Consider the following 144,179-nt stretch of genomic DNA (forward strand, 5'->3'; position numbering starts at 1 on the left):
AGCAGAGATAGGCAGTCAGTGATATCGATCAAGTGTATATCCGGCTATAAGAACGTGGCATTTCCACGAATATTAGTTCTCAGAGCTGCCAACGGAGATAACGATGATAACCACCCAAGACTCATATTCTTGGTTCTTTCGGCAAAGTCACGTAGAAGGGAAATAATAAAATATAAAAAAATAATGCAAATAATTATAAAAAATAAAAATAATATTGTATTTTATTATTTCCCTTCTACGTGACTTTACCGAAAGAACCAAGAATATGAATCCCTGCAGTCACGAAAGCTTTAAATCGAAATTCACCCAACACTCGCTTAACATTCATTGTCATCGGCCATCATCAATCCGCAGCTGGACGAAGACCTTCCCAAGCGAGAAGACTCGTAAACGTGGGAAGGTGGATCGTGGTTGGTCTGGAGGACTGCATTTTTTGAGAAACTCTGCTCTAGAGTTTGCAAATATCGCACTAAGCACACCACGCGTTTGGGCGGAGTGCCAAATGGCAACATTGAGACGCAAACGGCAAAATTTGAAGCAATTAAGAGCGCGCAGGTGCAGATATATTGATGCTGCACCCTAATCGCTCATCACATAGCAGCCAGTCTCGTGATAACACAACAAACGCAATAAATACACTTTCACAAATAAGTCTGGTTTCAGTCGAGGTTGTTGCAAGGTTTGTCGAGGAGGCAATTAACGCTCCCGTATGTGTGCAACAATGATTTGGAGGCAAACGACTACGCCTGTTTCGAAGGTCGATGTCCAAGGCAAATGTGCTCCTTTTAAATGCAGCCTTCGTATGCGTTGTTCTGTCATACTATTATCCACGCACCTAGCCACTAATCCAGCCAGACACCCACCAACTATAATCCAGTCACTTAACCGGGCAGCCAGCAACCCAGCCACACATTCAGCCAATTACCCACCCAGTCACTTTTAGCCACACTCAGCCATTCATCTCAGCCGTGAGCCACCTACCCAACCACCTAACTAGCTACCCACCTAAAGCGAGTCACATTCTCAGCCACCATCTTAGCCAGGCAACCGGCCAAGACACTCATCCAGCCGCTTACCCACACATCTATCAGTCACATACCCAGCTACCTATCCAGGTACCCAGCCACCGAGCCACCCACTTAGCAAGACGACACTACCCACCCATATACACACCCAAACATCCACGCAGCCATTGACACGTCAAGGCAGATACATACCTACCCACCCAGCCACCCACCCAGTCATCCAGCTATAAATTTACTTAGCTAGACATCTGGACAACTGCTCACCCAGCTAGCCACCTGCCTACAACAACCACACCAGTCACACAACCCACTCAGCCAGGGAGGTATAATGCTAGCCACTGACGTAGCCACCCACTGAGCCCCCCACAGTTACTCATCCACTTCAGTCACCCACTCAGCCCCCCACCCCCCCTTTCTGAGCGCCGTTCATGCGGTCGGGAATCGAACTTTCAGAGGGGAAACATTTCAGTGGACTCCATCACCACGACGTATTCCGAACCTCCATCCCCACCACAATCGCCACCCTCGCGGCAGGGCCCTGTGTTCAGGGGCTGGGGAGGGGGGGTGAGCTACCTGTCGGCTGGAGTGATCATTATTAAAGGTGAGCGGTGGGGCGCGCTGATGTGCGCAAGTGGCGGTGCTCCCAGCGAGCGCAATGAAACATTCATGGGGGCAATTTGTTCGCGCAGCAGCTGGAGATGAATATTTAAGTGATACTTAAATAAATAAAGTATTGCGTGTGCACGCATGCACGTTTTGTTTTGAAATATGCAATAATAAAATAAATTAAAGCAAAGGCAAAACAGTGTGTTTGAGCGGGGCGGGGGCCGTGCTTGGTAAGCGGATGGGTAAGTGCTGGTGAATTTGAGGTTAAGTCTTCGTTTGATGTGGTGAGATTTCGTAACAGTTTGGGTATCGATGAGTTTCGGTGAACTCTGGAGAGTTGTGGGTGAGTGAATGTTAAGTACAGTGGTGATTATTGCCGAGTGTGTTTGCAAAATACTGTTGGTTAAAATGTGGTGCGTGTTGGTAAATGTTTTAAGTGTTTGTAAGTGCTCGTGAGTGCTGACGAGCGTTAGTTGGTAAGATGTCACATTTTGGGGTAAGTGCCGGTAAGTATTTTGTGGAGTGTTGGTTAGCGTCGGTAAGGATGTGTGTGTGCTGGTGAGTGCTAGTGTCCAGTGATCGCTGGATAGGGGGACTTCGTGATCTCGACTAAGCTCCAACAGGCGTCGTTTAGTTGATAAAAAAAACCCCCACGGGGAGGAATCCTCATCAGGTGGGCTGTGATGTGTACATGTATGTTGAACTTCTTTCGCACAGTACGCCGCCAATCGAAGGCGCTAATCCGAGGTGGTGTGAGTTGAGGCTGTGGTGTAAGCGATCGAGTGCTTTGGGCCCCATGGGTCGGTGGGGGGAGGACCCTGGGAGGTCCAGGCGCCAAGTTACGAACTGGCGGTGGAAGGGGGGATTTGGACAATGGGCCCCATTTCATTTCTAGCAAACAGGGGAGCACGTCAACCACGCTACGCCGACAGCTCCGTGTGTGGGTCCGTGTCGAGAGAGGGGTGAGCGCGTGTGCAGCAATGGAGCGTGTCATGTGGGGCATGAGCCAGAGGTTGTTTGCAGAAGAATATTTGAACTGAAACTTATCTTAGATTACATTCATTTGTAGAGGAAACTAAGATGCATTGTCTCTGGAAATGTTTCTACAACGAGACGCAAGACACGGGACCTGGTCCCTCGACGCCCCCCCGTGAAAGCCGACCCTGCTGCCCGCCTGTCAGTGGGCCAGGGCTAGGCTCGCGTTGGATGTGTAAGGGGAGTCAGAGTATTTTAAGTAATTACACGCTGCTTGTCTAACGTGTGTCATGTGATAAGACAGCGCTGATTCATATTATAATAGAGACGTTGTGTCGTGCGTGTGCGTGTGGTGCTGTGTTCGATTCCCGCTCACGGCCAACACCAGTGACAATTATAATTATCATCACTTATCCCGAGTCTGTTAAGGCGATGTGGCGCAGGTTTCAACCGTGCAGGCGGTGCAACTGCCACAGTGCCCACAAGACGGAGGCGCCGAGGAGCCAGGTAACGAAAGGCACACTGGGTGGGGGTGGGGGTCCATATCATTCCTTGCACTGGAGCCCGTGCCGACCAAACTCGGCCACTGCGGAGAGAAGATCATGGATGTGTCCCTGTTTAACTGTCCTTCACTCCAGCATTGTTTGTTGCTCTCCGCTTCCCCGGGGTGGGCGAGGAGCGGCGAGACCCACGCGGCTCCCGAGATGATGAATCTGTATCGATGAAGCTGCACTGATTCACTCTTCACGGATGCTGCGGATGACTTGTCCGTAATGTATTATTTTCACACCGCCACACGCGCCGCTTTGCTGTGTCCCAGACTTGTGTGGCAGGGCAAGCCGACTGACATTTGGACACTTCCCATTGATTAGACAAGCATATTTAATTATGGAAATAAACGCACTCTGAACTTGACTTCTCTCCAACTCAGACCTCATTTACCGAGACGTTTCACGACTTAAAGCACAGACGGCTCTTGATTATTCGGCGGTAATGTGGGGGGGGGGGGGGGGACTGCCCAGATAAAACAAAACAGATAATGCAAATCGGATATGTAAATGAGGCTCCGGCTATACAATAATTGTTCAGCTTCGTAACATGGACATGGAGATGGAGAACACGCTGCCCGTTGTGACTGCCAACGTATCAGTTTACTTTGCGACGTGTTTGCAGTCGTGTGCGCATCGAGGCCCATACGTTTTAGTCACGGCTAGGCTCTGTCATGGTCTCTAACACAGCTCACCGCAGGTTTGCGTCGCTCAGTGGCTTGCAAAGACGCCCGAGCAGCTCAGCAATGGCTCGGCTCACGTTCAGCGTGTGGAATTATCGAGCATTGCTGGAACCGTGCTCAGAGGCGGCACATGACTTTGAGCCAACTCACTCGAGCCAGAGCCAAGCCTGAACCGAGCCGTGACTAAGAATACGGGCCTGAGACTTGGACCTCCGACGGGTGAGGAGCGGCTCATAATGACGCCTGGGTGTGCAATTAAAGGTGCAAATGAGCCCGGGTAATCTGCCCACTCCACGGATAGTCACAAGATCACTGGAGTATTGCCCCCTGTGCTCTAATGACCTTTGGCCGACGGTCATCTTCGTTCATAATCCTGCGACGGAAATTCCACATTCATTTGGCATCGACACGGTTACCTGTGCCTTCACTCCTCACGAGCCGCCGTGGAACATTTCTCTAAGGTTCATAATGTAGCTCCTTTTATAATAGAAATAAAGCACTTACATGCCGCACGTGCCTGATGCTTGTTAAACAAGTCTCATGTGATAAACAGTGCCGATTCAAATTACGAGTGACCTGTGTGTGTCACGTGAGGTAGAGTGCACACTCAAATGAATCAGCAGTCTACACATCGCATGGGATATGTTTAGCAATCATCAGGCATGTGCAGCAGTTAAATTTTTTTATTGCAACAGAGATACAATGTTAAATTAAGATTTTTGTTTTAACAAAGTCGTGAGCGAGGACTGAACTTGGAATATCCTGGCATGTGGCATCGCCCCCTACCCGCAGACAAATGCCTCGGGTCACTTTTGCAAACAAGCCTATTCTGATATCGTGAGTTCTCACATAGTTAAACAAAAATAAACTTGAAACATTAACTACCCATTGGACAACGGTTGCATCGATCACCGATTGACCAAGTGATGTTCCCCAAGACGAACCCCAAAGGGATCACGGTCCGATCGATCCTGGTTGGGATTTGAACTCACACTCCCTTTTGGCGGAGGTGCTGCTGCTTCTATCAAGCACTTTGCGCGCTGGCCCTGGTTTCCGCGCGAGTTAATTCTTTTGCCACGAATGACAACCGACAGCCCTTTCGGAGTAAAAACAAAAACCCACTTTACTGGATACACAGTGAAAACAATGTTTACCATTATAACAGGTGTTGATTTATTGTTGTTATTTTTTTTTATTAACAGGGTTCCAACTTCCCATATTAGTGATAAAACATATTGTACAAAACAGAATGCCCTGTAAAATATTCAGACCTGAACAAATACATCCTCTCTGAAAGCTTGCGGTATTGATCGTAGTTGTTATTGTGTTGTCTTTTTTTAATAACAATATTTATTGTTTTGAAACTAATTTATTTCGGCATTAGGGCATGCTTGCATGGCTTTCATATCGCGTCCATCATGTACACTACAGAGGATCTTATAGTGAATGCACGCAGCCACGCACGTGCACACACAAACTATTTCTCATCCAGGTCATGAGTTCCACTATTCGGCGACCGACGTTTATATTTTACAAAGTGCCGGCGAGCACACAAAACAGCGGGGGAGGGGACCCCAAAAAATATCTGGAGACAAAAAAACAGAACGATACTTCTTGATGTACGTGACGTCTTTTTAACTTAACATTCCTGATAGATCATGGTCTCCGATGGTGCAGGAACTGTATTTTCATCTTGCTTTAAAGCAAAAACCTTATTATCCTGTGTGAGTGCGCAAGTGTGAAATATATGCGTGCGTGCGGAGCGGAGACGCAGTGGTTCACGCACTACACCATGAACCCGATGACCTTGATTAAATTCCCAGCCACGGATAATTTCAGTGGCCAGTCCCATCTAAACCGTTCCTGGACCTCCCATAGGTTGAATCAACCATGAATGAGGACATGGTGTGTGCAAACATGGCAAAGGGGAGGCAAAGGCGGATGGGCATAATGCTGGCCACACGACACCGCCATGTGCTGTGCCAAGCCTTAATAGGTGTTCGGTAACATCACTTTACCCATCAGTCTATGGCTATACGGGAATCTTTATTGTTGTCCTAACAGATGAAAACAAGTCATTGTTAAGCCTTGTATATAGATGTGAGCAGTGGGCATAATTGTGCGGGCATGAATTTATTTATTTAACAACCACAAATGTGGTAGAAATAATTCACCATGGGAGCTAAGATATTTCTCAATATAATATGGATATATCTGGTTCAGGAAAGCAGACCTACTTCACTTTGCAGGCACTAATAATGCCCTGGCATTCTGTGCCATTTTATCACCCTCCCTAGCAGACACTTTTTGATAACATCCGTATATCCGGTGAGGTACAGCCGCAGAAAATAAAACGTATGCCCCCCATCTGCCAGCAGAAATCTCACAAATGTTAAAATTATCAAAACGCAGTCCCATATCACCGAGAACCACTGGCCAAATAAAAGCTACTGTGTTTTAAGTCTCTCAAACCATGCATCTCAAGCCATTGAAAGAAAACCAAAATTTCAAACTGATCATTGTGCAGAATGTGTTTTTTGGGGAAGAAGAGAAAATTAGGAGAAAATTAAATATATATAAACTAATCCCTTTCTGCAGCAAAAATGTTCATGGCCCAAGCACATGGCTGCTCTAACATCTCTCAAATCTCTCATTGCATTCCATCGCACACCACCTGACCCCACTGGCACACAAGGCCGCCTCTCGTCCGAGCGGCCGATAATCTTAATCCGTAATCTCATTCAGCAGAGCCTCCTCCTTGAGGGCAGTTATCGCTCAGAAATATTGCAGCTCCGCCCGCCGTCACCCGCGGGGCCGATGGCTGCACACAAACGCAACAGGATCAGGGTCTGACGGTATCGTGGCAGTAGACGGTATCGTGACAGCTCGGTGGCCTCGGCCCGGTGGCCTCGGCCCGGTGACCTCGGCCTGGTGACCTCAAGGGGCCTCGTTCACTCCCCCACGCGCTCGCAAGACGCCGGGCGAACGTGGCTCCCGTGCGTTATCTAGAGTGCCGCGCGCCGCACCCCTCTAACGTCAACATCGTAGCCTTAGATGTTTAAACAAAAAAAACCAGAGAGAGAAAAAAAGTGTCAGCTTTAGTAAGTTTTCATCTCTTTTTTTCTTGTCTTTTTTATTATTATTTTTACAATTAATGTTATAGTGACCGCTATTACAAGACCAGAAGTCTACAATGCTAAGCTGAGAACAGTTATCTTGCACGTCTACACGTTATTTTACAGCTTTGTGTAATGAAGCAAAATGTTAGTTTGCGAGAGTTACTTTTGATCAAAATGCTACGGTATGTTATTAATATCATCGTATTTAGGTCCACTCATTTTGTTCAGTACAAAAAAATGAAATTCTCTTTTAAGTAAAATTATTTTATGCTGTCTCCTATAAATTATGACAAGAAACCCCCGGCAGTGAATGCGAGTGAGAGCAGAGTTCTTGGTTTGTTGCCAAAAGGCGTCAAGCGAAATTCAGCCAAACAAAGACTCCCGTGTCTTGGGGAAAAGACCGATTTGCGGTGCACAACCGGTAACCCCCCCCCTGCCCACCACCGTCATGCACAGACGACATGAAAAGTGATCTGATTAACCGCAAAGCTCCCTGAGTTTAGGCATCAGCGACCGCCTCTCGAACGCAAATGAATTCCCGTGGAGTCGCACCCCTCGCGCCACACAGCTAACACCTTCGGTCCCACGTCCATCTGCCGTCGCCCCCTCCTCCTTCTGCTGCTGCCGCTGCTGATTATAATGTACGATTTGTTGGCCATTCCTCTTGATATCTCTTGCTGAAATTCTTTTTTTCTTTATGCAGCTTAGAAACAAGTGCTCAGCTGAATCGGCTGAGCTGTGTTCTCTCAACGTCGGCAGTGCCGTATACAGTAGATGTGCAGTCATCATCGTCGTCGCTGGCGTCATAATCATCAACTTCATCGTTGTCGGAGAAGTTCACAGTGAACTGTGGGAGATCAGCCACATTCTCGTTCCCAGGGTCATCGTGGAAAAAAATGCCCGTCCCAGCAGGATTTTGATTTCCATTGCTTGCCAATATTTAATTCCGTGCATGTTTTTTTTTTGTCAATTAATTCTTATCAAATTAAAAACTTTTTTTTCATTTTGATGATTTTCATTATGTTTCAGCTCAGCTGCTCAAGGTAGGATTTCTAGGCTCTACGTGTTTTTTGAAATAAACACATTTTCAGGGGACACAGACGTCTGAAACTCATTGGCATTGCTATTTACAGCTCTCCGGAACTGTGCGTGTGCGGCCACGCGTCCTAAGCGAGATCGGGTCTCTGCTCTCGTGAACGAGTCTGTAACGCCGCAACGAGCCCGGCGCTCGGAGGCCGTCGTGACCCACGCAGTCCATGAAAGGTCAAAGTTCATCGCCTTGCAACCACCCCAGGCCCCACAGCTCAAGTCCAGCTGGAGAAGAATGGCAGACCCGCTTCAGTAGATCACCTCGTAGACAGTGGCCTTCTTGTCCCCGGAGCCAGTGACGATGTACTTGTCATCGCCCGAGATGTCACAGCTGAGCACTGATGACGATTCTTTCGACTGTAACAAGACGACAGACAGCAGTGTCATTACAATATTTCAATGGCTTTGGTAGGGTACATTCATAATAATGCCCTTCATTCAGTAAAGGCGCGCTCCTCAATGCAGGGGAGTCCTGCATTGAAATATTTGGACAATTCCATTTGGCATGTGGGAGGAAACCAGAGTACCCTGAGAAAAGCCATGCATATGAGATAAGGACCAAAGCAATGCTCAAAGGGTTCAAGTATCCATTGCTGTACTATTCTTTGACCACCTAAAAGCCCAATCCTACAAAACCTGGTACTACCCATCCAGGGATTATTCAGACTCAATCCAACTTAGCTTTTGAGATCCGACAAGATCAGGTGTATGTATGGTGATTTGGTGAAAGGGAACATTAAAATATTAACCGGCGTAAAAAGTTTGCCAAGAGCTGTTACGTGGGACACAGCGAGGGTGGTAAATGTTCCATGCGCCAAAACATAAAGATCCCCTGCATAATCTTCGTTTCAGTTTCATTTGTTTGGTATAGCCCTGTGAGCCATTCGGCTCTTGAACTGGGCGCAACAGCAACAAACAAAAACCAAAAACATGAACAAGAAAACATCTTAAAGTGACTACGTCACTGCGCAAACAGAAAAATCCAGGAAAAAACTGCAAAGTCTTTCATAAAAAAAGCACCGTACACCAACGCTATGTGCAAACATTCCAGTGGGATGCAAGTCAAACAACAACAACAACCACAAGACAACTTAGATTAAAGCCATCATTCTAACTTCATACTACAACAAACAAACATAGCCAAACCAACAGACTTTTGAGGAAAGTACTCTGAGCGAGCATCTACAAAGGCTGGTACAGCACATCAGGGGGTGGGTGGCCAACCCCATGCCTGGCCACCTTTGTCTCCCCAGTGCTGACATTTTTACACACTGCACCAGGTACTCGTTTGAGGCTGAGCAGTGGCCATGAGTTGGAATCAAACTCGTGTGGCCGGGTTTGTAATGCTACACTACTGCTCCATGGCCAGATTGTCATGCAGCCATGCAGCTGTTGAACATTTATCATGGAAATCATCTTCCAGTGGCTACACGGCTCCAACTTGTGACCCAGAAATGTTTTTTTGGGTTGTAAGATTCCACCAACACGGCTATTAATAGACTCAATGTTAGCTGTGGTTCTTTTTAAAATATTTTAATCAGGAGGAAAAAACATATCCTGAATTCTGTATCGACTCTCTGTCTTGGCTTTGGACACAGAAGAGGAAAGTCTGTATTCAAGTCGATCGTTTTGAATACTTTGTCGACAAAGCACACTGCTCCTGTTCTGTATAGTAAAATAAAACAACGCTTTTGTATGCTACGGACTGAGACTCGGGGTTTTGTGGCGATTGCTAGGAAAACAAAGTCACGTTGGTGATGAGAAGAGCTAACTGTCGTCACGTGGAATAAAAAAAAAAGGACATTCTGATATTGGCTATGGAGAAGACAAACGGGCCACTGTGTGGCCTCTGAGAACTTGGCTCGACGTCCGGTGGCACGGCTGGACGGCCGGATCAAGGGGGGCAGGGGGCTGCCAAGCGTCGGGCACGCCCATGTTTACGAACGTCTGGCCGTCCCAGCACGATCGCCATTACTCGAGGAGCGCCACATCGTGCTAAGCTCCAGACGGCCGGGCCAATAAATCCGCGCGCGCTTTGACCTCGGCCGCGCTTTGACCTCGGCCGCGTTTCTGCCGACGCGTCTTCGGGTCGTACCGCGTGTCGTTTGGTATGACGTCCGACGTTTCGTTCCACGCCACGCGCAAAATGTCGCGCGTCGTGCCCGACGATGCATGGTGCGTAACCCCAGAGCTATGCAGCGCAACCGCCAAAACCCATACGGGGTTTAATTTCGGCCCCGGGTCTGTATAGGTCAGCAAACCGGAAAATATTTCCACACTCAGATTTAGTACACCTTTGGCTATGGCTGTGGCTACTAGTCACATACTATCAGCCAGTCTCACCGGCGACCTGGAAAATATTTGGTGATAAATTAAGCCTCTCCCCCGACCCACCCTGCCCCTCATCCTTTGTTGCAAAACCACCATTCTCACCTGAAAGATGCTGGCCCCGTACGGTGTCCTCCAGGCATTGAGTAGGTTGTCCTTGCCCGTGCTGACGAACCACTTGCCTGCACAGCGCAGAGTGCAACGCCATGTCAACGATCACGCATTCCGCCGACTTTCAAGTGCGCACACAACAATCCACCAGCAATTCAAACGGCGGCAAAGGCACGCTTGATGAAAATTGCACACGTGCATATGTGCGCGTGTTGTACGTATGTTGAACTTCTTTCGCACCATACGTATCCAACCGTGCTAATCGGAGGTGCAGGGGAAGGACAACAAACTGAATACAAAAAGCAGTTCTAAAGAAATTAGTTTTAAAATTTTGTTTTAAATGTGCAAAGCTCCAGTTGCTTCCTAATGTCAGAAGGAAGAGCATTCCAGACGACCGCAAAAAAGCATCTGAAAGCGCACAATGCAGTGACCGTCTTTGTTCGATGGCAAGTCAAAATCCGCAGCTGCGAGGATGACCGGAGTTTGCCTGATGGTTATGGTGCTTGATGACATCAGCAAAGTATTGTGGTTAATTTGTGGCAAGCACTTTGTGTGAAATTAGCGCGACCGTATCATGTTTTCGTTCAGCAACCAGAAGTCAATGTAGCTCGGTGAGCGATATGGGGGGGGTGGGGGGGACCATTGTCTTTGTTTTGCCTTACCGCAGTGGGCGAACTTGAGTGAGAGCACGCAGCTCTCATGCAGGTGCAGCTGATACTTGTCCGGTTTCATGCAGTGCAGCACCTCCACGTTGCTGCTCTCCATGCCCACGGCGAGCCACTCGCCCGTCGGGCAGTAGCCCAGCGAGAAGATCTGATGGCACGTGGACCGGGGAGAGAAGTTTTACGATGATTGTAACTACACTGGCGAAGGTGATGGTTGTGATTACAATGATGGAGACGACGGTGACAGTGATGATAATGGCGGTGATGATGGTGGTGGTGTTGGTAACGATGACCATGCCATCGACTGTGCGAGTGACGATCGTAGTTATGAAAATAGCCAACGATTCTGGTGACCCAAGTTCATCAGAGTGAAAGAGTCAGTGTTCTACAAAGCTCACTTGGGCAATGGGCTTAACTTATTGTCCAGTCAGTGGCATAAATCCCATGTTCCTATGAGCAGCTTCTGCACAGGACGATCTTTGTTCATATTGCTCCAAGGGGTGCAGTTTCAGCATTTCGTAATCCCAGAGCAGCAGCAGGATACAATGATGCTGATGATGATGACGAGCTTCATAGCTCATCGGATTCCTCCAGTATATATACATATTCTGATTCTGACAAATGTTGATGTTGTTGATGACACTGGAGCCAAATCCAACTTGGCAGAAGCCTAAAGCCACGCTCTCACAGCTGAGAACTCTGCTAATACATCCAACTGAGCAAATCTGTATCCCGGCCTTGACGATGGCCATGGCAGTGGCAAATGGTGGTGATGGCGTAAAGGCGCTCACCTGCGAGGTGAAGTCGTGCTGCTGTAGCTGCCGTCCCTCGCGCAGGTCCCAGGAACGCACCGTGTTGTCTAGGCCGCCCGTCCACAGCTTCATGCCGTCGTGCGAGATGTCGATGCAGCTGGCACCGTCCGTGTGGCCCTGGAACTGCCTGTGATGGAGTCGCGCGCGCGCGCATGGGAGCAGAGGTTGGTCAATGAAGCTACGTTTCTCTGTCCAGCACGAACATTTTCTTCTGCAAACTACAGCCCTTTACAAATACACTGTTGGACAAAGGCCAAGGTACTATATATCCGTCCATCTATGTAATTGTCCATCGTAGGGCAACACTAATATTTTTCACGAAAACTACCAAACCTCTAAAAGAAGCACTACGAAACTTTCCTAGATGAGACTCTCTCCGAGCCTTGTCCGAGGCCCCATCTGAAGCCCTTTGTGAGGGCCCCACCAGATTTAGAGATTTGAGGCTCAAGGCAAATTGCACCAGCTCTGCACCTGTAGAAAGATCGCGGATTGGTTACGTGCGACCCAGACCCAGAGCGCGAGCCTCACCTGACGAGCGTCTGGTTGTGCAGGTCCCACACGGCGATGTTGCCGTCGCTGCAGCAGGAGAAGCACACCTTGGAGTCAGGACTGATAGCGAGTGCGTAGCACGCGGGCGCCGACGATGTCAGCTCCGCCTTGATGCGCGGCGTCGGTGCCGCCAAATCCCAGATGGACAGTGTGCTCGCCTCGCCACCCACGATCAGCGTGCGCCCGTCCGGCAGCAGCTTGCATGAGCGGATGTAGTTGTCCCGGTTCTGCAAGGGTGGGTGCGCGATAGGGCACCGTTCGATGTGAAGCCACTAAACGTCCCGGCTTGACAGGGAAAAGTCCCGGTCATTTCATGAAGGCTCTCCTAATGTCCAGAAGCATTTGTGAAGAGTCGGGATTTTTTTTTACCAGCTTAGAATCGTCGGGACTCGTCCTCGACTCGAGATATGAGTGAAGCGGTGCTACCTGCGTAGTGGGCAGGGATGGCAGAGGACTAGGTGGGGCCTACGAGCGGTAGTGGAGGCCAACGTCAGAAAGAGTGGAGGTTACTAGCTGCGAGGGCATTACTAGTGGTCGAGTAGGCGTGGTTACTATAAAGTGGGCAGGGCTGACGGAGGAAGAAACTTCCAGCTGACCATATATATTCTGGTTGAGCCTCTTTGAAAATTGGCCATTTAAAATCAAATGGTCATTGTTCAGCGAGCCCACATGGTGGTGGTGGACGATGATGGAGGTGGTGATGTGACGTTGGGAGATGGGGTAAGCGCGGCACTGACCAGGCAGTCAAGCTGCGAGACGGGGCTCTTGCCGGCTGGGTCACGGATGTCCCACACCTTGACGCACCCCTTGCCCCCGGTGTAGACGTGGCGCGTCGGGTTGCTGATGGTGACGGCGCACACCACCTCGCCGTGGCCCAGCGTGCTGATCTGCCGCGCGTGACGCGGGATCCCCGGGCCGATGAGCGCGTCGGGCGGGAATGGCACGGGCTGCATCTGCCCGTCAGCGCTCACGTGGAACGAGTACGCCCTGAGGGGCGCGTGCGGAGAGACAGCGAAAGGCGAAATGGAGGATTAGAGACGCCTGAATGCAAGGTGCTGGCTGGCGGAGAATACGGAAGGCAGAGCAGAAAAAAACAAAACAACCCCCACGGAGAGAACGCGATGTTGCAGCGCACAGAGATAAAGACGCCACACATTAATTTGAAATATACTTTAATGAGAAAAAAAACATCACAAGACACAGCGTATCCATTGCACGACGGTCCCGAGACAAGCGTTGGCCGAAGAGCAAAGCGACACCCGACAAAACGCGCGTTCCATCAAATACGCCGGTGTGCGCGCACGCAAGCCCGCGGTCCCATCGGGGACGCACGGCACCCATGCGATCGACAAAGGTGCCGCCGCAAGTCCTGTGCCGGTGCTTACGGTTTTCCGCCGGGGATAGAGGCCAGGCCCGAGGGGATCCCGGGACCCCGCATGTGGGAGTGGGGATCGAAGCCAACCTGGGGAGGGGGACACAAACGACGGTGCGGTGCGTGAGCGTTCTACGTGGAACAATGCTCAAGCTCTCTTACATTTAGATATATTTATAGATATTTAGAAAAATTAAAACAATCTATTACAGGTCAGCCTTTAATGACCGATCAGACTCGTTGCTTGGACAGTATGACTTAAGTGCCTTTGAACTATACTGCACATGTCATATGATAATGCACTTTACTTGAAATCTTACGTTCTATTTTTAGACTTTAATTGTTAACTGTGAGTGATTGTTTAATTTTCGTTTAAGGTTTTTTTGTTTCTTGATATTTCGACCCTGTTGTTTTGAACGGTTATCAAATGTGGCACTGCATTGCTTTTGTGTTCCAGATGTCCTTTACAAAGAGACTTTGAGTCTCAAGGGGCTTTTAGCTGCTTTTAAATGAATAATGGATATTTATTGATTTGTTCAACACAGGTGCATCGACAGCGGTAAAGAGCCCATCTCATAGTCGAGTGAATCCATGCGCACACTCACGTACACTCACGTACGTACAGATTCACGCATGTGGGCTCAGCTCTACAAAGACCCCCCTCCCACCCTCCCCCCGTATAGCCTTGAACAGACTTTTGGGGCAAATACTCTTACTGAGCACCTATGAAGGCCGGCACTGCACACCAGAGGGTGGGTGTGAACACCCCCACGCCTGTCCACCTTTGTCTCCGCAGTGCTGATGTTTTTACACACCGCACCAGGTACTCATTTATGGCTGAGTCGATGTAGGCGAGGCACAGGATCGTAAACCCACACATACTCGCACGCACGTGCAAGCACGTATGCACACCCACATGCATACACGTGTACAAACACATAAAGACAAAGATCCGCAGTAAAGCCTTGACATACTATTGGGGCAAGTGCTGTCAGCATGTACAAACACACAGACACACAAACGTTCACACGCGCGAAGGCTCACCATGGGGTTACGTCCGTAAGCGGCGGCGGCAGCAGCTGCCACGGCGCTCATCTGCGGCGATGCCAAGTGCAGGCTGGCGTAGGCCCCCGCGGGGCTGCCCAGCTCGCTGCCATTCATGCCCGCGTGCGGGATCATGCCAAAGGGGCCCGGGTAGGGACCGGCGAACGGGGACCTCAGGGCAGGGCCTGCCCACGTACAACCACCACCACCCAAAAAAATAAAATATAGAAAATATGTAAGATTCGTCAATACAAAACGTAAACAAGATCGAACTAGAAGTCTCAGGCGTTTAGGTGTCGAGTGTGGACGCTCTCTTCTTAGTTATCAGTGGCAAATGCAGTTAATTGACATAAGAGTGGTAGAAGAAGTGTGAGCTCTTGATATCGTTGTGACGTTTATCCTGGAACTATAATGAAAATGTTGTTCTTTGTACGAGAAGACCTCCTGGTGAAATGCTATTAATATTACTATTCTCACTCCACTTTAATTGCCGTCCTGTAGGTAAGCAATGTCTGGGATTCCAAGATCAGGAATGACTTCAATAAATTAAGGAATTATCAGATGAGCAATCAAACAAATGAACAAACAAATTCACCCACGAATGAATGAACAAATGAGTGAATAAATCTTGACTTAAAAGCTTTCGTGACTGCAGGAATTCATATTCGTTGGGTCTTTCGGTAAAGTCACGTAGATAGGTTTGTTCTTTTCTTTGAACCGATCTACGTGACTTTACCGAAAGACAAATAAACGAATGAATGGACATGAATCTCGTCAAGGAGCATAAACCATCACGCAAACTCGGGTCATCCTCGCAGCGGCTCTTGGCTAACCATCGAACAAAGGCGGTCACTGCATTGCGCGCTTTCAGATGCGCTTCGGCAGCCCTCTGGAACACTCTTCCTTCCAATGTTAGGAAGCCCCTGGAGAAGTTGAACATACATACGTAGGAATAAACGAAAGTGCGATTGCACGAGCGGACGATTTTGTGTGCAGCGCATCTCACCGAGGGAGTCCATGCCCGGGGGTTTGCCCAGGACGGGGCGCAGGCCGGGCGTTCCGCTGGTGCCGGGCGTAGGCGCGTCACTGCGCGGAGTCGGCGTGTTCGACTTGGACATGGGCGTGTTTGATTTATCGTTCTGTGACGCCGAGAGACAGAGACAGAAAAAGCGCACGCACGCACTCACTCAACAGCCAGCTCTTCAACAACAAAATCACGTCATTGTTCGCAGTGCGGCTGTATTGGTGCGGCAGGTGGCGGTGGGGGGAGGGGGTGGCGGGGGGGAGGGGGGTGGCGGGGGTTGGGGGGTGGCGGTAGTGGATGTGTGGCACCTACGTGGCCCATGTCTTTGGTCTTGGAGGAGGAGGGAGTGCTGCGAGAGGAGCCCACGGACGCCGGGCTGTTAGGGGCCACGTCACGCTTGGGCAGCCTCTGCTTGTCGAGGCCGTTCTCGCGAGGCGAGTGCGACGGGCTGCCCCTCGGGGACGATGGGTCCTGCGGGAACGAGGGCGACAGGAGGGACGCGATGTTGGCGGGGGAGTACGCCACGAGGTGAGGGATGGGTAGGGAAGGTACATAGGCAGTTTGGTGGGGAAGGAGGGTGGGTTGGTAGGTAGGTATGCAAGAATGAGGAAGATTGGTAGGTAGGCATGTAGATTTGTAGGTATGCAGGTGTTTGGATTTGTGGTAGGTATGACTGTTGAATTTGTATTATGACTGGGAAGGTAGGTAGGTATATACTTCAAATATATGTACTGTGCCACAAAATCAACAGAAAAACAAGAATGCGATAAGATGTAGTGCCAAATATATAATCATCGGCCATGAGCAATCCACTGCTGGACGAAGGCCTTCCCAAACCGCTACAATTTTCGATGGCAAATTTGGAAAAAGTCCGTATATATGTGTAAAAACAAGACAACATAAAATAGTAGCAATGCATGGTGCTCGAGTGAGGGCTTGGATGAACACAGTTGCCCTCTCTCCATCAACTGTGTATCATTTCAATATTGTAACATTCTTTAAGACAAAATTATAAACGGATGCCTCCTTGTTTTATGAACAGGTCGTCTACAGTCGTAGCGAAGGTGCTGAGTAAAGGTCTCCCAGTGAGGATATTTAAGAAAAGTATGTGAACACCGACACGCAGCAGGCTCAAAATCTGTGCGGCTGTGAAACCGACCTCGTTGGAAACGTCCACCACCAGGTTGTCATCGCTCTTGTCACCATCGCTGTCCTGCGAGTTAAAAATAAAGTGCGGCGTTTGGAACACGTGCAGCATCCTGCTAAGCATATTAAATGTGAGAGGGGTTAAGCAACTGGTTACTTAACTTTTGACGTTTAAACATTTTTGTTTATATATTTTTTTTATCAATGTGGTATTAAGAAAATGCTTAAGGCTAAAGGTATTTATTTTGTTTAAACAACATGCTTGAAAAGAGAGTGTTGCATGGCAACTGATGGTCGGTTTACAAACACCCTGCAATAGGCCTCACAGAAGGATATAAGACTGAATACAGAGGTGGGCCCTGTAAAGATCCTAGCTCCAGTCCCTCCAATAGGCATGCAAACGCTTTGCCCTCCTCGTGAACTGTCACGATACAGGGTCACAATTTGACTAAATCATTACCTTTCATGAACACTCTAGGAGATACAATTACACACTGCATACCAGATGAGAAAAACATTGATTCTCACACTCACAATTTGATGCATCATCTTGAGCACGAAAATGTATTTTAAGTGTTGAATCAATGCACCCTTACATGCCTACCTTCAAACCTGTTGCGCAAATCTCTGTCCCCACTTTCAACTCCGTAAGAACCCATGAAATAGGCAACGTTTATACAAAAAAAACCCGTCAGCTTCCTATCTCAGCGGTCCCCGACTGCAAGCGTTTGATTCAATAATCGATGTCCGTTAGCTATATATTTGATAAACTGACTCAGCGGCGAGCCTGCTGACCACTAACCTACCCGGCTGGCTTAATCAAATAACAAATGTCAAAGGGGACTAAGCCAATGGCCACATACGTATCGGCTGAGAGAGTCCTTGTCGTCAGCCTTCCTCTTCTTGGAGTCGCTCAGGTACTCAGAGGAGCTGCGGTGTTTCTCTGTGGCGCGCAGGCTGTCTGACGGCGAGATGGAGTTCGTCTGCAGGCACCGCAACACAGAAGGGTGGGGGGGAGCACAAACACAAAGCGTCCATCAGATAAATCATCCATCGTCGGCCATTTCACCGGCACGTCCATCCAGGCGCTCTTGAATTAAACGTTGTTATTTTACTTAAAATCCAGTGGTCACTGCTTCAATTCGATCTCCCTAACTCGGCAGATTAAACAATGGTGCCAGTTTTTTTTTTATCTCCTCCGCCTCTGTCCACCCAGCAGTACAACAGGGTACACAGCAGTTAGTGTATTGGCAGAATGTGTGCAGTGGAGTTGAAGTGTGGGTATCCCCACCTCTTCCAACATGTCTAGCCAGAATGGATAAGTAGGCCAAACACACTCTTAGAGGGGTTCTCTAGAGGGAACTAGAGAGACTCCTTGCCTGCTCACACAGTAGCGTGACCAAGTAATTGCAGGGCTGCACTTTTACTTTACTTAATTTATAATTTTTTTTGTAAATTGTAACTTAAAATTTTTAATTAATGTTGGTCAAAATTACATTTAGGGGAATAGCCCTCTTACGTTACACAAAGGAAGTAGTATGGATTTTTGACAGTGAGGCCGAGAGAACACTTTCAGCGAGGCCGATATCAGCCGTGTCCTCAGCCTCACCTTAACCCCAACCCTAACCTGTGCAGGATGTCCCAGACCTGCCTGATTACACGTGGGCACACATGGGGTGCCTAAACCCGAAGGACTGGCACGAACAAGTTTGGAGGCCTCACAGTGAAGTTGCCAACACTAAAATTTGTTTTTACCACATAAAGCAAATGGCATGAAGCAGTACAATTAACAAACAGCCAGTCTTTTGAGTCTCTAAATGAGCCTTGACATGGACTAGATTTTTACGTAAAAAAAGACATCATGAGACTCAAGGCAAGGATGGCAGCACATTGACCAGCAATCACAACGACGGATAAATCCGCTCCTTTTGTTCTGTAGATGTTTTGGGGGGTTTGGCGATGCAGCTTTCGCAAGCCACTGAATTAAGCTACGCGAAATGCCATGTGACTAACCAATGAAGCATTAAAACCTCAAGGGATACGGTAATAAAAGATGACGGTTCTATTTTCCATCTGCCAATTAAAGAGCGAATGGTGCGCGGGGTGGCCCTTTGTTGTTGGTCTGCGGGCAACATTTAAAAGATTTGCAGATTATCAATATTTTTAGTTTTGTCTGAATGTTTTTTTTCCTTAAACAAACTCTCGGATATTTCAATTCTTACGTTTTACGCATAATGGACATAAGTATCTTGGCAAGACATGCCTGGCTGGAGGAGTTGGCTTCTGTTTTTGAATATCTGCCAGAAGCATTGCGAGTTCGGGGCCAATGCGCATGCGTGTGTCAGAGTGTATGCGAGTGGATGTCTGTGTTTGTGTGTTTTAATGTGGTCTAATGGTTTTAATCATCACTGGTGGTGGCCGTGAGTGGGAGTCAAACTCGGGTTACAGGGTTCATAGCACAGTGCAGTAACCGTTACACTACTGCTCCCCGATTATCTGAAGCTGCCCTGAGCCTCCCCTAAGTCGACTCAACCTAAAATGAGTGCCTGGTGTGGTGTGTAAAGCATCACCACTAGAGAGACAAAGGCGGCCGGGCGTGGTGCTGGCCACCCAGCCCCTCGTGTGCCGAGCCGGCCTTCATAGCTGCTCGATAAAAGCACTTGCCCCAACAGTTTGTTAAAGCTACACGGGGGATCTTTGTATCATGGTTTTGAAGGCAACATCCACTCTCCATACTTTGGCGACTGAATGCATTTTTTTCATCCTCTTGCCTGTCTTTTCAGCTCCGCAATTTGACGGTTTAATTTTCATCCTTACATCACGATCCATCGGGTGAAAATCGCAGTCGGCCGCACCCCCGTTCTTTCTCCTTGCATGGCTCTGATTATCTTTCAACTGCTTCTCCAATCAGATAACAAAACACCGACCTCCTGACCCCGGCTCTCACACCCCCAGCTCTGCCTTAGTCTGGGTTGGGAAAATCCAGAACTCCCCCCCCCACCCAACACTCTTGTCACTGAAGACCTCCCATGGCCCTGCAGATAAGGTTACACTCAACGGGTGGTCTTGCTCATTTGGTTAAGGCTATTTATTTTTTTAAAGTCCCACAGCATGTAAATATATGTGGAATGAAACAGGAAAAAAACATATTTAAAAATATCGCTTAGGAAAATAAACGCCACACTCGACTGCCTGTTTGTGCATTTTGCCGAAGCCACGACGTGGCAAGTTGCCCCTCGAATTACAACCCGGAGCTTCATACCCCCATACCGGGCACCGGGCGCATTCAACAGCGTGGAAAGAACAAACACCAGCGTGTTTGGGGTTTCATGGCCTGCTGCAGTTGGCTGGCCTCTGGGCATTTCAAGCGTGATTATTAGTTTATCGTGCATGTTTGTCTATTTTTAAATAAATTGTTTTCTCAACTCCCGCAACCGTTCCGCCCACAATCACCTGCAACCACAACCGCCGGGCCGAGGGGCTCGCTCACTCGCGGGCAATTTTCCGAGGTTAAACGGCTTTGCGTTTCTAACTTCCTTTGCGCAAATTGTGTAAAAATAAAACTTACACAACATCGTAATGTGTAATGGCAAGAAGAACCGCCATACCCCCCCCCCTCCGTTGTGGATGCCGATGCACGTGGTGTGACCGTCAGCACAAGGCTCAAAAATCGCTCAAGGCCTCTCGCTTAGTCAAGACCGTAAAAGGCCTCGTTTTTTTAACAGCCATTTCAAAGTGACCACAAAACGCCACGTTAACTGTGGGCCTTTCCGTAATTTTTATTTTATTTTATTTCCTCGCGAAACTCTTGACATTTTTGCTGAATAACCGTGAACCAGTAATGAAATTGGCAAAGCAGCAGTGCTCAACAATCGCACAAAGTTATCGGCCAAACTGGTATGCCGCCGTGGTCTGGTAATTTAAAACCAAGTGTTTTCACAACTGAATTTGACAGGAATTCTTTTGGCAGGTAACAAAACATGGTTTGCGGTTTCTGGTTTCGGAATGGAATGGAATGTGGAAACGGCATGATGGCATGCCAAGCACAACTCCAAACGTACCACACAGGTCCCCCCTCACACACACACCCCTGACCATTGTTTCAGCCAAATGCTCTTCGTAAAAACAAACCCAACCCAATCCAGAATGCCCGCACACACAAACACAGACTTGAGCATAAACGCACACTCACCCATATGTATTGACAAACGTAACCACTACTCTCACGCAGCATGCCATGTATGCCCAATAAGAAACAGACAATCAGGCCAATCTTTTCTACTATAGACACACAACACAGGTTATAAGGGCCTGGTTGTCCTTTTCGGAGAAGATTCTTACGATTCCTTAAATATTAGACACGTAACGATTCACCTCCCAGCGAGTCGATTAATTCACATGATTCACAATTATAATTCGAAATAAGAATCAACATTGTTCGTCTTGTTTTCACCATATAGCTTATACAGTACTGTTTGTCATTTTTGCTGTCCCATTTCTACAGTTGTGTTCGCCTATGGGCTAAATGTAACACTAGCACATCATTCACACAATTTGAAGCACTATCATGGGCACGACAATCGCTTTTAATCGATTAACTGAGACCATGAAAACATAGCCAAGTCCAGGCTCAGACAATCTAACAAATCTTACGCCAAAATAAAATGTCTCGATTGTGCCGTCATCGCTGCAGGACTTGCGACAATGATACCAGGACACCGAAACAATCATTACCTATATACATGTATTAAAAAAAACCTGAAGTTGCATATTAGAGGTGGTGACTGATAGTGTGCCGCGAGTAATGAGGATTTGGACAGGTGGGTCCCACCCACATCGCAGACGGCCGAATTGTGCTGCCTGTTGTGCACGGACACCTTTATTTCAATAGCTGCACATCAATGAATAAGATCAACGGGCTCACAGCGACATTAAAGCGTTACTCTAAAGAGCAATGTGTGGGGAGGCGGCAGCGTGGGCTTGGTCCGTTGGCCAGCGACAGTGATGATTCACCTACATGCACGACGCCCCGAGAAATCTGGCATCGGACGGCAAACCCCAGGGAACAGCGTGGGCTCCAGCCGATTTCAAACGGCAGCATCCGTGCACTAACGCGCACCGCTTCCTGAACCGACTTGAGGAGGTTCACTGAAGTGAAAGAGCCAATGAGCGTGGAGGAACACTTACATGTGCACGCGCGTACTTTTAAATACCAGGGGTGGAGCGATTGAGCCGCTCTCCCGCTCTAGCCACCAACCCATTCAATTAATTGTCGCAATTTGGGGTAACGATTCGAACAAACGATTCTTGTTTTAACGCTGCGGTGAAGGACAACGCTTAAAGCAGCTGCAGGGTTCACATGATCAATTACACACAGCGTGTACAAATCACAAAAATCCGATTCTTACAAACGTGAATAGGTCCATGTGTCGTGAGCTTAACTATTGATAACAATGAATGCATCGTTGCACCCCTGATTTTATATACATACACCCTATTCCGAATTCTATCAGCAATAAAACACTTCACCAACAAACATGAGGACCATTCATCAAGGTGGTTACACTGCTGGGGCTAGGGCTATCAGTAAACACATGTTGGCATGGCACATGAAAGGCAGTGCCCAGCCAACCCTAACAGTGCGGCCATGTGTGGCTCCTCATTTTCGATGCCTATCGCACCACCTGCCCATTTTAGGCTGAGCAGCCCTAAGAGATGCTCAGGCCAGTTTCTGCAGTTAATTTCCACTCGTGCTGTGCTCGTATTTTGTAGAGCGGTACACGAATCGCTGAAGCCATCGCTACCCACGTGCGTGTCAAGGTGGTACATACCAACGCACACTAAAGCAAACACAGGTCTGTACACTGGGGGCGTAGCTATCGGGTGTGCAGGCGGTGCAACTGCCCCGGGACCTATGGCTTGGAGGGCCCCGGACGCCCTGCTACGAAGACGCGAGGAAAGCAGACAAGGGGACCCCATTTCATTTCTTGTGCTAGGGGCCCATGCCAACCACACTACGCCATTGCCCTGCACAACCCTTGTAGGGAAGAATGAGTGCAACTACTTCTAGTCATCGGGTGCTTGGGGGAAAGGGAAGGTAGGTGCAGGGTGGGAAGCCAGCGGGTCATGGTGACCCATCTATTCCTGGCCACACAAAACATTCCACTCACACGTGTGTGTGGGAATTCAGACGGGGCAGTTAGACACACACACGGGCGCTGTGACGTCACCCACCCACGTGGGACAGCCAACCCGTGCTATTGGGACATGGGGGGCAGGTTTCTATGTGGAACGTACATATGTACATTATCAAAACTCAACTCTGCTATATCAAATACGAGCTCCATATCTCAAAGATTGTTCGGATTCCCGCATATTTGTAAAGTTTCGTCTCGGTTTCACGTCTGGACCCAGTCCGCTGGTGCTTCAGCATTTGGTTTGGCTCCACTTCGCCATTGCCTATTTCCACAGAAACATTTCCATAAAAACAGCAGTTTAAATAATGGGCCCTAACGCGACATCATTCCAACTACGAGCACCTTGACGTGCTCCAGCCCCTGCCGCAGAGGGAAAGAGCACGCGGTGTGAGGATGAGTGGACGGGGATGGATGAGTCGCCGGCCGACGTGAGTTGTGGCAGAGTGTGGTTAGCGGAAGGTTGCAGTGGGGGGTGTTGGAGAGGGAGGGGGGCAGCCGGCGGTAGGTTGGACGGTTGAGGAGTGAGGTAAGCTTCTGCATGTTGGCACACCATCCACACCAAAGCTTTACACGGCACCCTTAAACAAAGAAATAAACACCGCCCCTGGGGAGTGTTGACAAGTGAACTCCTTAATTAGGATTTGAGGAGGTGGGGCCAAAGGAAGCTCGTAAAGCAGCTCCAATTGTTTATGGAGGAGAGGTAGGTGGTGGGGAGAAGTGTTTTGGGGGAAGGGTGGTGAATGGCGTAAAGGGTGGGGGGGGCGAGGTTGTGGAGCATGTGGGGGTGCTGGGGAGGAAAGCTGCAAGAAGAGCGAGAGCAAAATGGGCAAAATATTTAAGTGCCGAGTGCCATGACCCATATAACAATGCTGAAAGGCTCTAAAAGCACCATCCCCCAATGCTGTTGCCACCAAAAATCCCCTGAATTCCAAAGATATTTTCTCTGAAACCAGCAGCACGGCATTACAAACAGCACGCGACACAAGCATCGAATCGTGTACGAGAATCCACATGTTTCGATTCAAATGTGTTGTACAGTATGAGGGAATAACATCAACCTTGCAAGCCAATAGAGATGGCTAGCTACCATTCATGGCCATGTAAAAAAAAAATCCTGAATCAAATCGTGACCCCCATTGTTGACTCGGAATCGTTACACTGTATCGACTCGACACGGGCAGTTGGTGAATCGTTCCAGCGCCAATAAAATAGAACGAGATGCAAAACATTATCGGTGGCTCATGGGGTTAGAACGATGCAGAAGTTATCAGGAAAACATGTAAAGCCACGCTTCAACGAAACCACTTCTGCTTTACATATGAATGTTTAAAACTTGCACGTAAAATCAGAAGACAATTTCTGGCGTCCACTCCTCTACTTCCCTTCCCTTCTGTCTGCCACAGCACCAGACCCTGGTCTCTGCTTCTGCTCTCTCGAAAAATTACGCTTTTTAAAAGGAATGAAAAAAAAATCTGAATTAATTTAAAGCCAAACTAGCTCCACAACGTAGGGGGAAACTGGTTGTAAATCCACAAATAGCAAACCAAACCGCAAAACTTGCCGCAGCTTACATAAATAGGTCACGTTAACTCCGTTTAACAGAAACATTTTTTTGGCCATGTCGGTTACTGACTGGGCTTGAGAGAATGTGAGCGACAGAGGGCAAACGGGCATGTAAATCACACGCAACACGTACCATGCGCTATGTTGGTCGGCATGGTGGTAGGGGTGGTGGGTTTACTGTGGGGAGAGGGGGGTGGGATGCATGACATGAGGATTGAGGGGTGTGTGGTATGGGACAACAGGGAGAGAGAACAGGTTGTGGAGGTGAAGGGGAAGGCAGTTGGTTTATATCCCCCAAGAGAGCGGCCACTACCCACCCCGTCGTGCTGGACTCTCTATCCCACAACCCCCCTCCATAACCCCCCACAAACTCCACCAACCCAACCATCACCCCTCCCCCTCCCTCCCTTTCCACCCCCCCCCACCCCGTGGTCCAGTCTATGGCCGGGGCAAATAACCCGAGTTAGCAGCCGGGCGGAACCGATCGTAGAGCCACGGCTGCGCTATCTCCAGGCATCTGACACCTCTGCACATTTTTTTTTTCCACTGCGGCCCAGCTGGCGAGCCCGCAGTAGCGGAGTTATCGCGACGCCCGCCCACGCTCAGCCTCGGCAGGAAAACCACAAAAGCCGACGCTGGTGCACGCCGTCCGGTGGGCGACTGCGCTCGCCCGCCCGCCCGCCCGGCTCGAGTCACGCTTGCAGCACGAATGGCCCAAGTGGTGGCATTAACGGGACGATAGCTATTGGGGTCTTTTAGAATTGCTTTTCGTGTTTAATTTGTTGTTCTTCCCCCCGCCCGCCCGCACCTCTGATTAGCACGGTTGGCGACGTACGGTGCAAAACAATTTCAACGTACGTACATACCAAACATGTAGCAAAGGGCCCAGCAGCCTGTTAAAGGCTATACGGGGGATCTCTGTCTTTGTGTCTATATAGGTCAGGGGGTCGGCAAACCTGCGGCGTTTCGGGGTCGCATGCGGCTCTTTTAAGGACTGCGTCGTATTCACAACACGCATTGCGGCTCTTGAATTCGAACACAAAATGCCCCGTCGTCATTTTGGTTGCTGACCCCTGGTAAAGGTGGGAGATTGGCAGAGCAAGGTGGTGAGGCTGCGGTAAAAGTGATTGGGAATACGCTCTATGTATTAAATAAGCAAAACAATTGGAAATGAAGGGCGATTAAACGAAATTATTATCATGAATAAATGTCAATTCATTGCCGTCTGTCAATCCGCCGCTTGGGTGAAGGATTCCCCACGATGTGTTTGGTCGTGGGGGTTATTTGGTCGTACTTGACTGTGACGGTCAGTAAGGATTGGTGAAGGGGGGAGAGCAGGAATGATTCAGATATCTGATGTGTGTTTGTCTGTTCTATGATCCATACGTTCTTGTCTCCGTCTCTCAGTCTAGTTTTGCTGCATTATCTTTGCCAGTGTCCACGCTTGTAATCCATGTCACGCACCGATTGAAAACTTTCCTTTGAGGTACACTGCTTTGTTGCTTGTCATGACCAACATTTTTATATTTCCAAAATCACTCCAACCCGCTCATGGCTTAATTGTCGTAATCCTGGCCTGTGTTCAACAATTGGAATAGGCATACATGCCAATGTGTATCGAACAGCACGGTCACTCATCGGTGGCTCACTGTTTCTCAGCTGTTTCTCTCCACAATTATTTCCTTTTGTCTCTCCACCTTTGTTAGGTTCTGCAATCATTTGCTGCAGCCCATTTCCTTTGGCTGTTATAACGACCACGTCGTATGAAAACGTGAGACAGTTATTTCTGAAATCACATTTTCAGAAAATATCTGACTTCGGATACATTTTTTGTAGGGTCTCAGTGTAGCTATTTCATCGCTATCCATTTCTTTTCATAATCTATATCTTATATTATTCAGGTCATTGTGTGTGACACCTTGGATGACCGAATCAGCTTCCAATGAATCAAATGCCTTTTCATACCCGACAAAAGCCGGGCATGGCAGCATTTCTCTACCATAGACCACGGTACGTACGATCAATCAGATTCTCAACAACAACAAAAAACACCAACACAAATGTGAACTATAGCCCAATCTCTATTCCGTGCTTTACGTGTTCAGCAGGAAGAGCGAGGGTTTAAGGTGCACAATGGTGCCTGGGAAGTTTTACACGATCGTCACCCCGTGAACTTGTGACCCCCACTTGCACAGTGCCCGCACGCCAAACACGAAGCCCCGGACGAAGCGGCGTGCGTCCTTTTGATTGGCGACTTGTCATTGGGCAATTGAGGTCATCAAGCAGCCCGTGCTACCATACCACAATGTCTTCTCTGGCCCCAAAAAATAATCATTTCGCTAGCATTCATTCCTCGAAGCGCTGAGCAGCTGTGTTAGGGCTTGGATTGTAGGTGATTGTTACCTGTAATACACAGGCAATGATCAGATTGCTGGCCCATTAACCGTGCTTTGGGCTCTGATGAATAAATGATTTCCAAACCACCGTTGCCTCGTCTCACGCTCGCTGACAAGCCACTACACGTCAACCCCTCAGTCATGGCAAAAATAAAATGGTAGTGATTTCTTTCCCCCCAAATCAACGGCAGGCATTACGTCAATATCTGTATGCTTAATGACACCATCAGAGGCATGCGGTCTCAGATAAAAGGTCCCTCTTTCATTTATGAATACATTTATTTTTTTGTTCGCTCCTGCACTCTGCTGGAGCGACGAACAAAACCCGGTCCCCACTGTAATTATCCAACAATCGCTTCATTACGCTAATTGGCGAGGCGCTTGGGCGCTGGGCCGCTTTCAGTGAGCCCACAAGCTGGGCCTTTGCTGGGAGCAGGGGGGAGAGGGAGGGAGCCAACGCGCGGATGGCATTTTGCCTCGTTAACGAGCGGTGTCATTTACCTTCGAGCCATTGCCTCATTCCCTCTCCCTCCTCCCCAGCCGACCGCCCCACTCTCTCTGTCAAATTGCAAAGGGGCTAGCTTGCAGGGTTCTCTGGATAGACGGCGTACGTGCCACAGCCCTCTTCTACATGGGAGGATGCCGTGTTCGAGCGACACTCGCAATCTGCCGGACATGGTCGACGTAATAATCCTAGTAGGTTCGCAGCGGCGGCAGGGCTGCGATTAAAACCGCCGACACCGAACCAAACGCCGCCTTCGCTTTGTCTTGTTTCTAAATGCCACCCGAGCGCCCAAACAGCCCTTTGTGCTTCTCCTCCTGGCTTCTTGACCTCCTCGCTAGTGTTGCGAAGCGTCTTCCGGGTGTTATTCCGTCCGATTCGCAGCAAGGTAATGAGCGCTCGTATGGAGGACGCTCGTGCCTGGGCAAGTTGGTTTGAGAAGCGAGCTCTGAACGAACGGAGCTAAGTGGGTTGCGTAAGACCAACGCCAAAACCGTGGGACTCTTGAACAATTGTTGCCTAGGCAATTAGTGTGAAAATAACAACGTACCGTATTTACTCTACACTGTCAATATTGATTTTGTATATTAATAGAGTAGCAATAATAGTCAGAGCGTAACAGTGCATTGATTCATTGATTTAATTTGATTCTTACACGCACATGATACATGCATGGAATCATGGGCATAAGAATTGAACATTTTAGATGTTTACGTGCTCTTATGTTATTTGTTCATGTGACCCCAACATCCACTACATGTGATGCATTCACCACAATGTGTAAAAAAAAACACAAATTCTTGAATGAAATCGCGAACTCCGATCGTGACAGTCCATCAAATTGCTTTGGGCATGACTTTTCACACAACCAGTTAAGACAAACCAACTTATTTTAGCAACTCAAACTATTCAGTATTTTGGTGAGCAAACAGAGATGCCTTCTGGAGAGACATTAAAATCATCTAGGCTCAGAGGTGACTCATGTTAATTAGTTTATATGTACTTGATAGCCCCAGCTCAGCTGAACGTGTTGTCATTCATTGATGTCGTTTAGTGGCAGTGATTGTTCAACGGTGTAGTAATAGGGGCAGTGACCTCCACAGCAGAGCTCTGTAAAATAAGCTGGCCTCTGGCAAAACGTAACCTTGTCAACCAAGTCAGATCTTTGCGGCTGGGCCAAAATCGAGAGCCTCCGTCGTTTTGAGATGGCATCGCTGGGGGTTGGGTCAGTCAGGATGGCTCCCATCCGAGAGCTTTGCTTTCCTGGCAGACTAGGCCCTGTGTGCTCAAAGATCTCAGACCAGCAACGCGAGCGCGCTTGAGACCGGTAGCGATCGATTGTCCAATTAACCGATTGCCTCGGGATGACCTAATCTAGCACGCTCGAGGCACAAATTGACTGGCGCAATTAATAGAGTTAATCGGCCGAACCTAATTCAAATTGCCTAATAGCGCCACTGCACTGAAGACAACGGGAAAAATAATCCGTGATATCTAACGGCCACTTGTGAGGTTAAAGCACCATGTGGGACTTTGGGAATTAGAGGGAAAATTCCTTTTTAAAAAATAAAGAAAATCCCAGCAAGATGAATACGATTTTCAAAACCAAGAGACTGGTTTTGGGCGGGATCTGTTAGGTCACTAATTGTGCCCTACAGAGCCGCAGAACCCTCTGACCAATTTACTTAATTGGTGCAGAGCTCAGCAAGCGTAATAGGGGGTTGTCCTCCCATTAAGCAAGGTCAGCAGAAAATCTTACTGTGCATTGCCCAGTGTTTTTTTTTATAACCAGAAAGCTCGTTTATGCAATCAGAACATGTTTTATTACACAACTCTCCACCCACTGTTATTATTTTTATTATATTCATTATGATTACACTCTTGTGTAGTTACACAGTATGCATAACAGATAATGGTGCAGCTTTATAATATCTTGGTCACATCAATGCTGGCATAAGGGCCTCCACTAAATGGAGCTCTGGAGAGCCCCGATAGAAGGAATTCTGGCCTACTCTTCCAAGCTGGCGAGACATCTTGCAAGAGGTGGGAGTAAGCATACTTCACTCCACCAAAACACAACCTGCAATCTCCTGACCACTTGCAGCCCCACACCTACAACACCTGGCAATCCCTGCCTGGCGACCCATCCAAATATATTAAATGACAATAAAGAGGCATAATTGGGCCAAGGTCAAGGTCACCATCGCACCACACCATCGCTTCCGTCCTTCTACTCGATCGTGCAATTGTAGTAAAGTAAATGCCAACCTAGCCTCCAAGGGCCGCTTTTTACAAAATCCTGCCATCTGAGTTTTTCTCTTCTCCATAGTCTACGACTTCTGGTAGCCCCTACTGTGCCTGTTTTGCTAAAATGTGCTTGTATTCAAAAGGCCAGAAACGTAATTTCTAGTTGAATTTTTAACATCCAACTCTACGACCCATATCTTAACTGTAAACTTCACATATCTACCATACTGTTCCACAAACTAGTTAATGCAGTTCATCAAACACCCATCCTGCTAACACAATGTCTCATGACCGCCTCCTCACAATGCATTATGCATAATACCACCCGAGTACAATACACTACCTCCACATTCTCTCCTCCTAACGACACCTGTGGCAGAGGAAGAGGTGTGCACATTAAATGAGTAGCACAGTGGCATACAGACACTTCACTAACTTGTCACACTGTAATTATAGTTTACACTGCTTGCTAATTGCCTTTACAATGCCACAGCATTATGGTTCATCGCAGGCATAATTGGGTCGATGTTTTGCCTGGGACCTCTTAACACATCTGCACTGTTGCTATTGTGGCTGTCTCCTCCCAACTCAGCTCCCTCTTCTTCTCAGCCACTTCCCCTTTCTGCTCCCCCATCGCTGAAACCCATTCGCTCACCCTAAAACCTCTCTCTTAAACCTCTCCCTTCCCCTATCTCACAACACACACACATGGCTCGTTATGAGTCCCCACGGGCCGGGCCTCGTGCCGCAGGGTTCCGGCATAGCAGGGATCAGTTGCCGTGCTGGCTCCAGACTAGGAGCTGGTGGAGGTGATAATTGAGAAAGCTCTGGGCACCGCGCTACGAACACCACGTGCATGCCACGCTGCCAGAGTTAGCTCGCAAATACCAAGCGCTAAAATAGTCCTCCTGGCCACATGAGCAGCCAACAGAGCAATGAAAGTGCCTTCATTGGTATCGTCTCATTCCCCATGCCACAGTGAAAGTGTAGTTGTTTTATTTCCATGCATTTATTCATTGATTAATATCGATTCCTAATATCAGGATGGATGCATAAAACTGGTTGTGCAACAGTTTTCCACAATCGTATGTGTTGTCGGTAATCGGCCAACTGCATTGCTGCAGCCACAACATGTGCTGCTATTTTACACAATGTAAAAAAAAACCAGATTCCTGAATCGGATTGTGGCCCTGAATTGTGACAATCGAACAGCATGGGGAAGGCGGCAGAATTGTTCCACCCCTAATTCCCGGAAAGTTTAGTTTTTCGTTTTCATAAATTATGTTAATGCTCACATTACATAAGCCTTTACAATTGAAACAGCTCCAAATGCCAAAACGTACTAAACATGAACACAGCGTTTGTCAGCTTGTTCGGTTGGAGCAAAGTCGAGTTGTTTTCTGCTGAGAAATAATAAAGAAAAATATGGCCTTGGTGCCTAAAAATAATCTGGCTCGCATCAATGGTCTCATTATAAGGACCCTAATTGTCAGCACATGAACCCATGCTTTCACACACCACGACCTGTGAACCGCCCAGAAAACAACACCTCGTGGCCAAGTGAAAGAATAACTTAACTTACTGTATTATTATGCTTACTCAGTAACAAGAAATAAACGGAAAAGCTATTAATGGGTCATCATCCACGTTAAATTAACCAAATCACATACACGTGTGTAAGGCACGCAGGTCTTGCTTGCAAAGTGTCTCATGTCATTCCAATCGCTTTCGCCTTGTATAATAAGAATGAAAAAACACACTTAAGTAGATTATCCTTGGTGTCTATTGGCAGCATCATTTTTACAGACTTACAAAACGGCCTTTAAAAGACACATTCCTTCATTTCTCAAATGGATAAATACCTGACGAATATGTTGAATAACAGGTACAGGTAATAATGTACCGCTCTTTGTCAATCTACTGCTGGATGAAGGCTTTCCCCCACTCGGCGTCGGCGATAGGGGTGGGGTTGGCCATCACCATGCTCGTGAGTGGGTTGGTGAAAGTGGAGAGCATAGAACCACAGTACAACAATTTATTATATTGCACTGCCCTCTGTTGCCCACCGAGTATCACAATCCCGCAAGCGCTGATGACAACCTCGTTGGAATGGTGATCACCCATCAAAACACATTCCAGGCTCAAACCCTCCTTAGCCTCTGAGATCTGACAAGATGGGGGCACATTCCGCAAGCTTTTTTTTTATGTAATCTCCTTTAAATGCATCCCATCCACATTTCCGCTGCTCAGCAGTATCTGTCCAATAAACGGTAATAAACTTGGACTAGCTTCCACTTCACGGTTATTCATCAGCAAGCTGTGGCCTTGTAAATATCAATACCACCGCGTGTCCGGCGTCGCATGTTGCAGTGACCACCCGTGAGTGAGCCCCTACGCGGGGCCATGCTGGATACTGCAGGATAAGCATCGCTGCGGAAATCTGCGTCCTGCCATTGCTATCGGGTGAATCACCAGCAGATACGCGTTTGCGGTTGTGTCATGTTTCCTTTGGTCGTATAACTCCCTGGCGCAGGGAGCGGCGGGCTTGCCATTTTATTTGTTGAAAAAATAAAAAAATCCCTCCTGCACGAATTGGTATCGTGGGCTGCAGCCAAAGGCACCGCTGTGCATTTGCGAGCGAGCCTGCTGTCTGTACCGGGAGCCAGCAGGCACGCTCACAAAGCCTGGCAGGGCACATCATGCCAAAGAAATCACGAAAAGTTATATAAATAAATAAACAACCTCTAAATTACGAGTGGAGATAATCCAAAAAATGTAATTCATCGTGGCACAGGTTACGTGTGTGGACGTTACAATTGTCATGGCGTGACGTAAATTGAAGGGAAGCCAAACAGACGCGACATATGCTTAATAATGTATACTCTACATGTAGTGGTCATTGCACAATTGATATATGATATATAGATCTTCCAGTCCTGATACACACACACGACGATGACTTCTGGGGCAAGTGTTGTTAGCAAGTGGCCTATATGAAGCCCAACATACCACACAAGAGGGTGGTGTTGCCAGCCCCATGCCTGGCCGCCTTTGTCTTTCAAGAGCTGATGTTTACACACCGCACAAGCTTGTCATGTTAACGCTTTGTAGACCTAGAGGATGCCCAATGCCGGTTCAAATACCGCTTGCTAATGATGTTAACCACGGGCAATAATGGTACTTGGGTCACCCAGTTGGTAGCACAGAGAGCCAACCCCTGCACCAAAGACAAAGATCCCCCCTATAGTCTTAGCAGACAGTGGGGACAAGTGCTGTTAGCGCGCACCCATGAAGGCCGGCACGATACACCAGGGGGTGGGTGGCCAGCACCACGCCCGACCGCCCTTTGTCTCCCTAGTGGTAATGTTTACACATCACACCAGGCACTTATTTGAGGCTGAGTCGACCTAGGGGAGGCTCAGGACCAGTTAAGATAATCGTTACCGGTGTTGGCCATTAGTGGGAATCGAACTCGGGTCGCCGGGTTCGTAGCCCAGCGCGCTAACCGCGACACCACCGCTCCCCCACAAACCCCTGCACCAAAGATATGCATACAAACATTTGCACCCGTGAATGAACAATTATATGGCCATGTCATCATCTGCAATGACTCACTCGCCGAATATATTGCCCTGAGTGCGTTTGCATCTACGCACATGAGCAAGCGTACGTGCACACAGTATATATTTCGAGCCAACTGCTTGATTGTTGCCATGCAGATTAAAAACTAGTGGCCACAAGATCAGATTTTTCCATGTCCACGATGATGAAATACCCACACATTTTTTTCCAGCACTATGGGTCAACGTGGGCTCCTTTGCCATCTTATCGGAACGGGGAATCTGATTTAATCTTGGAAGGGTGTACACGAGGTTTGGCTCGGTGGGGACGAGGGGCGGTGGGAGGGGGGCGAGAGTGGGAATTGATGAACTCCAGCCCAATCAGCAGACATGTTGGAGCGAGGTCGCACCTGTCTAAGCCGTTTCGACAGGATCCAGGATTCATTTAAATTTAAGCGCACGCATGTACGCACGCACGTACGTACGCAAGCACCCATATCGTTGCACGACCGCCACACGGACGGCTGGCAGCCAGAAATGGAATAAATGAGGGTTTTACGGGATTGTTTTTTTTTTACACAAAGAATGGTAATAAAAATGGGCGGGAGGAGTGCAAGGGGAGTGATGCACGGAAAAAAGGGAGTGAAAATTCCCCCTCCCCTCCCCCCCTCAACACATCATAGAGATTGCAATCCTCAAGAGACCCACGGACCCATTACCAACTCACTCCCTCCCTCCCTCACTTTCCCCCAACCCCGCGCACACACACACACATCTCGCCATCTCATGGGGCCAAGCAACTAGGAATCTGCTGCCAGAAGCAAGCTTCTGTGTTTGCCCCAGTTGGGCTTGGCAGTGGTCCATGGGAACTGAAGAGATTTTGAGGTCCAAACAGCCTCCTCCTCCTCCTCGAAGGCCAAGCAGAGCAGGCCCTGCCCTGTCCACAGCCTCCCCTGCCCCGCGGCCTTCCCTTCCCCTGGCTCGCCATCACCGCGCTATGTGGCCACCCTGCTGGCTGCTTGCCGGCGCGCGCCAAACGGACTGGGCAGCCCCTCCTGCCAGGAGGAAGCCTAACAAAGTGGCTGCCACTCAGGGTAAGCAGTTGGCTGTCAGGGAGTGCGGGAGGGGGAAGAAGGGGCGGGCAGTCCAATTGGTGGGGGGGGGTATTAGGGGAGCCAGGAGGAGAAAGAGGGGGATGGGAGGTTCAGAAGGGAGGGGGGGGATTGGAGGTTGGGAAGGGAAGCAGATCAAGCGGGAGGCTATGGGTCTGGGGGAGGTGTGTCTAGGTTCGCAGTGGGTCAATATGGGAGCACCTGAGTTTTGTGGTTGGGGGGGGTGGGGTACGGATTTAATAATTGGTGGAGTGTGAGTGGCGAAGGCTGCGTTCCTCCTCCCAGCCATCCGTCTGAAGGCTCGCCAGAAGGGCAAATTATAACCACGCTCTCGGGAGCAATTCACTTCCAAAAGAGCTCCCTCCACCTCACAACCCAGCCGCACCACCAGTCAGCTCCCCCGCCCAAACCAATTCCCTCCCGACGCTTTGCCGTGGATGTGCATGCGCATGTAGCGTGTGTGTGTGCGTGTAAGTATGCACGCATGTGCATGCGTGCGGCAAGGACGCAGAATGTTTGGGAAAGCTTTTCCTGCCCTTGTTGGAGGTTTGTTTCCTTCTGATTTCCTCCGGCTTCAAAAGCAAATTCAAACAATCCCAGCTTCCTTCTGTGTCGGCCAACAAAGCTAATTGTACCGCGTTGTAGGAATGCAAGCCGTCTTGTGTGTGTCTGTGATCAATCCACGTGGGTACTCACCGAGCTGCGTTCTCTCTCTGATGCCAGGTAAATCAGCAGCAGCAGCATTGGCAAGAGATAAAAAAAACACAGCAACACAAGAAGCGGGCGTTACATTATAAATATTTTCACGTTCCCCTGCTGTTAACATTCAACATCGCTTGCCCATTGTACAGTTTAAACACCCATCAGGGACGGGACGTGAGGGTGTTATGGGAATAACTGCGAGGTGTTTTAAAATTTGATAAAAGCCGCACACTTTGTGGATTCAGCCAACATCCGGTCCTTTCCCTCTGATGTGTTTTCGAGTTGTACCACGTGTTGTTCAACAGTGTCCGACGTTTCACTCCATGTGCTGGTAGCTTACCCGAACAACACGCGGCACAAACCCAAAAACACATCAGAGCACTATAAAGCGTAACTGTGAAAACCTACATAGCAGTCAACTCAACCTTTCACCGATAACATCGTGTGTCCTTAAAAAAATATATATAATAGGTGACGTTTTGGGCAATGGCCCTTCTTCATAGTGCAAGAATGATGTTCAGTTATTTTTTTTCATTTTAAGGCCAGTGTTATTGATGAATGTTAATGATTGTGCACCACTGCCAAAGGCAGCACGACGAAAACCATTTGTTCAACCACGCGGCGCAGTGTCCGGTCACGTCCTCCACGCCCGTCAGCGTCCTCCGCATGTCACGCCCTCGGCTCACCCCGGCCGAGGCCGAGCTCCCTCTCACCTCTGTGGTCGACCTCGTGGTTCTTGTCGTCCTTGAGTGCTTGCAGGTGGGCGGCGGCGGCGGCAGCGGCCGCCTGGCTCCCGAGCGCGCTGGACAGAGCCAGCAGCCCCGCCGCGTTAGCCGCACTACTGCCCGGCATCGGGGGCAGCCCGGCGCCGGGCAGGCCGGCAGCGTGCGGGGGAAGCGGCACCGGAGGAGCGTGCGCGTGGGACAGGTGCTGCGCCTGCAGCTGGTGCTGCTCGCCGGGAAGAACGAGGTGGGGAGCGGAGGTGTTTTTTCGGCCACGAGGTTCGTTGAAGGGGTGCGGCCGAGTCGTTCGTCCGTCCGTGCGCAGATGCGCAGACGTGTGTTGGTTGGAGGGTGCGTGCGTGTATTTATGGTGGACAGTTTGTGTGCGTGCGTGTTGCGTGCATGCATTTTTGTGTTTGTGTGGTTGAGGGTTACCACAATCATGTTGTGTTTGTGGTTGAGATTTTTTCGCATGCGTGCAGTGGTATTTGCATTCCGGCAAGGGGGAAGGGGAGACAGAAGGCAAGACATTAATTTACAAAACTCTGCTACCAATAGATAAATTAATAAAGTGTATGTAATGAACATGTGGGAGCTGTGTTCACGCCATGCACTGCACGCCCGCTGTAAAATTGCAATATTAGAGCAGGTTATAAAGGAGCGTTCAATAAAACTTTGCAATGTAAAGTTCAATAAATTATAATGCTGATAAAAATTAAATGTGTGCCCTATTTAAATTCAGTAATACATACCACACGAAGAGACCTATTTTATGAAAAGCAGTATCTTTGAGAGCAATAAAGTCACATGCCCTTGGAGACCAGAATGGTGGCGTTGATCCCTTATGAATTAAACGGAGTAAACCTGATCGCTGCTCACTCAATGATTTTTCTACATCAAGGCACCCAGATGCCGACAAATACAGGTTTATTTCTAAACGGGAGTCATTGTTATTATGATGATTATTTGGAGTGGAGCAGCAGCGGCAATGGTTAGTGCAGAGCACTGTGAACCCTGTGTCCCGTGTTCAATTCCCAGCCACAGCTGACAATTTTGGAGTTATTGAACCGGTCCTGGCAGCCCCCCCCACCCATCCCCCACCCACCTAACCCTTCACAAACGCGCATTGACTGGCGAGATGAAGTATGTTCAAATAACCTCCAAAGGGGCTATCTATGTACGTGCATTCCCACCACCAATTTTTCTCTTCCCTTCCTCTCGCGATTTCTCACCAAGTAACACCACTCCCGTTCAATTTGCCCTGCAGCGATTTTCTCCACTTTGCCACAAATCAATATTCAGGTGCCACACCGTTTGTGGATGGTTTTCTCCCAAAACATCGGGTAGCCGAGTTGTATTTTCAAAACCAGTATGAGCTTTTTTTCGTCCGTCCGTATGAATATAGCAAGGGTGCACTGATCCTTAAGGTCCACTGTTCATCAGATTAAATCTTATTCAGTTTCACTTGCGATGTCAGGTTGCGCCACGTGTTGTTCGACATGATGGGAGTTTCTTTGTTCCCAAACATGTTCCCATCACGTGGAGCGATGCATGGGGCATCGTGCCGATCAACACGCAGCACAACCCGAAAACGCATCGGAGAGATACAAGCAAACACATCTTAGTTGCTGACGTATTTCTCTTGTTTATCACCTTATTTCTCACCCTCCATCCCCCCTCCACCATAGTTCGCTTATCCTAAGTGCATCCCCTGCTCTGAAAAGCACCACTTGTGTGCTGTGACTGTTCAGAGAAGGGAACCCAACAGCAGCCGCGCACGCACGCCAGCTGCCCCACATGTGCGCAGTGGCGCACGGGAAAGTTGGGGGGGGGGGGAGTAAAAGACTAAACACATTCTGGCTTCCCACATCAAAATGAAGGCCTCCAGACGCGCACACACAAATGGAGTGGGGCGTCTACAAAAACCAGGAGCCTGACCGATGTTGGTGGCCATTCAAAAACCTCATCCTCTTCCGCTCCCATTAGTATTGTACAGTTGTAAAATGAAACATTAAGCAGAAGCAGAACTGGTTTTCAAATGCATTTAACGGAGCAATCTCTATTAACTTTAGCAATGACCGTTTGATGATTTGCATGCCTGAACATTTTCCAGCTTTTTTTTCTTTCAAGTGGTGTATTTTTTTTGGATGCATATTAAGTGAAATTTACAGGGCACAGTTGGTCAAGTGTAGGCAATAGGCCGAGGCGCTGGCTCTTATTTTCAGCTTTGTAACGCGTGCCGAGAAGATGGCGTGACTGGGAGGATGAGGACCGGCCCCACCACTACCAACACCACCACCGCTAGTTCATTTGCGTCTCCCATGCTCAGTGAGACACCATCTTGCAGCCAATCGGCTCCAGCAGCAAGCGAAAACATACCGATGCACCCCAGCCCAACGCCTCCTCCAAAAGCAGAGGAATTTATGGACACAAAAAAATGCATCTGGCTGCTGCTTTCTTCTCATAGGCTTGGAGTTGGGTGCGTGCAGCCGATTATGCAATTAGTAATGTATGCAAAAATACACGAGAGGGTTTTACGGGTGCGATAAGCACCTGTGTATGCTTGCCCGGGGCAGATCATGTGTTCCGACTTAGGTTAGGCATTTAGGGCAGCCGCCACAGGCTTCTCAAACCCCCCACTTACTGAGGCGACCGGCTGGCAGATAACTGCTGTTGTGTTATTTTGAGGTCGGACAATGGGTCTTGAAAATGTTGCCGACCTGTAAAATTACTAGGGCTCCAAACAAGGCGGCTCTTTTATTATTATTATTATTTAAAGGCTGCTGCTGAGCACAAAAAGAAGCAGAAGGTGCTCGCCTCAGACATTATATTTTTTTCCCAAACACGTTTCAACTGCCGGGCGAGCGGGCCTGTGGTTCACACACAGCCTGTGCAGTCTTCTTCTGAGGTTCTTAGGTTCCTGTCCAGGGCATTGACCGCCATTTTAAAGTTAAACAAATTATGATTTGCTGCTGCTGCTGCATTAGCAGTGGTGCACAAGCATAATTAATACGAAAACTCACATTCATCAACAGCACCGCATGAAAAGAAAACATGACATTCGTAGAAAAGGTGATGTTTCGGGCAATGACCTTTCTTTCGCAGCAAATAAAATGCAGTGTTAAAGCCAATGTTGGCAAATCACAGTCACAATTATTATGCGACTAGACTATTGGAATCCAATCAAACAAATCCATTGAGATCACTTGACTGGCTTCACCCTCATGCAAAGTTAAAGAACATATTGGGTGGATAAAATGCCCTTGAATGAATACATTCATTGTAACTTATGGTAGCCGATGGCAACATCAATGTTATCATCAGAGCAAATCCGCCTGGTTCTTTTATTTTATACATACACGACCGTCACATTTACACGAGTGTATATTAAGCCAGGTGCATAGATATTTCGCACTCCGTAGCTTAGAAATGACCACGTAATAATACGTGCAACATTTCCATGGCATTTCCTCAAGCCTCCATTGAATAAAAGCGGATCCTTTTCACTGGGCTCTTACCTAGTTTATAAACGCATCATATGAATGAATTATGATGTACAAACACATATTGTGGCACAACACTGAGCTGCCACTTCAGTCAGGGTTATGGCTTTTTAAATCCTTTATATTAAGTTCACTTGCTTGCTTGCACGCTTACGACCGTGCAAATCTTTCGGTCGTTTTTTAACCCACTTCCCGTGATCCAATCGAGCTGACATTTTGCACACAGACTCGTTGTGCGTGACAATTTATTTTCGTGAAAAAAAATTTCCAAAATTTTCCACTTTTTAGGAAAAAAAATTTTCATATTTAATTTAAAATACCAATGTGATAAAAATGAAACTCTTACTAAAAAAAAAACAGAAATGAATAATAAAATAAAACCGATGCCACGCATATAAAGGATTTATAGTGAAAAACTTTTTTTTTACGGGTTAATTTTTAAGGGCTAAGCTGCATGAAGTGGCCTGAGTTAACAACCAATGAAAGGTTTAGTTGCACCAGTTCATCGTATTGCATTAATTCATCCAGGTTGTAATGAAGTTATAATTACTGGGACATTTACACCGACTTTATAAACCTCAAAGGAACACAAAATGTGAGCTCAGGAATAAAGTTAAGAATAATTGTTTCGAGTTTTAAGCAACCTGCATGTACGTTGATAAAAAAAGAGAGAGAAATGAAAATTCTAATTAATAAAAAAAATATCATAAATTTTGATTTAAAGCTTTCGTGACTGCAGGGATTCATCTTCTTGGTTCTCTCGGTAAAGTCACGTAGAATGGAAATAATAAAATAATAAAAAGTAAACATTTTTGTATTTTATTATGTTATGTTTTTATTATTTTATTATTTTCCTTTTACATGACTTTACCAAAAGAACCAAGAAGAAAAAGATCATAATCGGAGGCACTTTCAAAAATAAACAGTCTTGTTGGTAAAGGCGTCAACAAATGTGGCCCCCTGCTATTACCGGTGCAACGTTACTAATAATAATTACAAAATATTTAGACCAAAAAACTCCCAATGTATATACTAGGGCAAGAAAAAATTCCCCCACGACCCAGGTAAATCTACGATGAAGAATACAGTGCGTGGGTTGGGGCGTTGGCACAAGGTAGGGTTGAGGATCTGTGAAGCGTGGTAATTATGCTAACGAGCCCGCCTGCATCACCGCCCTCGGGGAGGAGGATCTAAGAAGATGTCAGGACGGGGAACAGCGACCGACTATTATCCGGCACCAGTGCGTCTGGTGAGATAGCATCGGCCCTGGCCAGAAGAGCCCTGTAGCGTTTGTGGGGGGGGGGCTGGAAGGGGCCGAGTCGCCCCCCACTGCTGAAAACTCAATCCCCCTCTTCTAAATTCACATTACCATCGTCATTATTATTAGCTAAGGCTAACCCACTGCTGGATGAAGGCCTCTCCCAATCTGCCGCCACCTCTCTCAATCCTGCGACGCAATAATCCACCTTGAAACCTGCACGCAAACTAATTTTCAAAATTATTACCGTTCACGTAAAAAACTGTCTGCAATCGTTGGAGGGAGCTTTGAAACATTAACATAATTAATCGACGTGCGTCGCAGCCTTCCCTCACATAGGGGGTCAGAGCTAGAGTAGAATGACAGACAAATGCTGATATTGTTACTTATTCTGGTTTAGAATTTAGCATGTTTCACGTACATTTTATCATTGACTATTTTGCACACCCCCCCCCCCCCTAAGTGTTTCTATGTCCCCCACCCCTCTTCTTACCCCTTTAAACAAGGTCACGCTACGGGGTTTGGGCGAGAACGGAATCGGTCCCGGCGAGCGGAAAATGAAACCGCTTTGGCCGTTTGAAAAGACGGCGGCGCTGTTGGGGAACAGCGGGCGGGGGCAAGCAAGCTGTGCGGCGAATCTTGAAAACTCTGCAGGGTTAAACCGGCACAGGAGACTCCACCGACATCCCACTAAGTCTGGTAGCACGGAGGCAGGGGGTGGCAGAGGGGGGGCCCTATTGATCAATGATGCCCACAGACGCCGCTTAACAAACGGCCTTGCGCAGCGCGGAGGGAGACGCAGTGGCCGCGCGTCACCTGGAGCGGATGTCCCGACGGAGTGGAATTTTCTTTTTATTTTGACAATTTGGCTGGACGGCAGACACTAGGGCTGGCGGCGACGAGGTGTGAGATTTGAGGACGAATCTGCCGCTATTCGTCAGCCAGCTCAGTCTAAACAACATCTGCACCAGTCTCTGGGGCCAAAACCCCTGTCTGTAAAGAACACGAAGCACGCTGATGCTTTCTTAACAACTAAAACATAAATTATAGGCAGGTTTATATAGACGTGCACGTTTTACAAGCGTATTTTCTCAAATTATTGTTAACAAATAGATACATTGTTTGTGTGTTCTGCTCATGTGACATTAATTGAAAGTTAATTTAAGCAGAAACTACACATAAATTATTTCAATACAAAAATACAACCATTTACAACATTTTTGCCGAGTTAGCTACTGTCCATTGACACAAAAATACAATTCCATATTTCACTATAATACAGGCTGCTGCAGCATTAATATGAGCTACGATATTATTTTTCACAAAAAAACTGTTGCATTATCGCTAACAGAGACCGTTTAAAATGCTCCAAAGTTAACAATGAAAAAAAAAATCCGTTGCGCAATAAATAAGGCTGCAGCGATGTTTAGTTTGGCTTTGGTCTTGTTTGTTATGTGCACGGCTGACTGGGTGATATTATTATTATGGGTCAGAACTACAGTACTTGTCATTAGCCTAAAGTAAATTATTTTCCCTCCCCCTCCATGCTTCACTTTTCATCAATCAGCCGCTGAGACTGAAGCCTCTGGAGGTAAGGAAGGGGTGGGGGAGGGGAGTGAAGGACCCTGCGCTTTCAGAAGGATGCCCAGGCAGCCAAACCCAACACATAATTAGATCCGCCCTCAGGCAGTGCTTGGTGTGTCTCCACCTCCAACTCCATTCTGCACACCCTGTCCCCTCAACCCTGGACCCCCCCCACCACTACTCCGAGACACCTCCCACCGCACCAAAACCCCCAAACCATTTTCCCCTTCCCTCAGCTCCCTCTCCACCATCATCACATCCATCTTTCTCCATCTCCACCCACTGCTTCTTTACATAGATTAAAAAAAATCCTTTCAAAATGCTGTGCGCCAAAGGATGTTCATATATATGAGAGAGAGAGATGTCTCCTCGCACATTGTGCCACAATCCACATGATACCAGATCCTCCTATTGCACGCAGTCTTTACCGTAACCCCCACCCCAAGCCAAATCTCCTTTTCGCAGCTGGTGATGCGCAAGAATGAAACCCGGTGTTTTGCACCACGTTCCGATCGGTGCATTGTGTTGAGTGTCTACGGCTATATACGCATTTATAAGAATTAATGAATATACTGCGTGAACAAAAAATACAAAAATTATGAGAATACAACCATAAAGGACTAAGCGACAAAGGAACGGGTCCATGAACTGCCGCATTAAAGATTGAAAGCGGGGGATGGGGGGGAGGCCACGGGGGCTAATTTTACTCGGTCATTTCAAGCTGACTGCATTTTTAACCAGCAATTACCGCAAGCGTTAAATTATCGCAATGGCAGGCCATGTTAATTATGTCGATTTTTGCGTCTACCGATCTCACCCCAGGCCGCAATGCCGGCAATATTTTTGACTAGGACGGTTTTTTTTTTCTTCCCCCGTACGCCACACTGCAGCGCTGTCTGCTAATTGAAGTTGCCAGGGGCTGTCAATTTGAAAGGAAAATTGTTTTTAGAATTTAAAAAATATATATATATGCATGCAAAACAGAGCCCCCCGCTACCGACAACCGCGACCGCGTGTGCTGCTTGCCAGCTTTGCATGCAGAGGCAAGTGGTCTCTTTGAATATTAATTTTGCAAATGGGTCTTCTCTGTCAAGTCGTGTAATAAACACCTCCAGGCACACACACTGTTATCGAGAAGCCAGTAAATAAATAAATAACCACACGTTAAAACCAAAGGCTGGGTGGGGGGGGGTGCAGAAGTCACGATGAAATAATTAAAAAACATGCCCAGAAGAAACAAAATTAACAAAACAACTGCAGAAACGGCTTTTCCCCCTAATCATCTCCGCAGGTTGTGTGATGTTCAACCATGTTTACTCGGCTTTCACTTAATGGGGGGCATGGTAGGGGGGGGTGGTGTCTGTGGAGTGTCGGGAAAATGGTCGAGGAGGGGGGGGGGGCAAGACAAGGGCTCCGGAGGTATCACTGCACCTCACGCCAGCCCACCCAAAGCAAGCGAGGAGAGGGGGGATGCTTGGGCGGCAGTTGGGGGTACGAATGAACAAGAGTGGGACACATGCCAGGGGGGGGGGGGTGTTGGGCTAGGTCTGAATTGATGGGCTTTGTAGACTTAATCCTCTCGCCTCCGCCCCCTACCCAGACAGGAGGGATTAACTCGAACCAGCATCCCTGCCTCCCTCCCCTCAATCCCCCTGCACCCACCGATGCCAACGCCCTCACTGCCAAAAACCCTAGGCCCAGACACCATGATGCTCCACACCCGAGGCCGCCCCCTTATCCGCGGCACACCCCAACCCCGCCAATGAGTTCGTGCAGGGAGAAGCACAGAGGGAGCAAGGGGGAGCAGTGGAGGAAGGGGTGAACCAGGGGTCGCCGAGGCTGCAGCGCGAATTCCCTTGGGGGTGCGGATTGCTGGGCGTGAGCACGGGTAGTGATGCGGGCTACGTGAGGGGGGGATGGTGCAAGTTGAGGGGGGGAAAAACAGTTCATTAGGCGTGAGGCGTGGTACACCGCTATCTGCACAGTTACCACTGCGGTAGGAGTCATTCGTGTCGCCTTCAAATGATTACGGCATCCTCCAAAAATCTCTTCACTACCACACGCGGCTGCTCTCTAGGCATGCCGTAAAAGGTGGAGGAGGGCTTATGTCTGAAGTTCTAACTATGGAACTGCAAGACTGACCTCTCACTTTAGTCGAATGGAAAAAAAAAATCATGGTGCATACTGAAGGGTCGACAGGAATCTGGAGAAACGTAACAAAGTGGTAATAACACACGAGCATGCCATTAATACTATTCACTGTCTTCCCAAGCTGCTTGGTTTTTTTTTAAGCCAAGTCTTGTTTGCTGAATGCCAATCTGTGCACAAATCGGTGCACCAATCGGTGGAAGCCAAATACTCTTTGTGAAGTATAATTCGCTGCAAAGTAAAAAATAATAATGATATCTCAGCAACGCTGTACTTTTAATTGGAAGTGGCAACGTAGTGGATGGCGCATTGCGCTACGAACCCAGCCATGCGACTTTCATTCCCAGCCATGGCTAATAATACAAGTGTAGAGTGAAATCTGAACCAATTCTGGGGCGCCCATTCACCGACCCGCACTGACCACTGAGGTGAAGTACGGTCAAACGACACTCAAAACCGACAAGGCATCGGCAGATCTCCATCCAGCAGCGGATTGGCATAACACTACAAATTAGTACCATTATATTTTAAACGCATGTCAGCGTTTGCCCTGTTTATTGATATCAGGACGCCGCACTTGACTAAGACCGGCTAAACGGATTGCTCGCTTCAGCTCTAATGACGCAAACAAGCGAGAGAAAGTCAAAGCAGAAAAAAATGTTGAAAGACTGCGAGTCCGTGTACGGAGCAGGAAAGTGTTTGGGGTCGGGCCCAGAGAGTGAGGTGTGCCACGAGGTTGGGCAGTTGTACTCGTTAACCCTTTTCGAAACTCGGCGCACAAAAACATTCCACTTAAGCTGGCCTGCTACGCATCCTATCAACCATTTCCAGAAAGCGGGGATTAGTTTTAATCCGAGTGGAACGTCTAATTATCATCTGAAAGCTGCTTTCCCAGGCGGCTGGGAGCAAACATTAGACTCGGGTTGTGGCGGGGCACGGGATAGGAGGGGATGTAAGGTGGGGGGGCGGTTGCACGGGTGCTTGGGGGGGGATGCGGTTAAGCCTCCGCAAAAGGCTTCAAGTGACCAATAGACGCACGGGTCTGCGCACCGAGCATCATTGAAAAATCATTGCCAGCGATCGGCACATTAACATAAGTAGACATAGCCGGAGCATCGCTCCTCAAACCGGCACCGCACCCACCCACACATATGGGCCCTTTACCTCCAACCCCCAACTACGCCGCCACCGCCATCAGCCGTCATCCCTCACCACTCAGCCCCTCCTCTCCACCACAACGCACAAAGACCCAGAGTGGGAGTTATATAAAAGGGGTGGAAGATCGCAAATCAATGGCCAACAGAGACTAAAGCACAGCGCTCTAAAACAATCTGCTCTCTTTAACATTTGTAAGCACTTTTGCTCGACCAAAAGCAGTGGCGTTTTTATATTTTTAAATACATAGAGTATTTAATCAGCTGCCGTTTACAATGGGGAAAATAAATGACGCCAGAGTTAATTGTGAGACAGCTGCTTTTGAATAATTGAAAAAGCTTTGTATATGAAGGCAGCCTGACATTAACAGCACCAACCTAAGTGGGCCATTGCATGTTCCATCGTTTATCGTAAACATTGCTAAAAATATTTTTTTATTAATATACAACTTAAATCCTGTCATTAACCTAACCTCATCTCACTCTACTCGGGGTGTATTGATTCATCGATTGATTTGAATCGATTTTTACACTCGCAATGAAAGTATCAATTAGCATGTGTAAAAATCGATTACTGACAATACGTTCGAACTGTATGCAGATTATATGCAGATGGTAGGCTCCTGGGGTGAATGGGACTGCACAACTAAGATCCGAAAAAAAAGCGGATGAAACAATCTTCTTGGTTCTTTCGGTAAAGTCACGTAGAAGGGAAATAATAATATAATAAAAATAAAACATAATAAAATAATTCTCACGACGTTTCGGCTGCTTGCGTTGTAGCCGAAACGTTGTGAGAATTATTTTATGTTTTATTTTTATTATTTTATTATTTCCCTTCTACGTGACTTTACCGAAAGAACCAAGAGGATGAAACAAGTGAGAGAGTACAAAGGAGAGTACAAAGGAGACAAATGAAAATCTACAATTCTTGAATACAATAGCAATGCCAAATCGTTACAATCTATAGCATCAACTGGGGCAAGGGCAGCAGTGAATCGTTAAATGCCTGATATTTATTTGACAGTACATTACACTCATTGTACTCCCACCCCTCGTCTTATTTTATACAGGTGACAGCAGTGTGACCCTGTTGTAAGATAATTCACCTTCCACCCCATGCCTCCCTCAACATAATTGTCCTTCATCCCCCCCGCCATCCCACCGTGTCCTCCGTCTTGGGATATGACTGCATTAAGTCGCTCCTTACACCCCAGTTGTAATTGTGAACGTAAATCCACCTCCAGCAGCGCAAATCTAGCAAGTAGCACGTGAACCCGTGACCTCAATTCAGCGTCTTTTATTTAATCTGGCAAGAGCCAATTTATCTCTTTTGCATGGGAGACCATGGAAAATGTTCTCCTGCAGGGGTGATTATTAAAATATTTACTCGTTGCTCTATTTGTTGATATCCCAGTTTGAGAGAGAGCCTATTTACGCGACGCATCGCAATGGATTCTTATTTAGTATCAAGTCTGTGGCAGGCGACGCGATTTGGCAGCAGCGGCCACAAATAAATCCGCGGGTGACTGCGAGAGACGACGATGCATCAGCTCCGTGCGGTACGGCTCGGTGACGGGTTCACCGGCCACTCGGTTGCCAGCAGATCTTGCGGTCCCTCAACTCACGTGCTGCCAATTGCAGGTGTTTGCCAAACAGATGGCGGATCGCTTACAACAGGGACAACCAAGGCGGTGTCATATTTTCCACATCGCAAATGACCTTAGGGGGGGAACAGATGTATGGATACAACGTCCTCGCAGCGAACCCGTGGGTCAGACGACCAGAACCACCACAACAGGATCGTCCGTCATGAAGTGCCAACCACTTAAAGAAAACAGCCCCGGGGCACGCTGAATCTTTTGCAAACAGGTTTAACAAACCGCGCGGCTGCTTGGCAGCGCAAGCGGTGCGCAGAAATACCAGCGACTGGTTGGACAGAGATGCTGTGTTCACATGGATCAAGTCTGCCCTGCCCGAGTGAAGATGTAATTTTTATACAACGACCCGACCCTTGGTGTAGCTTTTTGAAGCGATCACGAGGTGTGGAACGTACTCTCTCTCTCCCCAACCCAGACACAAACAATTTCCACGTCAATACAGATCACCCTCCCGACTGGCAAGGCGGCGCGCCGCTACCGCCAGAGCAACGAGAGCGAGCGAACGAATGAACGGTGAACGAGAGAGCGAGCTCTGTCTTTTAAGTATCAGTGCCCCGAGGGAACCATTTCCACGCAACAGCTCACGCAGTTTTGCTAACGCAGCGCAGAGCACAGCGCGAGTAAGTGAGCGAGCGAGCAAGTGCCGGGCTGGGCATGTGAGTGCAGATGAGTGGGCAAGGTGCTGCAATGATGTCAGGCTAGAGGCAGCAGAATGGGGAAAAGGGGGGGAGGGGTGCTGGCTGGGGAATTGGGGGAGGCGGGGAAGGGGAGCGCATGGGACAACGAACAGTGCACAACCGCGTGTGAATGCAGCGTGTGAGCGGGTGGGTGGTGTAGGATTGTCAATGATATTAAGAAGGGGTATACACACGGCAAATGGCAGGGTCTGCAGCCCACGTACCCCGATGATAGCGTTCAGCTCCGCCATCGTCACCTGCTTGGCCCGTTCCACGGCCTGAGCTACCTGCTGCTGGTGCTTTGGGGAGGTGGGTGGGGAGGTGGGGAGGTGGATAGGTGGGGGGGAGGTAGATGGGGAGTGGATGGGTGAGTGGTGTGCACATGGGCAGAGGAAAGAAACACATGGCACGGGCAGTGGAGAAAGACGACGACACGTGGATGCATTTAAAGTGTACATGAGAGCGAAGGGGCCAGGGAGTATAGGACCAGATGAGAGGTGAATGTTGGTAGGGGCAGGGGGCACAAGTGTGTGAAGGGAGGGGGATGAGGGGCAGTGCGAGCGAGTGTACGTGGGACAATGGAGAGGTACACACACACACAAACACACGCAGCAGACACATTCTCGCATGTGAAGAGGAGGAATGTTTGGGGTGTGGGGGAGACACAACACAAAGGAGGTTTCGCATGAGAGGCAAGCAGCGAAGACGAGGGAGGGTGCGTAAGGGGGGGGGGGAGAGTGTGGGTGGGTTGATTGGGTCATCACACAAGGGGAGGAGGAGGAGAGGGGGAAGGGGGCCGATAGGCAAAGACTGAATTAACAACACCGGGAAGGAGTAATTGAGGCATCTTCCAACAGTACGCTCCATATGCACACACTGCACACACGTACGTCACATACGCACAGATTATGACGCATTCATGTCAACACACATGCCGGTGTCCAAGTGAAGGTGCATTATATATAGATGCATGGGGGTCAGTTTGCCCCCAAGGTGTATTTCCTTTGTCAGCTGGAAATCTTCTCATATTATATTTACATAAGCACACAACTATCGTGTATGTGAACAAACTTCTCGGGAAAAAAAAACACATTTACGACGTTATAAACTGTACAGATAAGAAGCAAACTAACAAAAAATATATAAACGAGAAAACTGGTTTCTGTGCTTCGAGTTGCCCCGGGTTGGGAGGGAAAACAAGGCCAAAATGTTTGCCTTCGAATTGCGTCCACATGTAAATCAATAATGTAAATGGGCTCGACGAGAAGAGAGAGGAAGCGGCCCTTGAAAAGATATTACATTCGTAAGTTCCCGGTTGTGGGGGTTGGGATTAGAGCAAAATTTAATGCAGCTCTGCCGCTTTGTTCCGTCCCATTATACGCCGCTTTTGCTGACGCTAAGAAGGGTTCTGGCCCCGGGCACATTTTAACAGAAATAGCGAGAGTAGCTCTTGTGCTCAGAGAGTTTCGGATTAACTGTTACTGCAGAACACAAAAACCTGCAGCCTTTCAGGAGGCGGAATGTTTAGTAGTGCTGGGGGAGCAAGGCAAAGGAAGGGAGTTGAGGATATGGGGGTAGAATAGAGGGGGGGGGGTAGAATGGGGGGGCAGGAGGGGAAGAGAATGAGAGTGAGGGTGGGTGTTAAGAGGCTAGGGATAAAACCGTAAATAAATAAATAAGTGGAACAAAAAAAGTGGCTAAAAAGGAAGAAAAAAGCCTAAGACCTCGAAGCACCCAGAGTAAACACGGCGCTTTGCTGAGGCACTTAATTGTCCACACCCTTTTCTCGTGACAGAGAATCGGCCAAATGAATCGTGCATTTTAATGGGCACCTGGAGGCCTGTGGGCAGGCATCAGTTCCCTTGTCTCCCTCTCTCTCCCCGCCCATTGGGGAAACCTGGGAGGTAGCAGCAGGCTGATGAGGGTGTGGGCACCAGGACAGAATGATTAAATCTTTAATCGCGAGCTCACTCACCCGGCCCCCCCACCCATCACAAACGTCTCTAAAACAAGCTTCCTTCCTTAGCATAGCATCCCCACACAACCGACCCCTGCTGCCTTCGGCCCGGACCGACTTCCCTCCTCTCTTAACTCGCCCGCTGCACGCCACCAACCCAGACTCAACCCTGACCCTCCAAGCAGCTGAATGAGAACACACAGATGAAAACCCTTGGCTGGGAAGGGAAAAAAAAACCCAACACATTTTTTTTCCACCTGAATTGGACATTGAGAATTCACAATGTGCACCACATTGGCCTCACGCTGCTAACGGTCACCCAAACGTTCATCAGGCCATCTGCACACAATGAAGCCGCTATGCACAAAAGAATCACTGGAGCAAAAGAGAGAGACCGAGAGAGAAAAGGAGGCGGAGAGAGAGAGAGAGACACGGAGAGAGCGACAAACAGAGAGAGACAGACACTGAGAGGAACAGACAGAGAGAAGTGGTAAATAAAAAAATGTATTAAAATATAAGCGCCAAGTTGGAGACAAATGAGAGCAGACGAGCGCCGAAGCCGTCCCGCAATGGTGAGCACTTACTTCCTGCGACAAGAACGGGATGACTTGCGCAATGATGGCGTTGAGTCTCTTTGCGATCTCAGTCTGAAATGAAGATATAAAGGCATTACATTAGCGTCGCCCACCCCCTTAAAATGCTTCGTCAGGGTAGCAGGACGTCCGTACACTCAAATGAGCAGAGAAGCCGCGCAGGAGCGATTTGTTATATACTTTGTGAGCGACGGGTAAAATGTTCTCATTGAATTAAATAAAAGACATTTTCACGAGTCAAGAAAGAGCCATCAATTGGACTGAGGTTCAGTAGTTAATTGTAGAACATTAAATAACTCATAATGTTTTTCACCTGACTTGTAATTCCATTTCACCCAACCGCTACGCGACGATTTTAATGTCAGCTCCGCTCTAACTCTGCGAAGCGATAATAATACATTTATCTTCATCATCTTTTTCTCTCTCCAGTTTTACAGTTAATTCTCTGCTTTTAGATTACCCCGTGCATATCACGTTGAAACATTTCATCATACAGATCCGAATTTGAACCAAAAATACCCCAACAACTGAACGGCTTCCACAGCAAAAAAATTATCAATACAAATCCTGTGGCACCAAAATATGTATTTACGTGTGTACATTCAGCGCAAATAAAAACACAAACGTACAATAGGAGAATGCTCGCCATTGCCTACCTTACTGTTTATAAAGTACAAACTGTTCATCTGCCAATTCAAGACAAATGGCTCGTCAGCTTTCTTAAAATGTGTACGTATTCTCAGGCTCCCACAGTGCAAAGTGCCATCTCCAACCCTGAAGTCAATACTTCTCTCTCTCTGCTCCGAAGGAACATTACATGAAACAACAGCCTTGAATATATTTGTCCGTTATGAGAGAGTCCTCAAGACAAACTTGGTGAGTATGGATTATATCGTCACGTGCTTGCAAACCGCCGCCAGTGCATTTCTATAATTCCTTGCATATGGAGGTACATTTTCTTGCAATTATAGTATTATTATGTTCGTTTACCCAGGAAAGTCCACTACCTGAGTTGTAATACTCTTTTTAGAAGGGTCTAAGCAAGTTTTTTTCTTTTGCAGAAGGGAGTGATGCCGTGATGTGTAATCCCAATATGTAGCAATTTTTTTTTCCACTGGGAAGTTTGGCGAGTTTTTTTCATTGTTTTTTTAGAACTACAGGACAAAATCGGAGAAAACCAGGGGGAGACCATAGACACTCCATGCAGAAAGGCACCTGACTCAGCAATAAAAGCAAGTCCCTTCTTGCTGTGAGGCACAAGTGTTACCACTGCACCACGTAGGCTCCCTCATTAACTTCAGAACAGGGTCAAAAAAACCAATGTATACACATAGGCATTGGGCACTGGGAAATGTATTAGGGAGGTAGGCTGGGAATTGTCTGCCGAGGCAGTGTATACTCTATTTAGGCCATGCAGGAGGTATCTGTGTGTCTGCCTGGGTGCCTCAGCAGGGCTCTTATAAAGCCCTGCACGCGTGGAGGTGAGAAGATTTCAGGCTGCACTGCTCCCCGCTGATGAGACAGGGCGCGGCGGTGCAAAGGTCAGAGCATGAAAGGGATTAATTTAGCAAAAGCCAACTTCCATCTCAGAGCCAACCCCCACCGCCACCACCAGCCCCGTTAGCCCCCACTGCGCCCCCCCCCCCACCGCCTCTCACCTCTCAACCCCGCCGGCCGTATCAGCGGCTTGGAAAATGAATTAAAAATTCGGCGCTCGCAAGGCCACGCGGGTCAAGCGTAATAATCTGCTGCTGAGTCCGGAGGAGTGGAGGGAGGACGTGCGGTGTGGGTAGAGGTGGGGAGAAGGAACGGAGTGCGGGAAGACAGCGGGGGAGGGGGGGAGCCGAGGGGGGCTCGTAGGACAAGGGGGTGGGGTGGGTGGCAGCAGAAGTGGCGGCAGGGGGAGACATTCTGATTAGTCTGCCATTTCTCTTGTCAGCCTCAGTGGCGGCCAGCACTGCAGCCCACTCCACTGCTCCGCTTTATTAGCAAACGACAGAAGCCCGTGGCGGACGGGTGCACGAGGGAAAGAGGGAGGGAGGCAGGGAGGGGAGTAGCAGGCCAACAGGAAGGCTGACGGCTCACTAGCCCCCCTAATTGAGTCTACTTTGAAATAATGATTGTCCCCGGCGCAGAGCCACAGAGCCGCGGGTAATTAACATCCCTCTTTTTCGTGCATTTTGCGCAAATTGGCGATCAGAGCCTCTGCTGCAATTATCCATCCCGTTCCCCCCATAACCCCCCCCCCCTCACCGACAACCCTCCTCCCACCTCACCTCCCATTCCAAATGAAGAAGAAAAAAAATAGAAAATGGGATGATGGAACGGGAGAGAATGGTTTGCACGGCTGAGTGAGCACATAAGTAGGTTCACTCATTGTAATGTGTATTCACTGCACAGCAACCGCATTCAATGCAGCGTTGAGTATTAACTGTGTGTATTTATAGAAGACCAAAGTAAAAATAATTAAAACGCATTCGCGAAAAGAAATAAAATATAATCAACCCCCCAGAGCTGACAAGGCCCTCAACGTAATTATTTTACAATGACCAAGTGAACAACACAACCGTATCGTCGAAACCTTTTTATAATATCTCTAGATATTTCATGTCTTGTGAAAATGTGCATTGGGATGCCAAATCTGGATACAGCCACAAACAATGTTTTGTAAACAATAACACCCGTGTGGGGCACAATGACCTCACGCTCACTCGCATCTTCACCTCCTTTTCTCCTTTTGCGCCAAGCTCGCGCATTGCTCCAAAAATACTGCACTAAAAAAACACTGGCCCAATACCTCACGAGGGAACGTCCCGCCTGTCTGACAGAGTGTCAGAGACAGAGTGAGGGTTTCCTGGATAAAGCCTGCCAATTAATTATTGTTCAATTATCACGCGGGAGCCTGGCAGGCACCAAGTCGACCTCTCCGATGTGCTTTCGGGTTGTACTGCGCAATATTGGCATGATTTTCCGACATTCAACTTTGCTGAAACGTCGGACATCGTGCTGAACGTCACGTCGAACAACACGCGGTTCAATCCTAAAAACACATCGGACAGGTTGGCCGAGTTATACAGAACAACCGCGAAACCTACGCGGTACAAAGCCGACATCAATCGGAAACCGAAAACAGAACTGCCCTGAACTCAGCTGCTACGATCACGATGGGATAACACAGTCCGTGTGTCTGGCGTGTCCTTACATTCATGGGTATAATGACATTTGTTGTTACGATATTTTTTTTTCCAATACAGGAGCACCTCCCGTCATCCCCGTTGTTGTAATGTGGTTGCTATGTGTATACATGAAGAGCTGTGTATGTTTACAAGCTATTTTTACATTGTGCACGAGCACACACACGACCACCCACTCAAGCACGGTTGCACATATATCTCATTTGTTCCTGGCGAAAAAGTGGGGAGGATTGGGTGGATCCAATTTAATTTTGGATAAAAACTAATTCCCGTTCATACACATAATAGAACGCTGAGCAAATCTGGCAGAAAGCAGGGTGAAAGTCAGTATCTCAGAATTACATTTCTGTATCAAGGCATGGTGGAGAATATTTACTTTTTTCTAAATTGGAATTGTATGAAATTAAACGAGACAGGAATCAATATGAGTTTCAAATACATAAACACTGATATCCTATTGCATCATGCAAACTTCAGGAGTCATTTCCGAGGGCTGGCAACAAATCAAAATGGTATAGTTTATGAGAAAAGTCAGATTTTGGAACCACAATTGTTACCAAGTGGCAACACGTACGTCTATCTCTACTTAAAATCAGCTGACAGGATGCACTAGTTTGAATAATTATATTTTTTCATTATTTAAACGAGGATCGTTAGGTGACCTTGGCTTGGAGAGGTCTTCATCCAACATCATTATCATGGCTCATGATAATGATGATGAGGGTGTGGGGGGGAAGCACAAAATATTATATGTACACATTAACAGAATACAGTAAATCATAAACTATAGCACCATTTCCCGTTGTGTGTTGGATGTGGGAGCTGTTTGACTACACTTCAGACTGCTCAGTGCGAGTCAGTGAAGGAGAGTCCCCGTGAATGGTTTTCCTGTCACTCGTCACCAAGTCTCGCCATTGCTGGGAATTGAAATCAACTCGTGAGGCTCATGGCCCAGTACCCTATCCACCGTATCAATGCTTCACCCCATTAACAGTATTGTTATCATCATCCTCAACAGCCAATCCACTGCAGGATATAGACGCCATAATCCATCTCACCACTGTACGTGAGCTAATGACATCACTCCATCTCCCCGATGGTTGTGCTCTCGGTCGAGTTTCCTTTTGGCAGCCATTTCCTCACCAATCTCGCCCATCGGCCATCATCGCTTCAAGCAATGAGTCCTGCCCAAGCCTACTTATTTTTCTCAACAGTCAATACATTGTCTCTAATTTGCATTTCTTCCCTGACCCGCACGTTCCTCTTTCGGTCTCTCAGTATACCAGTAATGCCATTATACAATACACATGTAGATATTTATACCGTATGCCCATAAAACTAAAACATCCATATATATACACACTTGCATACATCACACAGTACAGTACTGCAATTCGTATCGCTTGACGAGAGGCTCTCGCAATAAGCGATTGATCAAATTTCAAGTCGGGTCGTTGCAAATGAGCGTCACATGTAGTATCTCATTCCGCTGACCCACAAAGCACAACAAGCGTGTCAGGATTCAATCATCTCCATCTACGTGTCCTGTCAGCACAGCACGCCTTAGCCACACGCAGCCCAGACAACATTCTTTAACTTTACTTTGGTATTGAAACAACAGCGTGATTTGTTTTCTATGGCACATTAAAAAAAAATCCCCGAGGCTTAAAAACGTATGCTGGTTTATTTTTGCTTTGCGATTTAAAAGATGGCCCTGCTTGTATAAACTTAATTCGGGATTTTTATTTTATTTCTGAGATTGTTTTAGTGTTTTTCTTTTATATCTCTCAAGAACAAACAGAGGGCAAAGATTACAAGGATAAAAAGAATCACTAAAATGGATAGAGGTTGTTTTTAAAGCTTAAATTACAATACACAGTGACCAAAGTAATATATATATAATAAGTAAAGTACTACAGAGCATGTATATATAGCAGTCAATTGTGTCTGCCATGTTGAATGTGATTTTAGCGATTATAGATAATAAATTGTACCACATTGTGCAATCCAAAATACACACAAATCCCAAGTTGAATAGAATGACAGCAACATGCAAATCTGGCCAAATGCGTGTTAATATAAAAAAAACCAAACAACGAATGATGTAAATGACATACATTTTAGCTAAAAGAACATTACTTCGAACATTTAAATAACTCGTGGTGGTAAACAATGGTGAGGGACAAAAAAAGGCCAACTTCAGTGCGTGGAAAGAATATTCTCACTGGGCTCGGAGATTGTTTTAAGTGTGCCACTCATTCAAACTGAACGTGTGATCGTTTTATTCACACCGTGTTCCTGCAAAGGTATCGTAGAATGTCCCCCCACACGTCAGGAAAGGTTGTTTTTTAAATTAAAAAAATATATAATGTCTTTGCTGTTCTATCTCAGTAGCTCACAAGTAAATGTCTTCAGGCTCCACTTCATTTTTTAAGTTGTGTCCTCCAAACCAACTCTATTTACAAGTGAAACCGTACAACGTTTATTGTAAATGTGCTGATTGGCAGACATGACAGGCTGGATTAGGGGAAAAGGCCTGAGCTTTGCGGTATGAGAACTTGTGACCACACTGGAAATGTTTTGGATATTTGACCAATATACAGCTGAAATTATTTGATTATTTGACCAAAAAAAAAAAACAAGCCATTGCACCATCTTTGGGTCTTATGTGAAATTGTATCACTCGTACTCATTCAGAACAGCATATCGGTGAACTTTTTTTCCCTTCAAAACTGATCACGCATGATGGAGCAAATAAACGTCGTACTTTTGCCAAACCAACAAATGCATACAAGCACCAGGCAATCGAATTTGTTTTAATAGCCATCAGTCCCACTCAATTTCCCGTTTTTACAAACAGCTATTCAAATTCCAATGTAACTCCCGTATCATAATAAAAAGAAACTCAGCCAGTTAATAGGTTATTAAACCGAGCCATAACAATTCATAGATAAATATTGGAAGCTTAAACAACGTCATCTCACCGTGACAGGCATATAAAAGGTTAAATCAATACGGTCGTCAGGGGAGGCCCGAGAACGACTTTACTTGTTAGCGCAAAGCCTTAATCTATGCTGCCCACCCATCCGCCCCCAAACTCTGACCAAAGGATATCTCCGCGGTGAAGTAGGAAAGCCATGAAATTGGTGGGTTGGGACAATTCCAGTTGCTACCACAAGCTCTCTCTCCTCACACAACTGACTGAGCCCTTCCACACCCATACCAGAAAAACACCCAACCCACCGAAGCCATCCCCTCCCGACCCTTTCCAATATTTTCCACCATTAACCCCCCCCCCAGCCTTCCCCATGCCCTGCCCGCATCCAGCCCGCTAGCCCGCACCCTCTCCTCTAAAGTGGTCACGGTCCGTTCCACCAAATTCCACAGCCAGATGGGTACGTGCTGCCACCCACACGCATGCAAGCACGTGCACAGACACACACAAGCACACATTGGGTGTTTGAGCACGCACGTACACACCGGCGTGTACGCACGTGTGCGTGCACGCCCGTTTGGACGCACGCCTCATTACGCAAGAAAAATGGCAATCAGACGGAAAGATAATCACCGGCTTTCGCTGGCCGCTGACAATTATTCTGCTCAAAATAATGCAAGGGCTGATGTGCCGTAATTGGCCAAGTGGCAGGCTCTTACAGTCGGCAGCAATAATTTTCGGGACTTGTGCCAAAACACCTGCAAAACAGTCAGACCTCGGGGTGCAGGGAAAAATAATCGGCATGCCAGCCCACATCAACAGCCGCATTGGGTGTATTTTATTTGGCGACACTTTAATAGGCTACATTTGTAACTGCCATCTCTCACGTTTATTACGAGCCCTCTGCCTACAACAATTGTGCTAACTTTCCTTTGGAATTTTGTTTCGACGTGCACATAGGACGTGAATGCATTCATGTGAACTTTAAGATTTATTGTAAGCTTACAGCAATCCAGGATTACGACATTAGACGGTAGACCAAAAAATTACCTAAAAAACGTTTGCCCCCTTCCAATTGTGCTGTCGTGAGATGAAGAATCCATTCGGAAATCTCACAGAAGTTTCCCCCCACCCCCCCCCGATTCAGAAAAACAGCTACAAATGATATTTTTTACAGAAATTCTCCATAAAATTCCTTCAAGTGGCCTGGTTATCCTCTTCCCCAATCTTCTATGAGACTGCCGGATGAAGTTTTAATTGATATTTGTAATTATCAGGGTTAGAATCGACCCAATTTAAGCATAAACACTGAATTTCATATCATGCTCTTATTTTGTGTAGTCACTGGTAACCAGGGCTGTGACAATCCATTCACAACACTGAGAACTCGGTTTAACCGCCTGTGGCTGAAACCTAGATTCAAACTTAGAACCTCAAATGGTGCCGGCTCACTGCTCTGACCTCTGATCCACCTGGGTCAACTTTTTTTTAATTCATATCATTCATTACAACACAATGGAAACCATTTAAACCAAAAACGTTGATTAAATAAACAATCTCAATCGTGATGTGTTCACTACTGATAAAAAACACAAATATAACCGAAACACCATTTTTGTATTGGCAACACAAACTAACAATCCACCAAATGGCACTTTTTTAATTTTTGTCACGTGCAATAGTTGATTTTCAATATAAAAACGGGAATGCACGGCCGGAGTGGAGGGTGGTTGGGAGGGGAGTGACGTCGGCACGCGCGAACCCGACTCTACGTCACCACGCAAATGTGCCACAGGGCACTTGCCCACCTGCCGGCCTGCCAGCCAGCCAAACTTTTTTTTTATAATATGGTATTAAAAGTAAATGTCACTGTCAAGCCTGGGTCATGGCTTAGCACAGTGAGCATGGTGGCCTTGCTACTGGCAACTGAAAAAGTAAGGCAAAGCCGACAATTAATCTGCACCTCCCCCCACCCCTACGGTAAGCATTCTCCGGGTTGCTGTTATTGCCAATTTAATCAACAACAACACCACCCACGAAAGTGATTCTTGTTAATGCAGGAGACATGAGCTACAACTAACGACTAAAAATGTAATCGATTAATGGTCATGGGGCAATTTATAATTATTCGATTCGTCACTAAGAATGGCATAAATGATATATAAACGTAAGAACTGACGGCAACTTTTGTTTTGGCCACAGACAGCCCAAGTACGTATTTACATTTTAGGGTACGTAATACATTTTCATGGTTTTAGAAGTATGTTTCAGCAGAATTTGTCCACACTGTGTGAAACACATTATGGCAGTCTAATGACACAATCATTCCATGTTGAATAGGTTACTGTATACATTATTTGTACAATAATATTTTTTTATATTTCACCGAGTTTCCTAGGCTTTTTACCCGCAAGCTGTTGACATTAAAAGTCAAACCACAGGTATTTCTACAAGCTAAAACCCACACACTCCCTTACATAAAGTAAGGACACGCCCCACAGCACCCACTCTCTCTCCGCCTCCCTTGAAACCACCTCATCCACCTCCCAAAACCACCTCCCCCCCACCACCCCACAAAGCCGCCGCTAACCAACCCGATAGCAATCAAAACCTGGCGGCGACCAATCACAGCGTTGCGCCATCAACACTGCTGGCTTTCTATTGATTAGGGCTGGAAAGCTGCTCACCCAACCCATAATCTGCTTAGATGAGATAGGAGATTACCACGTGCCAGCTGACATTTATTATTATTATTACTACTACAGAAAATATATTTTTAAGGCTCTCTACTTTTCATCTGCGCGTGCAATCTCCTTCTCGGAACAGCAGTAGTAAGAGTGACACCGTGTCCGCGTGTTCATCTGCAGCGGCGTGTGACATTTCAAAGTGTGCCAGGAAGTGGTGATTAATTACTGTGCGGGTTTTTTTTCATCTCTCTCCGTGCGTACGCCTGACTCCACAAAAAAAACCACGGCGACATGTGGCCTTGACAGATTTACTTGTGTCCACTTGCCCACGCACAAACGTAGGGAGACTTATGACATAAAAAACAAATACAATTCATTGCCGGGGATGGGCACTTCTCTATGTGCGTCACACAACATTAAAACGTGTCACTGTGGATGTCACTGCACCTAAAAATAACATTGGACAGTCGTGATAATTATTGCTGCTATCAAATTAGCATCACCCTGCTATTGTATTGCTAACCTGCGGCAGCACGGTAAGTGCACTTATCGCTGTACTTTATTTTAGCCAGTTGTTGGACCAGTTGAGCAGATTGAGTTCCATAGTCTACTCATTGATGACCACCAACTGGCAATGCATGTCGAGGCGATGGCTGCCAACGCCCCCCCCCCCCCCCGATGGGTTCGTGCCATTTGGAATCATCACTGTTCACAAACAATTCCTGACTTATCGCCGGTTTGCTCATCATGGCGCAAATGTTGCTGGCACAGACCTGACGTCCTCTGTATGGAGGTGATATTACTCGCGTGGAGGTGGTGTCTCCACTGCAGAGGTGGTGTCCCCAGCGTGGAGCTAGTGTCCTCAGCGTGGAGCTAGTGTCCCCAGCTTGGAGCTAGTGTCCCCAGCGTGGAGCTAGTGTCCCCAGCGTGGAGCTAGTGTCCCCAGCATGGAGCTGGTGTTCCCAGAATAGAGGTGGTGTCTGCAGTAGAAGTGGTATTCCTGGCATGGAGTTGTCCTCAGCTTGGAGCAAAGCCACCCTACATATCTTAAGCTCAAAGTCTCCCATTACTGTATACTGTGGCATTCATCGCAAGTAGCAAATAAGGTGGGTGGCATTAAACTTGTTTTTAAATGTAATAATTACACATCAAATACTGCTTTACCCCTTATTCACACTTTTAATCAATTATTTAGCAATTTCGTTTTCGAGCAACGAGGTTTATTCTTCACGAAATGGACGTTGCCGTACGCCAGTAAGGCGAATAAGTCGACAAAAAAGGTGGGGCAGCTTCATAAGCGCACGACAAACACACTTGCAGTACTCGGCGTGCAGTGGCGATCCCAGATAACATTTGCAAGGGGGAGAAAAATGTCTAAATATGTATTAACAAAAATATTTTTGTTATATTAATGAAAAATCCCAACAGTGGTCTATGACATACAACGACCTTCTAGAAATTTCAGAGGGGGGGGGGGCGGGGGTGTGCCACTGCCCCTTTTACCCTCACCCAAACCCTGGGTGCACCTGTGCTCAAATGCACACATCCAGACAACAGGATGTACACACACACAATCATGTACATCCAACGCGTGAACGCACGCTTGCACACACGGGCTTGCGCGAGAGCGCTATCAGATGAGGAAAAAAATGGGGGTTACCTGTTTGTGCATCTCGATGTTGAGGCCATAGGACATCTCGTAGTACTGTCAAAACAAAAACGGGAAAAAAGGGGGTTGGGTGGGGTGAGGGAGGAGGGGAGGACGGAGGATGGAAAAGGATGGCGGGGGTTGGGTTAAGGGTTTGGGGGGGGGGCGGAGGACGGAGACATCAGTTAGCGGCACTGGAGAGCGATCACGCGTGAAGCAACACAAAAGCATCCCTTCAGCCACACACAAAGGGGGTTGTGGCAAGGCTAGAGGTTGTTTGGGCGAAGCGAGGGTGCTGGGATGTAGGATATGATTTGGCTAAGACAGTTTTTTGAGGTTTAAAATGTGTAGGCGTATGAGCTATGCACGTGTTGTGTTTTTGTGTGCGTGCGCTGTGCTTCGAACCCGGCGACCCCGAGTTCGATTCCCGCTCACGGCCGCAAACACCAGTGACGATAAATCTGAACCGGTCCTGGGCTTCCCCTACATCGACGCAGCCTCAAATAAGTTCCTGGTAGGTGTGTAAACACTGCCACCCACCCCCTGGTGTGCCGTGCCGGCCTTGATAGGTGCTCGCTAACAGCACTTTCCCCAAAGGTCTGTTAAGACGATCCTGGGGGCTCTTTGTGGAGAGCTGGTGCAGTGGTTAGTGGACTGCATTAAGAACCCAGCGTTCAGAGCCCAATTCCGGGCCACGGCTCATATCGGTGGTAAGTGATATGCAAGCCGGTGCGAGGCCTCTCTCCCTTAACAAAACCTGCCCTTACCAGCTTGGTGAAATATAGTCACACAATCCCTGTAATGGAAGTGGTATGGGAATGCCGTTATCCAGAAGTGGATTGGGGGAAAAAAGGTCCTTAATTATTAATATTATTTAAAATATTATAGCGAATACCATAATAAAATCAGTCATCGCTACAGTTGTGACAAACAAAATAAATATTGAATGGTTTTAAACAATATTCAAATTATGTAACCGGACATTCTTGGCAACCACGTAAATGTTTGAGCTGATAGGCTATCTGCTTAATTTAATGTGAGTGGTCAGTGTGTGTGTTATTCAGGTTGGGTTGACATTTTGAGAATGAAAACAGCATTTCCTGTTTTTTTTATTCTGCTAAAATTGTACATAACTCATGATAACGAACTGGCCAAATATGTAATCCCCGTAGAGGACGTTTTTGAAAGAGTGCAGATACTCAATGAGGCTGTCATTGATAATATTGTCATTATAATATGGTTATATAGTGTACAGACGACATTTCCATGCATGCAAATAAGTTCATTTACAATGTGATGGATATTTTGTATAACAGCGTACATCTATTGTTTCAGTATAATTACGGGTTTTGTATAACCTGAATATATATGGTATGCCGTATCACATTCGTTTGTAATTATCATTTTTACCAGGCAATAACTTACATCCAAGACCCAAACCTAGTGCCCTCCGACATGCAAAATATTCGTGAAAATCGATTTTGGCCGAGCATCCAAACGTAGGACCCTCTTAAATAAGGGTGTAGACTGTAGAGACTCAATATAAGGCTTCCCTTGTACAATCGAATGACATAATCACAGTTTATTCAAGCGAGCAAACACCACCCATTGCATTACAGTATTTTGTTTATTTTCTATTTAATCCTTTCTTGCCGCATCACTAATTGCAGAAAATTTTCCAATTTGAGCCATGACACGGACACAGTGAGCCGCATTCGCAGATGAATTATTTCCCGAGTCTTTGATTAACATCCACTTCACAGTACATTGCACTTCAAATACCTAAGCATTTCCCCTGAGGGAGGTGGGATTCAAACTGTTGAACGCATGCAACGTTTTCGCCAAAAGTGAGAGGGTCACAAGAGTAACAAGGTTCATACGGTCCAGCGTGTGTGTGTGTGCGCGTGTGTGTGCTTGTGTTGGTGACTGTTTCACTGCGCCGAATCGCAGCCAGCCTGGTTCGATACCTGGCCACGCCAAACACCAGTGCCAAATAATATCTCAACCGTGTTCTAATCCTCCCCGAGGTTGACTTAACCTAAAATGAGTTAAATAATTAATTCAAATCAGCACAAGGGAAACAAAGACGGCCGCCGATATGGTGTTGACCACGCCTGCTCATTCGCGTGCAGTGTTAGCCCAACAGGAACTCTCTAACAACACCAGCCCCAACAGCTTAAGGAACGTGCATAATGGGAAATCTGTGATGTGTGTCCATGTGTGTCCATGTGTGTATGTGGAGCGGTAGTGCAACAGTTAGGGCGCAGCATTACAAAGCTGGCAACCGATTACCTGAACCGGTCCTGGGCCTTCCCTAGGTCGACTCAGCCTCAAATGAGTACCTGGTGCGGTGTGTAAACATTGCCACGAGGGAGACAAAGGCTGCCAGGCGTGGTGCTGGCCACCCACCCCCTCTTGTGCCGTACCGGCCTTTATAAGTGCACTTGACCCAACAGTCTGTTAAAGGCTACATGGGGGATCTTTGTCTTTGTGTGTGTGTGTATAGAGCGGTGATGCAGTGGGTGTGAACACCCCACTTCAAACTTGGTGATCTGTGTTCAATCCCTGGCCATGCACATCAGCAACACATTTTATCTGAACCTGTCCGGGCGTCCCCTAAGTCCACTCAGCCTTTAGTGAGTGAGCGGTGTGCAGCATATCAACACTGTGGGAGACCAGGGTGATGCCAGGAGTAGTACTGGCCACACGACGCTGTCACGTGCCGTTCCAGCCTTATTAGTGTCTCACTGACAGCTCCAGTCTCTACAGTATGCGAGGCAAAACGGGGTTGTTTGTCTGCGCGTGTAGAGGGACGCAAACACAAGGCAATCACGCCCTTTGGTGTCTCAAAATCCCCTGTAGCGCGTATTATTATAATTGTTATTATTACTCGTGTCCAACCTGCGCGCGTTTGTTACGTCTGACGAGTTTCTCATAATTTACAGAAAAGTGTCATAATTTGTTTTAAGGGAAGGGGCGTGCAACGTGCGGCGAGGCGCTTGTCCGCGCATTGCGGCCATCACCAGGAATGCACTGCGATTGTGACCGAAGAAGAGATGGTGATTGGGGGGCGGGAGTGTGATGGTGGAGGGAGGAATGGAGGAAGGGAGCGGAGGTGGGGGGCGTGGTGGTGGTGGTGGTTGGGGGGTGATGAGTGTGCGCAATGGAGCCGCTCCGGCAAAGCCACACGCGTGCACTCAAGAGCGACGTGGGGTTTTTTTCTTTCTCTCTTCCTGCGCACAGAAACCCGTGTCGCTGGGCAAATAGTGGCGTGCGATATGCTTCTGACCGCGTCGTGACACACGCTACCGGTACTACTGGTACTAATGGTAGTACTAATGGTAGTACTGTAGTTGTGGCGGTGGGGCTAGCAGTGGCGGTGATATTGGTTGGTGGTTGTGGTAGTCTCGGTAGAGGTGGTGCCGGTGGCGATATTGGTGGAAATGGTGGTTGGTGATGTCGGATGTGGTAGTGGTTTGGGCAATGGGGGTGGGTTGTTGGTGGGGGTAGGAAAGATGGTGGTGAGAATGTGGAGGGGGAGGGAGGAGGATGGTGCGTAGGCGGTGGGTGTGAGTCGCGATTGGTGATGGTGCTTGCGCTGGTGGTGGAGAAGTGGTCAGCCCGGTGGCCTCCGTGGTTGTGGACTTAAGGGCGGAGGGCGTTACCGAGGGATTGTGATAACAGCGGCACACAACGACAAATGGGCAGGGAGCCGCGCTAAGCAAACTGGGTGCGAACATTCGCCAGAGGGCGAAACTAAATCCGCGTGCTCGGGAAGAGCCTGAACCCCAAACAGAGAGAGGGGGGGAAATAATAATAATCGGAAGAAAACCCAATCATTAGTCAAATAACCCCCCCGCCCCACCCCCCACGAAAAAAAATGTTTCACACAAACTTTTAGCCTCCAAAAATGACGAGGCAAAAAGGTCGAAATAGTTGGTGAAAAAAACTATTTAACAAATACAAATGTAGTCTCTGCAAGGAAAGTGTCAACAATGTTCGTAAAAAAATGTCACCACCGAGCGCTGCGTCACGTAACAAACGTGACCTTTTGGCAGCGGCGGGATGCTCGCGAATTTGAGGCACAGAGATGATAAAATGTTCAAAGTTAAGCGCGTACGTGTGACACGCGGGCCCCTATCTTGCGTGCGAGCCAGACGTGTTTGTGCCCATGCAGGTCAACGAGTTACTTGACTGTTGGTTAACGCGCAGTTAAAGCCAAATGTGTCTCTGTGTGTTTAAGTCTTCTAATTGTATTCTTGATAGCTTGGGTTTGATAGCTTGGCAACTGCTGGGGCAGAACAAAGCCTCTGTAATCTACTGCGTGTTACATAATCTACTCTATACTTAATCGACCCAATGTACATACCACACATTACACTGAAGATTTGCATTCTGGGAATAATACACTACGAAAACACCGAATGGCTTATTTTGAAAATAAAGCGTGTTTATAGTAAACGATAACTTAATGAATAACGTTCGTTCCTCTATTTATCTGATGCTGCATGAATGCCTCCTCATACTGTCAGTCATGTGGGTTGCTTAACCATATTTTAACCGCGTTGGTCAATGCAGGTTAGTCAAGGGGTGCCCAGGACTGGCTCACATATAATAATTTGCCACTGATGTTAGTCGTGGCCGGGAATCTTAACTTGCCGAGCCGGGTTCACAAGTGCATGGCACTAATCACTGTGCAACCGCTCCACCGCCAGTATATATCGTAATCCATCTCGTGCGATGAATTCATATTTTAAGAAAATTGTGCACTATTTCATATTAGAATCTTGCCAGTCATCTTATATTACGCGGTACATTGTTACTCAGCCGCAACCACTTCAGTATTAATTTCTCTTCAAAAGGCCAGTCAGTGTGTGTGCGTGTACGACTTTAAACACTGCCTAACCATACCCAGTAACTATTAGCGTCATTGTACTTACAGGCAGGCTTTAGCGAGATTCAGAGCTCTGGAATTAATTGGCTAAGCGACCACAAACGCCAAGCCCATATCTATCGCGGCAGGATATGTATCATATAATATATACTGTCGGTTGGCACCAGTTGGCATAGCGGGTAGAACATCTGCCATTAATCTTAGTCAGTCAACCCACAACACCTCGGTCTGTCTCGTGACCTCCTGCCAACCAGCCCTTTGACGCTTTCACGTGGTCTCACAGTGCACCCAGTCTGGCACAAGCGCTGTGGCGACATCAAAGTGAGGAGTAACAGCTGTTGTAGTTGCTCTGTATGATGCAGTGAGTGACCGTGCTACACACGCACTACACAGCAACAAAAACAAAATAAACACAAAGAGTCCCTGCCCCCCCTCCTCCACGGCTCCTCTCCCATAGCCAAGCAGACTTGGGGGCACGTGCCATTCACCATTACGAGCCGCGATCAATCCACTTTAGTATGTATGTACGTTGAACTTCTTTCGCACCGCGCGTAGCCAACCGTGCTAATCGGAGGTGCGGGGGGGGGAAGGACAACACTCTTGAAGGCCTTCCCAAGTCGCCGGTAACGCGGACACACACACATATATACCATACACGTGCTCCAAACGTACGAACACGCGCGCACAACAGACCACATCCCTCAGCTCATTAAACTTTTAACGGAGCGCGCAATATCCGCGCAGCTGAATTATTTATGCCCCTGGCTTTCCTCCTGCTCATCATTGGTTTGCTCACCATGACATAGTGGCGTTGCATCTCCGTCTTCTCGCTCGCCAGCTTCTCGCATTCCAGTTTCAGGCTGTGGGAACAACATGCATCACCATCTTTAGCACGCAACACACGAGCACCAAAGACAAAGATCCCCCATATAGACAAAACACACTTTTGGGGCAAGTGGTGTTCGCGAGAACGTGTGAAGGCCCAGGCACGGTACAGGAGGGCCAGTACCACGCCCGACCACCTTTGTCTCCCCAATGGTGCAATTTAGACACCTCACCAGGTACTCATTTTAGGTTAAGTCGACCTAGGTGAGGCCTAGGACCGGTTCAGGTGTTGGCTGTGTGCGGGAATCGAACTCGAGTCGACAGGTTTTGTAGCGCAGAGCGCTAACCGCTACATGAAAGCGCCCCACTAACACCACACACACAACACAAAGGTCTCTCCGCTGCTACAACGTACACGGGGCGAGATGAAGTTCTATGGGGGCCGTTATAATTTGGGGGGCCTCATTGTTTATTAAATTCCTACCCTTGACCTGTTTACCTTGGTTGGTCATTTCAGTTCCGTTTGTGAAGTGTGATGGACGTAAAATATAAAAACTAGCCAAATTTAGGGTACATAATTGGCCGCGGTGATACGTACACGTACTGATACTTTCTCGCTTGACTTGCCAAATTAGCTGTAGAATGGATCATAGTGCTGCTACTCCACTAGTTGTGTGCGTTTTAACCCAGGGCAGTATATATATTTTAGAGCGGGTGAAGCCACTAAATCCGAAGTCTCACATTTTCGGACGTGAGCACCCTGCAATTAGGGTCGTTAGGAGCGCACGGGGTGTCGCCGTGGCTAGCACGACCATCCCCCCCCCGCTCCGTCTTTGTCTCCCAAGTACTGAGGATTATTTAACGATGCGTCGACCTAACAATGTACGGGAAAGTCCCCCCCACCCCCCAGGTTAGTTCAGATTTCAAGTCGCCGACTGATGATACCCATATGGCAGGGACAACACCAGCTCAGGTAGGTATAAGCCTGTGGTTTGTTGGCGTAGCGTGCCCGATAACTACTGCGGCACAAAACACACTCACACGCGGTACAAACAACGTTCTCGGGGGGGGGGGGGGTCAGATTGCCGTGTTGACGAAACGTCTTAAGATCAATGAAGCACGACGCCTTGCTTGGTTGTTGGCTTATCGCCCAATTATTGTAGACATGGCCACGTTTTCGCTAACATTGGGACGGAACGAAAACTGTTCGCCGCCGGTCAGACAAAGGCAGACAGACCTCTTCACCCACACGGCGTGCACCTCGAGCTGAAAAAAGTTTCGCAGCGTATTCAATTATTACCACGCTCTAAATTATTTTCGGACACAACCCAGAGTTGAACGTGATGTCGCCCCCCCCATCTCTTCCTTCGTATCACACGCAAATTCTTCAGTCGGTTAACTTGGCAGCTTTCGCGAATCGCGAGAAAATCCATTAAATCATCAACGGTCACTTGCCAAAGTGAGTAAGCGTACCGACCTACGCATACAAACTTTTCCTCTCTTGACACTGCGGGTGCACACGTACACACACACGTAGGCAACAATGCGGCCACCCCCCAGCCAGCATCGTGAGTACACACTTCTAAGCAATCCGTGTGTGTGTCTGTGGCAGCATTACTGCCTCGACGTGCGTTCAGGGACGATTTCGTCTTCGGATACAGATATAGTCAATCCGTCCCACATGGCTTGCTTGATTAAAGCACACAACACAGCAGACGTCCCCCCCCCCTTGCTATTTAAAGCGCCGATGAATCGCCTTAAGAAGTCCCCCCTGTGAGCGTCGTGTTTTACATAAACACACAAGTTGCTATAAACCGATGGGCCACTTCACGCCCTCTGTACCGTATATATAAGGGTGAATGTGTGTGTGTGTACTGTACATGTTTGTGGATAAACATGCTTTATAGTGGTACTGACCACACCACGAACATTATTAATTGGTGTGCCGTGTCGACGTTAATCGGGGCTCACTTTAACAGCAGCACTTGTCCACCATGAGTCCGCTAAACGCCTTTGTGTAATAGTAAAAAACCCGGCGGCGAAGCGATTTACTATATACGTTGCGACCACCAGATCACGATCAGGGTGAACATCAGTGGGGCGAGTGAAATCTGAAACGGTCCGGTCTCGTTGCCTCCCTTCCCCCCCACAAGGTCGACTTCCTTCTTGTACGAGTAACCAGTTCGGTGTGTGTCAAACATCAGCACCGGGGAAGACAAAGACGGCCGGACCGTACCTCGTTGCGCTGCGCCGACTTTCGTCCTAAGACGCACGCGAACAGCACCGAACACCACCACCACCACCCCCATCCCCCACCAGAACAATATCTTTTTTGTTAAAACACGCGGTGTCGTCTTTTGTCTTCTTGCGTGGCGGTGCTCGATAGTGGTGAACATCATACCTGTGATACTGCGCCTGTAGAAACTGGAACTCCTCCTTGATCCGATCGCACGATTCGGTCACCGTGAACTTAAAGGGCTGTCCGGGCTGGTGAGGAGCCTGGAGTCGCGGGCAGCCACAACCACACGCGTTGAGCGTCTCAACAAGAAACTCCTCTCGGTTCATATTGCGTTAGAAACACAAAAAAAACACCACACATCGGCAGACACATACGCACCGCAAGGGTTAACGTACTCGCACGCACCAAAACTGCAGGTCGGCAAGCACAGAGGGTGCGCGCACGCCCTCCAGCAGCAGCAAGCAACAACAACGCCAACCTTTATTGTACACACACACATATATCCATTTCCCACCGCACGGACACTTCACAAAGCCATTTGTACGTACCGGGTGTCTGCCTTGGGGGTACATCTTTGGATCTGTCCGTGGTCAAAGTTACGGCTCGTGTCGTGTTTTCTCAGCCTCCTGACGTCCACCTCTTCCACGCGATCTCTCTTCTTCTCTGTGTCTCTCTCCGGGTTCGGATGACGAGGCCGAAGAGGCTGCCGCTGCTGCTGCTGTTTCCCACGACAGTCGCTGGTCGTATTCCACTCGGCGTGCGGGTAAACCCCTCGTCGTGTCGTCTCACAAAGGCGAATGGACGGAAGAAAAGCGAAACGGAGTGGAAGCGGCTCTGCGCTGTCAACGAGAGGAGCTCGCCTCAAATCCTGCGGCTCAGTCCGATCTGCCACCCCCCCGCGCCCCGCACCTTCCTTCCCTTCTCCTCCTCGTCGTCGTCTCTCCCTCCGACTTCCTCGCTCGCCGTGGCCTCTTACTTGTTCGTCTGTAGGAGGAAGAGCGATTTTTTTTCGTTTGTGTTCGCACAAGGTCCGTCGGCAAGGCCGCTCCGCTTCCTCCGCTCTCAGGCCGCCAGCATTGTCCGGGCGGCCGGGCACCGCGGGTTTGCGGCTTCGTCGATGTTGCGCTGGATGATGATGATGGGTGATGAAGATGATGAGTGCTCACCGCACTGCCCCACCTCCTTAGGCTCTTCTCTCTCCGCGCACCTCGCGCTCTCGTTCTCTTGCTTCCCTCTTCCTCGTCGCTCCACCGCCGTCCGTCGCGTTAGAGCGCAGTGAGCCCGGCACGACGGACAACACCAAATGTCTCTTCACCCTCCCCCACCCCAACCCGTCGCCCCCCCCCTACTGACAGCACGCACTCACATGCGTGTGCTGCCACTACTACTACTGCTGCTGCTACCAACCAAACACTATAGGACGTATCGACTTCCGATTACAGAATTACGCAGAAGAAAAGGGTGGTTAGTGATGGGGTGGTGGGGATGAGTCGAGGTTAGTAAGAGGGTGATGGGATCGGGGGTGGGGGGGTAGTAAGAGGAATGAAAGAATTAAGCTCCGATGTGCTTACAATAAAATAATTAAAATAGAAACACGCGCGTACGCACAACACAGCAGAAAATACGTCGACGACGACAAACAATAACGCCCAAAACAGCCGCTCACGACGGCGAGCTAAAGCAGTCTATATCAGGGCACTAGACAAACGTCAACACTCCTCCTCCTCTCTCTCTCGTGCTCTCTCTCTCTCGTCCGGACTCGCTCTGCGGGGAGAGCGCGGCTTTCCAAATTTGGCTTGGGCTTATCGAGCGTCTTTGCGCTCCCTCGGCCAATGGATCGGCCGCGTCCCCCACGTGGGGCCGTGTCGTCGCCAGCGATCTCCCGCGAATGGCGTAGCGAGCGCGGACGCGGCGAGGCGGCGCCTCCAGCCCGCCGAGCCTCTCACGGGTCGGCGAACGCACCGCGCCCGTCAATCAACTCAAGCGCCGTTAAAGCGCCGTGTCGAGCTGTCACTCAAAGTAACGTGGGGGTGGTGGAGGAAGAGGAGCGAGAGGAGGGGGGGGTGGGCGGGCTCCGCCAATGGACGGACGCGCAGGGCTGCGGGTGTTATGGATGGGATGGACGTATACGGCGAGACACACGCGGACGCACGCACGAACGGACGAATGGAGACCCCCACCCCCTGCTCCTTAGCCTCAGCCAGCCAGAACCCTCCACCATCTCCTCCCCTCCCCCCGACTCGCTACCCCCCACCACCATCACACTCACCCCCCATCATAAACCCCCCCACCCAACCCACCACCATCACACCCCCCCCCACCACACACACCCCCCCACCACAAACCCACGTTTTTTTTCTCTCTTGGCAAAAAACCCACCCAACCACCCAACCCTGATTCTCGTAACCCCATCCCCCGCCTTAACCCACCACCCCTAACACGTATAGCAGCCGGGCCAGCCAGCCCTACCTCCTTCCACCCTGTCTTCTTATACATGCCCCTACCTTCTCCGTCGGTTTAGAAAGGAAGGGAGGGGGAGAAGCAAAAAGGAGCGAGTGTATGGTGGAGGGGGTGAAATCTGTTCCCACGTCGGCATGATGCCTCGTTACGTCCCTCCCTTCCTCCGCCTCTGCTTGAGTCAGGTCACCACGCAGACCCAATCAAAATACATCAGCATTCCTGCTCTGTTACATGCACTGCAATAGCACAATAACAGTGGGGGTTTTGCCTTCTTATAATCTTCAGACTCTTGGTTTTTTTTATCCTCCATTAGGGGCAAACACGCACAGAGGGAGATGGGGACGAGTCCCGTAAAATAAATCCTCGGGAGAAATTCGTGGTGGGTGGGTGTTTTTTTTCTCTCTTAACACCAGAAAATAAACTCCTCCTTGTTTGAAATCGTATTTATTATATACACACCACGCACGCGTATGACCAACTCACCCGGAATGCCCCCCAGTATCGTCATATCTCAGTCATATCTCGGAAATCTAAGGGGACTGGGTAATGCTTGGTTGGAATGGCGACCACTCCGGCATAAGAACGGGTTGTTTCGCGAACTTTCGGAGTCTACGTGATGGGGCGACGGATGGGCGATGCAGTAAAATGCAGTGTTGGCCTGTACGTATACGCTACCTACGTCTTTGTAGCCCGCCATCACGATAACCAACTCACACTGTCCAACGTGGTGAAATATGGTCAAATATACCCTCGCTGCTAACACGGCATGTCGAGGCCCTCATCATCCAACAGTGGATTGATACACAGGGCTTCTGCAAATCACACGTCACAACCCCCACCCCCACAACTACGATTATAAAGGCGAATGAATGCGTCCGTGGCTGTTTATTTAGTAATTCAATATTTATTCCGTATCTATGTACCTCGACACATTTAAACTCCAGTGGCCTCACAGATGTAATTGCCATGAGTCAGTCTCCCTTAAGCTAACCGGGAGATGAAATGACGACGTCGAGACACGTGCAACATTGCCTCTTCGCAAGGGCGACCTGGGTTACATCACTAAACACGCGAGGGGCTATTACAGCAGCGTGCCGCTAGCGTGACCTGCGCGCCTCCACGCGTGAGCGCAGCGTGCAAGCGGCGTGTGCGCTTGGAGTTACCGACAGAAACGATGCATTATGTAGGACGTACGAGAGGGCAAGCCGTGCCTGTCCTTTTCGGACAGGCTGACGTGACGCTCACATGACACTTGCCTGACCCTCACCACTCACATGACACTCACCAACGCGCCTAGGCCTCACCACTCACCAGTTTATGGAATATTGGTACTCTAGTTGGGCAGCCCGTCCTTTAGGACAGACTGACGTGACGCTCACATGACACTTGCCTGACCCTCACCACTCACCTGACACTCACCGACGCGCCTAGGCCTCACCACTCACCAGTTTATGGAATATTGGTACTCTAGTTGAGCAGCCCGTCCTTTCGGACAGGCTGACGTGACGCTCACATGACACTTGCTTGACCCTCGCCAGGCATTCACCACTCACCTGACACTACTCACCAGCTATCAACTCGCATGACCGTGTATTGTTTGTTTATTTATCTGCCACAACCTCGTCGTTCTTAGGGAGTTCTCTCACCAACAAGATCAGGATAAGCCGGCATTATATTTTTTTAGCAAACCTGGCTCCGCTGATGAAACCTAGAAGGTCGAAGCCCTGTTCTTCACCTGAGGACGGCTGCTTGCGTTGTGGCCGAAACGTCGTGAGAATTGTATTTTAGTATGTTTTATTTTTATTATTTTATTATTTGCCTTCTACGTGACTTTACCGAAAGAACCAAGAAGAGAAGATGTTGATGCTGTATAAGGCTAGACGGCCAATAGACCGGTAGATCAACAGTTCTTAAGTTTAAAATCATTACGACTCGGATACCGATTGGATTAAATCACCTATTATTATTGTGTCTCGCGTTTTTTTGTCTCGTTTATATTGTTTCTCGTTTTTAACGATTTCCACTCAGTTCAATTCCCAGGCATGGCTAATAATCATCACTGGCCAGTGGTCATGCGCCATCCTTCATCGACCAGCATTGACCGGTGCGGTGAGGTATGGTCAAATGACCCCCATGATTCGCAACGTCGTGGGACGGCTTTCATTCAGCAGCGGACTGAGAAATGTTTGCAGCCTGTTTGGTGACTTTAGTAGTAGTCTTGGTGAGCTGTGCGGTGAGTTTAACAATGGTGTTTGTTAGCTGTGTGATGTGTTTCGTAGAGGTGGGTTTTGTAGTTTTTTGTGAATATATATTGAGCTTTGTCCTCAAGAGGACGGGCATCATATCACCTGGGCATTGCCACTAGTAGCTTATCAATTGTTCTCACGGATTGTCTGTTCGGATTGAGAAACTGGGCACACACGTGTGTGTGGCTGGTTCACGCACACGGAAATATGCGGCGTGTACTGCTGTAGGTGCTCCACGTTTGTGTAAGCGCCGCATGCAGGTGTCCTTTGATATAAAAACAACAAGGCACACAGCGGCTGAGAGCAATCAGGACAAGGGCGGTAGGAAGATATGCACACGTGTGTGTGGGTTTAAGCTATTGAGTCGAACAAAGGCAAGCGATAGCCATATTGATACGAACACGGCAGTCCTGAGTTCGATTCTCAGCCGCGGCTAACGTAGGCGCCGAGTAATATCTCAACCGGTGCTGGACAGCGCCTCCCTTCACCAATCGTGGTGAAGTATGGTCAAACAACACTACATGGATCCACAAGTGGTCAGTAACGTTAGTCCAGCGTAGACGTGACATCGACCAGTACATTACTATGGCTGTATCATTAAATCATTATACGAACATAGACGTAACGATTATGATTAAAAAAAATAGCGATAAAGATCTGGGTCTGGTCAAAAAAATTCCCCCACCCCCCTCCTCCCCTATGACGCGCACGGAGTGGGGAGGTGCCCCTACCCCCCTCTGTTCAGCAGCGGATTGACAAAGGCTGCACGTTATTATTATTCGTGTCGCCTTTGAAAGGGAGATCCGGACGTCAAGAACGGAGGGCGGAGGCTTTTGTGCGTGTGAGCCCACGCGCATTCCACACCTGGTGCCTCATAACAACAACGAAAGTGGGTTTCTCTCTCTCTCTCCTACGTATGCGCTATCATTCTCCAGACGCGATCGTTTTGTCTTAATTATAACGATTTCCCTCCCAACTGGATGAATAATGATTTGCCAGCGTGCTTAAATAACACAAAAAAACGCAACACGTTCGTCAATAAACACCGTGGCATTAAATGGGACAAAATAAATAGAAGGCGACGTTTTGGGCAAGAGCCCTTCTTCATGGCAGATGAAAGGGTATTTTACGAACCCGGCAACTTCAGTTCGTTTCCCAGTCAAGGTTAACATCAGCGGCAAGAGCTACTAGAACCAGTGCTGCGCCTCCTTTGGTTCCACTCAGCCTTTAATGCATACCTCGCATACGAAGTGTGTCAAGCATGTACAAAATTCACCGCTGGAGATACGACAGCGGCCAGGATTGTTGATGGCCACACCAACTCCCTCGTACGCCGTAGCGGCCCTTAATTTGGTGCTCGCAAACAGCATTTATCCCAACAGCCTAAAGTGACTATACACCGGGCTCTTTGTCTTTGTTAATAGAAACTGAGTGAAGTAGGGCTCCCGGGTCGCTAATAATGGGACTCGGCGATGGCATAATCATGCATTCGCGTGTTTTCGCCAACGCTTTCCAAAACATGCCTTTGTCCTCGGAAGTATTTAATCTTCCAGAGAACTTACGCAGGATAATGACATCATTCAAACTGTTAAGAAAAGTAAGTGGGTTTGGACAGGGCACGTCGCCAGGAGGGAACGACGGCTGATGGCGAAGATCAACACTTTACACCTTAGCTGGAATGGGTTACAAACACGGCACACAAAAACAACGATCACACACACACATACGCTGCTGTGATAATAGAGCTGTATCTATTTCTGAACGGCGAAATGGAGTTTAGTATAGGTTTTGTAGCCACGAAGCCATACCAACCACAATAGGTGGGTTTTATGCTGAGTCGACCTATATGGGGTGGGGTGGAGGGAGGGAGGTACACATCCGACTCACCTTTAAATTATCCCATGTGGTAAGGATTAGGCCTCGAACCTGGCAGCTGAAAACGCGGTACCCCTCACAAAGAACCATCCCACACATAATTATAGTCTGTCAGGGCAAGTTGTTAGTGAGTGCCTATCAAGACGGACGCGATAGACTAGCGGTTTGTGTAGCCTACACTCAACATGCCTGACCGCGCCTGACTTCCAAAAGATGACGCAGACCGCACTCGAGTACTGTTCTGCAGCGGGTAATAATGTTAGGCCGAGTGAACCTAGGGGAAGTCCGCACGCAGTTGATATAATTGTCACTGGCTTCGTGATGGCCACGAATCGACCTCTGGTTGCCAATACATTGAGTTCCTGGCATAATGAGCTAAGCACCGTGTGACGTACGAAGACACAGATCTCTCGCGTAGAGGCATGCGCATGTTTGGACATGTGCCGTTTGCGAGGAAATATTGAGGCCGATTCGGCGCATGAGGGAGGGAGTGGTGTGGCCTGCAACCACGCTCCATCGCATTTTCTCTCTCCAATGCTGATGTTTACACACCACGCCAGGATATTTATTGAAGTCTGAGTCGACCTAGGCGATGTCTCGGTAGGGGTTAAGATACCACTTGCCAGTGATGTTATCCGTGGCCAGGAAATGAAAGCCAAGTTGCCAAGATTGTAGACGGTACAGTGCGCTCACCACTTACATCTGCGGCGACTCACTCTTGCACCGCAAAGATTCCCCGTGTAGCCTTTATCGAGTGTTAGAGGCAATTGCTGTTAGCGAGCACCTATTAGTGCCGACACGACTCACGAGGGAGGGGGGGGGTCTGCGTCCACCGCCACCACGCCACCTTTGTGTCCCCAAACGCTGATAGTTACACTGCCACACCAAGTTTGGCACGGGTTTGCGCACCACTCACACTACCAGAAAGGAATATGTACACACGTGCTCAACAACATACGCGCAACGATGCGTCGATTAATATCGTTGTTCAAGACTCGTGCAATGAATCGTGCGTGTAAAAAAATCACATGAAAAATCGACGTTTATCGATGTATCCGAAATGACGATACGCTAATGATGTCCCATATTACGCGCGCGTTCCCGTCGTTCGCTGCCGTTTCGTCTTTTTCTTTACTCGAGTACGGGGCAATCTCGCGTTGTGTAATAATTTATAGAATAAAAAAATCACTTCCCGTTGACACGACGCGGGCAAGGCGCTACTGTGTCGCCGAGCTTGGAGGTTGTTGAGCGTTGGTGGTGGGAGAATGGAGGCTTAGCTGGGGGAGCCTGCACCAACGCGCGCACGCAGAGAGACTGACGGACGGTGGGGGTGGTTGCTTTGATGAGACGGCGTGGTGGTGGTGGTGGTGTCTGTGTGTCCCCTGCTCACAGAACAGAGCGAGCAGTTAGCGAGCGCGTCAGTAGCTGCGCTCAGGAACCGGCTGATGCGCAAGCTCTCGCCTCGGGCCACACACACAGCACAGACCCGACGCGAAAGTGTGTACACGTGCGCAGTGCACACATGCTGCATGTAGCGCGTGTACGCGTGATGGGGCGCGGTAGTGTAGTTGGTTATCGCGCTGCGCTACGTACCCGGGCGACCCGATGGCCTTAATCTAAGTTGTCTTGTGGTTGTTGTTGTTGTTTGACTTGCATCCCACTGGGATTTTTGCACACAGTGTTGGTGTACGGTGCTTTTTCTGCAATATTTTGCTGTCTTTTCTTGGATTTTCTGTTTGCACGTAGTCACTTTAAGATGTTTTCTTGTTCATGTTTTTGTTTGTTGCGGTTGCACCCGATTCAAGAGCCGAATGGCTCACAGGGCTATACCTCATAAATAAACTTGAAACTTGATTCCCGCACACGGCCACCAACACCGGTGACGATTATTTGAACCGGTCCTGGGCCTCCCCTAGGTCGACTCAGCCTCAAATGAGTATCCTGGTGCGGTGTGTAAACATCGCCACTGGGGAGACAAAGGCGGCCTGGCGTGGTGCTGGCCACCCACCTCCTCGTGTGCCATATCGGCCATCACAGCAATTACCTCAACACTCTGTTAAGGCTATACGGGGGATCTTTGTATATATATCATGAAACGTTATTATGTTTTATTTATAAAATGCTTGAATAAATTTAGCATATGTACAGTATATTATTAAGGCCATTACCGAGGCCACAACTTCAAATAAGATTTATGCCACTTGTTTGGGCAGGCATGCAAATCCCTGCCCTGAAAGAAATATATCTGTTCCCTAACTATTGACTATTTTCCAAATGGCTTTTCAAATGTCATTAATATAAAGGTAGATATACAAACATGTACGCAATTAATGTTATTGGTCTCTGTTAATCCACTATTGGTTTAAACCCTCCCCACGCCGTGTCGGTCGTGATGATCGTTTGACCATACTTCACCACGCTGGTCAGTGCGGGCTGGTGAAACAGGGTGGGAGGTGCAGGACCAGTTCAGAACTCAGGTCGCCGGATACACAAAAGTGCGATTAAATTAAAGCCGCAATCTAGCTCTCGTCCGTTTCTCTCTTCTGAAGAAATACGCAAACGTTCTTATTTTATGTTTGCTTTAATAATATAGAGTTCTGTTACGTTCACGGAGCCGGTGTAAAACAATTTGGTACCAACAACATATTTTTGTGCTACCTGCGTTATGGCTGCCTCCTGCCTTCATCAACCTGCACTGACCAGCGTGGTGAAGTATGGCCAAATAGCCTCCAAGATCCGTACGGTGTGGGGGGGGGGGGGGTCTTCGTCCAGCAGTGGATTGACAAAAGGGCACATTTCGATTTAAAGCTTTCGTGACTGCAGGGATTCATCTTCTTGGTTATTTCGGTAAAGTCACGTAGAAGGGAAATAATAAAATAATAAAAATAAAACATAATAAAATAATTCTCACGACGTTTCAGCCACAAAAGACAGCGTCTGAATGGCTGTCTTTCCGTCTGAATGGTCTTTCCGACAGACCTGTTCTTAGCTGAGGACGGCTGCTTGCGTTGTGGCCGAAACATCGTGAGAATTATTTTATTATGTTTTACTTTTATTATTTTATTATTTCCCTTCTACGTGACTTTACCGAAAGAACCAAGAAGAAAAAAAGGGCACATCTAACACGAACTGTTGTGCAGTAGCGGCGATCCTTCAATAGGGGGCGCTGCTGAAACCCTTCGTAATGTGCTCCGCCACACACTCCATCTCTGTACACAGCCCTTCCTCATCTGTTGATTGGACAAGATAAAGACAAAGATCCCCCTATGGTCTTCAGTAGGCTGTTGGAGACAAGTACTGTTCATTTAAAGCCGAGTCGACCTATGGGAGGCCCAGGACCGGTCCAAATATTCGCCACTGTTATTGGTCATAAGCGGGAATCGAACTCGGATCGCCGAGTTGAGGGCGCAGTGCGTTAACCGACCACTGGCAATTAGATTCGATGCATAGTCGCGTTTGGTTCAACCAATTTTTACTTAGATTATCGCAGCCACTTGTAAGGTTGCAGGGGTCACACACTCACACGAACTATTAACGGACTACGAATAGTAAAAAACGTTGATTCTTATACACACGCGATTCAATGTACTTGTCGCTTAAATTTAGGACCCATAACAGGATGAATTGATGTGAAGCACTATCAGCATCCATGATCTATCCACTGCTGAATTAAGGCCTTATCGAAGCCACCTACATCCCACCACGCGCCGTATAATACTGTATTCGTGACGCGACAGATATTGACAGGAATGCGTGGTGTCCTTTCTGTTATTGCGATGAATATTACATCATCCTGCAGCCATAGAACTACAAATGGTTAAATTTCGATTTAAAGCTTTCGTGACTGCAGGGATTCATCTTCTTGGTTCTTTCGGTAAAGTCACGTAGAAGGAAAATAATAAAAAAAAAACATAAAATAAAATTATCACGACGTTTCGGCCACAACGCAAGCAGCCGTCCTGTTCTTCACCTGAGGACGGCTGCTTGCGTTGTGGCCGAAACGTCGTGAGAATTGTATTTTATTATGTTTTATTTTTATTATTTTATTATTTCCTTTCTACGTGACTTTACCGAAAGAACCAAGAACACAATTGATTATTTTTGGAATTATAAAATACTTCACCCTCCCCTGTCAGTAGCAAGCACCGCTGACCATGCGTGCCATTATCATCAATCCTGATCAATCCACTGCTGGATGAAGTACAGCAAGTAGATTTGTGGAGTGAGTTAGGAAACCCGTCTTCGTAAGCTTCATCCCACACACAAAACACTCCTTAAAAAAAATTGGCCAAACGTCCTAATGCAGGACACCTCCCGATTTGGTAAAGCTTACATGGAAAAGTAAATTACCTTATTATTATTATTATTTTTAACAAACGTTTCTGGCCATAGCCCTTCTCGAGACCGAACACAGTGGAAAGACAACATATGGTGTTGGTCTTAATTGTGGGAGACTGCCTGTTTGTGATGCAGGGAGTCAAACTATGATATTCGAATTCACTGTTACGTACCAACATCATCCCACATCATGTCACTTAATCAGATGTCTCGAAAAGTTATAGTTTGCAGATAAAACTCTGCATGCATTTGGTTACAGGAAAGTATATATATAATGTACATATTGGGGAGTAGTGGCACATTTGTTATCGCACTGTGCTATGAACCCAGGGATGACATTTTTAAACCGGCCCTGGTCCACCTTTCACGTTCACCAACTCGCAGTGACCAGCGTGGTGAAGTCGGGTAAAACATCCATAAGTTTTTTTTAGGTAAAACAACCCCCATGGTCTACACCGTGTGAAGAGGCTTTCAATCAGCAATAGACTGACAACGGCTGTAATATTCACTTTTATTTAATAGCATAAAGTAAATAAACTATTGAGGTTTTATGCTTAAAATGTGCAACTCCGACGAGGAATTATATTTTATAATCTGAAATACAGGCAATTTAACAACTTAACTTCGTGCTATTATATTTTTTATGATACTTATACTTCTGTATACACAACAATATAACACCTATTCAGCAGTGTAAATGCCAGGCATGAATGCCTTAAGGTACAGTTGAATAAAACTGCGATCATCATTGTCATCATCATCATTGTTATTATCATTTATTTCGCTGAGAAACGCCTGGTGCCAAATTAAATGTCCACGTTGAAAAGTATGCCCCGAGTGTGAATAGCGAGGACAACTGATACCTTCAGAAGTAGTTCTCGCACATCATCTTCTGGGGCTGTTCTCCGAGGCAGAGGCAGGGGCAGTACGCTGCCCACTGCGAGATGTTGGTATGGATATTTATTTAGCTGATGTCACGGTGTACATAACATTTCAATTTTATTTTGGTGGGAGCCGGTGGGGGGGGGGGGGGTGAGAAGCACAACGCTAAATATTAGTAAAACACCTAAAAAATACATTGTCCACAGATAGATGGAAACTATTAAACGGAAAAAAATTAATGTTTACAGGTACGTAAGGCCCATTAAACTATATAGCTCTTTTTCAGAAGCAACATAACCACAAATGATAGCCCAAAGAAGTGGAAAATCATGTGCAAATGTATAGCAACCAAATACTCGAAATAGCTAAGTGCCCTTGGGTAGGTAAATACCTCTTCTGCGTATGCTCTTGTTTGTCTGAATGTTTAGTTTTTTTCGCACCGTACGTAGCCAGCGGCGCTAATCGGAGGTGCGGGGGAAGGACAACAAACTTCCCGTGGACGTAGCCTCCAGGCCCTTCACATATGACTCAGTCGTCATCACTTGGAACGTGTGACGGTGTACCTAAATAACAAGTCTCAATCCTACCACGCCTCTGCCAGAAATCCAACCAGAGTTTGTGTATTTTTTTCCCGTGGTGGTTTTCGCCACAGCGTCCCTGTTTATTTGCGAGAGTGCTCTTTGAATTTATCGTCCAACTTTGCAGTTTTATTTGCACCGCCATCGCCCATGTAAATGCGGCTGCAACTCGCCTCGCTAATGACTGCAGCATGAACAAACACCCTGCGCATGAAACTAATGCATCTCTTTAATACATAATCCGATTACATCTTCCCTATCACTGCATGGTAATGTGAGTTTTAATACTAAATGAACACCCCCCCCCCTGTTTATAAAAGAAAGGCGAGCGATAATTTTGTAGATGCAATTTGCATTTCATACCCATACTGTGTGGAGGTGCGCGCGCGCGTGTGTGTGTGTGAATGTTAATGCGTGTTTAATAGAAAATGATGTACACGCTGTACCTCTCACACCATCCAATAAATGATTAACGTGGAAGGGTACGTCTATGAATTCCCCTAAGGGACTTCTGGTGAAAAATACAATTCTACTTCTGAACTTCTCACGGACGAGGCAAGGCTTCTCTGTTCCCCAGAAAAATGCATGCATTCGGCGTACATCACATAAATGTATACATTCATCACATAGCTATATCTTGCTTAAAACGTATTCCACAGAGTACACAAACAGTGTCTCTTATCAAATAGAGTAAAACATATTGGATTTTTTCAGAATGTGAATTGTGATGGTCGTGTAGTCCAATTTGTCCGTCCGCATATTTTTATTATTTTGATGTGACCACTACTACCCCATTTCCATATATTTAGACGACTCAAGTTGGCTGCTAATTTGGACAGAAGCCTGAATTTTGTTGTACAGTACCGGCCTGAATTCTACATCAAAATTGGTTGGCACTTGGATGTGAGGCTGTCGGCGAATACGAGGTGTTCTTGGCTTTGGTTGCGGTGTTTTTTGTTGTAACTTTCTGACCCACCCCTACTGGATCACTGTGGGAAAAGCAGAGCTTCCTAGTTCATCGGATTTCTCCAGGATGAATAAATATTCTGATTGACAGGACAGCAATGGACTGAGGTGTAGCCCTTCATATGCGTGGGTATCTCTGGGTACTGAGATTTTCTCCCACTGGCAACGACTCACCCCATTCAAATGGAATAGGCCAAGCATCACTTTTGCAAGACCGTCTCGAAAGTCTAAAGACTCAGTGAGTCTTTCTTGGATTAATGGAGGACATTGTTAGTATTGTTATGTACAGGTCTTACTTGAGGCGGAAAGGTTATAGCTGCTACCTGTGCGAGGCGGGTGAAGTTGTTATCTGGAGGATAGGTAAAGTGTCCTGGGACTTGAAGCATAGGTTACAAATGTTACTGGAGGGTTATAGGGGTGCTATATAAACAGGTGTGGGTGTATACGTAAGCATCACCTGGGGAAGCGGGTAGGCTTTTACCTGGGAGGAGAGGCGGAGGTGTAACCTCGGGGGGTGAGATTCAGGGATGGGTGTTACTCGACGGGAGGGGTATGGGCGTTACCTGGTGAGACGACACGGTTCACCTGACTGTTTGAGTGAAGTCATCGTGAGATGCAGCTACGCTGCTAAATAATTAATAAGTGCAAATGACGAGCAAATTGCAATCTCTCGCATGCGATGTTCTTGTTTATGCATCGCTATAACATTTGCTTTGTCTCGCTTATCAATAATATTTAAATAAAGTGGAGTGGTATCAGGTATTCAATAAAATGCCATATTCAGCATCATGGGGGCTGCACACTATCACATAGGCAGTGAAGAAAAACCCGTTCTTGTACTCTGCTCCGGTGTCTATGCTGTCCACACTCACCAACCTGCATTTACCAGCGTGGTGAAGTATGGGCATATAACCCCCATGACCCCCCGTGGCGTGGGGAGGCCCTCATCCAGTAGTTGAAATGGCTGTACCATTAACAAATCATCATTAGCCATTCCCATACACATATATCACGGTGAAGCGATTCCACTATTATTCATTGTAATAATATATAATATTAATAATATAAACAAAAATAGCAACATCCCTTTCACGTTTTAATGTTCATTTTCCATTGCATGGGGCTAGAAGCAGTTTGATCCAAGCACAGTGAAGGCCGCACTTATTGTTTAAACCTTCACAACGCGAGTCTAAATCAACAAGTGCCCATCAGTCAGGAACGGACATTGGACTCCACCACAGCCTCTTCTTCCTACGAATCATCCAATTAAATCTTATGATATATAATACGCTCATCGCCTCCTTCATCGCCTTACCTGGTGCACCACTAATTCACTTACAGCTACCACATTTCCTGGCGCCACGCAAATGCTCAATGACATTTAGCGACCCCCGGTAAGCACTTGTGAATTACGATTACTTATGGCTTGAGGCAATTTGGTGCGTACACATCTCAGAATATTAAATACAAGCTCATATATATATTTTTTTACACAATTTCGATTTATAAACTGCAATGTCTAAATGCAATCGTATCTCAAGATGTAACATTCATCGTTTTTCGGCAATAATTTAGGGGGTTGTGTTGCAAATCTGTCGTGTAGACGATATAGATTAACATTATTTATGTTAATATAAAGGCTTTTGAAGAACATTATTTTGCACTCATAATTAAATGTTAATACATTGTACTTATTGCTTCATGTTCACTTTAATTAATTGTTTATGCAAATGTAAGTTCTATTTATTCTTTCATGACTTTTATGGAATATTGTAGCTTCCAAGTTGAAAGCATCGTAATTATTTATTACGAACAAAAAATAAACAAATTTTCAACAAAAAGACGCATGAAAGACACATGCCTTATCATTACACTGAGAGACGTAAATGAAAACATGGATTAGAAAACATTCACAGGGAAATAATGTACCTCAAACTGTTTAAAAAAAGGTGGCTTGGCTCGGACACGTTACTGGAAAGGATGATGACTGATAGTCAAGAATGATGACAAAGTGGCAGCCAAGCGAAGGAACGTGTCACGGAGTTATGTCAACTGAGCAGACTGGAAGAGAAAATTAGCCCGTGTGCAGGGCCTGGGTGAATCATCACCTTGCAGGATTGTGAGAGGCTTGGTGAGGCCTTCATTAAGCCGTGGATTGGCCGTGGTCTTTTTGGCTAACCATCGAACAAAGACGGCGGTCACCGCATCGTGCGATTTCAGATGCGCGTCTGCGGCCGTCTGGAACGCTCTTCCGATATTTTTTTAGAACTGCTTTTTGTATTAATTTTGTTGTTCTTCCCCCGCACCTCTGATTAGCACGGTTGGCTACGTACGGTGCAAAATAAGTTTAACATACATACATACAATGAATATGAGGTGCATTGAACGTGTTCCCGATGTTGTTAAAAAACAAATTGAGTTTCCTAAGACTGAACCATGCACACGAGCCCTTCCTTCATCACAAAGTCGACAGTATTTACTGTTTGATCCCTCATGTTGTACATAGTAGAGTACGTACTTGATCTAACAATGAAGAGGTGAGCAATAGTCCTGCCTTAACTGGTGTAATGATGGTCTATTCCATCATGGGACCTCCTTTGCCAGTACCAAAATATGAGAATAGGTTTTCCCCTTTTTTATGTCAACAAAACAGGTGCTAAGATGTTAAAACACCAAACTGAAACCTTTTACAAGAAATCATTGTGCATTAACTACAATACTTGTGGTCAGAATGCAAACAAAACACATACTCTAATAGCATATGCATTTTTGGCGTTTTTTTGGCGTCCTCTGGTCTAACACCGTTTGAAACTAGGCTCGAAAGCAAGCTGTCTCTGGTGTGGACCAATCAGTTTAAAAGAAAGTGCATATACTATCAGAGTATGTTTTTTGTTTGCATTCTGACTACAAGTATTGTGGTTAATGACCACATGATTCATTATAAAAGGTTTCAGTTGGTGTTTTAACATCTTAACGATGGTCTATTCTTTTCCCAGTAAAGGTTATCAGAGATGCAGATTGTTTTTACAGCTATATACGAGTAAAGGTTCAGCTCCTGCAATTGCTTGCTCATGTGACTGCTGGGGTCTATTGTTGTTGTTGCAGCTATAGTAACTTAATAAAAAAAACAATGACCAAAAAATACAACGATAGTATGAGTGGCATGTCAAATGTTACGCTGCTCCCTGACTGTGACACAAGACTATGTTATGTCTTTGACCTGTGTACCACTTGGGCTCTCAAACAATGTCACTCAAATGTGAGCCTGCAACAATTTACCCACCTAGCAAAAACAACGAATTTCCACAAATCAGTGTGACAATTCAACTTCATTTCTATTTTACCATACGATCGCATTTATATTTTTCCTGTTTTTTATTGCACAGTTTTGTACTCTGCACGAGGCTAAATGTAACAATAACATATTGTGTGCCTATATTTGCATGTCAGTATTTATAAATAATCGATTCCTACATGAAATAATTGAATAAATGCATACAGTATGATGTGCATATCGAATCCCGAAATTTCTGGATTTTTTTTGTCAATGTATTTTCTCCGCTAAATATAAATTAAATACTAATTTTCGGCGTTTCAATTGGTGGCAATCACCCCCCCCCCCGTTGGACCCACCACTGTATCATGAGCATAGGGATCTAGTTTAATCAGCGAATCAATGCATTGTTACATAGCTACTAAAACGTGTATACAATTCTCAGTCAGTTCGTTGCTCCATGAAGAGGATAGATCACTTATAAGTGAAAGAATTGTAGCCTATAAGGATTTTTAAGACAAACTTTTTAAGAGTTGACATTTTGACCTCCACCCATAAAACTCTGGAAAGTAATACATTTAATCCACCACTGCTTCAGGGCACAGCGTCTCTTAAATATTCACCCTCCCCCCACAATTTCCACTGAGAACACGAAGAAAACTGAATTTTGAAAAACAAACTCTTGAATCTGAAACTCATCTTAAGTGTGTCTGGAAGAGTCACATCCTCCGTGACCCAAACGATGTCTCAGAGCCTGGGTTGCCAAATATTTACGGACTAAGATTGAAGCCTGGGCTCTGATATTTTTTTCACACTCTGGTTGATAAAAACAAAGGGCTTGGAAATAAAAAAAAGCCGTAAAAAAAACAGCCTTTCATTTTGCCTGGCCCTGGGGCAAATATTTGTTGAGTCACAATTGGCTTCCTGGAGCTTCGTCTCTCAGGTCTATTTACTCTCCATCCTCGCTCTTGGCGCCAGTGGCGGCGCAAATGTTACCATCGCCACATTTACAGCGGCCCCGAACACGGAGCCGTACAGCACCATGTGGTTGGAACGACACTGCCCCCACAAGTATTGTTTAACTGGCGTGACGTTCCGGAGGGCATCGGCCGCAGCCTGGCAAAAGTCCAATCCAACCGCAAAGAGATTGCTAATGCCACCGGGCAAGGTGTTTTTCTAAGGTTCGCTCCGAATAGCTCTCCTTCGATGGATTTTCAGGTTCTACCCGCGCGATATCCGACATTTCCTGGCACGTGCTGGAATGCTCCTTCAGGAGCTGAATTCGCTTTCGCGAAGAAGCTCCCAGAGCCGCGCAGCGAAACGTCGGACATCATGCCGAGCAGCACGCGGTACCAGCCCCGAAAAACCCATCGTCGGAGAGCTGCCGATTGCTGCCGTATAGCCGCGTCCATCGCGGCTACGACTGTGCGCCGAGGGGCTCGGCACGGAGGCGCTGGGCTTTGTGCGCTCCCTTGCTGTGCTAATGCATCATCAGCAATTATCGTCTCGCTCTGTTTGGGAGCCGGCACCGCCGCGTGAGGCCCAGACCACATGCCGCTGCCAGGCAACACCGATCATGTTGTTCCTCCTTCCTCCATTCATGCAAACACGCGGGAGTGACACTGTGCGTGGATTTTTTTTTCTCTTTGCCGACTACCCCTCCCTCCCCCCACACCCCCACCTCCTCATCATCATCATCCCAGTCTCCCACCACCTTGTTTATTTTTAAATCTCAGTATTATGTGGGTATGAACCCTTATTTTAATTAAGGTATCGGGCACTGTACAGATAAGTGTGTGAGGGGGGGGGTAAAAACAGCGCATCTGCTAGGAAGGAACAGAAGGTGGGCCATTTCATTTCCTAACGAGGCATAATTTGTCGCGTGATTATAAAAAAAGCGGGCAGCGGGAAAAGCAAAACATTAATTTTACTCACGGATTATTAACGACATTCTGCCGTTATTAACGTGGGAGTGTGGTAATTAGTGACGCTAAGGTGTGGACGTGCGCGAAATGTAAATGCTGCCCGGCATTCTTTCTGCCTTCACCTTCCTCCGCACTCATCACTAACCTTTTTCTAGGGTCTCCAACAACAGGTGCTGTCACGTCTTTAGGGAGATTAAAGGCAAAAATCCGCAAATCTGTCACTGGCTTTGCAATGGATTCCTAATGGGGCAGCGAGGAATGATGGGACCGGTGCAGCCCGAGAAATCGAGCGGAATGACGCGTTGATGAATCGAACTCGAGAATGATCGTCGGAGTAGCCAACGCTCTGTGGCTTCATTGCCATCCAATTCACTAAATGGGTTAGTTTATTGAATAACCCCTCTAAAGTAATAACTAAGCCGCCAAAGACCATTGGATTCATTCTCTATAATTATGTTTGTTGCTGTATTATTATTTTAGACCTTGAGACTATTTAATGATAAAAACAATGACAAGAGCTCCAAAATAATTGTCTCTTTTATGGGAGAATGGGAGGAATATATTATTATTATTTTTCTTACGTAAAACATTCAAAGAAAATAAATGCCGTCAGTCCTTGTTACAATAGAATTATTATCCGTGTCATCTTGGCAGTAGTCGGGGCGCAATTATCCCACAGAAAGGACAGCAGCTAATCACCAGTCGCTTGAGAGTGCCGACCAGATTTTAGAGCGATATAATGAGCATAATCTAGAAGAAACAACTGCCTATTAAGGAAGTGCTAACCTGTAATGAGCCGTGATGCTTCCCAATTAGGCAAGTGTGGGTAGGTATGAAATGATCAAGAGTGGCATGTAAGGTAGGCTCTGCGTGACAGCTGAAAAAAAAGTTTTAAAAAGAAAGTGAAAGAAAGGGAGCAAGAGAGGCAGTGGGAAGTATTAAAGAAAGTTCTAACAACAAATGCCAAGGCATAATGATTTTAGCCTTATAGTTATCTGAGAAAAAGGGATTCCCTTCTAATTAAAGGAGCGGTCTCTTGATCAGAGATGTGAGATGAGAGAACAGATCAAAGCAGGGAAGAGCTTTTGTCACAGGTACATCTTGAACCATGATCTAAAACCGATTGGTTTTTTTTTCCTCGGGAAGAAAGCTCAGATGTGGCTTTGCACGTAAAAGCAACAACAGGCTTTGTAACACGACCAGGCGCGCATCTAAAGCCACAAAGTTGTTGCGACACACGGCAAAGATTTAAAAGCCTCGTAACATTAGGCTGCATTCCTTGATTTGAAGCTTTCGTGACTGCAAGGATTCATACTCTAAGGTTTTTTATTTTATTTCTATTATTTCTATTATTCTTATTTTGTAATAATATAAAATAATTATATTATTATTTCTGTTATTTTTATTTTATACAAATAACATAATTTTATTATTATTTTATTTCTATTATTTCTACTTTTATTATATATTTTTACCGACGTGACTTTACCGAAAAAACCTAAGAGTATTAGGCTGCATTTGTGTCTGGAAGCGTGTTTTCCTGCTGCGCATGCCGCAGAGGGAAAACACGGCGTGTGCGCCTGTTACGGCAATGAATGGTCCCATTAAAGAGAGAGAGAGAGCTCATTACGTGGGACCAATCAACAAAACAACATTCTGTTCATTCAGGAAGGCGAGGTATCTTGATCAAGTGGCCGCAAGCAGCTAACCACAAGTCCGCTACATAGCAACAAATGCATCCTGTATTCAAAATCTGTGGGGGGGGGGAGGGCAGCACGTTGCAACACTCAAAACACAACAAGAAAGCCAGCTGCAACACATCGGCATACAGCAGATAAACACATCATATTTTCTATGCGGTGTGGCCATAGTAATTCGAATGACTCAGAGCTATATTAATGAAACACAGTGAGGAAGAGAGGGTTTAAAACAAAAGCCTTTAGAGATGTGATCCGTTCTCCGTGACTCTGGGCAGCCACTGTTTCTCACGCACGGACAGAAGCCACGAGTACGATGTCACAGCCATTGTTCATTTGTCAGTGGTGCGATGTACGTCTCCCTCACAGCGTCTCCCTCACAGTGTCTCCCTCAGTGTCACTCTCACGGTGTCCCTCTCACGGTGTCACTCTCACGGTGTCACTCTCACGGTGTCACTCTTACGGCGTCTCCCTCACGGCGTCTCCCTCACAGTGTCACTCCCTCAGTGTCCCTCTCACAGTGTCACTCTCACGGTGTCACTCTCACGGTGTCACTCCCTCAGTGTCCCTCTCACAGTGTCACTCTCACGGTGTCACTCTCACGGTGTCACTCTCACAGTGTCACTCTCACAGTGTCACTCTCACGGTGTCACTCTCACAGTGTCACTCTCACGGTGTCACTCTCACAGTGTCACTCTCACGGTGTCACTCTCACAGTGTCACTCTCACGGTGTCACTCTCACAGTGTCACTCTCACAGTGTCACTCTCACGGTGTCACTCTCACAGTGTCACTCTCACGGTGTCACTCTCACGGTGTCACTCTCACAGTGTCACTCTCACGGTGTCACTCTCACAGTGTCACTCTCACGGTGTCACTCTCACAGTGTCACTCTCACGGTGTCACTCTCACGGTGTCACTCTCACAGTGTCACTCTCACGGTGTCACTCTCACAGTGTCACTCTCACGGTGTCACTCTCACAGTATCACTCTCACAGTGTCACTCTCACAGTATCACTCTCACAGTGTCACTCTCACGGTGTCACTCTCACAGTGTCACTCTCACAGTATCACTCTCACAGTGTCACTCTCACGGTGTCACTCTCACAGTGTCACTCTCACAGTGTCACTCTCACAGTGTCACTCTCACGGTGTCACTCTCACAGTGTCACTCTCACAGTGTCACTCTCACAGTGTCACTCTCACGGTGTCACTCTCACGGTGTCACTCTCACAGTGTCACTCTCACAGTGTCACTCTCACAGTGTCACTCTCACGGTGTCACTCTCACAGTGTCACTCTCACAGTGTCACTCTCACAGTGTCACTCTCACGGTGTCACTCTCACAGTGTCACTCTCACGGTGTCACTCTCACAGTGTCACTCTCACAGTGTCACTCTCACGGTGTCACTCTCACGGTGTCACTCTCACAGTGTCACTCTCACGGTGTCACTCTCACGGTGTCACTCTCACAGTGTCACTCTCACAGTGTCACTCTCACAGTGTCCCTCTCACGGCGTCTCCCTCAGTGTCACTCTCACAACGTCTGCCTCAGTGTCACTCTCACGGCGTGTGGCCCGCAGCGAGCCCCGCGGTTTCAACACTTGACCGAGGGACGACGGGGAATCAGCGCGTTGCGTACTGTAAGTGCCCAAAGGCTGCTGCGTGCGGTCGTTGTGGTTTTTACTCCCTCTTTTCTGGGAAAGGGTCAATGTGGTCGTGCTAGAGGCCTCTCTGCCCTTTCGCACAAAGACGACAAAGCGTTTTTTCTTATTTCTGGCCAGCGGGGGGGGGGGGGCGTTTGCGCACGTAACGCATTGTTTCGTCATTCACAGAGAGCTCTTGAGCTTGCCATTCTCGATTCGTGCAGCTGCGTTCTCAGCTGTTAATTTGGTGACATTACAACAAAATAATTGATGGTCATGCTTGACCGACGCAACCAAACTGGAACGGAAATTCACAGCCTGAGCCCACTGGCCAATGGTGAAATTTCTGATGTCCAATCGCCCGAGCTGCGGTGAAACTGTCTGTGCCTGCGCGAGATTAGCACTAGAATGTGTTGATATTGGCGAGTGTCTAAATGGGTGGATTCTTGACCCATTGAATTCCTCCATCTCGTCGACTCCCCCCCCCCCTTCTTCCACACACCCCCATGGCCCACCATCCCAGATGAAGCAACCTCTACAGGCATGTGGCTCTCCCATCGATTAATGTGTTAATTAGCCAGCGCTCACTGCACACGTCTGTTAATTGACGTGTAAAATTTGGACCGTCGGGAGGAGGACATGGGGTTGGATTGCGAGGACGACTTTGCAGGATAATAGAATTGACTAATTCAAAGCAATCCCCCCACATCACCAATTTTGGTTAGGTAATTTGATTCGTAAACATAATGGCATTGCAAATAAATATATATATATAAAACCACGAAGATAACATTATACAATCCCTGTCCCCCCAGCTGTGATTAGTATGTACGTCTTCCCAGAGCAATGCATTATACATGGTCTGAAATTCAGAGCTCACCCTTGGCAGACTGACTGACTTAACTGTCTGCGGGTCTGACATCATTACCGAGCTCTTTCCAAAGTCACATCCGCCCAGCATGCGATGAAGAGTCGTGCACTTGGCCGACGTGAACTGCAGTTGCGATGCTGACCGAACAGCAGGGGAGACGGAGAGATGGGGGAGACATGGGGGGGGAGCAGAGAGGGGAAATGTGCGGCTTGAGAAACAGACCATCTTATCTGAAATCTTGCAAGCCACGCAATGGCGTGGCTAGCCCAGTGGCATACATAGGGGCACAGCAACACGATAGAAAAAAAAGCCAAGGCTGCTTTGCCGCTGCTGGTGGCTGATGGCAGCTAAGAGAAGAAAAACACCCCAACAAGGGCGAGAGAGAGAGATAGTGCACGTGGGAGAGCCAGAGCAGCAACAAGAAAGCAGATGCGGTATAAAACCGCACACCCACACACGCGCGCATGCGTGCCTCACTCTCATTTTGCTTCCTGCCCTTTCTGGGAAAGGGCAGTGACCGCTGCTTTTATCATGGAGTGTAACTAATGTAGTGGTTCCCCCCCACTCCCCCCATACCCCCCCCCCCGCCGCCTTCTACCCACCAAAACGACGAGGGCTGGACTTTCATGTTGGCAAGAAACCGACCTAAACCGTTGTCGGTCTTTCCCCGGTTGTCTTGAGAAGTGGCGACGGCGTACAGCGAAATCCCAGTTTAGGTGTGAGCTGCATTCGCACGATCACGACCCAATAGCTTCACAATTAGTGGCATTACGAGGGCCACGAAGCAAAGCCGTAGGTCACACTTTGTACCGGCACGACGGTGGCGCTTTATATCAGACGATAATGAGCTGTTAATAAACACGCATCAGCATTCGTAACCCTTTTACCTATGCAAACCAGGCCCCAAACGCTCAGCAATAGGAGATGTTATTTACAGAGAGCTTGTCCGTGCAATTCTTTTTTTTTGCTTATGAATGGGAAAGCAATCATTTCTGCTGCTACCCCAGCCACCCCTACCCACTTACCTAGGCCCTTTGGTCCTTCGCCCCCCCCCTTCCACCAACGCCCCCCTCTCCCCCAACTCTCCCCCAACCACCCAATCAGTCTTGTGGTAATGGCTCATTACTTGTCCCTGTGGCGGCACTGTAAACCGCTCGGCACACAATTACAGCGCGCCGCGTGTGATGGGAAGTAATTTGCTCACTGGTTCCGTTCCATTTCCCTGCACCGCCAGGCCGCGTTGCAGCCAGCCAGGCTTAACGTGACCTTGCGGCGCAAATGCGCGCCTCTCGTGCAGGGGTTGTCCCTGCGTCGCCACGTCCAAGGAACCACACGAGAGCGATGCGCGAAAAATCCAGAGTTATTTGAGAAAAAAATTCCTCCAGGTTTTTTCTGGGTACGATTGTTATCAGCGTGAACGGGTTACGAAATACTGTATACAGAGCTGGCTGGACTATGGTGTCATCTTTTTTTACTACACTGTATATGGGCAGTCAGCAGTAATTTTACTTTGAATTTTATTTCCCCCCCGCCATAGGAATTTGAAATTTCCTATAAACGGGAGGTCAGCACTGCCCGTGCCAAATTGAATTGGAAGACACTTAGACTTTTTAAAAATATATAATGCATATGTGATGGAGCTGTGGTGGTTAGCGCACCGCACTGTGAACTCGCGACCTGAATTGTATTCCTGGCCACGGCTAACACCAGTGACAAGTCATAGCGGAACCATTCCTGGTCCCTCCTTGAACCTACACTGAACAATGTGATGAAGTATGGTCAAGACATTGTGATGACTAACAGTGCGGGAAGGTCTTCATCTAAAAGTGGATTGATAAATCGGGCTGCAGGTGTTTTGTATTATTTAGGGTGAATGAGATGGAATTATGTTATATATGTTTTTCCTGTGGTAGCATTGTAATCTATTAGGATTTCTTTTTTTAAATGGCAGCTTGATATAAACATTGTAATCCAATGATAAATCTTCATCTTAAAAAAAATATCTCGGATTTCTCTCCATATTTCACTGCATACAAAATGTAAAAGTATAGCTTTAGAGGTCAACTCAGATGCCTTTATTTTACCAAGAGTACATTCAGACATTGATTCTATGTGGCAAGGGAGACCTTGGCTAGTCCTCTGATCTGGTATGCCTGGCACTATTCATCACTTCAGGAGACTGGAGTACATTGATGTGAATTTGAACTTTCATATGAATGACGCAACGACTCGTGTCAATTTTTTATATTTTCTGTGAATAATTGGCACCAGACTCTCCTAATATTGAGTATTTTTGTTAATCTGTTGATTGCAAAATATATACCGAGGCCTTAATGTCATTTGAATTATGTCCGATTGTTTTCATTACCAGGAATTACCATCCTACAAACATGCCCGACGGGTGATCGTGAATGCACACGCACTTGCATGTGTCTCGACGCACGAATGTGTAAACACCGTCGCGTACACTCACAGACCGCTGCGTACACATACACACGCGCGTCAGTAATTGTGAGCACCCGCTTTGGCATTTGTGTCTTAGAACCCAAAAGGAGAAGTGAGCAAACCCCCCCCCCCAAAAAAAAAAAAACCCACCCACGCATAACCAAAGACGGAACAAAACGCAATAACGACACTTTCTAATACAGAATTAAGAATTGGCCAAAAAAATAAAATCCATTACGGAACGAACAAATAACAAATAATAAAAGTTACATGTTTCCAGTTAATGAAACTCACTCGAGGGTCAGGGAATCTTGTTAACCTGTGTGGCTTTGGGGCTGTAACAGCTGGCAAACTCTTGCCCTCCACGGCCCGAGGGGGGTGGAGGGGGGGTGAACTAAAATTACAACACGTTTCTTAAAATCACAGCGGCTTTCTGAAATTAGGAAGTAACTAAATAAATAAACTATTTGTGCGCCGGGAGGAAATAAAATAAATAAATGTTGAAACAATACTGTTTATTAAAGCCCCCGAGGTACAACTGGAAGCAAGTGCGTTAAGTTCGGGGCCTCAGAAAACTCCCGTCCCAAATGTGTTCCTGTAGCGCCAGCATTCCACGCTTATTGAGATACGATTTCAGCTATTATTGCACCGCGTACGGTGAAATGCATTCGAAATTCGATTTTTTTCGCGTTTAGTTGGCATTATTATTGTTAGTAACGCTCTCAATAAACACCTGTAAAACTATGTTAAACGCCATCACAGTGCGTGAATTAAAAGCGTCTTTTGGGTCGATACCCATAGCAAATGGAACCACAGACAATACGAAACATTGCGCATTGCTGCTTAATGGCAGGATGTCGTCACTTGACGACCAAAGCGAATGGCAATACAATTGGGGTAGGAGGACGTGTTTCTTTTCAAACTGCACCGATGTAATGGAGACAATGACTAATTATGACTAATTAGCTCATTAATATTCTGCAACACAGGAGCAAAGAGCCTATTCTGTTACAATGTTTTCACCTCCTAAACTAACACTAGACATAATTCCAATAATTTACAGCCCTTTGTAAATCCACTGCTGGACTAAGGCCTATCACAATGCCGTGTTGATCGTGAAGTCTTGTTTGGCTATACATCACCATACCCGTCATAGCGGGTTGGTGAAGTCGCGGCCCAGGGTCGGTTCAGATGTCACTCGCCGCTAATATCAGGCCGTGGCCAGGAATCAAACTTGGGTCGCCGGGTTAATGGCGCGGTGTGCTGATCACTGTGTCACCGCTTCCTTCCGTCTTCACCTCCGATGTTGGCTGTGGCCGGGAATCGAGCCGAGGGCGCCAGGCTTTGTAGTGTCGGCGTGCTAACAACTGCGCCACTACTCCACGAAATGTTCACCTCCTGGGCCGTGATGTGAAACACTGGCTCGATGAAAGTGGCATTTTTTCTGGGAACGTGCGTCGCGCCAACTGTCACCGTGTAAAATTTTATTTTTTTACAATTTCCAAATATTAAACGGCATTTAAATATGCGCTTGTCTGCATCTCGAGGGATGATTTTATTGTTGTTGATTTTGAGCGGCACCGTTTGATCGCGCCACGCCGCCTCGTTTGAGGAATCTGTTCGGCAGACGTAGATTTGTTTCATGGCATGTGGAAAATGCTCCTCTGAGGATCTAAGCATTTGCGTTGTTGTTTTGTCAAAACCGAAAGAAATAATCTCGGTGTGGCTCTTCAACAGCATTGTTACTTGCTCGTATGCGAGCAGGCAGGAGTTATTTTCCTTAAACATCTCCATTTTTTCGTAATTCACAATTTCAGCAATTTCATCCCACTGTGCAAGATTGATTTGGAAAATATTAATGTATCTTTCATATGCCAGCCTTTGTGGATGGTATTTTTCTTCATTTTACTCCCTCTGTTGTGCTTGTGGTCCGGTATAATAATGTTGGATTAATGCAGATTTAATGCTGTAATCTTAATGCCAAATTGAAATTTGCCTTCCTGCATTAGGATCTCATTGCCATGAAGCTGGCATTGGTGGGGTCGGACAGGAGCTCCGTGCTAATGATGCGCCGGATAATTTCATCACAATCGCTCACTGATTGTTCCGTGTCGGTTGCAATATCTTTAGAAACCTAGAATAGTGTCTGTGTGTCTTATGCAATCAATTTTAATTCCGCGAACTGTATGCCGTATGCGTGCGTACGTGTGTGCGTGTGCGCTGACACGCACGCGTACACATTGCTCTATTAAGACAACATTTTGCTTGGAAATAAGCAACCCTGGAATTTACTTTTCCCTGACACTGTGGGTTCAACAAGAGCAAATAAAAATAAATCCATTACGTAAATACATATCCGTTAATTAATAAGGAACAAGCACGTCCTGTGGTTGATTGAGCAAACTGCCAAGCTACCGGCAAGCTATTTGCCCAGATGAAAGAGGTGGCTGGAGGGAAAGAAGAGACGAGGACATAATAGGCCGATGAAAAATGTATGCTCTTGCTCCCCGGATGATGCAACTCGTTGCAGAGGGAAAGATTGCGGCGCAATGATGACGGCGGTGGCGGTGCGGTAAACAGTCCCAGATCTCCCTGCCGGCACCGCAGGACGCTTGCACATAAATCGCAGCTGCGCATCAACGGCGAGAAGGGCATGAATGGTAATCGCAGCACTCGGGGAAATGCACACTGGGAGAACTCGGGACTATACGATTTGATTAAAGCCTATAGCTACTCGACAGAAATGCCCTTATTTATTTATTTATTTAAAAGCTATGCTACCATTGCCATCACGTGCTCTGCATCATTATTATGCTAATTATTGCCATTTCTGCTTAAAATTTTTAGGGACCGCCAAAAAGAATATTCAAAGCAAAGCAGGTCTCGCGTAATATTTATTTATTTGTCTGTTTCCGCGCTCCCGTTGTTTCCGAAGCGCGGAGCTCCTCTTCTTTTCCTCCGCGCGTGTGCATCGAAGGTTTTGCGATGCGCGCACGATACGCGATTACGGTCACACCCTTGTAAACAGAGGCAGCTGTCGCAGAAATAGTTTTGATGTTTATCGTAGGAAAACATCGGCGCATCATTTTGAAAGGTTTGGTTGGGGTTGGGTTTATTATTATTCCCCCCTCCCCCTGGCCACCCACCACAAGGTTACATAAGCCAAAACCGAAGACTGGAATATTTTTTGTTGTGGACGTTGGTAAGATGCAGTTTTGGCACACAAAGGATATGCATGCGAAAGTGCCGTTCGAAAAAAGCACATCTGGAGACTAATGGGGTTCTCCCATGGCAGATAGATGGAATTGTGAAATGGAGTAACATTGCACTTCAAACACATTGCACTTATAACGATACGAACCTGTTGGCCCGGTGAGCACAAAATTACGTTCTGGCACGCCGAATGTACCAAAGCATTATTGTGCCGGCTCTTGTGGGCTTAAGGAGCTGCTGGCTTTCATGATAGAATTTGTGTTTTTGTTTTTCACGCTCTTGATCCAAATGAACCCGCTGCTTCAACGGCGAGACAGAGGGCTTACCAGCAACGCCTTGGCTTCATCACACTGATGTGAAGGGGCCCAAGACACATGATTCACAGCAGACAAAACAGAACGGGGGATTACGAGCATATACTTCGTGATGACAAGATATTCCAGAAACATTCCGCGTTATAGAAGGAGGAAAGTGGGAGGCCGTTTGATCAACGACAAGCGGAGCAATGGGTTCTCAAACTTTCCATCTCGCGTGCGGCTGCCCCATTTTAAAATCCTCATCTGTAGGTGGAATTTTCCGGCGCACCGTTTACCTCACCTTTCATACGTATGAGAATGCAATTTATCGTAATCATAATCATAATTCACATTTATGTTCCACCTTTCATCAATGAACCGCTCCCCATTTTTCATAAATCATCACACCACACTCGACGATTAATGCCACAGTGTTCAACCGACAAAATCACGCTTCCTATTCTCATGAGCTGTGCTCTTGTTGAAAACGTATGAATAATACAATATGCTATTCAATACAATGTGGATTTATATAGCGTCTAAATGCGACCGTATGTCACGACGCTGTACGGAAACAGTGGGCATGTTTATTTTATGGAGGGAGAGAGAGGCAGTCAGTCATAGCCAGAGGAGAAAAGGAAGGTCTGTAGCCTGAACTTAACTGGGGCAGGGAGTCAACGGCACGGATGTCTGGGCAAAGAACTGCTTTTTGTTTTTAGGTTATTGTCCTTTCCCCGGACCTCCGAATAGCATGGTTGGCTACGTACATTGCGACATAAGTTCAACATACATACATACGAAGGGAGTTCCAGACTTTGGTGCTGGTGGAAGAGAACGAGCGACCTTCCTCCCACTGAGCGAACTTTGACTTAGGGGGCTTCCACAAAAAAACCTTGGTTGGTTGTCAGAGTGGAGAGAGGCGGGGAGTAGAGTAAGTTGAGAGGGAAAGAGGTAGGAAAACACACAAAGAAGAGTCGAGTGAGATGAGAGGGCTATGGAAGCCAGCGGTGTGTCAACGTGGCTCTTGAACAGCCATGCCACTTTGTTTTTTTATGTTGTTATTATATTTCAATAGGAGCCTGGTACCGAGCACAAACCGCGACGTGGGGGGTGGGGGGGTACAGAGACTCTGCGGATATAAGTGCCAAACTCTGTGCTCCTGAATTTAGAGGAGGGGGGAGATTGGGCCCGGCTACTGCCCCACCGAGTGGGGACCGCGAGCCGGGGGGGGGGTGTACTTTTACGTAGGAAGGGGAAGGTGAGGGAATAACTTAAGTAAGCGATTAGAGGGAGTGGGGCGGAGAACAAGGGGTGAGAAGGAGGATTTGTACTTAATTTGGAGCTTTCGTGACTGCAGGAATTACTCTTTGGTTCTTTCGGTAAAGTCACGTATAAAGAGGAAATAGTATTTAATTTATTATTTTCTCTTTATACGTGACTTTACCGAAAGATCCAATGAGTAAGGAGGATTTGGTTTTAAAATGCACGTGGGACTTGCGTGTCTGTGGCAACGGATAGCGGTGCCGGGTCGCCGCTGTGGCCGGTGGCTGCGTTGCTCCAAGCAGATCTTGCAGCGCGGTCCCCGTGCACATTCCCCCTGTCAAGACGGCATCGCTTCAAACACCACGACCACCAGAATTCCAGGACATTATATTGGGGGTTTCCCCCCCCCCCTCTCTTCCCTTCTGTGACAAGGAGCCTCAAAAGAACAAACTTAAAAATCTGGATCTAATCGAGTGGCAAATTGAGTCAAGATTCTAGCCTCCTTCCCGATGGGAAAAATATACAGAGGAACGTGCTATGCGCACACAAAAACAACACGCTGGATTTTTAGAAGATTATTGTACAGCGATGCTTAATCTCCCCTCTGATCCGAAGCCAAGCGCTGCAGCCGGTGCTGCCGACGTGACTGCACGCGCCCAAAGGACGGCGCGCATCGCACAAGTGCGCCTGCGCTTGTGCGATGCGCGCGGCGGCCAGTCCCATTTTTCAATCTGTGCTCCGCTGGCTGCTTCGGCCCCCGGCTCTCTATATTGGCCTTAATTCGAAGCATGTTTTGTTGGCATTTTGTGGGCTTATGTAGGACAGCAGCCAAGTCATGTTTGTCCTAGCAGAACCAAGGTTACCGGCCAAGGGCCTTTATGAGACTAAGAGTGTTTTGCTGCAAGTAGAGCCATCGTTGCCATGTCACAATGATGTCTTTGGTTTATATAATGATGATAATAGTAGCGGTAGTAGTCATCACCACCACCGTCATTATCGGCCCTGATCAATACACTCTTTGGAGGGGAAGGCCTGCTCGAGCTTTTGGCATCTCTCAATCTCTCATAATCCCGTGATGTAACTATCCACCCAGCACCTGCTCCATCTGTGTGGTGGACATATCCTCGGGCATAGTCTCTCTCTTTGTTGCCACTGAGCAGTTAGTCTTGCCCACTGGCCATCATCAATCCTAGTGACGCGTCCTGCCCAAGCCTAATAGCAGTAACGTAATCAAAGTCACGTACTAAAGTATCATATGAGGGTTGAGTGCCGAGTATTTCTGCCGCTCCTATAGTCAAATGGTAAGTAGTTATTATAGATCTATGGCAGATGTACTTCTCTTTGTAAGAAAATAACCGCTTTACCCATCTGGTGGTATAGGGGTGTTGCACCCTTTTAGCATTAGTGACAAATAGCAACTTTCAGCCCTTTGTCTCTCCACGGTTGGATGCAAATCTCTCCACACTGTGTTGGTCTTGGGGGTCTGTTTGATCGGACTTCACCATGCTTGTGAGTACGGGCTGGTGGAGATGGGGGGGGGGCAAGGCCGGTTCAGTTACTCTCAAACTCGCTACTGATTTAAACCATGGGCGAGAATAGAACGCAGGTCGCCAGACCCATAGGGTAGTATACCAACTGCCGCGCCAACATTGGAATCAAATAACAATCTGTATATCGTCCAGCAGTGGATTTAGAAATACCTACAGTGGCGTTTGATATCAACGTGGCGGTAATACAAGTGATAATGGTGGCACAACGGAAGCACAATAGTAAATAACGACTCAAGGATATTATTGTAATGCAGTACTTAATGGGATGATTGTAATGCGGAAGCAGACAGCACGGTGATTGGCGATGAGGCATTCAGAGATCACTCCTCGCAGCCGAGCAAGGCAAAATGAAATGCAAGCTGGCACCTGTTTTTGTCGCTTATTTCCCGGCGTTTGTGTAATATAGTGATTGCGCAGTGTAAAACAGGCGTCAAGAATGGGAGAGGCAGATGCAAGATAAACTATACCGAATTCAAGAGGGCTGTATATAACAGACATGGGCCCATCGGCAGACGACATCTGCACAATGAATGTCAAGTAGCATTTTTCTCTCCAAGCCTAATTGACACAAAAACAGCAAATAACATAATTAAAAAAAAGAAGTACACGAAAAAATTGCACACACATTAACAGTAAAATTAATACGAAAAACAATATATATTTTTTTAACACAGCAATTAACACAATTGACACAAATAAATAGATGTTTTTTTCTCTTCAAGCCTGATTAACACAGAAGCAGCTATTGTGTTGTGCATGCCTTAACAAAATAGTAACAAAAACACAATTTGGCCAGGATTTCTCCGTGCTCAGGCCAACTTTCCACTGCAGAAGTCAACGAATGCTTGTTGTTGCGTACGTTCGCTGGTAAATGTAACCTCTATTGGCAATTGGAACTGTTGGAACCACGAGGCAAATACAATCTTTCAAATACGTAGCTTCGAGTATAACTCGATAAATGGTTGATGACAAATACAGTTGTGCCTTCACTTTGCAAAACAATGTACACACTTGCAAACGTGCGTTTGCAAAATGGTTAACGATAGCGTGTGGCATTTTTCCAGTTTTTTTTGGCAGCAACTGGCAGCAGACAATTCCTCAAGCCAGGAGAAAAATTGGACTGTGCCCATCAAAACTTCAGCTTAGAGGACATGAGGACTTTTTCAGGGTAACGACCACTCTATTTTAATCTCACACCACGGTCAATGACTTCTCCATAGATTCCAGTCCTTCCATGTTGCCGTCTTTCACGCGGTTTTATCTGAAGCCTTTTTGTAAAATGAAACGAGTAACGGCCCGTTAGATATCTACAAGATCACACCCATTCTTCTTGTAATGTTATCCGATCAACACCAACACGTGTAGGGCACCAACATTGTTTTTGATGACCAGCCTTTTCTTCCCCGGAATCATCGTTTCACACCTAAATTATAACCCTCTCTCTTTCTCTCCTCTTTCCCAGCAATATGGATCTTTGTTTGGGTTTTTTCCCTCCCCCCCCTCAATCGACATATCTCCTGTTTTGCACCTTTCTTGCCAGCGCCATTATTTAATTATTTCTCTGGTTCGTGGTCCCTTGTCCCATCGCATGACCCCCACACTCAATCTTGACCGTGTTCCCCCACACGAACTCTACAGAAGTATATCCAGCTGATTCTAGATTTGAAGCTTTCGTGACTGCAAGGATTCATATTCTTAGGTTTTTTCGGTAAAGTCACGTAGGTAAAACAATTAAAGTAATTAATAATTATAATAAAAATCACGACGTTTCGGAGGCTTGTGTTGCCTCCGAAACGTCGTGATTTTTATTTTTTTATTTTACTTTTATTAATTTAAAATTTTTACCTACGTGACTTTACCGAAAAAACCGAAGAATATATCCAGCTGCTTTCATCATCATCATCATCGTCATCGTCGTTATCCATGATTAATCCACTGCTGGATCAAGGCCTCCCCAATTCATCGCCATCGTTCTGCGATGTAACAATCCACCAGGCAACGGGCACATGAGCTTATTTCATTGTTCCATCTCCTCAGTGGATCTCCTCTCAGACACCAGCGGCTGTATACGCTTTTTATAAGATTTGACTAAACAGGTAATTAGAAACTAGCTCCTAAAATTTACAAACGACAGAAAATAATTATTGGAACGCTACTGGAAGGCACAACAGGGCATGCTTATTTGGAGCAATTATTGGAAGTGTTCAAGTTCAAATTAATTTTGTTTAACCAGGTGGGACATTAAGAGACCAGGATATACTGTACTGCCGTCTCATTTATAAGAGTGATCTGAGTCACAACATATTACAAAAGCAAAATAAAACAAACAAAACAAGGTTCAGCAATTCAGCGTTGTAACACGATGACCACATTTAAATAGGTTGGCTTGCGTTTGTAAAATAGAATTCGAAAATGAAAAGCGGCATACCAATGTGCCTAAAGAAGTACGTTTTCAACCTGTGCATATTGCATGCTACGATATAAAGATCACAAACGTGGTCTCTGACATAGAAGATAGAACGAATGCTGGTAATTACACTGAGAGGCAGAAGTGGAACACGCGGCTTAGAAAACAACCACAAGTTAGTGACCTGATATTGAGTGCTTAAGAAAAGTAAGGGCACATGGTTAGGACGCATCGCTGGAACGAATGATGATCGACGGACCAGACTGGTGATGAAATGGCAGCCAATGGGGAGGACACACTCGAGAGAATGACTACTGCAGAGATGGAACAATGAGATCAGCTCCTGTACAGGATTGAGATGGATGGTGCTATCATAGGACCATGAAGCATGGTGGTGATGTGGCGAGGCCGTCATCCAGCAATGGATTGATCATGGCAGATCATGGTGAAGAGACGAGGGATGCCGTGGTAACTAGATGTCTCCCTCGCCTGGTATGCAGGATAGTCGTGGGTTCGATCCCGACCCAGACGAAGCTTCTTGTATATATTTGAAATTCGCCTGTTCTCTCTCCCCATAGTAGCGGCGTGGATTTTTCTCCGCGTCCTCCGGTTTTTACCTCCACATTTAGAAATATCCGTTTAGATTATAATTATTTGGCTGTTTCTATGATAAGCCACTTCGGTAAGATATCATGTGTTGCCAGGTTGCCTCTAAAAAATAATTCATAGCTCAGTGGTCTTGAGTTTTGCAAAAGACCTACGCATTCCAATGAGTTTAAATAGATTGTAACAGACATTCAGTTGTGAACACGTGTTCTTAATAGCGTCTGTTAGGAACTCAAAGCAGGTTGACGTGGGTATGGCAGGTAACAGAGCTGGCCCCCCTCATGGAGGGGCTTGGAGGTTGGGGCAATGGCTCATTTCCAACGAGACAAATATTGGGCAGGGATTTTATTCAGGTGATGTAAATGGGGGGTGACAATGGCAACAGTGGAGCGGGAACGCAGCGATCCGTGCACTGTGCGATGAACTCGGTGACCCGAGCTCAATGCCAGTCTCGTGGCGATAATCAGTGGAGAGTGATATCTAAACCGGTCCTGGGATCCGACTTTCACGAATCCCCCAGTAACCTGTAGCCAAGCGAAGTCAAGCAAACCCCTACCCACCCACGTGTAAAACTCAGCCTGGGAGAGAGTGGATTTGACTAAAAACGACATCATTAATGTGGTTATTAAATTATTACGGTGAACTAGATTGTGTTGGCTATAACCAGGTCTGTTTAGTATAGATCAGAATGAGTTTGTTTCGGCAGGGCAGATGGGAATGGTGAGAATAGAAATGACTTTCTCTCCCCCCCTCCCCCATATGGCTAGTTACACACAGGTGTTTGCTATAACATTTTGTTTCTTTGCATGTCCTGTTATCTTTTCAAGTCATTTGCCAAACGGTTCACGTATGCCTTTAAAACACAACTGTCATGCAGTCGTTCTCCCCCCCCCCGCCCCATATATATATAAAAACGGGTCCCTAATTCGCACACAGTGGGCTCTATATGCAAATACTATTGGAAAGATCTTTTTACGACATTTTAGCCGACAGGATGCCACCACACATTATAGTAGAGGGCCGGGTGGTGGAGCCCAGACCTGATGCAAATTTTCTCGGACCCACACATGCAGTAAGTGAAATAAAAAAATCTGCAATTTGAATTATATTTTTTGTTGCAAATAAGGAGGCAGGATGTCTTTGTAAATGGGATTATATATATTTCTCTCTCTCTCTCCTTTTTCCTTTCCCTTTAGGGCTACAGTAATTGCAACTTCTGTCAGATGTGACTCCACAGGGAGAAGTGCTTCCAGAGAGCAGGCTGCGCCGGGCGTAATGAGGGGCGCCTGATTGATGCCACGCTGGGTGTGAACAGCCCTGGCGAGTGGGCGGGCGGGCGTGCGTGTATGTGTGCGTCGCTTGTTGTCGTGCGCGTACGCACGGCCTGTGCATGCGTACGCGCTGCCCATGCACGTTTTAGGCCACGTTAACGTAGCGCGTGGGAGGGGCGGTTGAGCAGCGGTTAGCGCGCTGCGTTACGAAACCCGGCCACTCCGAGTTCGATTCCCGCTCACGGGAAACGCCGGTGATGATTATCTGAACCGGTGATGGGCCTCCCCGAGGTCGACTCAGCCTCAAATGAGTACGTGATGCGATGTGGAAATATCGCCACTGGGGAGACAAAGGCAGTTGGGTGTGGAACTGGCCACCAACCCCCATCATCGGTTCTCGCTAACAGCACTTGCCCCAAGAGTCTGCTAAGGCTATACGGGGGGATCTGTCTTTGCCTATTGCACAGTATTTCATGTGTTCTGCGATGCCTGTTCTGAGAGTGTTGCATGCGCAGTCGCTATTTGCTGCTTTTCGCAAACCGTTTGTGTATATTTGAATGTGCACACAGTCTGTATATGTCTGCGTTCGTTTTTGTGTTTGCGTGCATGCATGTGTGAGAGAGAGTGGGGAGAGGTAGTGCAGTTGCTAGCGTGATACTCTACGAACCCGGCGACCCGAGTTCGCATCCCGCTCAGGGCCAACACCAGTGACGATTATTTTAACCGATATTGGGCCTCCCCTAGGTCGACTCAGCCTCACACTGCACATGGTGCAGTGTATGAAAACATTGCCACTGGGGAGACAAAGGCGGTCGGGCGTGGTGCTCGCCACCCACCCCCGAGTGTGCCGTGTAGGCCGTCATAGGTGCTCGCTAACAGCACTTGCATCAATAGTCTGTTGAGCCTCTACGGGGGATATTTGTCTTTGTTTTGTGCGTACGTCTGCTGACGGGGTTATGAGAGGGTCATCAGGGCCTCGGCAATGCGTTTATTAGCCACGACACGCAAGCGGCTGTTTTTAGAATCTGGTCGCAGGTTGTTCTTTGCAAGAGTGAACTTTTCCGCGTGTTGTTCTTCTCTTGAGGATGACGCACGGGAACTGTGGGGTTCACTGAAGCATGGTCATTGATCACGAAAGGTGTTATTTTGCTTTGTTTTTCTTTCTCGTTGGCCATTGTGTACTGCTGCAATATTTGCAAACCACACTCCACAAAGTTAACTCGATTTTTGTATTTAAAGAGAAATACATCAATGTAACCTTGCCACCGCACTACATTTATGTATTTTTTTTTAAATGGTAATCAAATAATATGATGAAGAATGTGCATTGCCATTCCTGTTTAGGGTTTAATTTGACTGAGCATCGAATTATTATTAATTATTCTTCAGAATAAAAAATATATGCGAAGTGACAAGCACAGAACACTGAATATGAGACATTAACCAAGGCCTATAAGCGACAAAATTACCCACACTGTATATTTATTAGAACTTAACCGATTCAAATGATCCTCTAGAAATTCAAAGGTGGCTTTCGTGCATCATCACACGTGACTTTGGTCACAAGTTCTCTCATGCGACTGCCTTCACAAAGAAATTCCCAATCGAGCACAAAGCTGCAAACCTTATATTTGATGTTTAAAATCGCTCCACAGCCCTCCCCTCAGTTTTTATCTGTATATTCACTTCCTTTTGAATGCAATTTTTGCCTCTTTTATTTGCCATCTACTATGGCCAATCATTCTTTTATGCTTTCTCCTTATATATTTTTGGCCCCCATTCAGATACAGAAAACAAATCTTCCTTCCAATTTTCTCTTTCATTTCAAGCAATATTTCCGACTGTTGTAAAATTGTTGAGAGGTATTGAGGTTTTTTTTTCCCTCATCCTTTTGACTGTAACAGGGTGGCACTTGTGGCAAATTGGGTTTTAAAATGTTTTTCTTCCATCACCATGCAGACTATTCGCTCTCCACAATATACACAACTATCGCAATTTGCAATATCTCTTTAAAAATGCCCACTGCGAAGCTTATGTCACCATGTGGACAATGCACACACACAAATACTATGAATATATTTAGTGTGGGCTTAAAGGACTCTGACCACAACCATAGAAATAAGTCATTGTTGTGCCTTTATATTCCCTACAAAGTATACGGCGGGTGTGTGTTTGCATGTTCTAAGTTACTTCTGCAAGCTGGCTAGTTCATTGGCATGGTCAAAAAGCACCATGGGATATTTTATTTTATTGTATTGTGGGACAAAGCACTTTGTGTGTGCATTTAGTTTAAATGGCCTTACCTTGCTGATGAGATGCTGTCAAATTAAAACTGGTCTAGAGTTGCCTTGTTTCAAAATACTCCAAGAACAGATTATTCGCAAGGCCTGGTAGTATGTGGATAGACTGTTATTTAGTTGGGCAGGGCCATCCAGTTAGGACATCGGATGACAGATGGACAAAATTAACAACAGAATGGAGGACGCTGGAGGTAAGAGGAAAGAGATGTAGAAAGAAAATGAGATGGGGGTATGAGATTAGAAGCTTTGGAGGAGCGGATTGGATGGAGGTAGTAAGAGATTGTGAAGAGGAAAATGCATTGGGGGAGGCCTTGTCCCAGAAGTGAGATGTATCCAGCGACGAAAGTAGATAGAAAAGAACACTTTCACATTGGTGAGGCAAACATCCTCGTTAATGTGTTTGTATTGCACGTATTTGCATTTTCCTCGTTGCGTCCCAGGATCGTGAGAGACGGCGGTGGCTAAACGAGGTGTTCACCCAGCAGCGGATTGACCATGGGTGATCGTGATGTCGATTTGAATTTCTCACTCTCTGGCAGTCTCACTCAGACGGTGTAAAACAGAGCGCTTGCAATCCTACAGCCGTGTTCATCGCCCGCTGCAGCTGTATGAAATTCTTAACTTGTACGTGCGAACGTGAATCGGAGAGGGCCACTTCTGCACAGAACTCCGTGAGAATCGCAATCTTTATTTATCCTGGAGGAATCCGATGAGCCATGAAGCTCTTTTTCACAGATGTCTAGTAGTTCACGGATGTTCACAGCAAGTGTGACCAGTCCAGTGGTAGTGTGGCCGGTCGCAGGAACACAATTCGGGCAGGAGATTGCGGTGGAGGCAGTGGCGGTAGTGGCGGGCGAGGCATGATTAATTCGTTAAGAGCCTTGCTGGACTGAGCTGCATTTTCTTATCGCGTGTCCACACGAGTGCGGCTCAAATAAGGCAGGCTCGCACGTTGGTGGGCGGGGGGGGGTCATGAGCCGTGGAAGGGAGGTGAGGAGAGGGCGGCGGTGTAAGGGGGGGGGGATGGAAAAGAAGGGCTCCATGCGGATGTTGTGGGAGCGAAGGGTTCCCGCAGGGGTTCACCCTCAACCCCCCCCCCCGGCCGCAACAACGAACGAAGCGGGCGCCCGCTAACGCTTCTGATACCGTGGAAGCTGCTCAGGAATGCGGAAATAACTTTTCATCAGAATTTAATGATCTCATCGGCAGTTAACCTCGCAAAGCCGCCGTCTGTGCAAGGGGCTGTAAAAAAAAACCGGGTCCTGTTCGACTGAAACTCAAATCGATTGCCATCTCCGAGATAAAAAAAAAACACAAAGAGAGACGTATGCATGCATATTACGTATGCAAGATTGTTTTTAAGGTTTAGAATTTTCCACTGAAGCCACTAATTAGTAGACAAATAATTATACGGTTACATAATGCTCCGAACCACCGTGCGATTTAAATGAGGCGGGGAAAAAAACATGTTGAAACACAAAACAATAATTGCTGCTTGAGATTTGTTCGACTTAATTCATTTGAGGACCAGACAGCTCACAGGTTTCTCGCCCCTGCTGTGTCTTGAACGTACTCAAACATCCGTGTTATCAGTGGATTCTTTGGGGTGAGGCATTGCTACAACACTTTAAATGTGTCCCCCCCCCCATCAACATTAATAAATAGAAAACATAGTTAATGATAATTTAAATTAGCATATTTGTCAATCAAATCAATTAACAGTGACAGCTGCCGGCATAATTGTTTGTACGTGGTTGCACGCTGCGCCGGGCATTATAAAGTGCCGTTACGTCGGCCTGTCTCATTAGGGTGCCCTACTTTGCTCTTTCATTTTAATTTCTAATTATCGAATCGATGAGAATTGCATTGTTGATGTCATAAATTAAGCCATTGACATTCGGCGATTCTTCTTTGCAGCGTAACCCATGATAGCCGTGGTGCTCCTCCGTGCTCTGGGACGAGAGGATGACGTCTTCACTTAGGAACATCGTCTCCACACTTGCGGCAGAGGAAGCTTCATCACCTGCCTGACCTCACGGAGCATTCCGATCCCAAACGCCCTGCAGCCATGAAGCTGTTCCGTGCACGGGATGCTGCTGTGGGACAATTAAATTGGAATGTGCCTCTTTGTAAAAAAAAAAAAGGCGTTATCGGGAATATGTCCCCACCACCATGCCACTCCTCGGCTAAGGTGCTCGGTTGAATGGTGGGGTGGGGAGAAAGGCAGGTCTTTAAATAAGTCAGCAACACATCTTCTATATATATAAAAAAGGGAAATTTGTGAATGTGTATCTGTTCAAAATGTTGAGCATACTTCCCAACATGCAACACATTTGAAATTTGGCATGTGGGTATTTTCCAAACTGTACGCCATGCAACAATTATAAAAAATGACTTTTGTATTTGGGGGGGGGGGGGGGGGCGCAATAATGCATATATTTTGCTTGGCAAGTGAGCGGTGACGTCACATCTGTGATGTCACCCGCATGCGGCAGTGTCACGCATCCCCCCCCCCACCCTCTGCGTAGGCCGTGTATAAATACCAGACACGAATATCGTATTTAATGACGGAAAAGGACCATTTCTGCATCACTTGCTAACCGAAAGCCAATAAAGGTGTCTATGTAGCCTAAAAAAATAACTATTTACAGGCCTGTGTCAATCCACCGCTGGATGTATGTATGTTGAATTTCCTTTGTGCCGTACGTAGCCAACCTTGCTAATCGGAGGTGCGGGAGAAATACAAACTAAACACAAACAGCAATTCTATTTGAATGAGTTTTCATTCTAGATTTTAAAGTCCAGGATGACGGCCTCCCCATGCAGTGTTAGTCATATGAGTTGTTAGACCATATTCACCATTCTGGTTAATGGAGGGGGGGGGGGTGGGTTGATGAAGGATCGACGCCCAGCACTGGTTCAGGTACCACACGCAGCTTTTACGTTCGTCGTGGGCTGTAGAGCCTTGGCGTTTACAGAATGGCTGGGGCAGTAACGCTAATGTAGGTGTAATTAAAGCATTATAAATTACGGTAACGATGTACCGATGTACCTACAGTTACACTCCGCGCCCCCACCCCTCCGTTGGTTTTATTAGTCTGGCCCCTCCAACGCTTTGTACACACATGTGCACCTACGCTATTATCACTATTTAACCTCTGCTGATATCACTGGTAAAAAAAAAAACCCACACTGCACAACAGTGGGGGTTTACACCTCTGCACAGCTAATGTTCTGTAATTGATAACACGATGGCAAACATTCTAAATGTGACTACAATGCACAGTGCTGAGTTGTGATCGTCTACTCGCTGACTTGTGTACACATTGTGCCACTGCAGTACTTTGTGATAACTAACACTCATTAATGCGACTGGGGAAAAACATCCCAATGTAGGACCTTTGGTGAAAAAGTCTTTAGAATTGGTGAGATATTCCTGGACAAGCAAAGCGCATTATTATTATGTGGGGGTAGTGGTGGTACAGTGGCTAGAACACTGCCCCTTGAACCTGAAAACTCAAGAAAATTCCTGACCGTAGTCACCAGCAGAGGTGAGCGATATCTGAACAGGTCTGGGCCTACCCTTCAGCATGGTGACATATGGTCAACAAACCCCACGACTAAAACGGCATTTATATTTTGAACATTATTATTATCATTACACATCATCATAGTATAACAAATAGACAAAACAATACTATAGGTGAATATAAATTCTTATTCTTTGGGTCTTTCGGTAAAGTCACGTAAATAGGTTCAAAGAAAATAACAAATAAACTACGACGTTTCGATCGCAACACATTCTTGTTATAATGCGTATACTTACACAAAGAATAAGGGTCGATAATTATTTGCCTCGTGTCATATTATCTGTGCAGTGGTAATTTTAATGTGAAGTATGACTGCCTTCTACTCTTGCAGATCATGGGTTCAATTCTGGGTTTCAACCACTCGGAACTAAATCAGGTCCTCAAGTGTAATGTTTTTTTTAATAATATCAGTTCTGTCAGCAATTGCAGCAAAAAAAAACTATTGGATTATATTTTGTTCTGCACTTAATTTTGCTAAAATCCAGCCGTGAGAACAAGGAATATTAGTTTGACTTTCACGACACGAATATTAAGGAAGGGCGGAAAAGTGCTGACTTCTATAATCACTTGAAGTGATCTCGAGGATAGCTCTGTGATATCTGCTTCTGTGGGCCATTCTCGAATACAGAGGATGACATTGGCTCTGTGAGAGATTTAAATTGATTATCCATTTATGACACGATGCCAAGAGCACAATTGAAGGAAAAATTGGGGGGGGGGGGGGAAACAATAGTTCCCAATTCATCCATACAGACTGTCGGGGGCATTTGCTGTCAGCAATGAACTATTAAGGCTGGCATGGCATAGCGCATGAGACGGTGGTGAGGCCATCACATAGCTCAGCTACCTTTGTCCCCCCAGCGTTAATGTTTACAAACTGCTGCAGATTTTAATTTTGGGCTCAGCCAACCTTGGGGGAAAAGGAAGCCCAGAATCGGTTCTGATATCACAAGCCGCTGATGTTATCCGTGGCTAGGAATCGAATAAATGTCGCCGGGTTTGTAGTGCGGCGCAATTACCACAGCGCCACGAAGACAAGAAAAAAAACACGCGCACCATCACAAAAGGTTCTCCCCGACACACGCGCCGCGCACATATACACACACACACGCACAGACACGCGCACACACCATGATGCTCGTGTCTGCCCACACAGAGCACAGCACAATTCAGCACACGGAGAGAAACCATCCCATGAGGCTTGTGGGACCAAGTAAATCCAAATCAAAACTTCACATTTTCAGTGCCTAATAAATGCTTTATAAGGGGCGAAGGAATGAAAGTATCTCCCCGAGGGGGGAGAGAAAAACGGAAAGAAAAATATCACCCAGCATCCACTCGCCTTCCTGGCTGCCAGGCAAGTGCACCTCTCTCACAAGCAATTACCGAGCTAATCAAGCTTGTCACAACAACAGTTAATTGGATGAGCTTATTCGTTTTATGGATGTGGTAGCGGCAATAAATCCCCTAACCGCCTGCCCTAATGAAATTCGGCGTTACCGTTATGCGCAAACTTAATGCAAATTAAAAGGGGGGGGGGGGGATGGGGGCGTTTGAGACCGGAGCAATGTTTGACTGGGCCGAAGCGAAGGTTATGGAGAAATAAATATTATACTCCCACTACAAGCAGTATTTTTTTTGTCCATAAATAAAACGGGCAATACTTTTGATTCGCACAGGGCAGCGCTTTACTGATTTGCAAGGCTTGCTTTGATAATAGTTCTGCTTGGGAATGTTGGCCATATTCCTTACGGAGTATACCATATTGTTGTTTATGTTTTGGCATCAATAGCTTTGGAGACGACGACACCCTGCATGTTTTGTTTAGTGTGGGAGGAATCAGGAGCACTCGGAGAATACCCATGCGTTAGAAGAAAACCTATCCATGATAAGAAAACACACGCACTCTTCAGTTTGTTAGAAATCTACTTTCTGTACTGCCGCATAAAGACAGACATCAATGTGGTCGCTCGGCAGGTTTGGTATCTCACACACAAGATGGCCCCATCTCGATTCGATTTCCCTAACCCTACCCCAACAATACATATCCAAAAGCTAGTTATGGTTAGTGGGCACAATTAGATGGCATAAGAGCGTATGGGTGGAGTGGTGGAACCGTGGTTTGCGATCCGAGTTCAATTCCCGACGACGGCTTGCATCCGTGGCGAATAATATCTGAACTCACCTAATCCTGGATTCTCCTTTTGCCTCACCAAGCTGCACCGACCAGCATGGGGGAAATGTGGTCAAAATAACCCCCATGACCGACATTGCATGTGGAGGGCCTTACTCCAGAAATGAATTGAAAAAGGAGAATGTTTGCAGAATGATAACTTCATGGTTATACACGTATTACTGTTATTCTTAATTTGCCGTGCCTCCGTTTCTGTGCATGCCATGTCTCCTATTTGCTTCATCAAAATGTGACGGGGGGCCTATTTCCATAAATTTCCTCACGATGCCATTGTAATCGCAATGGACAAATGCGCGAGTGCGTGTGTATGGACGACGCGTGTGTTCAATGTGGTGTCATCGCAGCTAACGCACATCGTGCAGTATGCAATTACGTGTGCTTTACCATAGCGATCGCTGCGTGTGACGCAGATGGGACACGCATCTTGAGTGTACCGGGGGAAGAGGGGCTGGAGGGTCGGGGGGGGGGGCATATCGTCCCAAGAGGGGGAGCATGATCAGGAATGGGAGAGCAGGCTTTTTACCCCCCCCCCCCCCGTTTAATTCCATTTATAGAGGCCTCGTCCATTGTCATTCATTATTGAATTTCACCATTTAGAGTCAATGCAATCAGTCTGCAGTATTCAGAGTCAAAGCCAACATTAATAGCAGAGGTGGCCACTGAACCCACAAATACCTGTTGTGCATGCAAGCAACAGAGGTGGCCACTGAACCCACAATACCTGTTGTGCATGCAAGCAAAGCTGCAAAGTGGCAGTTCTCTTACAGGACACATACGTCACGGCACAGAGGGCATAGAGCAAATTGTTACATTCCGAACGTGAACCAGGTCTCGTTTCCCATACCTACTGCAAGATAAATTCCGAACGCGGCACAATGCATTCCAGGTTACAGCACAGGTGCAAGATTAAGCAGTGACACGAGAGAGCCATGTTTGTTGTGCTAACGTAATCCCTTTGAGGCATGTTTATCCGATTTGAAGCGACTGTCTTTTGTTATATATAAAAAATGGTAAAAGCAGATAGAACCCTCCCACCACAAAAAAAGAACATGTACAATTATCTCTTATCTTGAGCTGTCCGATGCGAGTTTCACATTCTGGTTAATAAGACAAAAAATTGTGGCCAGGTGCTTCATTATAGCACTCTTGTGACATCACTGAGGTATCACTCCCATACATTTGATCAAATTAATGCAATGATTGCAGTGATATAGCAGCTCGTGCCATGATAGAGCACCTGACCGTGATTTTAAAACATTTGCCTTCCAATGAATATCCAACCCATGTTCCACATCCCATTACAAAAAAACACACTAGCTACGTATCTGCAACATGAGAGGCGTTTTTCTCTCTCTCTCTCTTTGCATCATATCTTCAATTAGAATTTGAAAAAGAGAGTCATTTAACAGCTCTTTAGTTTTACATCCACTACTACACGAAGTGCTGCCCATGCCTTATCGGTAGAGGGAGGTTGTTCGACTGGTGCGAGTCGACAGAAGTGGGGAGAGGCTGCGGTTGGGCAGAAATGGTTCAGAAATCTTTGACCCCCATCATTTGGCTTATCAGCCCTGGCTTCCCACAGCGAGCGTCCTACTATGATTGCACAAATTGGTGTCAGGTGAGTGGAAGGTGTCCGATTGAGGGTCAAGTGAGTGCCATGCAATTGTCACGTCGCCCTGCCCATAGGACAGGCATTGCCCACTGATATGTGACACGAGGTGGTATTGCATACACTCCTTCCCTACCACACGTGACATGCCAATCGACTGCAAGCAACTGGGTGGGCAGAGACAGAATGATTTAAAAAATAAACTAACCCCATTGTTTCAACTGCCGCACCGGGAAATTGAACCAGCGGCGTCTGGAGGTTAAGTCCAGTGTGCGAACCATTACAACCGCTGCAGCGTCCAGGTTTACGTAGAGTATACATACGTGATGGCACATGTATTCGTTTATAGTGGCACACAATGCATATTTATAAACGTAAACGCCGTCCTTTAGCGCCACGCTCGACTGCCCTCCATGTCAGAATATAACCGGTGGCTTTTTATATATAAAACATTTTTTTAGCAATCCATGCACAAACACGTGCACGTTTTATTTATTTGCTCGTTTTGTGTTGCGTCTCATTCTCTCTCCCCCTCCCACGATTCAGCTCGCGAACAAACCCCTCCCTTGACCATAGAAGTCGGCGCTGGGACCCACGGCAGATGATTTGCGCCAGCGTACGCCACACATTCCCCCCCCCTCCCTGGCCCCCCCCCCCCCGCAGGACAAACACGCAGGCGGCACAATTAGCGCCTGCCTTATTACACTCATTAATTTAACATGCAGAGCTGCTCATGCATGTTTAAAAAGCTAATTAGCAACGCCTAATGATCCCTCATTACATTGTTATTAATTACCAAAACGGTCAGGCAGTTGCAAGAGATGGGGGGTGGGGACACGGAGCAGGTTTGGTGGTGGGGGGGAGGCATTAATGTATTTGTAATGGTTTGTACAACTAGCTCTCAGAAATTGCATTTGCGCTAAGGCAATTAGGCTTTTCCCTACATCTGCTTTGTGAGCTATTGCGACGCTGCAGTGTGGGACAGAGGTGCTGTTTTGGTTTGGGAGGTGCCACTGTGGTAGTGACGAAATACAAGAGCGGCAGTATTGGGTTTATATTTGTTTTATCGTGAAAGGTTTAGAGCCAATTTCTGTGGTCCGTCGACGTGGTGAAAGGTTTGTTTTTTTTCTTCCAAGTGACCTGTGCATGTTGGTTTGGGGTAAGTTTCCCTTCACGGCTGATTATTCCGGTGCTCCACCTAATTGGATACCAATTGTCTCAGGTCCGATAAGAGTAGGCAAGGATCATGCGATAATGGACCATTGGCGAGCTTGCAGCCCAAGCGAGGTCGGCTCTATCCCAGTGCTCGTCATGCTATTTCATACATGCGCGCGTGCACGTGTGTGTCTGGGGTACGGTGTATGTGGTCCGTGTATTTGGTTTATATCGTGTAATGTGCAATCAATCTGTATATGGGCCGTGTCCCGCTAAAAGGGTTGAGAGATGGATCTGCGAGCAAATGAGCTTGACTGGGATTTGGCACGTAATACACCGGTCAGAGTCGGACGAAGAACGACTTTTTGTCGAGGATTTATTTTTAACGACACGAAACCCCGGGCAGATTATTTTAAATGACATTTTCTGCCGCTGTTTTTGATTAAAACGGGGTCAAGCCAAGCTGGAGCCCATTTACGTATTATTTATGGACGCAGCCCCCCCTCCCCTCTTTGCCAAGAATCTGGTGGGGGCTTTATGGAAATTCATTTTTGCCCAGAGAGGGGGCCGAATGGGTTTCTAATTACATTTGGGCCACAGCGGCGAAGTCAATTACTTTAACCCTTTGGCACTCGCAACGCGATCTCAAATGGATGTGGCTTCAATAATTCAGCAAGCGCAGACAGATTTCCCTAAGATGTGGGCCCATGCAGTGGCCAACGGCTGTGATAACGAAGCTATGGATGAAGACGGCGGCTACGAGGTTGTTGCTTTTGTGAATTCGTAACGCTGAGCCATGCGGAAGATGGGAGGCACTGGCATAGACGGGACGAAGGAGAGGGATTGTTTTGCCAGTGTGATTGTTCCTCGAAATTATCTCGTTTTAGCACGATCCCCTGGTCACATTGAACACGTGGCACATCATTATTGAATGTATAAAGTGAGAATTTGACTGGGTAAATAAAAATGGTGTCATCGGGATGAAACGCCCTCCAGCTGCAATCACAGCCTGTCATGTTGTTCAAGGTTTCTTTAGAAACTAATTTCAGAATGTTGGTCAGCACCGGCTGAAAATAATGCACCTCTGTTTTCATAAGTAAACGCTGCTTTAAAATGACAAATATATATAACAAGCCCTTCCTCTCTGCTCGGGTTAAAACATACATACATACTTTTATTTGGATCTACTCAGTGCAGGTTGACATCGACGACAAACTTTTGTTTTCTTGGTTCTTTCGGTAAAGTCACGTAGAAGGGAAATATATTTTTTATTGTTTCATATTTTTCTTGTTTTATATTTTATTATTTTATTATTTCCCTTCAACGTGACTTTACCGAAATAACCAATAATATGAATCCCTGCAGTCACGAAAGCTTTAAATCAAAAAACTTTAGTTTGGTTCATAAATGTCCAACGTTATTAAAGAAACGTTTATATGCAATACTGTAATAGTCGAGTGCGTGTATTCAGTCAGGAGGGATTCCTTTTTGCTCACATATCAAAAGGCAGGAACGAAATCACGAACGCATTCTCGTTATACGCACCAACGTGTAAGCAGTGTTTTTGGCATGACGACAATGCCTGCTCAAGGTGACCAGTAATATCTGCCCATCATAAGCAGCGGCAAGAACATTCATGCTCAACACATTTTGGGACCTGGCTAGCATTCCTTAATTATATATGCGTTTTTTGTGCAATTAAAAACAAACCGAAAAACTAAAGAGGGAACGTAAACATACGACGCAAGGGAAATGTAAATAGAACAAGAAAGCAAACAGATGCCAGTGCCATTCCAGGCACGGATAGCCCCTGGGCATGTGCCACAGCAAACAGTAAATGCGCGCAGACCGAGCGGCGGTGCTGAATTATTTAAACGCTGCCCTCAATGAAGCCACATTTACCCGACAAGGTGGCACCACCCTCCCCCACGCATCCCCCACCATCGAGTCAGAGCCGTCAGTGTCCCGAGTGCACTCGCCACCCGTGCACAGCTCAAGGTTATCGGAGCCACGGTGCCACGATGAAAGATAAAACTAAACTTTTTTTTCTACCAGGTGAGGCCCATTAAGCGATATAGCTCTTTTCCGGAAGCGACCTGGCCACAAGTGATAGCTCAACGAAGTTCCTTATCGCGTGCATATTTATAGCAGCCAAATATTCTAAAGCCACGTTTCTATATGTGGAGGGAAAAATCGGAGGACCCGGATAAAAATCCACGTGACCATGGGGAGAACATGTAAACTCCAAATATACAGGCGTCAGGATCTAGATCGAACCCATGACCTCCTGCATACCAGGAGAGGTCGTTAACATTTCATCACTGCGGCATCCATATTGTACGGACGACGCGCATAAATGATCAAAATGCATGACGAGGTGAAACAGCTTCAGCATTTATTTATTTTTTTAATGCATAATTTTATTATGGAGCCAAAAAGCTAACAGGAAATCAAGTCATGCGGGGGTTTTTTCCCCTCCGAAGCCGATGGCATCACCGTTGCAGAATGTGGAATGAGTCGGAATGGACCATTAGAGTTTATGCTTTACACCTATGTCGTGGTGTGTTTCCTTGCTGTGTATAAAATGTAATGACAATAGCATTTATGCCCTGTTAGTTTTGTGTATGGTGGAATTTTAATTGTTCAAAAATCTCGTATTAATAAAAAAAACCCCAGTGGTTTCCTGCTCAAACTAGCAAAGGCAGTGCTTAACTTCTGGTTACAGCCTTGAGCCAGTGGTGATAATGCCACTTTCCCATGGCAAGGACAAGTTTATACATTGTCATCATCATCATGGCTGCAGCAGAGGAATGACAAGCAGTCATCTCTCGTGATCTCGTGATGTACTCTATAGCCCAACCGCCGTTAATGTCCCGCAAAGTGGTACTCATTTGATCAGCCCCAGAGGGATGAACGGCCCGAGTTGCCCGCTAAACATGATTTGAACTTGCAACCTACCCGGCCGGGAGCCACCGTGCACTCTAACCGCTATACCACCCGGCCTGATCTTGTTAATTAAGACACAAAAACCGGCACACGTAATCAATGCTTGGGTCTACTTGCCAGAAAGTGTCAGCAAGAGCCCCAGCTCCCATTTTCCGTGACCTATCGAGCTCCACACCCCATCACAGAGAGCCACCCGTGCCCTCCCCAGCTGCAGCCCTCTCCCTCCATCCGCAAACCCTCCCTTCCTGTCTACCACTGCTCCAGACAGCCCGTGTGAAATTGGCGTCGGGCTGTGTGTGTGTGTGCAGGGGGGGGGGGTACAGAACGTGGCAGTTTGCTTTTTAGCTGTGCTACATCCCCACGATGTCAATTAACGGGGATAAATGGGCTGCTGGTCGATAGAGCGGCTCTGAGCACTGACCCCCAGGGGAACGTCGGCTGACCGGCCCTACCCCGACCACGGAACGCCTGGCCCTCCGCCTGCCACTCCCCCCGAATTCCCCAAGAGTATTTCATGCAAACTGGCCTCCCGGCAGGAATCAATCTGTTGTTTCGGATGTTGATAGGGCTTGGTCAGTTAAGTGGGGTGTGGGGCTGTTAGACTGCGACCACAGGGGGCTCCTGGCTTTATGGTTGTTGTGCTGGAGTGGGGAGGGGAATGGAGGGAATTGGTGAGCGTGGGGAGATGGGGGGGGGTCTGCATAGGAGGTAATGAATTATTACTGAAATTGCTTCTCCCTTCCTTTGTGTGTTCTCATGACTGAATGGCCCCTACTTCCATCTCCACACGCCTCTCAAATCCGCCCAAGAACCACATCTCCTCCAACACCGTGTTGTCACTTTTGAGCTGTTGGCATTTCAGTGAAGAACGAGGCAGAGTGGGGGCCCCACTGTTTGGTTCCAAACGCCAGACCACTCACATTAAGCACCAAACATTCGGAATGCCTAAAAAAAAGACCCTTGGTGGCATGCTTCCCAAGGCTTTGCAAGAGTTTGTTTTGAGGCTGTGTGTGTGCACGTGTGCGTGCACAGGTATGTCAGAGAGAACATAACATCTGTGAAATAATTCACTTTTTTTGGGGGGGGGGGTCATAGGAGTGCATGCCCTGAATGTCACAGTGATTTGATTTTAGACAATTAAGGGGTTTGCTTATGCTAATCGCATTTTGGTTAATAAACATGCGGGGCATCTATCCTCTGTGGTTTTAATTTGACTGATTTACTCATTTTGTATGTGCTAATTGCAGCTAATTAATGATAAATAAAGGTGATGTGGTCATTCAATAACAAATTGACTGAACAATCTGCTCTAAAGTAGCGTGAAAAACCTAACCTGCTTTTTAAATGCTCAGTGCACAACTAATTTATGGACATTAGAGGCGTCCAACATGTATACCAAGGTGAAATTTACAACCATCCGAACAAAAATAACATAAAGACACATTACAAATAATAAAATCTTAATTGTTATTTGAAATGCCTGTGCAAATTAGGAATTACTGTTACCAATTAAAATTACGGAGAATTATTTGACAGCAATAACAATAAACCATTTTAAATCCTCAAGCCTTACGCAGGATAACACATGCCTATTACACATTTACATTTCGTGTCATTTGCATATAATTACGGCTAATTAATGGCAATTACGGGAATGCATGCTTCTACAGGACATTGCACGTTGGCGATACCGCAGTTATGGAATTACAAGGCCAATGCAGGTGTATGATTCAGAGGGTGCCACGATGGCAAGATGTTAAGTACCTTTCCTGGTATACAGGAGAGGTCGTGGGTTCGATCCGGGACCCTAACGCCTGTATATTTGTCATTTGCATGTTAGCACCGTGGTCGTGTGGATTTTTCTCTAAATCCTTCGGTGTCTCCCTCCACATTTAAAATCAACATGCGTTTAGAGTATTTGGCAGCTATAAACATGCACACGATAAGCCACTTCGTTGAGCTATCATTTGTGGCCAGGCCACTTTTGAAAAAGAGCTATATAGCTCAGTGGGCCTTACCTGGTAAAAACAAATTCTATATAGTTTCTATTATTCGATATGGCGATGCAAATAGTTCCTAGATTGTATCTCACCGGCTTCCTGTGAAAGAACATTTAAAAACTGTGAAAGATCAAACGATGTTTAAATTCTGATGATCAGGTCTTGGCTGCCATGCGGTAATTCTGTTTTACTGTGGAATTAACTGCATGTAATTTTGTACGTTTGAGGGTTTGCAGGTAATTCGGTTTGCTTTTTTAAATAAATTAATAAAAATGTATGCAATGCACTATGTAATGTGCAGCATGTAAATGTGTTATGGGTGAACAAAGGTATTTGTGGACATCCCATACATTATTTGTATATCAAGGTAAAGCATTTTGTTTATCTGCTGCTTGTATTCAACGTGTACTTGATTACAAATGTTGTTTGTGTACGTATGCCGATTTACATCTCGCAATCATTATGTTACCGATGAGATGCCGGCAAAAGATTGTGATTCTACGCAAAAGAAAACTTCAATGCACCTGTGTTTGGTACGTACGTATGTTTATGTGTGTTGACATATGGGTAATGCCGTTTAAATAATGCCCGCTTGAATACGCTCGAGCTATAATCTATGTCTAAACCGTCTTGCTAAAAGAAATAATAAAAGGGTTCAAAGGGCAAACATATTCTCATTCTTGCAAATAATGAATTGCTGATATTTGTACTCTTTCAAACACATTAGGACATCAAATAATGCCACCACTTTAATGGGTGCCAGGTTTATTTTTGCTGGTGCCAAAAGATCACGTTAACCCCAAAACCATCCCCGCATTTAATGCTGAACTGTTAAACAACATACAGGATGCTTTAATAATAAATTAGGCAATCTTGTATAATTAAATTTTAAATTATTAACTTGCACTGATTGGATGCTGTACTTTCCACGGAATGACTTTAACCCGTGTGGACTTAAGCCAAGTCCGAGTCTCTCCCCTGTGAATTCTTGCAGTAGAACAAAAAATCTTTATGGGTGCCTCGTAACCCATCGCATAAAGGCAGATGATTTTGCTGTTATTCTTGCACATTCGTGGCTGGTAATGGGCCATCTCCCCAAGGTCCCTTCCAGCGCCGAGTCGGGGCATATTGAGCCAGAATGAAATGATGTGGCGTGACATAGAAGGTAATATAATGGAATGGAAATAAAGAATGAAGATGTGGAATGGCAGGAAGCCATGTTTTGGAATGCATAATAATTCCTGCGGTTACAAATGATGACATTGAATTGAAAAAGTATACAGTGAGTCCACTTGTAACAGCAAATGTAAAAAAAATACCTGCATTTCATTTAGTTGGTCATTAAACAAATTACTGCAATTTTGAAGTAGTAAATGGTGTAAGTTTTATTATTGTATAATTATTGCCAGTTCATTTCATATCTTAATTTTAAAAAATGAGCATCATTAAGAGTGGTACAGTTTAGTTTTAACATTTAGTAAAGTCCTGATCTATTTGCAGACATAGTTGTCACATCCGTATATTCTTAGTTGCAAAAAAAATCCCCAACGGATTAACTTAGGCCGCAAAGCAAAAATGTGTAATCTGATGCTTTGTCCGATAAGCCTTCATCAGGATTGCAATATAATTATATGGGGTATAGCTGTTTAATCTGCTTAATGGTATTGCCGTGAAGATCCACAATGACCTGCATCTGTAATAAGTTTTTCACCAACTCATCCCCCCCCCGGCCCCCCCAAATACCAATATCATATTTACTACTAATATTACTATCATCATTATCATCATTATCATCATGTCGTGTCATGTTTTATGAAAGCAGTGTAACACTCCCTGAATACACACCGTTTCTGTAATGGGACTGCAACGAAACCCTTCCCTGAAAAGGACAACTGTGCAACTTACCAAAGCATTGTACCAACCCAAAAAATGTAATCCATTACATAGGCATGCATGTTTACATATTTGCAGCACAAGGGTATGTACACGTATGTATGTTGAACTTTTGTCGCACCGTACGTAGCCAACCATCTTATTCGAAGGTGCGGGGGAAGGACAATAAACTGAACACATTCTAGATTTGAAGTCTGAAGTGAACACAGACTTTAGTGCACCGAGTGTGTGCATTTAGTCAATTGTCACCCTCCTCCATTTGTTAACGTTCACAGAACGGCTGTGGCTGATATCGCATTAAACTGATTGGGCTTTTAGCTTGCGGTGTGACACCTTTTCTCATTTTTCAACGCTCATATTAATTTAATAATATATTATCTGTTGAGGGTAAAAAAAAAACGAAACCTCTCGAACAGGCTTCCAATAACATTAACACCGCGTCCGAGAACCTTCTGAAGGAAGGGCATGAAAAAACAACGTCTTACACAAGCCAACGTTGTTGCCTTAGCTGATGAAATTCTCACACCAACTTGAAACAAAAAACGAGAGAGTGTGTGTCAAGACACACTATCATTACCAATTTGAAGAGGGAACGTGGGAAATAAATGAGGCTATAACCAAAATATTTTTGAATGTACCCCATCTCATCTGTGATCTTGTAAGCTAAGCAGGCTGAGCTTGTATCGTGTGTTAAGATAGGTGACCACCGTGCATAACAGGTCTTATAGGCTGTGGGGGCTACGATGCCAGTACAGCAGGGCAGCAATGTTGTACTGCACTCTGTTCCCAAAGCTATGCTCCCTGCCTTAACCAACCCATACTAACCAGCATGGAGAAGTATGGTCAAATAACCTCCATGGCTCACACAGAATGGGGAGGCTGTCATCCAGCATAGACACCTGATTGGCATATACAAATGAGGCTCCTGTGCATATGCACGTTCACTGTTGCGCTTGCAAGACACTGCAGATTTTCCCCATGATGCTGTGTATGCAATAATTTTGAAAGTCTTGCCATTGTGAAGCTTAACTCTCAGCCTGGTCACCAATGACTGCACACACACACACATACAAACATTACATTCAATCGGATTCTGCACTTAATTCCAGCTCTGAGAATAAACAATATCGGTTTGCTCATCGTGAAACGAATAGCACTCTCAGTGGCAGAGTGGGAGGCAATGCGCTGCCCCATACAGTGTGGAATACAGGTCACTTGAAGGGTTAGTTCTATTCCAGTAAACATGGAACGTTAGGCCATCGTTGGCATGTGGTTAAAACCATTGGCCCAACGTTGGTCCAACGTTCCTTGATTACTGCGGATGTTATCCGCTTCCGTGGGCCGTAACACAAAGGGTTATATTGCTCATAAAGGGATTCCAATGTATGCTTTTTTTCATGACATGATGTCGATAGAACAATTGGAATGAATAAAATCGGGGGGGGGGGGGTGGTTGAAAAAATACCCCAAAAAATTATTTTTAAATCAGAAGCTTAACCCTAACATTTTATTGACACCTACAAAACCATAAAGGCAAATAATATTCACATTGTCATATTATTCTGGCAAGCCTCAATGGCAAAATCTACCCAGAATGCATTATTGGCCAAAACTGCAAAATGGCGGTGGTGGCGTTAGTGGGCCTGCTGTTGACATTAAGCGGGTGTTCTTTGCTCTGTGACGATGGCCACATGCCAAGAAGTTGAACGCTCATCACTCCCAAGTCTTGAACAAAACAAAAAAAAACGCACTTTGCATTTATTACACGCAGAGAGGCCTTGGGAAGGCTGTCATTACTTATGGGTTAACGGGGAGCCACTCGCCCGAGAGATTAAGAATTCACGGCCACAGATGGCGGCATCTCACCCAGCGCTGAGCGAACGTCTAGAGGCCAATTTTAGAGTGCGGTGGGCTTTTCTCCAGGTCAGCGGTTTGAGATGAGCATCTTATCACCCTGAATGTCCCTACTAAAAATACTTAATGGCTCAAAGCTTTCAAGCAAAGGCCCAACATAAGTATAATATACAATGGCATTAACGAGTCCTATTAAAACACACGCACGCGCGCACGAGACTAAACCATAAATAAATTACAATTTTAATGGGCTATAGACTTTGAAAAGTTATATGTAAAAGAAAAAAGAATAATGACTTGCGCATTATGGAATGTTTAAAATACAGCTGTACACTTTTTCTTTGAAAGGGTTTTTCGTTGCGTGCGTCCGTATAAAATTTTGTAAGAAACGCAATGAAGATTAATAATAAAAGGTCACTGCAGGGCTGTTAAATACTTAAATTTGCCCATTTTTCAGTAAGGGAAAGTATGTTAGGGCTTAATTTTTAATTGATCTATTCAACTAATTTATTTAGGTAGCTGTTAATACAATGTTATTCAGAGCACATTGCCATCATCCCCACCATCGTTGCAATTGTTGCTAAAGTGAGAGGCAGGGCCTCATCGGCATCCTCATGGATGTGATCAGAGATTCCTTTGTGAGGTAGAGAGTCTTATCATCTCTAGCGAGTCTTTAGCATCTGTTCCCTGCATACATTTATCAAGGAACAGCTTCTGAGTAATGTTGCTTCGTGCGATGGGTGGCCTGAAATGCCTCTGGCAATTCAGACTTCACAGGTCCCTTAATTAAACGGATATTCTTTTGACACTTTCATTTTGATTTTTTTTTTACATTTATTCCAAATGTGCCCTCGCCATCATGCAATGAGACGAAGAATCCATTGGGAACTCTTGCAGAGCAGTGCATCGCCGTCGGTGTTAGACAACAGCCCGCAGGAGACAGACATCACAAAACTACTTCTGAGGTCCCTTCAACTGACCTCTTATCCACATTAGGGGTGCTGCAGCAAGCCACGTGCACTGCTGGAGAGACATGCTCATTGCATGTCAGCCAAAGCAATATTTGTTGTTTCATTCTCAGAAACAAGAATTTGGGCAAAGTGAAAACTCGAATGTTATATAATTTTATTTTATGCTTGCAGAAGACATTGGTGAGTATGCCGAGACCATCAACTCACGACACTTGAAAACTCGGTTTAAATCACAGGCAGCTGAAACCGGATTCAAACACGGGATCTCAGCGGCGCCGGCTAAGCGCCCTGAACCCTGAGCCACCCGGCCACCTCACCTTGGTGGATATTCCTGACAGCGCAAATAAACTCTGTGAAATTGTCTAGACCCGAAATGCATAGCACGCGCTTCACGCCCGAGCACATGCATTGGGAGCACAACCCCCTCTCCTCTTCATGCAGGTGACGAGGTAATTGCACACCGCCGAGATCTCGGTGAACCCAGATTATGTAAATCAGCTCTTAATAAACGCTTATTAAAGCACGCGGTGATGAATGTTGGGATGGAAAATGATAAACAGACCTGTCATCCGGCGGGAGGGAATAATAGAGTTATAAGGCAATAATTGGTGTGTTATTCAAAGAAAAATAGGAAGGTGAGAAGTTCTATGAGCAATGAGGGTGCATGCTGTGTGTGGTGTGGTTGTTGTGTGTATGTGCACGAGTGCGTGCATGTGCAGTGACTGTGTGTGTTCATGTATACGGTACATTGGTCAGCGTGCTGCACTACAAACTCAATGGGCAGTGTATGATTCCCGGCCATGACTAATATCAGCGGTGATTATATTGTCTCAACCGGTCCCTGGTCCTCCTCCTCTAGGCCGATTTAGCCTTCAAATGAGTACCTGGTGCAGCATTTAAAGATCAGTACTGCGGAGACAATGGTGGCCGGGCACGGTGCTGGCCACATTATTCTTCCTTGCGGCGTCCTCACTAGCAGCACTTTCCCCAACAGCCTGCGTGAGCTACACAGAGGATCGTTGTCTTTGTTGTGCAGTCATCTGCACTGGAATGCGTGTGTGAATTGTCTGCCGGAACCACATTGTGGTGGCCCTGCACAAGGCTATTATCCTGTATGCACGTTATAATTTGGGTGATGACATTTTTGGCATTGAAAACATGCCCAGCTGGTGTGTGTGTGTTTGAATGAACCTTTGTTTATTCTAATAATGGAATGCCTGAACTTTATTTTCTGTCGTTAGAAAAAAAATGCATATTCCTCTCAAATTCTCAGCACGAGAATTAAAAAGGGTCAATTTAAGTCAGGAGCACTGGATCACAGGAAGCCTTACTTTGTTTGAAAACAAATCCCGCACCTTTGATAACCACGCTTATAATTGCAGCACGAGTTTTTTTTTGCTTTTGAATTTGCTTTCCAGTCTGATGGGTCTTATTAAGGTCTTACTAGGGCTGACAACATTCACAGGATACACCTAAATAATGGATGCATTCCCGCTGTTCCTCATGGCTTATGCATTCTGCGCTAAGTTCTCAACTCTTTAAATATTTGTCTTCCCGAATGTTATGAATACAGAAATATTTGGCTTGTTTGCCACGGCTGCCGAAACGAGGGAGAGAGTCGTGTAAGTGAGAGTGAGGGGGAGGGAGGGAAGAGACAGAGCGGGGGAGAAGGAGAGAGAGAGAAATCTTCATAACCCGCTTCAATCACGGAGGGCCGGATGAATTATTTACACTAAATTTTCATATAAACAGCAATGCTGGGGTAGGCTTCATCTTTTATTCATGGGCTGCTGTGCGGCTAGAAGGCATGCCTTGCTGCTTGCCGAGAAGCAGATCGGCTGGGTCACGCATGAACGCCCGGCGCGTCTCAAGCCCGGCTTCCTCTCCTTCTCGCAGTGCAGCTTGCGGGCGTCGCACGCAAAATAAAACACGGACAAAACGGCACTAACAGCTTTAAGACGTTGGTAACAATTGCGACCGTTCTGCATGCTTGTCAGCGGCTACATTTTTATTACTGGTGCGGGATTTCGTTTTTAAAAAATGCTTTTAATGCGCAATTTCTTTTCGGGCTGATAATCCTCATGTGATAGCTTTCATCGTTGGGCGCCGGGGGGGGGGGGTGGGTTTCGTGACAATTGACAGTTCTCCGATGCCCAGGAAGGGCGGTGTACGGCTGTTGTAGCAAACTGCGCGCAGACAGAAAGCAGCAGCAGCGGCGGTCGAGTGCTCAGACACCCGCCCCCCTGTAAACATCTCGCATGCTGCCGTATTGACGTGCGCGGATGCACGTATGCGCACATATGCTCTTCTCGCTCAGTCTATTGACAGCCCCTGATTGAAGAGGTTTCTAATTCCGCGCGGGGACGCTTTGGACAGGAAAGCCATTAAAACCCTTCAGACTCCACTTCCCCGGTAGCTGTCGTTAAAATGTGGCCCTTGCTGCCAGTCTTCCTCATCTTCACCCTGACCCACCCCTCTCTATGGCTCTTCCTCCGCACCCCGCCCCCACCGTCCCCCGTCTTTCCTTTTACCCAGCACCCTGCATCGCGTACAGCCATCTACCTTCCACTCCCATTGAGCACAAGTGCCTACTCGGGAAGGTCTCGGCGGGGTCTGCTCAAGTAGCTTTCATCAATCCGGATGAAGAGAACAGTGGGAAGGAGTAGGGCTGGGGGGAACGAGACACACACACGCACACATGCATGCACATACATGACATACATATGTATATATACATTAATACGAATGCTTAGCTCTTTGTAAATCTGCTGATGGATGACGGCCTTCCCACACTGTGTCAGTCGTGGCAGATGTTTGACCATACTTCACCATGACTGTCAGTGCAGGTTGGGGAGAGGGTGGTGGGGAGTGGGGTGGTGGGTTCAAGAGAGGTTCAAATATCACTCACCGCTGATATTAGCTGTGGCCAAGAATCGATGTCAGGTTTCTGCGCTCATAATGCGTTGCGCTAACCACCGCCCCCTGCTCCCCATACGTACATATACGTGCACACATCATACGGTACAGCACATCGTACAATATTGACGGTTGACAATGTGAAATTTGCAGTACGTGTACGCAGTGCAATTATAACACTCCCCAAATGACAACGCTCGGGTCATTACAGTAAGTCAGATTTTACATCGTAAGCAAAAGGCATAATGTCCACAAGGGATCATAGGATTCCGAAGGCAATCACTCTTCGTGTCAACAAGTAACCTCACAAGGTCAACTGTCTTTTCACAACTGGAATCATGTCCGTATATTTACAGCAGCAAGGTAATTTTTCCAGCTGGTCATCCCCCTTGTGAATCCTTTAGCCTTTTCGATATCGCATGCCAGTGCATATACAGTATTTGCCCGACTTAATTTCAGTCGGGGTCTCTCTGGGTCAACGAACGTGAAAGTATTTCCGCAGACACCATATCCAGTACGCCACTATCTATGGCCGTGCCTTACTAATCACGCGCCCCTACTCCAGTTTACCAGTGACCCGGGAAAAATAATGTCCACACGAAATGAAGCCCTGAGTGTGTGTAAGCTATTATCCATCGTTGACGGCGGCACAGGAACGAGATCTGCCAGCGGTAGAGAGAGAATGGCTGTTTGTTGATGTGCGTAAAAATCGTACCGTGCCAGTGACGTACAGACACCGTGACGTTGGATGTGAGACCTGGCAGGGCGTCATGGGATGCAATATGTAGGTGGACCAAATCCACACTTGTTCACGCCTACACGCGCAGGAATTACTGACGCGTTCATATGTATACATTGTGTTCATTGTAAGGTCGTATTGAAGACGAGGGCGGTGACATTGTTTGGGAAGGGTGCTTGCAAACCGCCGCAAATGTAAAGCCCTCAAGTTTAACTTCTAAACTCACAACTGTGTTACCAATTAAGCAAGTTTGCATCAAGATATTAAATATTTTTTTTATAATCGGGGGACAGGGGAGTAGTGGCACAGTGACTAGTGCATCGCGTTTTGAATCCGGTAACCTGGGTTGTATTCTCGGACACTGCTAACATCACTGAACTGGTCCTGGACACCCGCCGTATCACAAACCCGCACTGACCGGCGTGGTAAAGTATGGTCAAACAGCTCCCATAATTCACACGGCATGGGAAGACCTAAAATGTGGCAATGGATTGACAAAGGGAAGAAAATATATTTGATGAACTATTATTCAAATATACACGGAGTACACTACCATAGTAACTATCCTGGAGTACCATACATTATCTATATTCACAAATTATTACACAATCCCTTATAATACATTAACAATAATAATATAATCCAAGTTTACAAAACTTTGTCAATCCACGTGTGAATAGGACATTATAATCAACTTGTCACATATAATGTCTCACGTATATAATGTCTTATACTGGTAGGAACCTCCTGGTTACACCAGCCCACAGGGGATTATTGTGTCCGTCGTGCAGGGAGGGGCTGGGTGGGGAGGAGAGGGTGGGGAGGGGCTGGGTGGGGCTGGGTGGGGAGGGGCTGGGTGGGGAGGGTGGGGCTGGGTGGGGGGTGGGAGGGGTGGGGCTGGGTGGGGAGGGGCTGGTCACCCCGTGGTGCCCTTATAAAACTCAACGTTTAACCTACTCACGCCGGCTTGTGCCCGCACTCACAGTCGGCCATATTTGCGGAATACACCACGCCGCCGTTGACCCTGGCCATTGACCGAGCAACCCAACGTTCCTACCAGCTCCCTCCGCAGGAATGTGTTATGTTTTATTGTGTATAATATGTATAATCTGCATGCAGTGTGTGTATACAAGAGAGGGCGGTAATGCAGCGACCGGAGTTCGATTCCCCCTCACAGCCAATACCAGTGATGATTATTTGAACTGGTCCTGGTCCTCCCCTAGATCGACTCTGCCTCAAATTAGTACTTGCTGTGGTGTGTAAACATCACCACCAGGGACACAAAGGCAGTCGGGCATGGTGCTGGCCACCCACCCCCTTGTGTACCGTACCGGACTTTATATATTCTCACAACAGCACTTGCCCCAACAGTATGTGAAGATTATATGGGGGACCTTTGTCTTTGTTTTTGAGAGAGCGAGCGCACTGGGCTATAGCGCGAGCGAGCACAAGCTGGGTCACATGATTATCTCCAATGATTGCAATGGCTCAGCAGGAATGAGTACAAATGGCCAGAACACTGTGCATGTCTCATCCGATTGGACCACCCAAAGGCCACGAACGAACGAGCGAGCGAGCGAACAAGTGATAGAGATAAAGATGGGGAGAGAGGGGAGCGGGAGAGTGATTCCCGGGGGTCCTGAAACATTAATAGCTACCGGGATTGCGCTCGTAACGGGAGGCCTTTGAGCTTATGAATATAGGAAAGATGCAGCAGCAGCAGCAGCAGCAAGAAGGCTCGTATCACAACCGCCTCGAAATATCCTCGGGCGATTCCCGCCAGACTCTGGGCGCTTTCAAACGGCCACAGGGGGACACTGGAGGGGTCAGTGCGGGTGACCGTTGCTACTGCAGTTGAGCGATGAACTCTATTTGCTCTCGGAAATGACGCGACAGAAAAATAATAACGTGGCGTACTTTGGGTTCATTAGCGCGACCGGGCTTTCCAGTTTTAATTCCGCCGCCGCAAATTTGCGGGCGATTTTATTGTAGGATATATATTTTTTTATTTCTCTTGTACAGAAAGTGAGGATGTTAAAAGGTTACGGTAAAACCACTTAGAAGTGGCAGGTTGACACTAATGTGACAGCATGAATTGAAGGAGCACAACTGCTTATTTACGAAGGGGGGTTTTGGGGAGGGGGGTGGGTACCTGAATGCAGCATTTAAGAGAGTAACTGGGGATTTTAAGAGACATCCATGGCAAGTGGACAACACGTAGCGGAAACCATTGGCCCAGATGGTGACGCGAGACTTAAAAAAAAAATCACAAAATTATTTGACGGAAACAGGGGTTAGAGTTATCTTACTTCTAAGTGAATGCAGCCATTGTACCGAGCCATTATCCATTCCATGATACCGCGTAACAATATTCATTTAAAGCCCTTTCGTCGATCCACTGCTCGATAAAGGGTTCAACCCATGTCGTGTCAGTCACAGGGATTGCTTGACCATACTTCACCATGCTTGCTCAATGTGCGAATTAGTGAAGGGAGGCAGGGTGTGGGACAGAAATGGATTAGATATCACTTTAGATATACAGTAAAACCATGGATTGCGAGCATAATTCGTTCCGGAAAGGTGTTTGTAATCCAAAGCACTCGTATATCAAAGCACTTGTATATCAGTTGTGATCACGTGACGCTCGGCAGACAAAGCGTGTACACGTACTACTCGTATTGCAAGACCTCGCTCGTTTATCAAATTAATATTTATTTGAAAAATTTGCTCGTCTTGCAAAACACTCGCAGACCAATTTACTCGCAATCCAAGGTTTTACTGTATAGCCATGACTAGGAATCAAATTCGCGATGGCTTTTTGTGTGTGTGTGTGCAGTCATCTGGCTGAGACCATCACCTCGTCGACACTTGAAGAACAAAATCAAAGTTGGCCACCTGGATGGAAACCCGAAACCAGGAGGATTCTTAGCAGTGCCGGCCGAGCGCTCTGACCTCTGAGCCAACCCAGCCAACCGCTGCATCAGTCAATGTAATGGAGGCAGGTCCAGGAGGTCAGGTTCTCATACCAGTTGGCCACTCGTGTGCTGTGAATGGCCAGGGACCATAGTACAGTACAGTGAACTACACTTTGAGGTCAATGCTCTTAATATACCGCGCGCATGTTACTCAACAGACCGCGAGTGGCGAGAAAGCTTTGAGTCAACAGTAAACTGCGGCATAAACCTGCACTCGTGACTTTTGTTGCCAAGTCAACCCTTAGTCTATTGACGTTCAAAATACCGTTACTGTAAATACTTGATCTGTGCAACTGTTAAGTTTGTCCGTCACTCAAAACACCTCCTTTACAACTTCTTGCACATAGCTGTGTGCAGAGTTCCGTGTATTTACACCTGTACTGCCGTGTCCCCCCCCTCTTGAAAAGCACCACATGGCAGTCTCAAAGAGCCCTAGCCTGGTTCAAATAGAGGAAATGAATGCCTGAATGCTTACGTGTCTCTAGAATTCTCAAAAAATAGATTAATCACTTCTCGTAAGCAAAACGTGTGTGGAGATTACTGCGTATACTTGTAGGGGGAGCGGGGTCGTAGTGGAGAGTGCACTGCTCTAAGTACTGAGTACGGATTCCTGTCCAGGGCTAACATCAGTAACAAGTGATATATGAACCTGCCTTGCGCCTCCACTAGGTTGACTCAGTCGTATATGAGCACCTGGCGCGGTGTGTAGATCAGCGCTGGGGAGACAAAGACGGTCAAGAATGGTGCTGGTCCATCGAACTCCTGGGAGGTCTGTTGCGGCCTCAATAGGTGCTCGCGAACAGCACCTTCCCCAAAAATCTGAAAGTTACAAGAGGCACCGTTGTCTTTGCATACATTTGTGCACGTGACATTTTAATAGCGCAGTACACAAATTACCTTTTAACTATTCGTGGTGCTTTGTTGGAAGCAGCATCAGAGTCAAAGACACCCAAGCACCAATTAGCGTCAACACCAAGGCAACATAGGTAATTAGATGCTCTGCTCGGGTTTAATGAAAACAAAATGGTATTTTCTATGGGGAGCAACCAGAAATTCCGCACAACAGATTGCACACTGGGGACGGTTGGATATATATATTCACCATTGTCTCCCTTCTTTCATTCTTTATTTTTCTCACATAATCTGTACCCAAAGAAAGGCTTCACGGTCGATGCTAATGCACGGGCTTAAAGGTCATATCACCCCGAATGCACCCAATCTTGTGAGATATCTTGGAAGCCAAGCAGGTTCAACCTGGTTAGCGCACTATGGAAGGAGAAGACTGCCTGGGAATTCTAAGGCGTTGTAGGCCTGGGCTGCAAGGTGGCCAAAAGTTGGTCGGGACAAGTGGATTCTTCAACGTGTCTGTGTGTAACTTTGAGTGTCACTCAATTGTGCGCGTGGCTTTTTCTCTGGTGACTCTGGTTTCACCCCTCCACGTGCACAACGTGATTCGTGAACGGAAACTGGACAAACAAATTCAATGCAGGACCCTCCTGAAAAGAAGTCTCGAAACTCAGCGAGGCTCTCCTGGGCAACTAAAAGTCATCGCTCGTATTATTGTTATTATTACCCTTGGCACAATCTCAAAAGCAAAGAATCCTGTTGATTAAGTTAACAAATGGAAAAACCTACCCAATTGTACATTCACAGCCTAATTCCCCGACCACTTTACAGCATCGCGTTTTATATATATATTCCTCCCCCCTTATGTGTACGTATATCTCACATGCACAGAACATTTTACGGCATTCACACACCATAATTTTTCACAGTTAAAAAGGGAGTCCATCTCTCTCCACTCATCTGCCCATGCCATTTAATGCCACAGCATTACATCATGCGCATACTTACAGTCTCGCTGAGATTATGAGCCATGAGTCACGACTTGAGTGCATGACTAACTGCTTTCTATATATTGTTTTGTGATGTGTACTGTCCACTAAAGCTTATGATCCCATCAATCTGTCCTGTAAAGCAGGGCGCTTAAGGCGTGATTGTTTGCTGGTCACCCCGCGGTAGTCTCAGGGGCAAGATGGATAATGTCAACCAGGTTGGAGAGGGGGTGGGAGGGATGGCCTAAGCGGTCTCTAGTTTGGAGGGCGATGGTTCCTCGCCTACAGGTTTTTGTTGGGCGTGAAACAATAACAGACAAACGTGCACGGCAGCAGTGATGGCTCTGCAGGGAAAAGTACACAGGCTATTAGACTGTCACGCCAGCTTGCAAAATACGCACTCTAAACAAAACAGCTGGCCTTTCGCTCCTCCTTTAAGTTGTTTTTTTTTAAACATGAATTTCTTTCAGACAAGCACTCTGCTCCAGATAGCCCTGTAATCTTATTAAGGAAAATGTAGGGTGGGACAGCACCCGAACAATCAGGCAATTAAGCATCGGATTAAGTTATGGGTTTTTTTTGCAGCTCCACAATACAGCAGGATGAAGGATCATTTAGATTTTAATTTATATATTTTATAATGCATGTTCTGGTGCTCTGGTCTTCCGCGCATTGCACGGAGGTACTCGCTGCCCTCCTGTGGCACCCAGATTATAATTGGAGCCGCTTTCTTATGGCAACTGAAACACTTCATTGGCAGCTCTAATTAACACTGCCGCGTGATGGATGGGCCTGAACCAATGACACTGCTGACAAAGCCCACTCGTGTAATACTCCATCGGAGGTGGGGGGGGAAGGTGTGCTGACCTACTTAAGGAGGGGCTCTGACAAGCCAGAGTGGGGAGGGGTAGAAATTCTCCGCCGTAGTTAAGAGTCGTGTTTACAAAAAAATATAATAAATCACTGAGACGGCTGCCTCGTTCCTGGAAAATGTCAGAAACCAGCGAGGAGGGCGTCCGGGTCAGATTGCTTTGGCTGAAGTGGTCGAATGCGTGGGATTTCAAATGGCGGGGCTAGGTAATTGCAGCGCCAGTCGAGGCGTTTTTGGTCGCCCGAGCTGCGTATCAGACTCGTAAACGCATTTCTGTTGCCAGAGTGTATGGACGCTTTCCTGCAGGCTTGTTGCACGATGGTTAAGAGCCGCAGGTATTGTATTATGGGCACGTACAGTGGCAACCGCCTGTAGAAGAGCACTCTGGGGGCAGGGTTAGTGGATCACGTGAAGAGTGTGTGCGTGCGCGCGTGACTCCAAACTTGCTGGACTGAGAGGCAGCTAAGACTGGAAGTCTGTATGAATCTTTGAGTGCATTCCCTTGTATGTATGGGTGTAACAAAGGCAGAGTATTAAGGTCCCTCTCACGTGTCAAAGATCATACCTCTGATCAAATCACCCTGAAATGCCTCTGATCTAGTCACATTTTGGAAGCTAAGCAGGTTTGAACCAGGGTAGTGCTTGTATGTGTGACCATCATGATGAACAGGTGTTGTAGGCTGTGGGGCTCTGACGTAGCCATCAGAGAGCATAGCAGCAAAATTCGATGTTGTATTGCATGTCTGTGCTCCCATGTCTGTCTATGATTCACGTCTTCACCAACCAACACTGACCATCGTGACGAAGTATGGCCAAATAACCCGCATGACCCACACGGCGTATATGACCTCATTCAGCCGTGGAAAGACAAAGGAATGGACATGCCAAAAGATACGCAAAAAGGAAATTGCGAAACATCTCTCTGGCTTTCCAGACAAATAATATCCAGCATCATTTGTTTAAGCAAGCAAATTCTGGACTGGTTTTGACCTTCTGGATGTCATCAGTAGTCAAGGCTTGTTAACCGAGTGCTGCTGGGTTACCACATGTTATTGGCAAAATCACTCAAACTAAGCGATGGGGCCCTGTTCAACACCAAAAGCAATATTGTATAAAGTAAACATCCAACATGCTCAAGCCGACCCCCACTCTCCCCGCCACTCCACTTCTAAATAGCGTGTTTTTGTTTAGCCAGAGCCATAAAAAAGACTCCCGACTCTAAATCAAACCTTTGAGTCAACCCCTTCGGCTCTGCTGTAGCGCAACCATCAATGACCACCTTTGCAAAGTCATAAACAAACAGGCACGTAGCTGTGCAGATACACACACTTGAATTGGACCTGCTCTCTTTAAGGGATGGTGTATTGCACATCTCCCAGTCCCAACCCGAGGATATTTCCAATGCTTTCAAAATGTCAAACCGTTCCGATGGGGGCGTGTGCACCAAGCAACCCACTGGCACAGATTCGAAGCCCCCAGATAAATAGCCATGCTGACAAATGGTAAACGAGCCACTATTAATTTTCACAGGGGAGATCTTATCTCAGCAGGTTGCTTGTACTTTGCCCACTGGCAGATCTGCTATTAGTGTTTTTAATCTGTCAAGCCTGTTTTTACTTTTTTGAAATGATTGTGATTATAATAATTATATTACACCACAAGCAAGTTGCTGCGTGCAGCTTTTTGCATGGCAATGGTAACAGCCGGAAGTCTTAGGATTTTTCAAACATGCCTTTGTCAGGGAGTGCACAAATAAAAGGAAATGAAATATCGGAGGAAATAGCACATTTTATTGCGTGCAATGATCGCTCACATAAATGATGAGGAATGCACACTGAGGAAATCACAATTACTGTTACCCTTAATAAACACATCCACCAAATATATGAAATACAGTAGACTTATATTTGTTCTTATTGTGCACCATGTAAAATGCGCCTTGGAGGGAGGGGGTGGGGAGGGGTTCGTGATTTTCATGCTTTTTTTAGAAAATGACTCTTGCCTTATTCACGGAGAAGTGAGGCAGTTTTTAGTGCCGCACCCCACCGAACTTTTAAGTGCCACATTGGAATGACCCAATTACCCACCACAATTAAAAGCACACCTTGGTGGTGGTGATGGAAGTCTTCCAGGCCAACATTATCTCAGTCGTAAAGGGTTCAAAAATTGCTCCCCTTTGATGTGGTTAGCGCTCGAGGCTTTAAATATACACTCGTGCGAGGTGTAATGGCGGGTAGCCGTAAAAGCCACACACCGCGTTCCGTACGTGACATTATGTCGCAAGAACAGCAAAACCAAAATGCTTTGGGCCTGTGACTCCTGGGTGTAGCTGTCCAAAAATCTCACGCGCAGCCCTTTTTGGAAAGACCTGCTACGCGAGAAATGACTTGGGGCAGAAAGGGCTTCGGCAGTCGCCTTGGCGCTTGGCCAAGAAAGGCAGTGCTTTACATTTTATCGAAGCTTAATTGGTTCTCTGCCCGCGTGTACCACTGCACAGACACCGGCGACCTTTATCAACCATCTGCTGTCAAGCGTGACACCTACAGAGACGGCTTGTGAGGCGATTTGCAGCGAGGTCTGCTCTCTGTTACTGATACGTGGCCTGCATTTTGAAATGGCTAGAAGGTTGGATTGTAACATTTCTGCCCGGCCCACGTGATGTGTTGACTGTCTCAGAAAGCAAGCCGATCAGTTGAATGTGGCTTTTTTATTGTACCGCACACAGATCCCGAGGCATTGAGCCGTAAAGTCAAACTTAATCATAGTGGAAGTCATTTGTTTTGCTTTTGGTGGTGTCACGGGCCTGGTTATAATCAGTGTCCCCTTGAGAAAGAGAGGTTGGGCTTCCTCCTCGTGGAGTTTACTCTTGCCGAACCCTCCACAAGGAGAGATAAGGCGAGCGCGCAGGTCAACGGCGGCAGCAGCCACCCTCCCTCGTAACCTCGCCACTTTGAGAATCAATGGTGTGCAGCGCGCCCTACACCCAACATCACTCCACCCTCTCTCGTGGAGGAGGTTGAAAAGGAGACGGAGGGGGGGCAGAGGCACTTTGGAAGTTGGAGGGTTCCCTACCCTGCCAGTGAACGGGTCCAGGTGATTCTTGGTTAAATGACAGAGAGAATTCGTCGTCACGGATAAGTGGAGTTCTACTGTGCTATAATTACACTAAATCTCAGCAAATACTGGCTTTGGACTCGGTACCGAGCCGACTGCTCGTGTGCCACCGTGCATTAAAAGTTTCCTTCGGGAGCATAATCGGAATTTCTGTCGCCTTTGCAGAATGGAGAAAAATGTGGGCTCAAAAATACAGTACCAGGATTTTTGTCCAAAATGTAAAAAAAAATCGGGGTTGTCCTGGACATGCCTGACACCTACAGTGTAGTTTATACGTAAGCTCTCACGACCAATATTATGATTCATAATTGGTTAATTTATGGTTAGTGCGTGTAAACATGTGTGTTGTAAACTCTCCTCCACTTGACATTGTGGATTAATAAAAATGTCACGTGCATCAAACGTGCCCAATTTATTACTTGCTTCAGCACTCCGGTGTGGTTGGAGAGTAATCTCACAACATTTAAATGGGTATGACATTTCGCTGCAGATTACATCCAGCATCCTCACGTTGTTAACAGGAGATCTAAAAATTGTATGAATCTTGACACCTCCTGTATATGTGCCCCGAAAAGAAGGTGATGGGTGGGTCTGATTGTGTGCAGTGAAATGTCTCAAATCGAACAAGCATTTTCAAATTCACAAGCAGCAAACTATTCCGTAATTTTTAACCTCTCAATATATCCCAATGTCCGGTATAGGTCGATTTCTGCAGGGTAGGGCAAGTGATAAAAATGGATATGAAGGTATTAAAATGGCAAATGTACTATATAGGTCCACAATAGCATATCGATTGCACGTGTTTATTCAGACCTCGCTAAAGTCCTTCTCATCTCACCAGCACATCCTCGACTCATCCCAAACAAGAAATGTGCACGTACAAAATTGCAGACGTATTTACCTGTGGAATGAGTGATTAGGAGACACTCCACATGTTTTTTTTCCTTCTAAATAATAATCCACTGCTAGACAAAAGGCCTCCTTGACATTCAACTCAGTCTTGGAGGGCTCTTCTATGACCATACTTCAGCACGCTGGCTGGTCAGTGCAGGTTGGTGAAGGTCGGAGGAGATGGGGGCAGTAACGGCTCAGACATTGCTCTCGCTCCGCTTACACAAGTCGTGGCTGGGAATAAACAAAAAAAATTAACCCGTAAAAACAAAGTTTTTCACTATAAATCCTTTATATGTGTGGCGGCTAGAGTCCTCTCGTCCTCTGGCTTGAGATGGCTGCCACCTATGGGTCAGATGATTGCCTGCCACCATTAAGCAATTGGTAATTAAATAAAAAACATTTTTCCTAAAAAGTGGAAAATTTTGGAAAACATTTTTCACGAAAATAAATTGTCACGCACAACGAGTCTGTGTGCAAAAAATGTCAGCTCGATTGGATCACGGGAAGTGGATTTAAAAACGACCGAAAGATTTGCACGGTCGTAAGCGCGCAAGCAAGCAAGCAAGTGAACTTAATATAAAGGATTTAATAATTGGGCCAACGGCCACCAAGTTCACGGTCCAGTGTTGCGAACAACCGCCGCTCCACCGCGAAGGAGAGGAGAGCGCGCGGGGCGTTTCCCGCAGACCTCCCTCCCTCCCTCTCGCCGAAAAACGCTTGGGGGAACGCCCGCGGGAGCGTCTGCTACTCCCCCACCCACCCACCAACCACCACCACCACCACTGGGCCGGGTCAAACGCGTTCGAATTTCAAACGGCAAGAAAGGAAGCAAATTTGTGTATACAAACACCTGCATGGAAGGGGGGAGGGGGGGTGGCACTGCTGTCGAGCATCGCTAAAACGGAATGAGCGTTTAGGCACCGTGTAAGGCCCCCCCCCCCACAACACCTTGAGAAGGATTTTGAGACGAGGCTCAGTTTTGTGGGTGAAAAATTCGGTCGGAACAGAATGACGACGGTTAAGACTTTGTCGTCATGTACACACAATTAAATGTCGCCTCCTTCTGACTGATGGGGGTAAAAACAAAGAATCTCGCGCAGAGAACGATTATTTGCTAACAGCTAAAGTGTGTTTTTGATTTCGGTGAACTGGCACGCTTGGAAAAATACGTATCCTTTTACTGAAAATAGGAACTTGGGTCATATTTCAGAGACTTCGAACGCAGCCCAGAGTGTAAGGGATCTGCGCTAACGTCTGGCAAGAATTAGCGTGACAGTCACTAACATGGTATTCATTGCCCCACAGTCTGAGCTTAATTTAATTACGAGATTGAGTTTGAATGTTCCCTGACCATGCAAACACAGCGATAGGTTTTTCGTGCCTGCAACGCAGCCAGAAATACATACCACGCCACATTTGGCTCATTATTTGTTTTTCTTTCATTTTAAATCGAGCAAAACCTCACAAAACCCAATCACCCGCCCAATTGTCTGCTTTGAATTAGCGAGCGTAATCGGCTAAGGCATAGACTTGGTTGTGTGTAGGAAGTGGCCACAATAAAGGGATGGGGCGTTTTCTTTCATTATTTATTGTGGGCTTGTGGCCGATGCTGCCTTTGATTCGGGGCCAACACACACAAGGCTTTCTATCACAGCCTTTCCCACGTCCATTTCCTTCCAGAAACACATGAGCGAGTAAAAGAAGATATAGAGCGAGCGAGGAAGAGCGAGCGAGAGAGAGAGGCACAAAGCCTCGACTTGTTTGATGTGGGATTTATCTGAGAGAAGGGAGAAAAACTCCACGGTTCTTCTCTGCGTCCAACGGATGACTTAAAATTGTGCTCGCTTTTGGCAGTGGCAGCGGTGTTGTACACACAGCAGGCACGAGGGAAGGACACGAATCGAAGCGGTGATGCGTAAAATACACAGCTCACCCATCGACAGACGTCCGGATTTCGGTATCGGCACATCGCCTTCGGAATATTTATGGCCCGTTTTTGCTTGCAAGTTGAATTTCCAGGTCGTGAGGGTAAATTTTGACTCTACACTGGACATCTGTGAAAGGGCGCTGTATAGCTCATCGGATTCCTCCAGTTTGAATAAAGATTCAGATTCACCGTCGTTCGCCACGCTTTGGTGAGTGCAAGGAGCATACGCATCAAAGCGTACTAGTACAGTAACATCAAAACAATGGATTGTGTTGCACTGCCTTCGACTGCACACAGCAGACCTTGGGAGCATCGCAAGTCCTGTGGCAGCCAGTTTGTGCACGGTGGCCACCCACATCCTACAAGCCACCATTCAGGCTCGGCAATGCTTAGCTTCCTAGATCCGACGAGATTTGGGTGACGGTGCATTTTGCACAACAGCCTCGCGGAAGTGGAACTCAGGCGATGTGAATTGCAAACGATCGTCGTGGACACGTTCATAACGCTCAAAGCAACGTGTGCTGAAACGCCCATTAAACGCCCGGCATTCCCGCAGGTAAAAAAATCAAGTCACGTCGTGTCGTTTTATTAGCACGGATCTCTCTTCCAACCTCGGGTCATCGCAAATGTACGACAATCGACTGTGCGTTTTAACAAAAGAAAGATGGTTGCAGTAACTGCGCTTAAAAAAAAAAAGATATGCTTATGAAAAATCAACTAAAAACCTGCAGCTCCATTCACAACGCATTGCGACCCGCACAAAGCGCATCCGTTTACTCACCACTGGCAAACATTTCGCGAACGTCAAACGGCGTGCCCCCAAAATGGTCACAGCAATATCAAGCCCACCTCATGGATTATACCAGGTGTTACAATCACAATACGACTGTACATTTATGGCTCTGCCTTCCGTTCAGAATGGAGGGCAGTGGTCCTCCTCTATGCAAATGGTTACTGATGTGACAAAAAAACCCAGCATCTAGTTTTTAAACACCGCCACCTAGTGGCTTGGGGTCTAACCGTGTAAACACTCAAGATACCCTAAACCCTGTCTATGGAGAAAGTTCTCGATGTGGAATGACACAGCAAGGGGCCATCCATTTAGTACGTACGCATGGAGTTGGGGGGGGGGTAACCCAAATGCGTTCGCTTGCGTATGGGGGGGTCTACTGACAATGTCCGTACGCATAGGAAACGGGGGGGGGGGGGGGGGGTGAAGCCTCGATAATGATTTGTCTACATTGGCCTTCAAATGAGTTAGACAGTCCGGCGGTGGACTATCTGTTTGCTTAAACACGTTAATATTACTAATCCTTGATCGTTTCTGCGTGGATTAAATATCGGCCGTTTTATAGGATTCGGGGGGGGGGTGGTCTAAAAAGCCCGCGTGTGTACAGGGAGGTGGGGAGGGGTCACGTTGACAGATTGTTGCGTACCTACTAAATGGATGGCCCCCAAGACCACTAATTAAAATTACGAATGAGGAAAATGTGCCGGTTTGGATTTGTCATAAAGTCAGTGAATGTGGCCACTAAACCTAAGGAAATAGTACAATTAAAGCAAAAATGTGCACTCAATAATGCCCCATGAGCCCATGAAAGTGAACGTGAGAATATTTAGATTTTTTTTTAATGAGCAATGTCTCCAGGTCAGTACTTTGAGAAAGGAATATCACAGTAAAGTTAATTATGACTCAGCGAGGTACCCTTTCAGAGCACTGGACGCCACGGTGACGAGATGTTAACTACCTCAGCTGGTATACAGGAGATCGTGGGTTCAATCCCGACCCTGATACTTGTATATTTGGAGTTTGTATGCTCTCCCCGTGGTCGTGTGGATTTTTCACCGGGTCCTATGGCTTTCCCCCCCCTACATTTAAAAGCATGCGTTGAGAGTATTTGGCTGCTATACATTTCCACATGATAAGCCACTTCGTTGAGCTATAATTTGTGGTCAGGTCACTCTGAAAAATAACTATATACAGTAGCTCAGTGGGCATTACCTGGTAAAAAAATAGTTTAGTTTAGTTTTAACTGGCATTGCTTCGAATTCAGGTAGCTACCCTTGGTTAAATTGGGATCAAGTGGAATGAGTTCATGGTTTTAGCTCGGTCACCAATGACTGCACACACAAAAAACCACCTGAATTCGGTTTGTCACTTAATTGGGCCAGGTCAGTATCACTGAAGTGGCTTGAGAAGTATATTTGAAATGTCATCTTCTGCGGCCCATTCTCTGATACAAGAGTCGAAAGGAAATGCTTTAATTTCATGACAGGATTTTGACTTCACATTTATAATATACAACTGGGTACAAGCTAAACTAATGCAATAATTAGAACTTAGATATACACAATATTGTACATGAATATGTATTTGTTAAATACGGTGAATAATACCTTGACACGTTTTTTGTTAAAGATTTAACAAGATTATTCTATAAGGACTTACTTGACCTGCTGTATCTGCACATCCGCCTGTGTACATGAATGTGTGCCTCTGTGAAAGCCTATGTTTTAAAAATATCCATTCCAAACAAAATATAAAAAATTTTTACTTAAAACTTTCGTGACTGCAGGAATTCATATTCTTTTCTATCACAACACAAGCGATCGTCATCAGGAGTGTTGTGATCGAAACGTCGTAGTTTTTATTTTATTTACTTTTATTTTTTCTATCGACGTGACTTTACCACTTTACCGAAAGAACCAAAGAATACAAATATAAAAAAAATGTAAAGGCAAAGGTGCAGACTTGCATTTTCTTGCCGAATGCCACTGCTGGTGGAAGGGCCTCCATTCCGAGGGAGCTTTTGGAGATAACCTCTGGAGGGTATTTTTCTGACTCTTCTGCACTGGTCAGATATCTTGGAAGAAGCAGGAGTACCCACACACACGACATTCCCAATCGACTATCTGTGGTGAACTCATATTGCTGGGTAGACAGAGGCAGGGGCATTGATAAACTTTTCAATCGTTCAACTGGCACACCGGGAGATCGAACTAGTGACATTTGCATGGACTGCAAGTTAAGCGTAATAATTAAAGTAACGTAAAAAAAGAATGTAAAAAATTGTAAGAATATTTAACTGCAGTCTTACAAATGTCCTATCAAGATTTGTTTCATGTATTTATCATAAATTACAGTCTGCTGACAATTCTGTACAATTAACACAGGGATTTCCAAATCGTATTTCTTTTAATGCTTCAAACTGTACGTCATCTCATAATTTCTATTAATGGTGAATTTAATCACTCATAATAATGGAAGGAAAGAAGCCGTAATGAAATACATAATTGCTTTTCACAGAAAATTAATTGCGTCACAGGGCTCCAAGTCGAATTTAGCAAAAAGCATCAGAACGCGATGAGCTACAATGTCGGACTAAAAATAGTCCCACATTGTGCACATTTCTTTGACATGATTTACACCACATGAATAAATACTTGCCTGAACAGAAAAGGATAATGCAATGAAATGCTTTTTTTTCTTCTGTGTACACAAGATATAATTTTACATCACCCAGAGAAGTTGATG

At 46.7% G+C, this 144,179-nt stretch overlaps 1 protein-coding gene and 1 long non-coding RNA gene across 11 annotated transcripts in view; both read right to left on the bottom strand.

Moving 5' to 3' along the window:
- Positions 1-4,986: 4,986 nt before the first annotated feature.
- TLE3 (TLE family member 3, transcriptional corepressor) lies at positions 4,987-70,927 on the bottom strand. Of its 10 annotated transcripts, none has more exons than XM_078624794.1 (20): positions 69,603-70,927; positions 69,217-69,368; positions 66,787-66,850; positions 61,109-61,153; positions 50,624-50,686; positions 48,307-48,372; positions 36,089-36,323; positions 35,370-35,386; positions 17,960-18,079; positions 17,110-17,163; positions 16,263-16,421; positions 15,930-16,065; positions 14,927-15,132; positions 13,896-13,972; positions 13,248-13,497; positions 12,490-12,737; positions 11,941-12,088; positions 11,147-11,297; positions 10,479-10,555; positions 4,987-8,402 (listed from the first exon to the last, which is right to left on the bottom strand). In XM_078624794.1, the coding sequence occupies exons 1-20, from the start codon at positions 69,624-69,626 to the stop codon at positions 8,295-8,297; spliced, it is 2,400 nt and encodes a 799-aa protein (XP_078480920.1). In that variant the 5' UTR covers positions 69,627-70,927; the 3' UTR covers positions 4,987-8,294. The 10 variants fall into 10 exon arrangements, with proteins under 10 accessions (XP_078480920.1, XP_078480898.1, XP_078480891.1 ...); XM_078624772.1 differs by having other exon boundaries at positions 48,277-48,372; XM_078624765.1 differs by having other exon boundaries at positions 48,277-48,381; positions 69,217-69,365; positions 69,603-70,925.
- A 72,187-nt stretch (positions 70,928-143,114) lies between these two features.
- The window catches only part of LOC144717365 (uncharacterized), a 7,634-nt gene continuing 6,569 nt past the window's right edge, over positions 143,115-144,179 (bottom strand). Inside the window, exon 3 of the long non-coding RNA XR_013585088.1 lies at positions 143,115-143,508. This is a non-coding gene — a long non-coding RNA (uncharacterized LOC144717365). The remainder of the gene's footprint in view (positions 143,509-144,179) is intronic.

Source organism: Lampetra planeri, chromosome 3, assembly GCF_965212315.1.
Source record: "Lampetra planeri chromosome 3, kcLamPlan1.2.h2, whole genome shotgun sequence".
In the NCBI taxonomy this organism is placed as follows: domain Eukaryota; kingdom Metazoa; phylum Chordata; class Hyperoartia; order Petromyzontiformes; family Petromyzontidae; genus Lampetra; species Lampetra planeri.

What these genes read in the sequence shown, in the direction of transcription:
- TLE3 (XM_078624758.1), bottom strand. Translation starts at nt 69,626, where the DNA reads ATGTACCCCCAAGGCAGACACCCG. An exon ending in CTACAGGCGCAGTATCACAG is followed by an intron (nt 66,851 to 69,216) that starts GTATGATGTTCA and finishes TTGTTCCCACAG; the next exon opens with CCTGAAACTGGAATGCGAGA. An exon ending in AGGACTCTCTCAGCCGATAC is followed by an intron (nt 17,164 to 17,959) that starts GTATGTGGCCAT and finishes TTTAACTCGCAG; the next exon opens with GACAGCGATGGTGACAAGAG.